General features: G+C 33.5%; 13 protein-coding genes and 4 long non-coding RNA genes across 18 annotated transcripts; 9 read left to right on the top strand and 8 right to left on the bottom strand.

Annotated features, from left to right (window-relative positions):
* Window positions 1-17,384: 17,384 nt before the first annotated feature.
* On the bottom strand, window positions 17,385-18,999 carry LOC146910216 (uncharacterized). Its single transcript, XR_015018465.1, has 2 exons — window positions 18,747-18,999; window positions 17,385-18,198 (listed from the first exon to the last, which is right to left on the bottom strand). It is a non-coding gene; the product is annotated as an uncharacterized LOC146910216 (long non-coding RNA).
* A 1,142-nt stretch (window positions 19,000-20,141) lies between these two features.
* On the bottom strand, window positions 20,142-25,841 carry LOC146910215 (U-box domain-containing protein 3-like). Of its 2 annotated transcripts, none has more exons than XM_085725348.1 (5): window positions 25,630-25,841; window positions 24,149-24,429; window positions 23,833-23,949; window positions 21,409-23,343; window positions 20,142-20,554 (listed from the first exon to the last, which is right to left on the bottom strand). In XM_085725348.1, the coding sequence occupies exons 2-5, from the start codon at window positions 24,422-24,424 to the stop codon at window positions 20,489-20,491; spliced, it is 2,394 nt and encodes a 797-aa protein (XP_085581474.1). In that variant the 5' UTR covers window positions 24,425-24,429; window positions 25,630-25,841; the 3' UTR covers window positions 20,142-20,488. The 2 variants fall into 2 exon arrangements, with proteins under 2 accessions (XP_085581474.1, XP_085581473.1); XM_085725347.1 differs by having other exon boundaries at window positions 25,634-25,841.
* Window positions 25,842-29,445: 3,604 nt separating this feature from the next.
* Window positions 29,446-33,565, top strand: LOC146910214 (ENTH/VHS/GAT family protein). The gene is made up of 3 exons (XM_085725345.1): window positions 29,446-30,022; window positions 32,156-32,443; window positions 32,910-33,565. The coding sequence occupies exons 1-3, from the start codon at window positions 29,537-29,539 to the stop codon at window positions 33,369-33,371; spliced, it is 1,236 nt and encodes a 411-aa protein (XP_085581471.1). The 5' UTR covers window positions 29,446-29,536; the 3' UTR covers window positions 33,372-33,565.
* A 2,494-nt stretch (window positions 33,566-36,059) lies between these two features.
* On the top strand, window positions 36,060-38,546 carry LOC146910213 (legumin A2-like). The gene is made up of 4 exons (XM_085725344.1): window positions 36,060-36,842; window positions 36,950-37,233; window positions 37,335-37,913; window positions 38,019-38,546. Exons 1-4 carry the CDS (start codon window positions 36,533-36,535, stop codon window positions 38,406-38,408), a joined length of 1,563 nt encoding a protein of 520 aa, XP_085581470.1. The 5' UTR covers window positions 36,060-36,532; the 3' UTR covers window positions 38,409-38,546.
* An 8,987-nt stretch (window positions 38,547-47,533) lies between these two features.
* LOC146910211 (uncharacterized) lies at window positions 47,534-51,312 on the bottom strand. Its single transcript, XR_015018464.1, has 2 exons — window positions 51,063-51,312; window positions 47,534-48,345 (listed from the first exon to the last, which is right to left on the bottom strand). It is a non-coding gene; the product is annotated as an uncharacterized LOC146910211 (long non-coding RNA).
* On the top strand, window positions 47,990-50,060 carry LOC146910212 (legumin A-like). Its single transcript, XM_085725342.1, has 4 exons — window positions 47,990-48,311; window positions 48,417-48,700; window positions 48,812-49,390; window positions 49,496-50,060. Exons 1-4 carry the CDS (start codon window positions 48,005-48,007, stop codon window positions 49,883-49,885), a joined length of 1,560 nt encoding a protein of 519 aa, XP_085581468.1. The 5' UTR covers window positions 47,990-48,004; the 3' UTR covers window positions 49,886-50,060.
* Window positions 51,313-53,098: 1,786 nt separating the features above from the next.
* On the top strand, window positions 53,099-57,196 carry LOC146910210 (uncharacterized). Its single transcript, XM_085725341.1, has 2 exons — window positions 53,099-56,427; window positions 56,605-57,196. The coding sequence occupies exons 1-2, from the start codon at window positions 53,121-53,123 to the stop codon at window positions 56,970-56,972; spliced, it is 3,675 nt and encodes a 1,224-aa protein (XP_085581467.1). The 5' UTR covers window positions 53,099-53,120; the 3' UTR covers window positions 56,973-57,196.
* A 1,379-nt stretch (window positions 57,197-58,575) lies between these two features.
* On the bottom strand, window positions 58,576-60,069 carry LOC146910209 (uncharacterized). The gene is made up of 2 exons (XR_015018463.1): window positions 59,969-60,069; window positions 58,576-58,802 (listed from the first exon to the last, which is right to left on the bottom strand). It is a non-coding gene; the product is annotated as an uncharacterized LOC146910209 (long non-coding RNA).
* Window positions 60,070-60,309: 240 nt separating this feature from the next.
* On the top strand, window positions 60,310-64,501 carry LOC146910208 (legumin type B-like). Its single transcript, XM_085725338.1, has 4 exons — window positions 60,310-60,660; window positions 62,816-63,066; window positions 63,149-63,856; window positions 64,012-64,501. Exons 1-4 carry the CDS (start codon window positions 60,336-60,338, stop codon window positions 64,408-64,410), a joined length of 1,683 nt encoding a protein of 560 aa, XP_085581464.1. The 5' UTR covers window positions 60,310-60,335; the 3' UTR covers window positions 64,411-64,501.
* Window positions 64,502-68,698: 4,197 nt separating this feature from the next.
* LOC146910207 (uncharacterized) lies at window positions 68,699-69,624 on the top strand. Its single transcript, XM_085725340.1, has one exon. It carries the CDS (start codon window positions 68,872-68,874, stop codon window positions 69,439-69,441), a length of 570 nt encoding a protein of 189 aa, XP_085581466.1. The 5' UTR covers window positions 68,699-68,871; the 3' UTR covers window positions 69,442-69,624.
* Window positions 69,625-69,933: 309 nt separating this feature from the next.
* Window positions 69,934-75,369, bottom strand: LOC146910206 (pre-mRNA-splicing factor SLU7-B-like). The gene is made up of 10 exons (XM_085725339.1): window positions 75,289-75,369; window positions 74,795-74,958; window positions 73,894-74,006; window positions 72,658-73,065; window positions 72,399-72,534; window positions 71,991-72,290; window positions 71,205-71,421; window positions 70,939-71,042; window positions 70,508-70,576; window positions 69,934-70,419 (listed from the first exon to the last, which is right to left on the bottom strand). The coding sequence occupies exons 1-10, from the start codon at window positions 75,302-75,304 to the stop codon at window positions 70,345-70,347; spliced, it is 1,602 nt and encodes a 533-aa protein (XP_085581465.1). The 5' UTR covers window positions 75,305-75,369; the 3' UTR covers window positions 69,934-70,344.
* Window positions 75,370-78,070: 2,701 nt separating this feature from the next.
* LOC146910205 (transcription factor MYB14-like) lies at window positions 78,071-80,202 on the bottom strand. The gene is made up of 3 exons (XM_085725724.1): window positions 79,920-80,202; window positions 79,653-79,782; window positions 78,071-78,740 (listed from the first exon to the last, which is right to left on the bottom strand). Exons 1-3 carry the CDS (start codon window positions 80,050-80,052, stop codon window positions 78,173-78,175), a joined length of 831 nt encoding a protein of 276 aa, XP_085581850.1. The 5' UTR covers window positions 80,053-80,202; the 3' UTR covers window positions 78,071-78,172.
* Window positions 80,203-89,219: 9,017 nt separating this feature from the next.
* On the top strand, window positions 89,220-89,669 carry LOC146910204 (uncharacterized). Its single transcript, XM_085729416.1, has one exon. The coding sequence runs from the start codon at window positions 89,220-89,222 to the stop codon at window positions 89,667-89,669; it is 450 nt and encodes a 149-aa protein (XP_085585542.1).
* A 1,828-nt stretch (window positions 89,670-91,497) lies between these two features.
* Window positions 91,498-95,637, bottom strand: RUS2 (root UVB sensitive protein (Protein of unknown function, DUF647)). Its single transcript, XM_085725337.1, has 9 exons — window positions 95,263-95,637; window positions 95,088-95,176; window positions 94,864-94,948; window positions 94,276-94,335; window positions 94,088-94,181; window positions 93,875-93,972; window positions 93,492-93,671; window positions 92,253-92,375; window positions 91,498-92,162 (listed from the first exon to the last, which is right to left on the bottom strand). The coding sequence occupies exons 1-9, from the start codon at window positions 95,353-95,355 to the stop codon at window positions 91,737-91,739; spliced, it is 1,248 nt and encodes a 415-aa protein (XP_085581463.1). The 5' UTR covers window positions 95,356-95,637; the 3' UTR covers window positions 91,498-91,736.
* Window positions 95,638-98,663: 3,026 nt separating this feature from the next.
* ADF6 (actin depolymerizing factor 6) lies at window positions 98,664-102,724 on the top strand. The gene is made up of 3 exons (XM_085729916.1): window positions 98,664-98,744; window positions 98,882-99,147; window positions 102,287-102,724. Exons 1-3 carry the CDS (start codon window positions 98,721-98,723, stop codon window positions 102,435-102,437), a joined length of 441 nt encoding a protein of 146 aa, XP_085586042.1. The 5' UTR covers window positions 98,664-98,720; the 3' UTR covers window positions 102,438-102,724.
* Window positions 99,154-102,286, top strand: LOC146910202 (uncharacterized). The gene is made up of 2 exons (XR_015020412.1): window positions 99,154-101,305; window positions 101,817-102,286. It is a non-coding gene; the product is annotated as an uncharacterized LOC146910202 (long non-coding RNA).
* A 768-nt stretch (window positions 102,725-103,492) lies between the features above and the next one.
* Window positions 103,493-106,292, bottom strand: LOC146910200 (inorganic phosphate transporter 1-4). Its single transcript, XM_085729915.1, has 2 exons — window positions 106,188-106,292; window positions 103,493-105,361 (listed from the first exon to the last, which is right to left on the bottom strand). The coding sequence occupies exon 2, from the start codon at window positions 105,305-105,307 to the stop codon at window positions 103,697-103,699; it is 1,611 nt and encodes a 536-aa protein (XP_085586041.1). The 5' UTR covers window positions 105,308-105,361; window positions 106,188-106,292; the 3' UTR covers window positions 103,493-103,696.
* Between the last annotated feature and the right edge of the window lie 16,704 nt (window positions 106,293-122,996).

Here is a 122,996-nt window from a genome sequence, read left to right as displayed (position 1 = left end):
ACAATTATCGATTATAATTAAATTAAAATAAAGAAAAACTAAAAAAAAATTGAAAAAAATTTATTTAAATAATTTATTTTTATTTTTATTTTTCTTAACTTAAAAAGAAGATTAAAACTTCACTTAGTTTGCTAATAGAAAGATATAATAAGAAGAAGATAGTGAAAAACTTGGTATTTTTTTCTGTGTCCAAATGAAATGAACCAAGTGTCTATTTATAGAGAAAAAAAAATCATGAATTTTGATATATTTTTTATTTTTTTTTAAATTATTTTACAACAAAATAATTGAGGTCCAATTATTAAAAAAAAATAAAAACCGGGCAACCTATAAACAACCAACACGTGTCCCATCATTTCAGAAATCTTCTTCTCTCCATGTGAAATGGCGAGCACTATTTGGTTTTTTTTTAAATTTTTTTTTGCATGCCATGTGAAATGGCGAGCATTCTGTGGCAATCCTGTGCGGTCCAATTGCACGCCGCCACGTGGCATTCTGTGGCAGATTAATTGGTGTTGAATCCGTTAATCCTCTCTCTCGTCCAGCAGTTCATTCAACACAGTTTCAACATGCCATTGCAGTGGTTTTCCCTGTTGACTGTCAGGTTAAACACTCCCATTGCACATAGTCTTACTTTTCTTGACTCTGTAGTTTGGAATGACAGTTCATTTTAATTGACTATAATGCCCCTCAGTTTACCCTTTTTAACCTTTCCTGTTCCTCTTTCAAAAGATAAAAACTTTAATTTCTGACACCCCCTTTGTCCACTTCTCACCATCCTTATTAGTATTAAATAATAATAATTTAAAAAATTAAAGGAAATTTTTAATGAATTCCTCGATATGAAAAATGCCATCAATGAATGTTCTTCAAATATAAATGAAATAATATATTTTCATGATTATTTATAACATCTCTCAAAAAATGATTATTTATAACATTTTTATTCTATTTAATGTTTGATTTTGAAAATTCATCGATTAAAAATTTTAAAAAGGTAAAATTGATTAGGAGAATAGAAATTTCATTTCATTGAATAATTGAGTAAGAACAAGTTTGTGCTAACAATAACCTAAAAAAATGATACTAATAATGTATTTTTAATTTTAAGGCTTATACGTATGTTTGGTCTCTTATGTTTATTTTAGATTTCATGTTTTAAAAGTTTTAAGTTTGTCTTTTATGTTTTAAAAGTTTTAAGTTAGTCCATAACATCAATCCCATTGGAATAAGATAGTCCATTTTGTCTATTGTTTGGTTATAGATCTAGGTTGAGAATATGCGTTTTAGAATTTAACTTATTTACAAAATCAATTTTTAATTTTTTTTTGGTTTTATTAAACTCAATATTATCAATTATGCGACGGAAGTGACTAACTTATTTTATCGTGAGTAATGTTTTAAACCAACTTAAAACTTTTAAAACATAAAAGACCAATTTAAAACTTTTAAAATATAAAAGACCAATTTAAAATATTTAAAACAAAAAATAAACATAAAAAATCAAACATACAATTAATGTCACATGTCTAATTTCTGGACGTGCCATTTTTTTTATTAAATTTCACGATTAAAGTTTAATTTTCCATGTGGAGCACCCATGTCAATTTATAAGCTGAGATTTGGAACATCTAAGGCCAGATAATTTATCTCCTTTTCTATTTGGCTTCATTTAATATGGATTTTTTTTATTTGATGTGAGCAATCCCCGACTTATAAATTAAGTAATTGAACTCAAGTGATTAATGAATTTTACTAAAGAATGAATCGTTTAAGAGAACTTGAATTTGATTCCTAGATGTAATTCTTGACTAAACTATACTTACCTCATATGGGCATTTCAATTTTCCATCTGAAGCACCCATGTCCTGCAGTGTCTGTTTACCTTTCTATCCACGACGAGAAATTAGAGATTTGGGAATTATTTCAATATTGTGTTTTAGTAAATTTTAGTAAATAATAAATTAAATGATAACGATGTTTTTTTTTGGTACAAGATAATGATTTTTTTTTTCTTGACAAAAATTATAATGATGTGGTTACCCAAAAATTAAATGATAATGATGTGAATATTAGGTCGACATATATAATGTAATATGTCACGTAGGCAATGAGTAACGATTGTCTAATGGTAATTTAACGAAATGACTTGATTAAAAAAGAATAAAAAGTTACAAAACTTGACTACCCCTAATTTTTAGTTTAGTGATATATTTAAAAATCATCAAATTGTTTAGGGACCTACACATTAATCAAACCATAAATAATCTAATTAGTTGTCGTTAGATAGGATGTCCACCTGCATCAATCTTCTCAATCACAAGGTTATTCATGATACCTGAGATTCAAAGTGTATTTCATGATGATCCTTTTAGGAGTCGGCGGTTCACCTTTTTGGCAGGTTCAATTCCTCCCTCGATGCATGGTACAATATTTTGAAGTAATTTCAGTGGAAGACCACCATGCCTTCGAATATGTTCCGTTTGTTCATAATTTTTATACCTCTTTGAGAGTTACTCTTCGTCATAGGAAAGGGTTTTCCCTTGTCTAATATGTTATAGTGTAGGGTATTTCGGAGACTTTGGAATAATATTATTCTCTAATAAAATTATAAGTGTTGAGCAATGGGTGGATCATATTCAGTTCTATTCTTGAAAGTGATTTTTTGGTAGATCTAATGGCTTCTTGTGTTATTAGTGTGGGTTGTGGAACTCTCGCCTTACTTGCTCCTATAGAGGCTTGGTGGCGCTTTGTTACTTGGCTCCTTTTCGTCTTTTCATGTTTCTTGTGTAGCTAGCTTAAGAGTGTTTTGCTATAATTTTGGTTAGCTTTGAGTGTACTATCCATGTATATGTTTCTCTCTCCCTTTGGTATATTTATATCTGTTGTTTTCTTTTGTTTGTTTGGTTTCTTTGATTTCCTTGGTTTCTTTTGTTCTTGTTGTTTAGCCTATTTTTGTAAGCGATTCTTGTTCCTTTTGTTTGGAGTGAATTTCCTCTTGTAGTTTGATTTTTTAATATATATATTGATTTGTCTTTAAATTTTTTATCAAACAAAATTTTTTACTGCTATAGCTAAGAAAATTTAATGACATTACGAATTGATAACACAAATAAAATGAGTAAATTGTAAAGTTAAAAAATATTGATTGTTATTTATTTTTTGGTAAAAAAATGTTACTATTTTAACAAACATATAATTTTTTATTATGCACTTATAATATCTACTTTTGATTCGTTAATTATAGTGGATATTACTCAATTTAGAGGAACCAGATCTATTATTTATGTTTCAATGTTAAAAGATGCCACAATTCTTATAATACATAGGGTGTGTTTAGTGTGGAGTTTGAAATTGCGGCAACTAAAAAATTGTGTTCCAATGCACTTTTTGGCTGTGGAATTAGAAGCTGAGAATTCCAGCATCGGCACAAACATGCGTTTTGCCCTTCCCACCACTAAACCAAACAGACAAATAGGACTCATTTCCTTAAGTTATTATTATTTTTAAAGAAGTAAGGCCATTACACCTTTTTTGTTTTTCACTACTAGAAAAAGCAAAATTATAGAGGGAAATTAGTGACGGAAAAAATAAAATTCCCACAAATTCTTTGGTCGCAAAATTTAGTGACAGAATTAGAGAGGGATTTCATGTTTTCCCTATCAAAATTTCCCTCACTAATTTTTGCTTTTTTAGTAGTGTTTGTTTCAGACCATATTGTAATTTTATTCATGCATGCTTGTGTAGTTTATGATCTCTATTCTATATAGGCCAATTGTATATTTGTATTGATTTCATTTCTTTGTATAGACCCGTTTAGACTTCTATGTATATAGTTTATAGTTATCATTATTTTGCAGGACAACTGTATGCTGCTTTTCGTTCTTTGTAAAATATGCCAATTGACATTTCTTTGTATAGTTCATACTTCATATACTCTTTAGTTATTTTTATAGAAACGTGTTATTTATAGTAAACGTAATAAGATGTTTATTGGAGTAATATGATTGTTTACACATCAAAATATTATATGGAGTATTGTTAACTGAGAAGGTAATCAGACAACAACTGAGTTAAGGGGGTGACCCAAACTCTAGAGAGTTGATGCATGATTAGTCGAAACAAGAACAATCGATGTTGATTTAGTTGTATTTTTCTTAATTTCAAAATCTCTCAAGGGTCGTGATGGGAACATCATAACTATTCAAAGGTGCATAGATGTGGTACCATAAATAGTCACATAATTACGAGGAGTTTAACTATGCAAGGTAACAAACACATTTCACACATGTTCACGCGAGTTTAACCGAGTAACAACATTTAAAGCGCGATCTTTGTAGGTCACGCTTTATGGCTAGCCAATAGGATTTTAGTCTATATATGTGCATTTGTCTATAAATACTAGTACATGTAAATTTAATTTTAGAGACACTAAATCAATCAAGCAAACAACTTATTTTAGTTGAAATTTACTTACGTTTTTTTCCTTCTGGTTTTTACTTATGTCTTTCATAACATTTATTACACAAAAATCATTTGTTATTCTAATTACTCTCAAGGGAAGTTGAAGAATTCAAAGCCAAGAAATATAATTCTTTTATGGGTCTTGTTAACAAGTGCCCTTAGGGCATTTGTTAAGGATTCAAAAAATAGAAACAATTGATAACTTTTATGTAAAAATGGTTACTTCTTGATGTTTTATGTGTTGAATACACAAATTCCAAGATAAAATTTCTATTTTAAACCTCTTATCAAATGCCCTAAGGGCACTTGTTAACATTTCCCTTCTTTTATTGGTGTAATCGTTTCAAGAAAATGGAATTTTCGTTGATAATTATTAGCTGAATCTTCAACTTGTTGGGACTTTTGACGAAACGTATAATTTCTAGATCATCACATTGAGTTAAGAGCAATCGCACAAGTGAATTCAAACACCACGTTTTCACACAAATTCTTAAGACATTAAATATATGAACATTCTCAATTGTATGCTGTTAACATTTACTTTTTCATCAAATGTAAAACTTACAACTCACACTTAACACAACAACAAGATGATTTTCAAATTCATCAACGGTGATATCAAGCGAAGTTGATTTATATATGTAATGGGAAGTTTCTGATGAATATTAATATTGAATAAAACTAATTTCATATTATTCATTATTAAAAAAAAAACGAATTTCTCATTAATTACATGCATATTTGATGATCTAGACTTTAGTTTCGCTCTTCTTGAGGGTACTCCACATGCATGCTTAAAATTTAAAACAAATTAATTATCTCAGTGAGGTTATTCATGTTTGTCTTCCTTCATTGAGTAACTTCAATTGGTTAGTTGAAGTTAATGAGAAGCAGAGTAACTTTCTCTTAACTTTCTTCTACACACTTTCCCTTTCTTCTGTAGTTGCTATTAATTCCTTTAGTTGACCAAAAAATATTTTCCTGTTTTTGCATGCAACCGTGAGGGGGCAGTTAAATAATTCAACTCCGATATTTTTTAGTTCTTGTTGGGCTGTCCATGACAAAATCTCGTACTATAATCTGATACTGTTTTCCTGTCATTCACAATTTCATATATAAATTATAGTAATAAATTCTTCCAATCAATACTCCCTTCTTTCTCTCTTGTTCCTATCATACACAGTACTCATTGTTTTTTATACCTATATATATTCCCTTCATGTACAAAACATTATATAGATTGGACTACATGCACTAACTCGTCTTAGCCGTTCGATTTTGAATAGATGGACAAAGTCATTTAGATGGATTTTGTTAGCATGTAATCTGAACTGTTTGATTTTTAATTAACAAATAGTGAGTAACTCTGGTGTTGTTCTTTAAGCAGGCAATCCAGATCCCATAATATATGTATGTGTGTGTGTATATATATATATATATATATATATATATATATATATATATATATATATATATATATATATATATATATATATATATATATATATACATATATATAAACTATTTTAAGGAGACCTCACACGTTTCACTATCATTGATTATAATTATTTAAGTGGTTGGATTATACTAACGAGTTGATATTTTACTAGCTCTTGAATGATATGGTTCATGTCTTTATTAGTTTAATCCAAGTTTATGAATTTGAATTCATGTCCTAAAAGTACAAAAACATTAAAACTTTTAAGAAAAAATTTGTTGCACGTTACTGCTTTATTTGACTTGAGAGATTAATCTTTACCGTTGATATTAAATGTATCCTAAAAATAAATACTAGTGATTTTTTTGTGGTGTAAATACTAGTGGTTGATACAGGAATTGGGGTGTCTTTATTATAAACGAATATATTGAAATGAATATCAAAGTAAATGTAACTTTCAAGCATACTTGACATTTCATGAAGTACCTTTCACATTATTAAATAGATAATCAATTCAATCAAACACATCATATATAGGCATATATTTGTTTTGTTAATCGAGCTTTGAAATTTTAGTTCATATCCTGTGAGAATCTATGGTCAAAATATTAGTAATATATTTTAGAGTGGCACCAATCGGCATTTCACATCCACTAATTTAATACAAATATTGATGATTTTTTTTTGAAAGGATACAAATATTGATGATGTAACCCCGCAAGAATGAAGTTTATGTGGTCAAGTTCCTAAGCTGGATTTCATGAAGCAGCTGCTCTTAGTTGTAATACACACACACACACACTTTTGTATACATTAAGAAGCTTAATAGCGATATCTATTAAATTATTAATGTACTGTTCTATTTTTGTACATTATAAAACCAGTCTCTAACACACAAGCCTACTCATAGGGATTCACATTCATCCACTGTTTAGGTCATATTTAACTTGTTCCCCTTCTTAATTATTGAGTTAGTTAACTAGCTTAAGGTAATTGAAAAATTAAGATTAATTAAGGTGAAGAACAGAATAATTATGGATATTTAGCACAATATTTTATCAGATTTATGCTGGAATAGAGGTTTAAATTCTGGGGCTCTGGTGTGATGCACATGGAGGGAGGGCACGTATAATGACGTTAGTGTTAATTTATAAAGCTTATGTGAAACACGGACATAGATACATCATACAACATGACATTAATTATATGGTGTACCCTCAAATACAGGAGATGATTCTCAAGAAATTTTCCTCGTGTTTTCTGTGTGTTTTGATCACAAACCATTAAAATTCATTTTTTTTTTGACAGAAAACCATTAAAATTCATATTTTGCTAAATTCTTCTTCTCTCTCTTTTTAATATGATGAAGATTTCAATGAATCCTCATGTCACGTGAGAGAATCTATACCCCTCAAAATTTAAACACCTTCAAGTTTTGTGAATCCAATCATTTAATATCGTATTACTTTTTTTATAGCTAATTATGTTATAATTTAAATTTTAAATTAATTTTGTTTATAGAGTATCCTATATCCAACATAACTCTAGGACATAAATTTTAATTTTTTTTCTTCTTCTAATTTTGGGGAGTACAATTGCACTCGGATGTTAGTGCAAAACATACATTTGATACACTATCGTACTAAACTTAGGGATGATATTGTTTTATAAGTTTCACATTTAATAAAAAAAAAATGAAAGTTGTACAACATATAATTAAAAGATCATATATATCTAGTGTTTTAAAGTTTGGGAAATGGGGGCACTAGTTAAGAAAAACTAATATTGAAACTTTGCATTGAGAAGTGGTGAAAATTAGAACGTTCAATTTTATGAAAATCAAGAAGTTGTTGTTTTTTATGAAAAAAATTCTATTTTTAATTCTTTAAATAGTGGCTGGGGCACTGATTAACATGACCCTTAAAGTTTAAGTAAAAATGCAATGTCATTTCTCTTGGTTAGTCTATATGGTATGATAATCGGATTCCCTTCCAACAATTTTACATTGAATTCGTTACTTTCTATTTACAACTTACCAGCAGCATCCAATGATGTAAATAAGTGCAATTCAAAGTTGGAGAGGCATATGCATGCATGCATTGTCTCACCTCTCATACTCACCAAATCTGTTCATTGTATTTATTTGCCTAATGTATCTTCTTTATGCATTAGGCATATCAAACATGCAACATTAATTTTCTAAAACAGAAAATTGCAAGAGGAAATCATACGGTTAATTTTGTTAGTATACTAAAGTGGTTGTTTGTTTGTACCGTGTCTTAATAATTTGATTCTGAGAGAGGAGACTTTTATTTATAGTTTGAGGACAAAAAAAGTTAATGGGCTTGAGTGGGCCAATGTTAATTACGTGATGGTCCTATAAGGAGTCAGGAACTCAACTACAACTAAGACTTAGTCCTGTTATTCTGACCCCATAAAACAATTATACAGATCAGAGACAGCTGGTTTATTTTGTGTTCCATAAAGCAATCAACATTCAACATGCTTCTATCTTTAAGGAGACAACTAGTACTAAACTACTGTCTAATTAATGAAATCTTTAAGTTCATGCAACTCTTTTCCTTTCACCACTGACTTCAACCTGGCTGCAAAAATAACTTCTAAAAATTGGTCCATTGGTTTCTCTTTTGTTTTTTGTGATTTGTTAAGTAAATTTTCAAAATAAGGTACTTAATGATGTAGTTCTCTTTATTTTTTGGGTGAACTAAATATCATCTGAGTGCAACCGTAAAAACTAAGAAATATGAATTTATGTCCTTACACTAATAGTTAGTGAGTTTTGCTATAACTGATATTACCTTTATTATTCGGTGCCATCATCAATTATAGTATAATTCTTTTAAGTAGTTTTGTTTGTGGATTAGTCGGCACATTGTTGAATACCATACCACGTTAAATCTTGTGTTCTTTTCATTCTGTCTTTTACTATTATTGTTATTATTCTCGCATAGTGATCAAGGTGTCAATGAATTGACGTCCTTCTAAGGTAGTATTGAATGGCAATTGATACAAGTGTTTTTATTAAATTAGATGTGTATAGTATCGAATAATTTTGTACTGCCTTATATAACTATGTCATTTCAATTGCCATCCCTACCAAGAAAAGGCACAACAGCGTTAAAAGGAGACATGATGTTTTTCTTTAGGGCATTCAAAATCTATAAAGCTAATGCCAGTCACTTGTAGTCTTGACATGTGAAATTGATCGGTATACGATAGGTACACTAAATGGGTAAGACTGTAATTTCACATTGCTCATAATTCAGGTGAATCCCATATCCAAATTGGACTATCAAAAGCAAAGGACAACAATTATCTTTGTCGAGTTTTTCAACTACAAATTTTATTAGCGAGTGATTTAGAAGATTTTCAAAGTGAAAAATATGGGACATATTCTAGAATCATGATTATTAAGGTTAAGATCTGCATAAATTTGGGTAACAAGCAAATCTCTAAATAAAAAAAAGGCTTAATAGCACTTTTGGCCCCCTATGTTTGCAAAAATTGCGATTAAGGCCCCCTATCTTTGAAAACTACAAAACCACCCCTTATGTTTCGTTTTCGTTGCAGTTTTGGCCCCCATGGTCATTTTTGACCTGATCCACGCTGACATGGCACCCACATCACTTATGTGAGGGGCCAAAATCGCAACTTTTGCAAACATAGGGGGCCAAAAGTGCTATTATCTTTTATTTTTTTTAATTCATTTTCTTTTTTTTCCATTTTTTTTGTTTTGAAAAAATTAAAAAAAAGGAGGGAAAATTAATAAAAATTGAAAATAATGAAAAAAAACTAAACAAATTTTAAAAAAATCCATTATTTTTAAATATCTTCTAAATTTCAAAAAAAAATCCGAACTTTTTCTAATTTTTTAAATTTCGAAAAAAATAATCTGATTTTTTCTTTTATTTTTCGAAAAAAATTATCTGATTTTTTGTTATTTTTAAAATTTAAAAAAATCAATCTTTTATTTTTTTAAAAAAATAATCTGATTTTTTGTTATTTTTAAAAGATTTTCAGTTTTTAATGTTTTTTTATTATAAAAATGATTTAATGATGTGGTTTGTATATACACACATGTCATGTGAAATTTTTTTTTTTTTCAGATTTTTGTTTTCATTCTTATTAATTTTTTCAGTATTTTTTTCAATATTTTCAATTTTTATTAATTTTCCCTCTTTTTTTAATTTTTTCAAAACAAAAAAAATGGAAAAAAAAGAAAATGAATTAAAAAAATAAAAAATAGGCTTAATATTACTTTTGGCCCCCTATGTTTGCCAAAGTTGCGATTTTGGCCCCTCACATAAGTGATGTGGGTGCCATGTCAGCGTGGACCAGGTCAAAAATGACCATGGGGGCCAAAACTGCAACGAAAACGAAACATAAGGGGCGGTTTTGTAGTTTTCAAAGATAGGGGGCCTTAATCGCAATTTTTGCAAACATAGGGGGCCAAAAGTGCTATTAAGCCTAAAAAAAAAGTGCATCAAAGCAAAGTATGGCATATTGTGACATTAACTTCTCTTATAGTAATAAAAGCGAGGTAAAAAATGGGATAGTTGAAATTTTTCTTTTTCCCACCTTTGAGTCATGACCGGCGCACAGGCTAATACTAACTCATGATAAATTTAGTCTGGCAAGCCTAATAAACTATAACACTTACACCTTTCTAAAATACTGAAATTTTGGTAATGACTCGCAAACTTTCAGGACATATCAAAGTGCACGTTTATGATCACAACATATATAAAAAATATCTCATTATTTATATATAGACTTTAAAGAGAAGAACAATTATTATCTCAATAGTTACATCATAAGTAAATCACAAAAAAAAAAGGCCAGGATAGAAATCTACCGCAAAGCATGGATGTTTTTAGTAGACATGAAAACTCCAAGAGATTCATCCTTTGAAAGCTCATTCATGCTAAAAAAAAAATACTTGGAATATCCAAGTCAATACTATTCGACAAAAAATTCTTTGCATGAACCAACGATTAGCTATGCATAAAGTTCTAAAACTCCATGATCAAATAAAATAAATAATCATTCCAACACGACTAATATCATTTATCACTTTTCACTATTTGTACATAAACCACATTGTCTCTTCGTTGTGGTGAACGGATATCTACCACATTATCCGTTCGCTAACTATCTCTATGGCAATAAATTTTCACATTAGAGTACCTGGGAACCATTACAATACATTTTTGTGTTTCTCTATTAAGGAATGAGATTTTCTTTTTCAACGTTTGAATTTTGACGTCTCGTGCGCCTTATAATATTTTGGATTGTAGAATTTAAACAATGTAAGAACGCGTTAAAAACACTCTTCAACATCCTATAATATATTTTTTTATATAAAAAAACATCATACAACATTTCAGATTTTAAAATAACCTGATGAAAAGGGTGAGAAAAGAAACTCCCTCAATGGGTGTATAGAAACATAACACATTGAATATATAGGGTGTGTTTCAAAGAGTTCATTTATACAATTTATTGAGGGTTATTATATTATATAAATAAATCCCGTATCAATGTTTTGAGAGGGTTTATGAAATCCGTAAATACCTTATGCACAATCACACTATGTGATAACTCATCCCTGTCCTTGTAGTATTTGTTTCCTATTTATTGAATTCGTGGCTGATAAACATAAAAACCACATAACAAAGGAATCATAAACCTATTTTATTTTATTTATAAAAAAAGAATCATAAGTCCATTTTATTTTATGGTTATACCCACAACCTTGATTATTGTTCTGGAATACACATTAGTAAAATGGTAGAAGATCGATGCTCTTTTAGCCCTTTGTTTGCTCTTTACTATGAAAAACAACATTCAGGGGTTATCTCCTGAACAGTTTGCGCACATTTACGGGGCCAAAAAGAGCAACAATCAAAATGTTGTGGGGTTAATAGAAGATCCAATGATATATTGTAGATAATTGCTCTTATCTCATCTGTTCTTACTCATTCCCGTCCAACGTGAGTAAACTCACGCTAAAAGATACACCTGCGTGAGTTAACTCATGTTGAAAATGCACATGTGTGATTTAACTTACGCTTGGCTATTTTGACAGCAACGAGCAAAAATAGATGGGAGAGGAGCAATAACTTATAGGCTAAAGTGCAACTTTGGCCCCCTATCTTCCAAACGGTTGCGATTTTGGCCCCCCAAGTATGAAAACTACAATTTTGGCCCCCTAACTTTTAGCCCCTTTGCATATTTGGTCCTTTTGGTCAATTTTGACCAAGTCAACGCATACGTGGCATGCCACGTGTGTAATTAATTAATTAAAAAAATAAAAAATCAATTTTTAAATTAAATAAATGAAAAAAAATAATTAAAAAATATTAAAAAATTCTGGAAAAAAGAAAAATAATAAAAAAAATATTAAAAAATTCTGGAAAAATGAAAAATAATGAAAAAATAAAAAAATTTAAAAAACGAAAAAATATTACAAAAAAATGAAATAAACTCTTGAAAAATAAAAATATTAATAAAAATGATTAAAAAAACGAAAAAAATTTCGCTAAAATTCATGGACAATTCCAAGAATCACTTATTCGAAAAAGTAATGTCATGGAAACATTCATTTCCCTAAAGAAGAAATATGTACCAAATTTGTGGCCAAGTTGTATTCTCGTCGGTGTTTTTGTGTATACTTTTTTCGTTTCCTTTCGCCTTTAGAATGTCAAATTTTCAACATTAGAAAATTCTGTAAAAGATTTCGAAAAAAATAATGTCAAATTTTCCAGATTTTTTAAAAAAAATTCCGTATTTTTCGAAAAAAAAGATTAAACTAAATTTTCGAAAAAAATTCTGGAAATTTTTTTAATCATTTTTTATTTTTATTAATTTTTCCAGATTTTTTAAAAAAATTTCCGTATTTTTCGAAAAAAAAGATTAAACTAAATTTTCGAAAAAAATCTGGAAATTTTTTTTATTTTTTTAAGCATTTTTTATTTTTATTAATTTTTCCAGATTTTTTAAAAAAATTTATGTATTTTTCGAAAAAAATGATTAAACTAAATTTTCGAAATTAATTATGGAAAATTTTTTCATTTTTTTTAATTTTTTGAAAAAATTAATTTTTAATTTTTCTAAAAAATGAAATTTTTCATTTGTATTAATTTTTCTAGAATTTTTAATTTTTTTTTCATTTATTTAATTTAAAAATTGATTTTTTCGATTTTTTATTTTTTTAATTAATTAATTACACACGTGGCATGCCACGTATGCGTTGACTTGGTCAAAATTGACCAAAAAGACCAAATATGCAAAGGGGCTAAAAGTTAGGGGGCCAAAATCGCAACCTTTTGAAAGATAGGGGGCCAAAGTTGCACTTTAGCCTAACTTATATTGTATTGGTATTTTCACCCAATATTTTGAAAATTGCTGTTCACACATTAGAGAAGGCTGGGACACACATGTAAAATACGTTTTTGCCCCCTCGGCAGTTAACTGCCGAGGAATTAAAAATCCGGCTGCAGTTAACTGCCGAGGAATTCCTCGGTAGTTAACTGCCGAAGTTTTCTGAACATAATCAGAACGAACAGAAGCAGTTTCCAGTTTCATTCTTTTGGTTCAAACACATCCAAATTCACTCCAAAGCACATTTTCACGAATTGCAAGTCAATCATCACCACATTATCACAAGTAAGTACCCTTAATCATTGCAATGTTAATGTTAGTTTGTTTAGGTTTATTTTTTTAAAAAATTAGAGTAGTTTGCATGTGGTTAGGTTAATGATGATTTGATGATTAAAATTGACAATTTGATGATTGCATGTGTAGTTTTTGAATTGATAAATGAATGTAGATGTTGCCTATGCTGTTTAAATGATAATGTGGCTTTGAATGGTGGCAAATGAACACAATTTGAATATGTTTTATACCTTGCACACAAAGTGTTTGATCAAATGCCTCAATGATAATTATATTGATTATTTAGTTAGTTTAGGTTATGGAAATGATAGAAGTGATGTTAATTATAGTTTGATTAAGTGTATATTGATTTTTTAGTGTATTTAGGTTATGATGTAAATGATTAAGTGTATAGAAATGATTAAGTTATGATGGTTATGATGTATATTGATTTTTTAGTGTATTTAGGTTATGATGAAAATTATATTGTATGAATGATTTTATTGTAAGTGTATAGAAATGATTAGTTTAGGTTATTGATTTTATTATAATGATGATTGTATGAATGATTTTAGGTTATCGAAATGATGTTGATTGTTGTTAATGTTAATGATTAAGTTATGACTAGTGTGTTTAATGTGTTTGATTATGTTATGGAAAATGATGTTAATTTATTAAAAATTTGTGTAGATATGGCCGATCAGGAGCCCATTGATCCATCTAAGATGATAGGTGGTAGGCGTGCTCAGACACAAAGCTACCGGAAGGAGAAGGAGAGGAGAAACGCACATATCCCAAAGAGGGGAAGAGGTCGGAGGGGGGGGGGATGGCTCAGGGAGTTCTCAGCCTTCTGAGGCTTCTCAGGCACCGCCTGAAGAGTCGCAGGTGGTTGACCCGACCCAGGCGGTGGAGTACCTGAATTATCAGGATCACCATGATGTGACCGACGGTGGGTACGACGAGCAGTATATGCCAGAGCAGCCGCATATGCCAGAGGAGCCAGACGAGGATGACATTGCAGCAGCGGCTGCCCCGGAGGTGTTGCCTACGGACGCTCCCTTTCCTGGAGGACCGCAGGACATATCTTTGCTTCACTCTTATGCCAGTCATGTGGCATTGCCGCTTTGGTATAATAAGGATGACGTAAGTATTTTTTTTTTTAAATGTTCTTTTTTAAATGTTAACTTTTATATATGTTTTTTTTAATTCCTTTCTTTATGTTTAATTATTTTCTTTATTTTTCCTTTCTTGATTTAAATTGTTTTATTTATATGTTTAGATTATATGTTTTATTTATATGTTTTATTGATATGTTTTATTTATATGTTTTATTTATGTGTGATTTTCTTTAAATTGTTTTATTTATATGTTTTCTTTATATGTTTTATTTATATGTGACTTTCTTTAAATATGTTTTATTTATATGTTTTATTTATATATGATTTTCTTTTAAATTGTTTTATTTATATGTTTTCTTTATATGTTTTATTTATATGTTTTCTTTATATGTGATTTTCTTTATATGTTTTCTTTATTTTTATTTTAGCATTTGTTAAGTTTAATATTTATTAGTTAAATGTTTACATTGTTTAAACTATGTTTATTTTTCTATTTTTGCAGTGCCGCAAGAAGCGTTTTGTAAAACCAATTAATCATGGCCCCAAGATTTTGAGTCTCGGACGTCCAAACCCCAATCAGAGATGGTTTTGGGATCCGCTTATGCAGAGTGGCTTACATGATTTGGTATACTTGGGCTACGCCACTGTGCCTCACGCTTTGCTGATGACTTTATGCGAGAGGTGGCATTCCGAGACCAGCACTTTTCACATGCCTATGGGGGAGATGACTGTGACTTTGGATGATGTCGCATGTCTTATGCATGTCCCGATTGAAGGGCGGATGTTGGGCCACCGGAAGAAGATGCTGAGACATGAGGGAGAGGCACTACTGATGACTCACTTGGGTGCGTCGAGGTCGCAGGCAGAGAAAATCTGCAATACTGAGTATGGTGGATACATTAGTTATCCTAAGCTGAGGGAGTTTTATACGACGCACCTTGGTAGAGCCAACCTTTTGGCGGATACACAGGATCCAGAGGAGCTGGAGGAGTTGGAGAGGGTTAGGACTTATTGTGTGAAGTCCTACCTTCTATACTTGGTTGGATGCCTGTTGTTTGGGGATAGAAGCAACAAGCGCATCCAGTTGATTTATTTGACGACTATGGCGGACGGCTACGCGGGGATGCGTGCTTATTCATGGGGAGGGATGGCACTTGCATACCTGTACGATGAGTTAGCTCAGGCTTGTTTGCCCGGAGACAGGCAGCTTGGGGGAAGCGTGACACTGCTCACTGTAAGTAAAAATTAAATTTAAATTTAATTTTTTTTGTTAACTATTATTATTTTGTTATATTTTGTTATATTTTTTCGTTAACTTTAATTTTTTTTGTTAACTATTATTATTTTGTTATATTTTGTTATATTTTTTTTGTTAATTGTAAATTTTATTTTTTTAGTTAACTTTAATTTATTTATATGTGATTTGTATGGTTTATGCAGACATGGTTTTTGTCGCACTTCCCTAAGTTTTACACTGTTGATCCAAACCCGGACTACATTGAAAATTTACCGGTTGCGGCGAGGTGGACTCTTCAGAAGGGTCATGGAGAGGGGGCCACGTATCGGTCATTGCTTGATCGCATTACGTTTGATGACGTATGTTGGAGGCCGTACGAAGGGCACAGGGAGTTCCAGCCTTTTGAGGAGGTATTTTGGTATTCTGGCTGGATCATGTGCGGCGACCGTAGGGTGTACCGTCACCTGCCGGAGAGGGTATTGAGGCAGTACGGATACGTCCAGTCGGTACCTAGACCTCCGACGGATGTTCCAGCGCTGACACCGACTGAGATTGTGCAGGCCTTCTCGGACTTCCGCACTCACACACTTAAGGAGGCTAATTGGGGTGAGCAGGCAGGAGAGCAGCCATGGCGTATGGCAGAGGGCTATGTACGATGGTACACGCTTATGTCTCACCCTCAGATTTTGCCACTTCTTCCGGGAGATGTTCCGAGGCCTCCAAACGAGGAGCAGATCGTTGCAGAGCAGTGGGAGCGGTACGAGGCGAGAAGCTCCCCTGACACCTATGACATGGTTAGCGGCGCTGTTGCCCATGCTGATGAGTTTTTGGGTCAGGAGGTGATGAGCATGACCCCTCAGCAGTTGTATGCGGCCTTGCAGGATGTTAGGCAGCAGATCGCGCCGATCATTACCAGGAGGAGAGCCCAGAGACCGAGGAGGAGACACCAGCAGCACCAGCATGACCAGGACCAGCAGTAGGATTTTTAGGATTAGGACTGCTAGTATTTTTAGGATTTATTTTTAGGACTTTGGTGTATTTTCATGACATTTGGCCGTTTTGTTAGTACAGTACATTTGTTGTTACTTTGTTTGGATGACATTTTTTTATGACAATTGCTCGTTTCCGTATTATATTTTCAATTTCAGTTATGTATGTAATTTGATTTGACTAGCTTTATGGTTTGGCATCGAAACAATGTGTTTACAATGTGTAAAAACACATGTAACAGGTTCTGCCTTCAACAGGTTCTGCAAATTCTGGCTTCAGGATTACTCGGCAGTTAACTGCCGAGGAAAAGATGAAACCGGCGGTAGTTAACTGCCGAGGTTTTCCTCGGTACTAAACTGCCGAGGTTTTCCTCGGTACTAAACCACCGAAGTTTGTTTTTTGATTTTTTTTTTGATTTATTTTGTTTACTTAGAATTTTATGTTATTTAAAATATTGCGATAGAGTGAATTCGAATAAATATTGCGATAGCGTGAATTCGAATAAATATTACAATAGCATGAATTCGTTCGAATAAATATTGCGATACAGGTTTCGTTACACTACATAAATGGGGCATTCCAACTACAACAACTGTCTTACCTCTGAAATGGGGTAAATTCAAACTTGCCAAACGGCGAGGACTCAAGCATTTCGCTCGCTATTCATGCTTTCCTTTGAAAAGAATAAATTTTTGTCAGGCTTGATTTAGATGAAGGTATTCAAGTGCCACCGAAATGAGGTCCATTCCTTGACACCTAATACCTTCATCTAAACCAGCCTAACAAGAATTTAATCTTTTCAAAGGAAAAACATGAATAGCGAGCGAAATGCTTGAGTCCTCGCTGTTTGGCAAGTTTGAATTACCCCATTTCAGAGGTGAGACAAATGTTGTAGTTTGAATGCACCTTACCCTAACTAAAGACGATCTTCTGGCGGAATCAAGTTGTTGATGATATCTTCAGTTGATCTCAGCAACGTCACCCGCATATCGATCCACTGGAACTTTGTGTGCTCCCAATACATGCTCGTCACGTTTTCGTCGTTCTTTAACTCCACCCAAGTGAATGATACGCTCCCCTCGTCGAGCTTTGGACGTTTATACAAAATATTTTGCACCCTCCTTGTGTCTCTGGGGTTGACTCCTTGGTAGAATTCATTCAGTTGATCCTTGAGACCTCTTAACGCTACATCAAGGCACCGAACCTTCAACCTATGAGTTTCTCCGCCGTTGAATGTTGCATGAACGTCGATCCATCCGGCCATTGTTTCAAATCTACACACATAGAAATTTAAAAGAATCAATGAAAAACTCATTCAAACATTGCAAATTATACATAGACTCTAAAAATCATAAAAATAACCCTAAAATGTAATTGTCTAAAAAAAAAAATTAACGTAAAATATAGCAAAATTATTCAAATTATATTTACTCTTAAAATAAATCATATAGTCTTACTAAAATAAAATTAAAAATATAAAACACCAAATAAAAAAATAATCCTAAAATTTTTAAATTATAACATAATCATCATGCAAACATTTTAACAAAATTAATCAACTAACATCTAATCTAAAAATGATTTATCACATGTAAATCTAATTAAAAACTAAAATAAAAAATTAATTTAAAACACCAAATTAAAATATAACCAATAAACTTTAAACTATAACATAAACATCATACAAACATTTTACTCTAAAAATGAATTATACTATGTAAATCTACTCAAAAACTAAAATAAAATAAATATACTCAAAAACTAAAAAATAAAAACATTTATAACAACTAAAATTTAAGTTAATAGCATTATAATTACTTACTTGTGATTTTGTTGAATAAATTTGGTTGGATTTGGTTGGGTTATTTAGAGAGATTTGTGAGAGAGATTTGAGACAAAAAATTTGAAGATGTGATGAATAATGGAGATGAGAAAGCTTCTGCCAGACTTGTAGCAGAAAACTTCGGCAGTTAGCTACCGAGGAATTCCTCGGCAGTTAACTGCAGCCGGATTTTTAATTCCTCGGCAGTTAACTGCCGAGGGGGCAAAAACGTATTTTACATGTGTGTCCCAGCCTTCTCTAATGTGTGAACAGCAATTTTCGGGTCCAAACAGCCCCATAAGCTTGGTGCAATTCTTTACCCAACTCCATGGCCCTGCCCCCCGAAAAACGCCCCTTCATTTTTCGGATTTTAGAATTTGAATCCTCTTAATAATGTGCACGTGTCCATCTAATGAGTAAAAAATTAGCCACAATTTAACCATAGTTACCTGCTTTTTTCAAGATTTTTACACATCCCAATTTTAAAATTCCAACAGCAGAAAAGCAATTTTACACATCCAGATTTTAGGATCCAAATGCGTCATTTACATGGCTTGAACCCCTCGTGATATAATGATTAATGCAATTTCCAGATTTTGTTTCACATCCGAATTTTAGATATTTTCACATCTTACTGGAGATAAGTAATGTGTTGTTTATCCTCGGGTGTAGTATTTCTGGTGTGTTAGTTTTGAAGAGCTTTTCTTTTTGTAACTAGGGGTGGTTGTCTTTCCGCCGTATGTTGTGACAATATATGAAAGTATACATTCCTCTTGTTTAGTTGTGATCGGTTTTCTGATACTCTGCTAGCAGTGCTAGGTGGGTGCTGGTGCTGCTATGATTATGCATTAGTATGCATGTCTTGTTTGGATGCATGCATTGGTGCTGCTATGTTTTTCTTTGTTTGATAAGAATCCTCATGTTCTTCCCTCGCGTTCATTTATTAGTTGTTGTGTTGTGTAGGAAATCTGAATTGAACTTTGGAATCGTCCAAAGTTCAAGCTAATGCGTGATACACAGAGAATGCATTTGCAATACAAATTCAGGTTCTGAAATCGGGATGTAAAAAAATCCTGACGGAGTAGTAACTTGTCCGTGGCTAAAAAAATCCCTCATTAGATGGGGGGTGCACGTTATAAAGGGTACTTAGATTCTAAATACAAAATCGAAGGAGTGTTTTCGGGTTTTTAGGGGGAACGACCAGAGGCATGAGGGTGGGAAAAGAATCTCACATAAGCTTGTCAGTGGTAACGGATTGCGTCTATTTAACATTAGGCCAAACCCATTTCATGAACCCTACCAGATTCTATACCATATTTATGGTTGAACAGAATGCTCAAATAGCATGAATTGATCACATGGTTGGGTAGAATGGTCCAAACTCAAGCAGAATTGGGTACAAAAATTAATGGTAGACCACAAGATCCTATACCATATTTACAAATATGTACAAAAGTGACAAGGGACCACATCAGTTATGACTCTTGACTCTAACAAAATAGAGTTTTACATCATGTTGCCTACCTAAAACTTCAACAATAGCTCACTTGCTCACTTAATAACAGACCTCTCCCCGTAGAAAGAAACAAAGCCATCAAAAGCCAACAAAATAAAAAATGAAACGTTTGACACAATAACATAAATGATAGAACTAAAATGAATTAAAAAAAAAATAGTGATGAAAGTAATCTAATAGTCCTGAATATTAGAAAAAGAAACAAAATAGCCAAAATTGTTTATCTTCATGATTTTCCCCTCCCAGAAGCTCCTTCACGCTGACTACGAAAATGACTGAGAAGCTGTTGTGCCTGCATGTATGTCAACACATGTTAGCAACTATTCATTCTCTTCTATTTATTCCATTACAGATGATTCAGAACTAGGCTAGGGCAGGGCCATTTGTAATGGGCCTGCGCCTTATGTAAGTGCGTAATTGGAGACCTAGTAAGAGATTTCCCCATCTTCCTATTTCATGGGTACTCCAAACACGGAGAAGTACCGGTACCGGGTACGCACCCGTACCGGGTACGCGTATGGTACTCGTAACTTAGTGCCGAACCATACCTATTTTTACTTAGTTATTTTGTCGTAATTGGTGCAGCAAAAATGTACGGGCGTTGACAAAATAACCAAAATTATCTTTCTTTTGATGAAAATAGTAGAGGGGATGCATTAAAAAAAAAAAAAAACTCAAGCAATATGATGATAGAAGTGTAGTAATTAACATGAAAAAACATTTTTTTGATGTTTTATGCCAACGTACCCGTACCTTCATTTTTTAAAATTTGCCGTATTACGTACCGGTACCAGTACCCGTACCGGGTACCGTACCCGTACCTATGCATCATATCAAGTCAGAGGGAAAATGTATTAATAAAACCCCAAACAAGATAGTCAGAATTTCAATCACTCTTTTTTGAGGGAAAATGGACAAGGGAGAGGAAAGGACGCACTGCATGGAGTATCAGTAAAATTTCAGCAATCAGTTTCAACAAACCGAATGTGTTGGTTATCATGATTAAATCACAAAGATAGAAAACTCTATTTTATCTAGAGATGGATAACAGCTCATCCAAATGCAGCAAAATGACGGTATAGGCACACTAACAAAAATTTAACCATCAAAATAGATTGCAAAGACTGAAAGAGAATTAGCACATACCTTTTCCTTCGCTCTTGGTGTACCAAACTGAGACAATGCAACTACGGGAGGTACAGCTCCTTCCTGAAGAATCAATGTACAAAACTTACGGCTGTGAAGGCTTAGTTGCAAGAGAATGGACGCAGCATTTTCCTTTCCCCTCTGAGAACCTGATTCCACAAGTTCAACCAAAAAGGGGATTCCCCTTTCCCGTACAATTTCTACCCGACCCTCTGGGATTGTCGATAGGTTTGCCAAAAGAGCAACAGCCTTGTCAACCATTCCATCAGCAGGGTCCAATAGCATAACCAGAAACTTCACCGCTCCAGCTTGAACTATCCGAGCTTTATTCTCGTGAAATATTGATAAGTTAAATAAAGCAGTTGCAGCATCTTTCTTCCCCCTAAGAGTTCCAGAAGCTAGAAGTTCCACCAAAGCTTTAACAGCACCGGAACGACCAATTTTCGCCTTATTGTTTTCTGGTACTGAGAGGCTGAATAGAGTAGCAGCAGAATTTTCCTTGGCACCGTTATTTCCTGACGTCAAAACATGGATAAGTGGTTCTATAGCTCCTGCTTCCATAATCAAAGTCTTGTTGTCTTCGTTAATCGACAAGTTCAGTATAGCTGTCACAGCATGCTCTTGCGTTATCTTCGTGTTTGAAGATAGCAGTGGAAGTAAATGCATGATAGTCCCACATTTCCCTACAATAATACGGTTTTCCATGTTATGCTTGGTAAGGAGACGCAATTCTTCAGCAGCAGCAGCTTTTGTTTCATTTGATTGACTCTGTAGATCTTCGATCAACTTACTGACATGAGATGCGGTGGTCAATTTATCATGCTCCGAGTTGAAAACAGGGCTGGCATCATTTTTTGAATTTGAATGGCTGGTAATAACAATATTATTATTGTTTTTGTACTTATTTTCGTTCTCCATCGTTGCATTTTTTAATCCAGGACTTTCAAATTGCTCTCGCGATACAGTTGGAAAATTCCCGAATTCTTTATATGCAGGAGAAGCAGGAAACACATTATTAGTAATTTCTCCAGATAACGGCGCATGTTGATGCTTATGTGATATCCCTGGCACCTTTTTTGAAACAGTAGGTACATAATCTGTACTAGAAATAGAACTTGAAAATGATTCACTTCTGCTGTGACTACACGAAGGAGCAAGAGATTGCTGCTCAAACTTTTCCGTGTCACCACTCTGACATCTATTGGATTCACCACTTAATCTGGAAGAGTCGTCACCCTTTTGCTTCTCGAATGAATTTGCAGTTTGAAGAGATGATTTTGAATTGGAATTGCTACTATGTGAAGACCCAAAACTACAGACACGATCTAAATCTTGATGCAATAGATAATCTGAGGGGGGTGAACTCTGGGTAGAATTACTCTGGTTTGATTTACTAGGAAGTTCAACGTTATTTTCTTCACACCAATTTGTAATCATAGCTTTAACAGTATAATTGGGAATAAGATTTGCATGAGTTAGTCTCTGGTGAGTCTTGGGACAAACATTCAGCCCATGATCAAGCCACATTTGGATGGATTGCCTCTCGTATGTTTGACCTGAAGCCACAATAACAGGATCCAACATGAGTTCGAGCGATAAAGGGCATCGAAAGTATGGTGGGACTGAGACACCACTTTTGACTTCAGGGCATTTAGTTTTCATCACATAATCACGTAAACTGCACACGAGATTCACAATTTGGTTAATTTTATCCAACTCCCCTTTTGTTTTGTTGACTTCCGCATTCAACCTTTCCTTTTCCACAGCAATACTTTCTTTCAGAAGCTCCTGGTTTGATGTCAATTTAAGTAGCTCTATAATTTCCCCTAGACGTTCATAGCAAGGTTTAGTATTATCCTTTTGATTTCTCAGTGCTTCTTCTATATAGACCGTAGCTGATTCTTTCTCCAGAGACTGAAGTTCCTGTATATGGTGCTGAAAAAGTTGCCAGCAATTAGTCTCACAACTTAATTAATCAACATGACACCAAATAACTGAGAATAAATATTCCAGCCAAATACAGCAGTATGATTTATCTTCGTCCTTTTGCTTTGAGAGAGGAGGGATCAGAGAATAATGATCAGGATGATCTCATATTGGATGAGTTATAGCCAGCAGATGTGTTTATACAAGTGTTTAAAGGGTTAATTTAGTCCCAACCAAAATTCTAAGATGGTATCAGAATCTATTCATTGGGTCACTCACCATTTATATCCACACAAGTCTAATGGTATTGGGAGTGAGGGAGTATATTGGATAAAATCCAAGTCCCACAATGAATAGAGATAAGATAAAGCCTGAAATGAGTTCAAAAAGAGTGACACTCTTTACTTCACAAGCCGGTTTGGTAGGGTTGAGTTAGGCTCAACCCAAATTCTAAGACAGGAAACAAGTAGTTACAAACTTTGGACATGCGTCACATACCTGAAGATTATCCAAAACCGAGGCAGATGAAGTCGACTTTGGGGATCTATAAATTATGTGACATATCCTAACCGAAGTACTCTGTAACTTTATTAACAATTCCCCACTTTGAAGAACCTGAAAATACCATAACCCCAACAAAACAGTTAAAAGAGGTCACAATCAATCTCTCCTAGAGAAGAGAGGCATTGGCGATTTGTTGCTTCCTTTCAACCTTGTTCAAATGCCAACAAAGAAGCAGAATATCCTAAAAGTTTGAAATAATAGTTGCAGAGTATAATTATACTAGTTTGAGTATGAATAACTAACAGCTTACACTATGGATCCTGCTCGACTTTGAGCTCCATTTCTCAACGAACTCCCTAGCTTCATTAACCTGTATATCCAATTCATCACATTCTCTGTACGGATTTTCATCTAAAGGGATTTTGTAATCCACAACATCGTCAAGGACTGGTTTTAAACACCTCAACGCGGCAACCATATTATTACAGTTCTTCTGAAGGGGCATGGGCTTAACTGCTTGGCAAGAAACTAGATGAATTAACCGAGAAATACTGTTGAGGACACATTTCGCTGAAGTTAGATCCATTTGACCTGTTTTGGTAAGACCACATAAGAAACTAATATTATAAAAACGACAGAGAAATTGAAAAGGAATTGTTTTGTAACACTAAGAGTTAAGCTGGTATTTAATATAAAATTTTGTTTATTTTTGGCTAAATTGCACATAACATGTGCCAGCATAGGTTAATTGCAGAGAAACTCCCCGTGGCTCAAAACTAAGCAACTTGATTCCCTAAACTTACCAAAAAAGGTTGGTAACCCTTGCAAGGAGTGAATATGCACGGTTTGATAAGTTCAAGGAGTCAAATTTCTATGTCTTGAACCACATACAAGTTTTTTGCAAATGACCTATAGTTTAAATGCAAAGGCCATCCTTAAATTTTAGCCTGACTTTTTATCTGCATCTGGTTCTGATCCGACTCTCCAACAATTACTGGTTAAGCTAAACTACACTAAACTAAACTCTATTATTGAGAAATGTTGTAACTATTAACACCACATGTCTGTGTTCATGCAAAAACACAAGATTAGAAACTATACATTATAATACATAAGCATTTGAATATCATTCTAAAGCAAATCACACTAATAAACTAGCATGAAACGACTGGAAACAAAAATGTAAGGCAGACAGATATTGCTTCAAGGTATAACAGGTCAATACAAAATTACAAAGAGGTTAGCAATACTTCACTAAAAGAGATCAAATGTAATGGCTGATGAAAATAATGCATGCAGGTCATAGAAGGAGAAACAAAATTTGGTTTTCATAATTTCCAGTAAAAGGATCATGAGGAATTGGGAAGATAACAATGTCAAATTTCAACTCAAATGACCCTAATTCAACTTCTACACAAAATTCTTCATTTTCAAAAACCATAAATTTTAATAAAATAAAAAAATACACCAACTCTCAAAAAAAGAAAGAAAAAAAAAAAACCAAATTACCACCTTTTTTTACAACTTTTCCATATTTTTTCTACCAACAAAATAGAAAGTTTACATTTTTCTATGACCAATCAACAAACCAAACTAAAAGAGTTTCAACAACATGGTAAAAGGTACAATTTTTTAAAAAATAATTCCTCAAAATTCACACAAACTCCAGAAACAAACCAAATAAGTCATAAACAGAAAAAGGGCACCTGAGAAATCCATGAAAAAATTTAAGAAAGATAAAAAAAATGCATTTTTTTAGCAAAAATAGAAAGTTTGAAGAATTGCATTTGCATACCTGTATGCATGGTTATGAGAAACAGATCGAGATCAATAAAAATTGATTATTTTGTGAATTTCAATGGTAACTAGTGAAGGGTTTGTTTCCCTTCATTCATGGCTGTGTTTCCCTTCTCAACAAAGACACCTGGAAAGCCTGGGGAAGAGGGTCCCTTTCAGCAACCATAGAGAAATAAATTTTTATGAAACTAAGAAAAATCATAAACAAAGGTTAAGGTTGTGGGTCCTTAATGATTTTAATACGGTTGCAGTTGCAGATTTATTGTGTATTTTGGGAAATAAATGAATATTTTAAAGCATATGATATCAGCTTTCAATAACTTGCTCAAAAAAAGCTTTCAATAACAACAAAAAATGCTATGATGTCAAAATTAAAAAATCATGGTGTGTCAAGGTTGATAGATAGTTCATTTAAAAATCGGATTATTTTAAATATTTGGTAAGAAAAAATATACTCCCTTATTAAAAGATACTACAGTAACATTTATAAGAAAAAACACTTTTTTTTAGATACATTGAATAATTAATGTATACAGTTTTATTTATAGATCAGATACATTAACTATTCAATGTATCTAAAATAGTGCTCTTTGCTTATAAATGTGAGTATCATTTTAGACATGTAGCTCGTGACAACAAGATTTAAGTCGTTGATGCATAAGATTTTTTAATTAAAAAACATGTCACTCTTGATTCAAATTGAAGCAAGTGCATCTTGAAAGAAAAGAAAAAAAAATTGAGGCAAGCAAGTGCATATTGAATGATGAATGGTTTGTTTTTTACGATGTTACAAGGGTGAATTTGTTTTAAGTTATCTAGGAATAAAATTATACATATATGTATTTCATGTTTGCTACAACTTTATTAAATTTTATTATTATTGGGTGTAAAAGATTTTCAGAAAAGTGAATTGTTGAATTAGATAGTTAGCCGAGGTATCAATTGATAAACATCAACTGCGATTCACTTTCTTCAGACGATTACACTAAGAAACTTCGTCTTTTAACCATGAGTTCCTCTACTACTTCAATAGAATATTAAGTACGGTGTTTTGAGTTTTTGGTTGTTGAACTAAGAAATGCATATATATAAAAAAAGATAAATGTAGGAAAATTAATGGATAAAATCAGTTTGAGTTTGATCAATAATGTATTTAATGCATTGTACAATATGATACTCATATCCTCCCTTCGGTCACTATTATAAGCAAAAATTCACTTTTTAGATTCATTCAATAAATAATGTATGTAGTCTTTATATATATACTACATACATCATTTAATGAATGAACCTAAAAAACAAACTTTTGCTTATAATAGTGACTGGAGGAAGTATGTTGATTTCAATTATTGATTAATTCTGAGTGATGGAATGATGCGACATAATCTAAATCGACTGTACGTAAACAATGTCATTATTGCGCTACAAAAATCATAAAGCTAGTTGTTAGAAACCCATTTAATAGCTAGTTGATTTTCCCAACTGTAACCTTGATTTTCGCAACTGATTAAGTGAGGGTTCCTCATAATCATCAGGTTAACCTTTCCTTATTATAAACTAGTTTAGAGACCCAGCGTTGCTCGGGTTAGATATTAAATAAGTTTTATAAGTTTGTGTGCACGAATACCCGTGTCACTATATTGGATTGAATTTATTTAAATTTACAATTATAATAATTTCTTAAAAATAAATATAAATGATGAGATGAATGTCCAATGCAAGAATAAAAAATGTAACAAAATCAATGATGAATTAATCCAAGTGGTATGAGTTTTGTGTCCTTTTAAACATGTGGCCATGGGTTTGTTTCGTGGCCCATGCGTATGAGAAAAAAAAATCGATTGAAAGGGAAGAAAGTGGTCGATATATATATCTATAAAAAAATCGATTGAAAGGGAAGAAAGTGGTCGATATATATATATATATATATATATATATATATATATATATATATATATATATATATATATATCAAAGTATATGTATGAAAAATAATAAAATTGGTGTTTGGCAAACCTGAAGAAGGAAAAATGTTTTTTTTTCTTTTTTGAATAAAGGGTTAATTATGTTTCTAGTCCCTATAAAATAGCGACCTTGTAAGTTTAGTCCTTACTTAATTTTAATAGAATTTTTAGTCCCTAATTTTGTTTTTCTGCACTGAGTATTAGTCCCTACTCAATTCAAATTTGTTTAATTTATGCTTAAACTCTTAAATTTTTGAACAATTTTTTGCAGACATGTTTAGAACATTACTAAAAGATCCTCCGCAAAAAATTATCGCAAAATTTGATTTCTACATCCAGATTTTATTACTTTTTATCTTTAACTTTTGTCGTTTTAAAAAATTCATATTTAATTCATTTCATGTCAGAAAATTCTAAATTTTAGTAAATGAACTTTTCATAGTGTTTTAATCTTGTCTAAAAAAAATCGTTCAAAAATTTAAGAGTTTAAGGATAATTAATCAAACTTTGTTTTAGCAGGGACTAAAATTATAAGTAAATTTTTTTTTATAAGGACTAAAAATGCTATTAAAATTAAGTAGGGACTAAACTTACAAGGTCGCTATTTTATAGGGACTAGAAACATAATTAACCCTTGAATAAATGATTGCTTATATTAAGAAAGAAGATCAGAAATGTACAAAGCTTGGGCTTGGGCTTGGGCTTGCTAAAAGAAGGAAAAATGTTAGATGAAAAGAATGTTTGGGGTTTCTGCTTGTGCTCAAAATATGTAAATATGTGATTAACGAAAATTTATTTATTTATAGTTAACATATGCATTAGAATATGCTGATAAAAAATAACTAATCTAACCCTTTTTTATAAAAAAAAAAATTAATCGAACCCTTTTTTTCCTCAAACATAAAAACTAATTGAATGATACAGTGCTAAAAGATTAGTAATAACTAATTGAAGCTTCTTTTTCTAAAAACAAATAAACAAATTGGAGTCTTTTAATCATAAAATAAGATCATATATGTAAATTTTGTTGAAAGTATTATGTGTACTTTGTTGTGAGATATTTCTGCTACATAAAATAATAGAAATTCAATAAAAATTTAAAGAAAATATTGAGTGAATAAGATCAAAAGTTTGTTGAGATATTTATGTTAAATAAAATATTAGTTTTTAAAAATAGAAAAAATAATAAAAATACTGAGAATGAAAGTGGAAGTGACACATGACATAAAAAACCTTACTTTATATATATACTATGATAACTTTGATGGAGATTTATGCCCTCACTTTGTTACATTGATTTTTTTTTCTATGTTTTTATTTGAGTTGAACCTTATTAATTCTTTTTTCTTTTGATAAAACTAGAAACCGTAGTTTAATGATCATACCCTAAGAACCGTCGTTAGCATTCTCCTTATTATTATCTTCTTTTGCATTTTTTAAGGAACTTCTTTTTCTTCTTTCAAAAAAAAAAAAAGGAACTTCTTTTTCAAACTTGTGTATGTTGTATTCATATTCAAACGAAGTCTTATTTTCATGATCATATTTCGAACTAAACTTAACAATTGAGTTTAAGTGATTAATAAACTATATCAAAAGATAAATTATTTAAAAAAACTAAGATTCAATTGTTAGATAAAATAATTTTAATCGGACTTTATTTATTTCTCCATCAAATTTAGATTAGCTAGCTACACTTCTTCATTTAAGAACTCGAGGCAAAAATAAAAAATAATAAAAAATTGATCCCATTCCTATCTCGACGACGACCACAGGCCTCCAACAAAGCCACGTAAAATAAAAAAGTCAAATCAAACAACACTTCTCTTTCACAAACGTTGAACTTTCCAGTTATCACTTTCCCATTTTTCACATTCCCATAACATAACCTTCACTAACAAACACCATTCGAATCCGATCTAGGGTTTCTGTCTGACTCCATGGACAAATCAAAGCTAGCTCAATTCGGTGAGAGGCTCAAAACCAGCAGCGCCAACATGAGCCGAATCGTAAGCGGCAAAATGAAAGAAATTCTCCAAACACCAACACCTGAATCCAAAATGGTCGACGAAGCAACATCGGAAACATTATCTGAACCAAATTGGGGCATGAATCTCAGAATCTGCGGCCTTATTAACGCCGAAGAGTTTAACGGTTCTGAAATAGTGAAAGCTATTAAGAGAAAGATTAATCATAAGAGTCCTGTTGTTCAGAAACATAGTCTTGATTTGTTGGAAACTTGTGCTATGAATTGTGATAAAGTGTTTTCTGAAATTGCTTCTGAGAAGGTTCTTGATGATATGGTTAGGTTGATTGAGAATAATCAGGGTGATGGTGGGAATAGAAGAAGGGCTTTTCAGTTGATTAGGGCTTGGGGTGAGTCTCAGGATATTGCTTATCTTCCTGTTTTCAGTCAGACTTATATGGTCAGTTTCTTTCTTTCCTTCCTTCCTTCCTTCTTGCTTTGTTTTTCAGACATAATTAATTAAATCTAATCACATGTGTCTGACACCGACACTGATACATGTTGGACACCAGACAACACGCCCTTCAATTAGAAGTGTCAGTGCTACAAAGCTCTTTTGTTGTAACATACATTACATGGTCATTTGAGTGTTACAATATGTTAGGTTTATGAGTATGTAAAGGATACACTCACCAACATAGTTTCTTTTATTGGTTAAAATTCAAATGGGTCTCATAAAATTATAGTTGGACCTATAAAAATTTCAACTTTCAAGTAATAGGATAGAATATGATAGGAAATGTTTATAGAGTGTGTTGCTAGCATTTATCTAGCTTTCATTATATGCTGATCAATAATAGAGCTTATCTAAGTATGTGAGCTGTGATCAAACTAAGGGGGGAAATAATATATAGAATTCATCTTAGTAGGTTATTAGTTAGAACTATGATGAGAGGGTGTTCTATTGATAGAGGTCAGAGTTGGACCAATTATGGGTCTATTGTAGGCAATCATATTTTGCATCTTTAGGCTTAGGCTACCCTTATTAAGGATGTTAAAATTAATTTGGTTAAATAAGTTTAAACAAGATGAAACACAAAACAAATTGCATTTCCATTATGATTTGTCTTGTAGATTTCATAGACCAAGTACCGATAGTAGCTATATAGATCCATGTCCATTTCAATTTTCAATGGTTTTGTTTAGACATTTTTGTTTTTGGTTTTGCTTTATATCTATCTACTTATTAGGCTATCCTTCATCCAATAAAACTTCATACCGGGATTTCTATTTGTCTTGAACTGATATGACAACAAATTTTTACTGCTCTTAAATTTTCTTGTATGTATTCATCATGACATTACTGTTTGAGATTCCGTACCATATGGCATTTTTTCGTTTTATGACAACAACAACAACACCAATAACAATCAAAGCCTTTCCCATTAAGTGGGATTGGTTATACGGATTAAATGATGTCATTATGTCCTGTCCTGTCATGGATCATGTTCTATGATTTAGATCATTAAAACTCAGTTCTTTCTTGTTGGGTTAGCTTATTATTTTGCTTGATCATTACCTCTAATTATTGAGCTATCTTCCATCTTGATCTGTCATATTTACCAAGGTCTGCTCAACACATGCCCAAACCACAATAAGACCCAACTATCTTTTATTCCTAATTCTGTCATGTCTTGTATAACTACTATTCTGTTGTCACATTTTCATCTCATTAACACCGAACATGTTTTCATTGCTGGTTTTATGACCATGCAGTCAATTTTCTTTTAATCGTTTGTTTTTTTGAGAAATAAAATTACTTTTAATCTTAAAAGGCAATGTTGGTCGCAAAATATGCTGACATATTTTCATTTAGTCTACCTAGATCGAATACTATGATTTAATTTATCTATTTCTTCATTACTTTTATGATGGGTTCAAGGTATCTGCACTGAATTTTTTGCATAGTAAGATTTCCAACTTTGGCTTCCAAGCCTGTCTTAGGATATGTCTAGACGTATTTTCATTTAGTCTACCTAGGTCGAATACTATGATTTAATTTATCTATTTCTTCATTACTTTTATGATGGATTCAAGGTATCTGCACTGAATTTTTGCATAGTAAGATTTCCAACTTTGGCTTCCAAGCCTGTCTTAGGATATGTATAGATGAATTTGCATTTTATATACCATTTCACTTTATCTGGTTTAAATTGCAAAGCTTCTCTTCACAACTCTATACCATTTATTTTCTCTCCCATAATTCAAATAACATAGGTCCCAAGAAAAACTCGATTGAAATTTGGATAAGAAAATTTCATCGAGGTGTATTAAAAGCTTAAAAGAAGCAAAAGTATCATCGACCGCAGAGTTTGTCTGCAGAAGTATACTATGTAAAAATATCATTTACCAGGTGACCTTGGGATATCTTTCTACAGAATGTTGGTTTTGATGTGAATATCACGTTCTTATTTATTTTCTCCTCTTCCAAATATGACGCCTTCTATTTTTTATTTTACCATGACATAGTCTTGTGCTCCTTTTCTCTCCGCTATTAATTTGAATCATACATTTTTTTTCTCATTGATTACAGAGTTTGAAAGGAAGGGGTGAATCACTTGACATGACGACAGGAAATTCTCCACCTATTCCGTATGCCTCAGAGTCAAGTGCTTATCAACATCCTTTGGATCCCCCTGAAAGATACCCAGTTCCAGAAGCAGGGCTACATGCTCTTGCTCTGGATGACTCAGCAGCTTTCTTTTCTGATCACCAACCAGCATCAGCTGAAGAGAAGAAAGAGCATCTTGTGGTTGCTCGAAACAGTCTTGAATTGCTCTCTAGCATATTAAATTCTGAGGCAGTGCCAAAACCTTTAAAGGTAAACTTTTTTGAAATTAAAGAAGTGCTGGCACTGCTAGCAACACCTGAGCAATAAATTGTTGTTTTGTTAACTACTTCATGATGTTTCTTGGCAGATTCTAAACTAACTGCTTTTCATGCAAGGATACCATTCTTATGCTGAATATTTTTATTTTTTTTTTATCTCTTATCCAAGGATAGATCCTGAAATCTATTAAACCGGAGGATGAAACAAATTTGATAATAATTTTTTTTTTTTTTTTGTAGTGGTCGGGGTTTGAACCCCGGACCTTGCATATATATATTTTTGGGAAATCAAGTTATCTTTGAATGCAGCAGTGGAGATTAATATACCGAGATAATTGAGATCTATTTAAGAAATTGTTGAATCCCTGATCAAATAATTAATGATCAAAATATCTAATAAATGCACCACAATAATATATTTTTTCCTAATAGAAAGTACAATAATTTTGTGGTTGTAGGAAGATTTAACTTTGAGTCTGCTGGATAAGTGCAAGCAATCACTCTTTCTTATCAAGGAGATTGTGGAAAGCACCGCAAATGACGAAGAGACACTTTTTGAGGCTTTATATCTCAATGATGAGCTGCAGCAGTTGGTTTCTAAGTATGAGGAGTTGGAAGCTTCTCAAAGTTCAGAGGCACAAAGTGTTGACACTGCAGGGCATGATGCGGAAGCTGTTCAAAACCCTTCCGAAAGGCGTGAAGTGGAAGCTGTTCAAAACCCCAGTGAAAGGCGTGAAGGTGATGAGTCCGAAGAGCTGTCAGAAGCTGCTCAGAGTCTTGATCGAAAGCTGCCTCAAAAGTCAAACACTCGTGAAGTCCCTGTTGATGCAACCGAGGGGGTTAGTCATGTTGAAGCCAAAATAGTGGATAGCACGAAAGAGAAGAATGTTGAACCTAGCCTCAAGACTAATACCGAATGAGAAAAGCGAAGGTTGCGTGTTTCATTGTTTCTTCTTGCTTTATATTTTGTTGCTGTCCATATTGTGTAGGCGTGTAATATTTATAACCTATAGTTCCTTCTATAAGGGTGATTATATCCCGAGGATTGTGATATTTAATCCTTGTGAGATTATTGTAGTTCATCATAATGTTAATGTGGTCTTTTCCTTAAAAATGCTCTCATTTTGATCCTCTTCCTCAGATAAACGAGTCATGGCATGGACTGTTACATTCCTTGAAAGTACGATGTTCTATGGGCATCAATTTGATGGATTTGGATTCTGTAATTTTGGGCGGTTTTAGACTTAAAAAAATGAGAGAAATTGAAAAAATATGGAGAACATGGAGGGAAAATATAAGAAAACGAGAGACAAGAGAGATAGAAAGAAAAGTAAACGACTTTCAAGGTAGAGAGGATCCTTACCCTAACTTGATCGTGTTCTAAAAACAATAAATTGTGTACTTGTCTATTGTTTGCAGAAATTGTGCCGTCTTATCTTGGATGATAAAAAATTGGTCATATTCTACCACACACTTTGGTGAAGGAAATATATAGGATTTGGCAAATGGTTAACAATACATTTAAGGTAAGATAATATTGGTCATATTCTAACTTGAACAATTATTGAACATTTGTATATCATTCTACCAAATTTTAAATTAATATAGTTAGTTTCCCTTAGAAACTGTTGGATTAAGACAAAAATAGTATTCATCAACCAATGAAATTTATTATACATTAATCAGTCAAAATATTATCATCACAGGTATAAGTAAGGAGGTCAAATTTAAATAATTAAGTAAAATCAACATGAGCTGTGGAGATATAATTTGTTTTAACTAAATTAAAATTAACATCAAGCGAAAAATCAAAGTGAAGTGAGAACCATATGATTCTGAAAGAACTTGCTGCTGGCTGTAGTGACACTACCATGCTTCCAAACACTATGAAGTAACACTTCAATTTGATATTCATGGCGCACTCTAGTAAGACGGCTCCCTTCTTGCAATCCTTCACTTTTTCACTTGATGTTGCATTGAACAACTTGACTGTCACCAAGATTGCTGGATTTATCGGTACAAAATCTTGCGAAGAAGCGAGGACTAGTCAGGATGCTGATGGTGGCAGGTGTCCCCATAATATTTGTGGTCTCACTAATTACTAACTGAAGCATTGGCTGGAGTTTATAGGGGCTTTAGAAAAGGTAACTTTATTCACATTACTATTTGATTTTAATATTCATCATTTTTTCCTTTTTATTCACATCAAATTAACAGTCATTATAACTACATGTTGCATTGCATGGTATATCAGCCATAATACTCTGCAGCAGTTCATTCTTATTCATTGATTTTTTTACCCTTGTCATCCATTTCTCAACACTTTACTGTTTTTTTTCATGAGAAAAATTGGGGGGAGGATGGCAGAAAAAATATGCCATGACCTGAATCATATTAAAAGAACCAAGTTAATCAGTATGGGTCACGGACCAAGTCTTTGTAACTAGTGTCAAGCACATGCATAAACCAACAAATGATAAAAAAAATTACAACACCTGAAAAAATCTGAAAAGTTTTAGTTTAGTATATATAAATTTTTTTTTTTTTTATAACTATGTTATTGTGTTAAGTATCCACCGACTTTGTTCTAACAGAGATTAGTTATCATTGATAACTAATCTCTGTTAGGGAATCTAACCGACCACTTTTAATAGAGTCTCTCCTTCCAACCACATTTTTTCTATACATAAGGTTTGAACCCGAGACCTTGCTTAAAAGAAACCTTTAAAAATTGAATTTGAGTATAATTTATAAAAGGAACCTTTAATTTGATCATTCAAAAGGTATTGTTACATTAGATTTTTAAAGGTTGTTACCATCAAATTAGTCCCTAAAAATTTATAGGATTTGGTTTCTTTTGAGTAAACTCTCATTTTAGATGAAAAAGCAAGATGTACTTCTCAGTAAACAACTGCTTGATGAAAATTTCACATTTGTAAGGTACTAAGACCATTTACAATGGTCACCAACATTAAACACCCTTCAACACCCACTTTTTCAATTCCCAACACTCCACATCATCTTCTCTCTCTTAATTCAACACTCATTCAACTTTAACCTCTCCAATGGTTTTTTTTCATTCAACACTCTACCCCACCACCTTTTATTTCTTATTCTTATTTAATTTTATATTTTTGTTTTTATAATTACATAAAATTACAATTATCGATTATAATTAAATTAAAATAAAGAAACACTTAACATTTTTTTTTGTAAAAACAAAATTTATTTAAAAAATTTATTTTTATTTTCTCAGACTTTTTTGTGTGTTTGTATTTTTATTTTCTCAGACTTTTTTGCAATTTTTTTTCCTTCTACCCTTCAATTGAAAAAAATTGATGGATATGGCCCCATGTTTGATAAACAATTTGGCGAACAACAGCTTTTTTAAATTTTTTATTTGATGTTTGATAAATCATTTGGCGAGCATCATTTTCTCAATTTTGCTGTCCAACTGCGCGCCGCCACGTGGCATTCTGTGGCAGATTAAATGGTGTTGAATCTGTTAATCATCTCTCTCTTCCAGCGCCTCATTCAACACAGCTTCAACATGCATTGGACTGCTTTTTCTTGTTGAATGTCAGGTTCAACAGCACCATTGCACATAGTCTAATAAGAAGTTGATAAAAATGTTTTTCAAACACTATGAAGTAGCACTTGAATTTTAAGGATTAATTAATTTGGCAACAGAGACCGTGATTGTTAAATGAAGTAGCTAATTGAAAATCTTTCTTCATAAATCTTTGCATGCTGTGCATAATTTATAAGAAAGAAGCATGTAAGACAAGAAATAAAGCCATGGTCCCCCCACCACCGATTCCAGCTAATAGCACCTAGGCAAGAATTGCAATGCAGACAATCATGCCTTTTTGTTTGGTTATGGAGATGATGAAGACACCTGCTCAGAGCATATGTGTAACACTCAAGGCTTCCATAGCCATGCAAGCTGAAGAATGTCTAATGCTCACCACCCCACCTTCTTTAACGTGTCCATACTTCACAATCCTCACTTCCCTATAAATTACCAGTTCTCATTGAGGTTCTCCCCATCACAAACAACATACTTCCAATATCTGTCATCATGGCTAAGCTTCTTGCACTCTCTCTTTCACTTTGTTTTCTACTTTTCAGTGGCTGTTTTGCTATTAGAGAGCATCAGCCTCATCAAAAGCAGCAGCATCCTCAACAAAATGAGTGTCAGCTAGAGCAGCTGAATGCCCTTGAACCTGATAACCGTATAGAGTCAGAAGGTGGCATTATTGAGACTTGGAATCCAAACAACAGACAATTCAGATGTGCAGGTGTAGCCCTCTCTCGTTGTACTCTTCAACGCAATTCTCTCCGCAGACCATTCTACTCCAATGCTCCTCAAGAAATTTTCATCCAACAAGGTCAGTTACTTTGATATTCTTCCAATATCTTTACCTACATTACATGCATATATTAGTGATACTAGTGATCACATAGAAGTAATTATTTTTTACTATACCCATTACAGGTAGTGGATATTTTGGCATGGTATTCCCGGGTTGTCCTGAGACCTTTGAGGAGCCACAGGAATCTGAACAAAGAGAGAGTCGCAGGTTCAGGGAATCTGAACAAGGAGAAGGACGTAGGTTCAGAGACAGTCACCAAAAGGTTAACCGCTTCAGAGAGGGTGATCTCATTGCAGTTCCTACCGGTACTGTATTTTGGATGTACAATGACCAGGACACTCCAGTCATTGCCGTTTCTCTTATTGACACTGGCAGCTTCCAAAATCAACTTGATGAGATGCCTAGGGTGAGCACTGAGCATAATGAAACATCTCATATAATATATATAGATTATAATATGATAAAAGATAAAGTATTTGTTTGGTTTTGACTGACAATGCTTGACAGAGATTCTATCTTGCTGGGAACCAAGAGCAAGAGTTTTTACAATATCAGCAACAACAAGTGAGAGGAAAGGAAGAACAAAGGAGAGGAAGGGAACAACAAGAAAATGAAGGAGGCAACATCTTCAGTGGCTTCAAGAGGGATTTCTTGGAAGATGCATTGAACGTGAACAGAGATATAGTTGAAAAACTTCAAGGCAGGAACGAAGACGAGGAGAAGGGAGCCATTGTTAAAGTGGAAGGAGGACTCAGCATCATGAGCCCTCCAGAGAGACAACAACGCCACCCCAGCAGACAAGATGAAGAAGATGAAGATGAAGAGGACGAGTGGAGGCGGCCACATCATCAGAAAAGCAGAAGAGGGGAAGAGGAAGAGCGCTCCTGCCGCCGAGGCCAAAAATGTGACAGACACAATGGTCTTGCGGAAACAATTTGCACTGCCAGGCTTCACCAGAACATGGCCTCATCTTCATCACCTGACATCTACAACCCTCAAGCTGGTAGAATCAAAACTATCACCAGCTTTGACCTCCCAGCTCTCAGGTGGTTAAGACTCAGTGCTGAGCATGGAACTCTCCACAGAGTATGTTTTTCTTTTAATTTGTTATCCAGATTCGTTTTATGTCAATCTTTTAGCATCAACATTATAGGAAGTGTTCAAGAATTACTAACTTTTTATATGAAACAGAATGCTATGTTCGTGCCTCACTACAATCTCAACGCGAACAGCGTAATATTGGCATTGAATGGACGTGCAAGGCTACAAGTAGTGAACTGCAATGGCAACACTGTGTTCGATGAGGAGCTAGAAGCTGGTCGTGCATTGATAGTACCACAAAACTTTGCTGTTGCAGCAAAATCAGTGAGCGACAGGTTCACTTATGTGGCACTCAAGACCAATGATAATGCTGCGATTGCTAGGCTTGCAGGGACACAATCCACTCTAAGTGGTATGCCAGTGGATGTGCTTGCAGCTACATTCAAGATGAACAGGAATGAGGCAAGGCAGCTCAAGAACAACAATCTCTATAAATTTCTAGTTCCACCCCGTGAGTCCGAACGCATAGCTGCAGCTTAAATTTGGCACCAATCAATAATAATGATAATAATAATAATGAAAATTATGAATAAGAAAGCTAAGGCTTAGATGCCTTTACTTGAGTCATGTACCTTTTGCGGAAACAGAATAAACAAAAAGCGAAATTTCAATGGTTTATGATTTTCTGTCAAAGTTTGTGTGTTCTGCGTCTTAGAAGTTTGTTTTTTTTCTCCCTGGTTTATGGTTCATGAAGACTCTGTTTGGTTGAGGAGATTTATGAAAGAGAGAAAGAGGGGAGAGAGAAGTTGGGGAGAGAGATACAATCTCTCGTGTTTGGTTGTGAAGAGAGATTGATGAGAGAGACAAAATCATGCGGGACCCATGCCTGTTCCATTTCTCTTCAGAAGTGCGAAGAAAGGGAGTGGAAGTGTTATATTTTTGTCATTTTCCATATTTGTCCCTGGCTTGGTGTGGATACGTACATGTATAAAAAGTGTTTTTTCTTAACATGTTACTATGTTTTAATTAAAGATTTTTGTTCCAGTATTTCGAAACGAAAGCTGAGCAATATCACAAAAGCAACTGATCTTTGCCTCATGCCTATTGTATATAATAAAATTAAACTATTGGTAACACACAAAAACAGTTGACTAATGAATTATTTTAATCTACCAAATTAAAATATTTTAAATAATTAATTAAGTAAAAAAAGTGATATACTTATGTTTAGAAAAATTAATTTAATTTCTTTAATTTCTTATTTAAATTAGGACAGAAAGACTTTAATTTTAATTTTAAATAAATTCAAATATGATAAGATTGTATACAATCAATCTTAGTATAAGGGTATTATGGTCTTTACAAAAAGTAAACACACTTCTTTCTTCTCTATTTCTCTCATTTCTCTCTCGTACCAAACAATATGTTAAATCTACTCTATTTCTCATCAACTTCTCTCTTTCCATACTCTCTCTCACCTCTTTCTCTCTTCTCATTTTCTTCTCACAACCAAACACACCCGAAATGTCTAATCCTTGATGCATTAGAATTATCGAGTATTCGCTATTCGCAAAAATATAGTTGGCTTAAAATAACTTGACATGATATCAACATTTACCTTCTTATACTATCGTATGTCAATAACTTTTATGAAGTAAGAGTTCAATTTCACAGTCGCTTGAGCCTACTAGTAAAATCACCTCCAACCAAACTACATCATTAACTACTATTTAGTTCCTTAAAAAAAAAAAAACTGCTATTTAGTATTTACTTTATAAACCACTGCTAATTATTAGTAGTTGATATCTTTCCGAAAGTATACTATCATATATGTTTTTTTTGAACAAACTAAAATGAGATACACCCTCCGGTCATAAATATAAGCAAAAATTTATGCTTTAGATTCATTCAATAAATGATGTATGTAGACTTTATTGTAGACGTCATACATTATTTTTTGAATGAATCTAAAATATGGATTTTTGCTTATATTTGTGATCGGAGGGTGTATATTATAAACAAACTTGATTCACCCTGCACACAAGACATGCAAAAGGTAAACCAACCAAGAATATTTACAAGATTAATACTCTCATATATGTTGTAAACCGCAAGTATACACTCAAAAAAGTTACGGCAGTTATATTATTAGCAAATAGCAACTCTGTTCCGCATATTCATATTATTTAGGGGTAATAGTCACTTTGGTCCCTGAATGTGTAGCAAGTAGTCACAATAGTCATTCAATGTATCAAAATTTCAAAATAGTCCCTGATTGTCCACTTTGTTAGTCAAAATAGTCCCTAAAGCTTAAATAACCCTTTAATACTCACAATAACTCTTTTGATATAAGGACTAAAATGACAATAAGTAAGTACATATAAGGACTAATATGACAATAAGTAAGTCTATTGAAGGACTAATATGACAGTATTAACGAAATAGTTTAATATCAAGGACTATTTTGATTAACAAAGTGCACAATCAGAGACTATTTTGCTATTTTGATACATTGAGGGACTATTGTGACTACTCGTCACTCATTCAAGGACCAAAGTGACTATTTCCCCTATTATTTATCAAAGTGATTGTAACCAAGTGTTTAATGAACTTTTGTGGAAAAACTTAAATTTGAACATCAAGTGAGAGATTTTTTAGTCATATTTTACTTATCTTATAACCAAACTCCAAATTACTAAGACCTTCCTCTAGAAATCGAAGAGTTAAGCTTGTGATTAATTCAATGACGGATCCAGAAATTTTAATAAGTGGGGTTTAAGTCCATTTATCATAAGTATTTATATAATATGCAAATGCAAGTGATAAAATTATCACATGATTATTAAAAAAAATTGGAGATTTAAAAAATTATATCATTGTACATTCAAAATTTTAAGACACCTTAAAATTGAAGAATTGGAATCGCTCTTTGCATGTTTCATATTTTCAAAATGTCGCAAATAAAATTTCTTCATTTTCAACATTACTAAAAATATCACTATCTATGTTACCGAACAATATTTCAAAAATTAATCTCCCTTAGAGTTGCACATTTCATTCTTAGCAAATCAACCTCTATGAATCTTATTTTTAAGAATGGTCTAGATTCTTTAGTTGATGTATTTTCTACTTCTTGAGATTTTAATGTTGGTTTTGTTTCAAAATATTTTTCCATTTCTAGCATATTAAAAAATAACATAACACTGATTTATTACTTGATTATAATATAAGCACCTTCAAGAATACGAATAAGAGAAGCAACTTGTATGGATTAATGTTTCTTCATTCAATTTCAATAAATTGTAACAAAAAAAGAATGGTTGCACCTTCAAGAGTCTCTTAATTTAAAGTTGAAACATGAACACACATAGAGTAGGGAGGAATTAGAAACGATTATTCCTTTCTACTACTGATGTGGCGTGCATTGTCTACCACTTCAACTTCCTTTCATGTTTTAAAGAAAAACCAATTACTTATTTTTAAAGTTATAAACCAATTTTTATTCTTAAGACAACACACGCGAAAGACCATCCAATTTTTTCAAAATGTATTGTATAAGTCAACAAATATAATATGATATCAGTTTATTCAGCGGTATTAGTTTGTTTTTAGTGTAATTTCTGGATATGTAGGGTCAAAGAAGTATTTGAAGTGAGGTCAATACATCAAAATATCAAATTATTGGTTTATTTTTCAAAGAGAAGTGGGGTCAATTGACCCCAATATATATGAAATACTATGTGGATCCGTGGTTGGATTAATTAATGGTCCTTAATAGCACATGATGATTTTTTTTTGAAGGAAATAGCACATGATGATTATACTATTTGACATGTTCATGCATGTGGTATAAACTTTTTACTGTTGAATGGGTATAAATTATTATAGTAAGCTATAATAATTTTTTATTGAGTGAATAGCCAAATACCCCCCCGAAATTGCAAGGCGCGTCAATTACCCCCCTGTAGTTAACGAAATATCAATTACCCCTCCGAAATTGATAAACGTTAGTCAATTACCCCCCTCCGTTAATTTCCTCCATCCAACATGCTGATGTGGCAGTTAACTGCCCACGTGGCACTGCCACATGGTCAGAAAAGGCATGCCACGTCAGAGGGGGGTAATTGACTATATTTTCAATTTTTTTTTGAAATTTTTTTTTTGAAACTTTTTTTTTTGAACAAAAATATGATTTTTCCTTGCAAATTTATGATAATTGATCACTACTATGAATCTTATTCCTTCTATATGCTAATTTATATGACTAATATATGCCACTGTCATTATTATCACTACTATATAATGTGCTTATACAGAGATAATTCTGTCATATAGTTCTGTCATATAGATGTTCTATGCTTATACTGTCATTATACTGTTCTATGCTTATACTGTCATTATAGGTAGCATACTTAAATGATGATGTCACAGAGATAATTCTGTCATATAGTAGCATACCTTAGTCATAGATTATGAACTTAGACACTAGACACTGCAGGCACCCAGACACTGCAGGCCCATAGCAGAAACACGCCACCAGCCACAAACAGAACTAGCATAACAGGTTCTGTCAAAACATAAGCCCAAATAATTCAAATACAGGGGGTTTTTGACCATTATTGATAAACTACAGGGGGGTTTTTGACACGAACTTGTTGGAACAATAACAACACAAACAACTTAGAACAATAGCAGCACAAACAGCTTAGCATAATTGCCTCTTACATTTGTTTCCAATACACATAAGAAAATACTTAGAACAACAATACATATTTCATATAACTATTGTGAACCAAGAATTTTAATCAAAACTACCAACATACACAACAATACTATCATGTACTTCAATAAAAATCAACATGCAAAGCTTCCATTATCATTTTCATCATTATTAAGCCCTAAAGCAAGCTTCAATTCCCCCTCTTCTGTCCAAATCGAAACACACCATCAACTTCACCATTTCTGAAATTGTGTTCAAATTAAGCTCAGAAGTGAATGCATGTTTAGTGTGATGTTGATGATGACTTAAATTGGTGTTTAGAAGCAATTGTGGGAGAAAGGAGAAGGAGTTGAAGCTTTAAGAGATTTCAGAATAATCTTTGTGAGTTCCTAGTAGTTTAGATCCTTCCTTAGGGTGGGTTATGTTAGATTGTTACCTGAAATCTTTGATTTGTTGAACAAAATCAAATCATTGTTTTCAATTTCAAAACCTGCCACACAATCAAATACCCCTGTAGCCAAAAACCCCCCCGAAAATGCAGTTTCAATTTAAAAAAAAATCAGATTTTTTTCAAAAAAAATCAAATATAGTCAATTACCCCCCTATGACGTGGCATGACTTTTCTGACCATGTGGCAGTGCCACGTGGTAGTTAACGACCACATCAGCATGTTGGATGGAGGAAATTAACGGAGGGGGGTAATTGACAGACGCTAGACAATTTCGGGGGGGTAATTGATGTTTCGTTAACTACAGGGGGGTATTTGATTCACCTTGCAATTTCGGGGGGTCTTTGGCTAATTACTCTTTTTTATTTTAATTAATCAATTCATTCTTTATATATGTTCATGTTGTTACATATTAGACAATAATATATGTACAAACATTTTTGCACGTATCTTGAAAGCACTTTTGAAGAAATAGGAAGTAAGGTTGTTTCTTTTCAAAGCAATTAAGCCCTCAAGTAAGTGTTATAAAGTGAATGAAGGACAATTTGGAGATTTCTACTGCATGTTAATTTCGATTTATCTAATTGACATATCAAATGGCTTCCGATTAATGTAAAATTTTGTATACATGATCTATGTTATAATATCTTTCAATCCAACAGTCAATTTTGTAATACAGTTATACAATACATAATTATCATCGATGTCATATATTAAGTTTGACACCACCGTATCAGTTGATCATGTTTCTCACACACACACGCGTGCGCACGCGCACACACACAGACATATATATATATCTTAATCTTAATAATATACAAGCATGCCTCATTTTTTAGACCACCAATCAAATATATCTTAATCAAAATCTTGATGCATTTTTAATTTGATTATACTTCTTGGAGCTTTGTTTTCAACCTATAGAAGTTTTTTCTCCATTATTAAGCATGCATGTTCTTTTGTTTATCAGTTAAATATTGTTGATATTTTTTTGGTTTCTTTACGGAATATCTACTCAAATTTGGCATGGTTTCTATTGCTAATATACGTTAGTGTGACTTCTTTGAGAGATAGGTAACTAATGATTTTATTCTAATTTTTCCCCTCCATCATTTTGAAACTCAATCAAACATATATCATAACACTTTTCAAATTTCAGTTTTTCCCTCCAATCATTTTGAAACTCAAACATATATCCACTAAAAGACATGTTGACACACATTGCTTACATCACACAAGCCACACAAAAAGTAAAAGCGCCAATAATGAGTCAAACAAAACCAATTTTTGAAACTTATTTTGGGTTTTCCTTTCTATGGTATACTAATATGACTTATTATATTAAATTATTATGAAAAGTGTCTCTTATTGTAAGAATATATATATATGCTGAAGTTAAATATGAGCGATAATGCGTGCGTGTTTATGCCTTACATAATTACAACATTATGCTCTGTACTATCCCAATATTTTAACTTAGGACCATTTCTCTTGGCCAATTTTAGGATGAGATCCTTAATTTGTATCGTACTTTAAGCAACATACAATTTGCATTGAAGGACTTAATAAATTTGAAACTACATATTTTCATATAAATAAATGTTATGTATCCTCAAATTGAGTGAAAAAGTATACATGAATGGATAAGTATGTAAATCAATTAGATGAATGAAGGCGGTTGATGATGGTCATGGATGTTGTAGGGATTTTTTATTTTTATTTTTTTTATGAACAAAGACCATCCATTCTCATTTTCCTTCCCTAACAACAAGTCAACAAACATAGTTCAAAAGATTGATACAAAACGTGTCTGTGGCCCAACATTTCTCCAAAAGTGGAAACTAACCCCCAAAACAACACAAGGATTTTGTTACCTTTAAATCGTTAAGTTATTGCTATAATAATAATTATAACAAAGGAAATTCTATTTTGACTATCCATGCTTGAGAAATTAATTATTTGCGCAACAACACTTCAGTGATATTTCATCATGATTTTAAGTCTCCAAACCTCCTTGTTGACAAAAACTTGGTTGTAAAGGTGTTCATTGAATTTAATCTTGTGATTAATTATTGCTCTGCGATAGTTCATGATGATTATACTATTTGAACTGTTCATGTATATGGTATGGTATGACTTTTTTACTTTTGAATAGGTATGTGATTTCAGCTTATCTCAAATGAAGTATAATACATTTCTTTTTTTTGTAGATCAACCACATGAACATTAAGCTATCATAATTTTTATTCTTATCAATCAATTCATTCTTTATAGCGTCCTTATTGAATGTTCATGTCGTTACATATTATACAACAATATATGTTCAAAGATTTTTGTTTCTATAAATACCACATATGTCAACATAAACACTCACAAGTCATAACACATCACCGTCGATCAAACTCAATCATTGATGACATGCTGTCATTACGTAATTTTTAGGACTTATTGTGACATTTTGTTAGAGTTCTCATGCAATTTTCACTATTCCGGGGTACAAAAAGATGAAAAACTGAAGTTCTGCCAGACCAAATCGCGCCACGCCAAAATGGAGCCTTGCCGCGATTTTGGAACAAAAAAATACACACTTCCTGTAAAGAGGAAATCGCGGCACGCCTATATACATGGCGCGGCGCGATTTTGCTAGGTCAGGCCCATAAATCTCTATAAATACTGCACTCAGCCAGAAGAAAAAGAGTTACGATTTTGGAGAGCAAAGTGCGATTTCTTCAACCTTTTACCAATTCATGTATGTTTTAATTATTTCATTGATTATGCTATTTGTAAACTCGATTATGAGTAGCTAAATCTCTTAGAGATTAGATCCGAGATGAATCTTTGTAACCCTAATTGACACATGTTGCTGTGAAACTCTATTTTGTTTATGAATTCAATTCTAGTTTATTCAATTCAATCGTTCTTTATGCTTTTTATATCTTGATCACACATAACTTGATTTCGTAAGAATGAATGACCACTGACCATGGCTTTCAACTTAGACCTAATTGAATTGTTCTAATAAACAGGGTTAGTCTAGGAATAGATAATCGTTTGTTAGTGATAACAGGTTAACGTTCGGTAAAACCTTCAAGAATTATTAGACCACCTAAGGAATTAGGGGCTGTAGTTTAAGAAGAGGGTCCTAACTCAAGGGATTGATTAGGGCTATTTTGTTAATCATCGTAAATTAGAAAAGGATTCATAACAAATAGGTGCAGTAGACCAATTAGGGGAACTTAGAGGATTCGACGAATCTGATCTCATCTTTCTCTCATATTTTCTTAATCAAATCTTCTCTTTTATTTGATTTCATAAAATCAAACCAAATCTTCTGCCTAGTGGCAAACTAAAAATAAACTTTACACATCCTAATTATATAACGAAATTGAATTATTGAAGTTAAAAACAGTCCTCGTGGGATCGATATTTTTACTACTTCGATAGTATTTAGTGCACTTGCCAAACGTCTATCAATCATCACCTTCCATCAAACTCTCTTCCCTTTCCTACAACAATGTCCAATCTTCCCACCTCCAACCCATTCTCATTAACCTAGCAAACCGTTATGACGACTTCTTTTTGTAGAGATAACAACACTGTTAAACTCAAGAAAACCGTAGCTGTGGAGACTCCACCACAAACACCTCTGGCGCCGGTTTCACCGATGAGGGACTTAATTGAGCCATCATCCTAGAAACCACCCAAAAAGAACATTATAAATGAAATTTTTGTAACCTTAACCTATAGGTTACAAAAGAAACTTTATCGCTTTTCTTGGTCCCTCTCATTTCTCCTTTATAGGTTAACCAAAGCCTCAATTTTTTTTTTTTTGGCTAAATACCATTTTTGGTCTTTTTAGTTTGACATAATTTTCAAGTTAGTCCTTTAAGTTTCGAAAGTTTCAATTAGGTTCTTTTAGTTTGACAGAATTCCCAAGTTAGTCCTTTAAGTTTCAAAAGTTTCAAACTAAAAGGACTTATTTGAAACTTTTGAAACGGTGACGGTGAAATAGTTTATCAATTAAAAGGACTTATTTCAAACTTTTGAAACTTAAAGGACTAACTTAGGAATTTTGTCAAACTAAAAGGACCAAAAGTGGTATTTGGTCTTTTTTTTATTGAACAAACCAAAGCCTCAAGTTTAAACTTGAGTTTAAGCATACAACAATGTTAAAACTCTTATGAAGAGTTTACTGTTCATTTGAGTTCCACAAAGCTCAAGTGATTAGACTAAAGCAATTGAGAGAGAAAATAAAAAATAATGTGAGTATGAAAGAGAAAGTTGATAAAAAATGGTTGTTCAAATATATTTCTCTTTAAATGTATACCAAGACTCAAAATAATGGCTACATATATAACATCTATTATCTATTGATATTACAATGTCTCTCTCACTCACAGGCTACATACATATCTCCAACTTATAGTTAACTAGCTAGATAGACATGTGCAGCACGCATGTCAAACTCAATCCTATGATTCATATCAAACATTCAATAATGTAAGGACAGTAATTTGAAATTAAGTTGAAAGTGAATCGGGTGCATATATATCTAAATATTACAAGACAGTAATGACCACTTCATGTGGATGAAAATCAAAAAAATAGCATATATGTAAGAAAGAAATGAATTATATATTCATATATGGTCCCCATCACCACCGATTTCAGCTAGCTAAATGCTCCACTCTTATAACTTTGTCTGGTTATCATGGATACCATGTTGAATTGAAGCCACCTGCGCAGTAATGAGACATTGTGACTTTGTGAGGTGTAATGCACAAGGCTTTCATAGCCATGCACGATGAAGAATGTCTAATGCTCAGTAACACATATATGTTCTCTGATATGACGTGTCCCTCCTTCACTCTACTCTCTTTTACTATAAATTCCCATGCAATTAAGGATCTCCGCATCACAACACAACCAAGCAGTGGCTGTTTCAATCTGATATTCATCTATCCAATCATGGCTAAGCTTCTTGCACTCTCTCTTTCACTTTGTTTTCTACTTTTCAGTGGCTGTTTTGCTATTAGAGAGCATCAGCCTCATCAAAAGCAGCATCCTCAACAAAATGAGTGTCAGCTAGAGCAGCTGAATGCACTCGAACCTGATAACCGTATAGAGTCAGAAGGTGGCATTATTGAGACTTGGAATCCAAACAACAGGCAATTCAGATGTGCAGGTGTAGCCCTCTCTCGTTGTACCCTTCAACGCAATTCTCTCCGCAGACCATTCTACTCCAATGCTCCTCAAGAAATTTTCATCCAACAAGGTCAGTTACTTTGATATTCTTCCAATATCTTTACCTACATTACATGCATGTATTAGTGATACTAGTGATCACATAGAAGTAATTATTTTTTACTACCAATTACAGGTAGTGGATATTTTGGCATGGTATTCCCGGGTTGTCCTGAGACCTTTGAGGAGCCACAGGAATCTGAACAAAGAGAGAGTCGCAGGTTCAGGGAATCTGAACAAGAAGAAGGACGTAGGTTCAGAGACAGTCACCAAAAGGTTAACCGCTTCAGAGAGGGTGATCTCATTGCAGTTCCTACCGGTACTGTATTTTGGATGTACAATGACCAGGACACTCCAGTCATTGCCGTTTCTCTTATTGACACCGGCAGCTTCCAAAATCAACTTGATGAGATGCCTAGGGTGAGCACTGAGCATAATGACACTTCCCATATAATATATAGATTATAATATGATAAAAGATAATCAAGTTTTAACTCTAATAGAAATTGGCATTTGTTTGATGCTTGACAGAGATTCTATCTTGCTGGGAACCAAGAGCAAGAGTTTTTACAATATCAGCAACAAGTGAGAGGAAAGGGAGAACAAAGGAGAGGTAGGGAAGAACAAGAAAATGAAGGAGGCAACATTTTCAGTGGCTTCAAGAGGGATTTCTTGGAAGATGCATTGAACGTGAACAGGCATATAGTTGAAAAACTTCAAGGCAGGAACGAAGACCAGGAGAAGGGAGCCATTGTCAAAGTGGAAGGAGGACTCAGCATCATGAGCCCTCCAGAGAGACAACAACGCCACCCAAGCAGACAAGATGAAGGTGAAGATGAAGATGAAGAGGACGAGTGGAGGCGGCCACATCATCAGAAAAGCAGAAGAGGGGAAGAGGAAGAGCGCTCCTGCCGCCGAGGCCAAAAATGTGACAGACACAATGGTCTTGCGGAAACAATTTGCACTGCCAGGCTTCACCAGAACATGGCCTCATCTTCATCACCTGACATCTACAACCCTCAAGCTGGTAGAATCAAAACTATCACCAGCTTTGACCTCCCAGCTCTCAGGTGGTTAAGACTCAGTGCTGAGCATGGAACTCTCCACAGAGTATGTTTTTCTTTTAATTTGTTATCCAGATTCGTTTTATGTCAATCTTTTAGCATCAACATTATAGGAAGTGTTCAAGAATTACTAACTTTTTATATGAAACAGAATGCTATGTTCGTGCCTCACTACAATCTCAACGCGAACAGCGTAATATTGGCATTGAATGGACGTGCAAGGCTACAAGTAGTGAACTGCAATGGCAACACTGTGTTCGATGAGGAGCTAGAAGCTGGTCGTGCATTGATAGTACCACAAAACTTTGCTGTTGCAGCAAAATCAGTGAGCGACAGGTTCACTTATGTGGCACTCAAGACCAATGATAATGCTGCGATTGCTAGGCTTGCAGGGACACAATCCACTCTAAGTGGTATGCCAGTGGATGTGCTTGCAGCTACATTCAAGATGAACAGGAATGAGGCAAGGCAGCTCAAAAACAACAATCTCTATAAATTTCTAGTTCCACCCCGTGAGTCCGAACGCAGAGCTGCAGCTTAGAAACAAACACTGTTTCTAAGGCTTTTTGCATGCGAGACATGTATAATAATAATAATAATTATGAATAAAAAACAAATGCTTAGATGCCTTTTGAAGTTATGTACGTGTAAGTACTCTATCTGAGTCATGAACCTTTTTTCGGAAGTGAATAAAGTACAAGTGAAATTAATCTCAATGCTTTATAATATTCTGTCAAGTTTATTTTGATCATGCTTGTTCACCTTTATAATAAAGCAAAAAGCAAATATATAAAACAATGTGACCCTATCAATGTGTAGCATCATTTGCAAAACAGGTCTGTGTTAACTACTTGTTTTATAACAAGAGTTTCAGTTCCAATGGAAAAAAGTTTAACGAGTGAAGGGTTCTCTAGTAACCAGTAATGCAGAAGGTGGATCTAAGCTATGAGTATCAGATTCTTGAGCTTGCATTTAAGTGCAAAATCTACAAGTCAACTATGTTGACTGCTTTTCCAAACCTTGTGAATTATTAAACAATCTCAAAAGTTATTTTCCCAGATTGAATCCTTTTTAGATTTTTTTTTTTTAAATGGAAAATGTCACTAATTGTTAGTAGGAGGAGGATTGAACCCTCAACCTTTTTATCACTCAACTCCTTAACTCTCATCCCACCACCAAGTCAACCTTATCTCCCCTCAGTTTTCAGGTACTCTTTCTTTATTGGTTTTGTAAATTTTTTCCTAACTTTGATGGTCAAATTTATAAATTTATATACTTCAAGCTAGTTGTGAAAATTAAGAAGACATATCAACATGTATCAAAGTCCTTCTCGAACACTAGCAGAAGCATATCAGTTTTATTCGAATATCTTACTGCATGAGATTGAGGTGATTAGGATTAAACTTATTCTTACTTGGTCAATTAAGCTTTAGCTTATAACTTTTGCTTTTTCATCAATTTTTATTATTCTGTTTCAGTTATATTACTTTCACTAACATTACCAAATCACGCAATCCTAAAACCTTCTCTTAATCCCAATTTAATTTCAGCATAAACCCTAATCCTAAGCCATTCACCGAAATCCTATATTCTAATCATCTCAATCCAAATTTACCAACGAATTTGTCCTAATCCTAACACCAGGAAAAAGTGTTTTCAATTATAGATAGATAGAGAGAGAGAGAGAGAGAGAGAGAGAGAGAGAGAGAGAGAGTAACCTGAGAATTCGCTATTGAAGCAAAGTTGAAGCGAAAGAATAAGACATAGACAGATTGTAACTGCAGAGGTGATGGATGGAGCGATACAATGGCAGAAAGAACAACGTCCGCGAGGCAATCTTATTCAGTAATCATACATACATGTACTCTCTCAGGGGAGAGTTCTCGGAGCAGGGAGGAGTTGCAACAATAGCAGGTGAGAGGTGACACAGGATAATGGAGGGAAAGTCAGGAGAAATAGAACGAATTTGGGGAGGAAATGTACCAAAATTGTAATTTTAAATTTTTTGCTTAAATAAGTTTTTCATCCTAAATTGTAATTTTTTTTTTTTGTGTAAAAAAAAAAACATTACGTTAAAAAATGATGGAAAATGATGAATTTAACTTTTAAAAAAATTAAAATATTGTTCCTCAAAAATAAAAATAAAAATATTGTTTAAATATGTTTTTTGTTTTTTCCGTCATCGTAAAGAAAGTCACATATGTATTTGTGTTTTTATAAATTTTTAGTTTTAATCTATCAACAATGTTATAAGATTGATTGACAAATTTGTGTGAAAAAGTTAGAATTTCTTGGTTATAAAACTTTGATCGATGATTTGTAGATATTATTAGCCAAGCATTATAATTATTCTAACTAAAATTTATAGAATCAACTATCAATTTGGTTCATAAACTTTCATTATCTCATTAATTTAGTCATCAAACTATTAAATCTACTAAAAGGTCAGTCAATTATAGAAAATACATCAACTTAGCCCTTAAACTATCGTAAAAAACAATCAATTTTGTTAAGCGATAAATCAAAGTAGTTAGATGAGAGAATGATTCAAATAGTAAATTGATGAGAAGGTGATAATTTTTTATTTTTATTTTTTGGTTTTGAGAAGGTGATAATTAAGAATATAATCGACAATTTATTTAAAAAAACCTTTGTTACTTGTAAAAAAAATTACATGTTACTTTTTTTGACAAATTACATGTTACTTTTGTTCCCACGATTATTTTACTTCCAACAAATATTATTTTCAAAAGTTTGTCGCTGTATTTTTATTACACTTTTGATCTCTTAATGTTGCAATTGGTCCTTTTTGTCCCAAACAGTGTAAAACATTCCTCAAAATTGAGAGACCAAACGTGAAACAAAAAAAACTGCAGAGTTCGAATATGCAAAAATAATATCTATGGGAACTAGTAAATTTGTGAAAAATGAAAAATAAATTACACAATATAAATAGAATAATAAGTCTAACTCCCGTCAGATATGTTTGTTATTGTTAGTCGGGTCGTCAGATAGAAAAGAGGAAACTTCAAAGTTGAAACAATAGAAGTCAAACGATGATATAAATATGAAAGTGCCAGGCATGGACTTAGACCACAACTAAATAATTTATTCAAAAATTTAGAAGTTTAGTGAAATGATATTCACACTGTCAATATTCAGAATATTCATTGTAAGTGCAGCAAACACTACCATTTATTATTCATTGTAAGTGCAGCAAACACTACCATTTATTTATTAATAAGAGGATATAATAATAGAAACATGTAAAGTCTTGCTTATTAGTACTATTAAGAAGAGTAGAGATCGATTTCTTTCTCGACAATTTTTTACGATCCAATTTTGTTTCCGACAAAAAAATAATATAAAACTAGTCTTGATTGTTTTAAATTGAGTACAAATTAGGCCTTAAGAAAATTGTGAATAACTAAATTGAGTTTTAAAAAGACTTGTAAAACAAAAATCAAATTGTGCCGATTAAAATAACACCAAAATGATAAATTCAACCATACAAATGAACTTCTGTAAGAATATCTAGCTTGGAATTCCTTACAAATCAAGGAAAACAATCATAATCAGACCATTAACTAATGGACCACACCATAATAACTCAGCTTCACTAGCTTTGACATTTGTGCCTTTATGAACATAAACTTTGTCTTAACGGAGCATGTGTTTGACAACTCCTAAACCTTAAAACAGTAACGGTTTTTTTCTTCTTTATATAAGAGATTATAACATTAACATAAAGGCCATATGCACTAAAGAGTAGAGACATGGCAACTATTCAAAAGGTTAATGCTCTTGTCTTCTATATACTGCTTATATCTTTGCTTCCATTGAATATCACAGCATCACTAAAAACAGAAGCAGAAGCTCTTGTCAAATGGAAAAACAGTCTAACCTCTCCTTTGCCTTCCCCTCTCAACTCATGGTCCCTCACCAATCTTACCAACCTTTGCAGTTGGAATGCTGTTGTTTGTGACAACACCAATACAACTGTCTTAATCATAAACTTGTCTAATGCCAATCTCAGTGGAACACTCACTGACTTGGATTTTGCATCATTCCCAAACCTCACCCTCCTCAACCTCAATAGCAACAGGTTTGGTGGATCAATACCATCATCAATTGGCAAACTCTCCAAGCTCAGTTTCTTAGACTTGGGAAACAATTTATTTGAAGGCACGCTACCGTCTGAGCTAGGCCAGCTAAGGGAACTTCAATATGTTAGTTTTTACAACAATAATCTCAATGGTACCATTCCCTATCAGCTCACTAATCTCCCCAAGGTAAGTTACCTTGAACTTGGATCAAACTTTTTTGTATCTTCCCTTGATTGGTCTCAATATTCAAACATGCTTTCCTTAAATTACCTTGGTTTGGAGGAAAATGAATTTACTGGTGACATTCCAAGTTTCATACTTGAGTGCAAGAATTTAACATATCTTGACCTCTCTCAAAACACTTGGAATGGTACAATACCAGAATCCTTTTATGGTAATTTAGGAAAGCTTGAATATCTCAACCTCACCAACTGTGGACTAGAAGGAAAACTATCATCCAACTTGTCCCTTCTCTCGAATCTCAAAGATCTTCGCATTGGTAATAACATGTTTAATAGTCATATTCCAACAGAGATAGGATTGATATCTAAGCTTCAATTTCTTGAGCTGAACAACATTTCAGCTCATGGGGAAATTCCTTCTTCCATAGGTCAACTAAAGGAGTTAGTGCATCTTGATCTCAGTGCTAACTTTTTGAACTCTAAAGTTCCTTCTGAGCTTGGCCTATGCACAAATCTAACTTTCCTAAGCTTAGCAGTAAATAACCTGACAGGTTCTTTGCCTTTGTCATTAGCAAAGTTGACTAAATTATCAGAACTAGGATTATCAGATAATTCTTTTTCTGGTCAATTTTCAGCTTCATTGATCTCTAATTGGACTGAGTTAACTTCTTTGCAAGTCCAAGAAAATAGGTTAACAGGAATGGTTCCTCCACAAATTGGTTTGTTGAAAAAAATTAAAATCCTTTTTCTCTACAAAAATCTTTTCTCTGGTCCCATTCCTAAAGAGTTAGGAAACTTAAAGGAAATGACAGAGTTAGACCTTTCTGGAAACCATTTCTCTGGTCCAATTCCACCAACCATTTGGAATCTCACAAACATAACAGTCATAAATCTTTTTTTCAACAACCTCTCTGGAAACATTCCACTGGATATTGGAAACTTAACCTCACTACAAATTTTTGATGTCAACAATAATAACTTGGATGGAGAATTGCCACAAACAATTTCTCATCTAACTTCCTTAACCTATTTTTCCGTGTTCACCAATAACTTCTCAGGTAACATTTCCAGAGACTTTGGAAAGAATAGTCCTTCTTTGACTCATGTCTACTTTTCAAACAATAGTTTCTCAGGAGAACTTCCTTCTGACATGTGCAATGGCCTAAACCTACTTGTTTTGGCAGTAAATAACAACAGCTTTTCAGGGCCATTGCCGAAATCTTTGAGAAATTGTTCATCTTTTATAAGAATTAGGCTTGATGATAACCAGTTCAATGGAAATATCACAGAAGCATTTGGGATTCATCCAAATCTTAGTTTCATCTCACTTAGCAGAAATCGCCTCGTTGGTTATCTCTCTCCAGATTGGGGTAAATGTATCAGCTTAACCGAGATGGAAATGAGTGGAAACAAACTTTCTGGAAAAATTCCAATCGAGCTAAATAAGTTGAGTAAATTACAATTTCTTAGCTTGCACTCCAACGAATTCACCGGAAATATCCCACATGAAATTGGAAATATAAGTCTACTCTTCATGTTGAACTTGAGCAGGAACCATTTATCAGGAGAAATCCCAAAGAGTATTGGAAGATTAGCTCAACTTAATATTGTTGATTTATCAGATAATAACTTCAGTGGAAGCATTCCTAAAGAGCTCGGTAATTGTAATCGGTTACTAAGCATGAACTTAAGTCATAATGATCTGTCTGGCATGATGCCGTATGAACTAGGCAATTTGTATTCACTCCAATCCTTGTTAGATCTTAGCAGCAACAACCTTTCGGGAGAAATTCCTCAAAATCTTCAAAAGTTAGTATCATTGGAGATCCTCAATGTCTCACACAACAATCTATCTGGAACAATCCCGCAATCCTTTTCAAGTATGCCTAGCCTTCAGTCAGTGGATTTTTCTTACAATAACTTGTCAGGTTCGATCCCAACAGGTGGTGTTTTTCAAACAGAAACTGCTGAAGCTTTTGTCGGAAACTCAGGTTTGTGTGGTGATGTAAAAGGATTAATATGTGCCACAATATCGTCTCAAGAAGGTTCTGGAGAGGCCAACAAAAAGGTACTTCTTGGTGTTACTATATCAGTTGGTGGAGTACTATTTATAGGGATGATTTGTGCTGGAATCTTATTCTTTCAAAGGCAAGCCAAAAAACACGGTGAAAAATCCAAAAACATTGAAGACAATGATCAGAGTACTTTGTGCATGGTATGGGGAAGAGATGGAAAATTCACATTTTCTGATCTTGTTAAAGCAACCAATGATTTCAACGAAAAGTACTGCATTGGAAAAGGAGGATTTGGAAGTGTTTATAGAGCAGAACTACTTACAGGTCAGGTAGTTGCTATCAAAAGACTCAATATATCAGACTCTGATGATATTCCAGAAGTGAACCGCATGAGCTTCATGAATGAGATAAGCACGCTAACAGAAGTGAGGCACCGGAATATAATAAAGCTTTATGGTTTCTGTTCTATGAGGAGACAAATGTTCCTTGTTTATGAACATGTAGAGAAAGGAAGCTTGGGAAAAGTTTTGTATGCAGAAGGAAAATTGGAGCTAAGTTGGAGTACAAGGGTGGAAATTGTGCAAGGAATAGCACATTCAATTGCTTACCTGCATACTGATTGCTCTCCACCAATTGTGCACAGAGATATAACATTGAATAACATACTACTTGATTCAGATTATGTACCTCATCTTGCAGATTTTGGCACTGCAAAGCTGCTAAGCTCTAACAATTCGACTTGGACCTCAGTTGCTGGATCCTATGGCTACATGGCTCCAGGTACACAATGCATTTAACGATTGAGATTATCTACACTTTCATAGTTCATACGATATAATTAATATTATGTGTCGTAGTAGCATTTTTTATTTGAGTATTAAACCTACAACTTATAATATATGGATATGAAATTGACTCATTTATTTAGTAACAAAGTTTTAATTTTGGATTTTGCAGAGCTAGCGCAAACTATGAGGGTGACTGAAAAGTGTGATGTGTATAGTTTTGGAGTGGTGGTGTTAGAGATAATGATGGGAAAACACCCTGGAGAATTCTTGGGCACCCTAAATTCAAACAAGTCTTTAGCATCAATGGAAGTGCTTGTGAAGGATGTTGTGGACCAAAGGCTTCCACCTCCAACAGGGAAACTAGCTGAAACAATAGTGTTCGCCATGAATGTAGCTTTAGCATGCGCACACGCTGCTCCTGAGTCTAGACCCATGATGCGTTCTGTTGCACAAGAATTATCTGCTACCACACCGGCTCGTCTCTCTCAGCCATTCAGTATGATAACTGTAAGCAAGCTTACAGGATTCCATAAATAGATCCATCAAGGACTATGTGAAGGATTTTAATATAAGGTCTATGAGGATTGAAAATATAAATAATAAATCTCATGTATACTAGATGCTGCCTTACACATTTGCGTGGGTAGATGAATAATGTAGAGTTTGAGGAAAAGTATATAGTTTTCATTTTTATACACAATAAAACAAAATGGCTGTATAATTTCTATGAAATACTTAATGATGCATTCAATGTTACCATACTCACTTAATCATCATTAATGTTTAATTTCTTGTTGATTCATAATTTAGATCACTCATATAAAATGTGAAGATAGTAGGTGTAACTTTCAACTCCAATCATTAAATATTAAAAATACTAGTTTTACAAATTACATCTACCATCCATTTTTAATTTGATCATCATTGTTGGAGTCAATATAGATAATCAATTAGACATTACTTTCCAATAATGTTTAGCCACAACTCATGAATAGGCATGGCAATGGGGCGGGGTGGGGACGGGTTTAACCTTCCCCGTCCCCATACCCGATTTGAATATACTTACCCGTTACCCTACCCATACCCAACGGGGATGAGAAATTGAATCCCATCCCCGTCCCCAACGGGTTCGGGTATCCCCGCCCCATCCCCGTCCCCGCATTGAATAATTTTTTTTAATAAAAAATTAAAGTTTTTTTTCATCCCCAAGAGCAACGTTGTAATACATTATCCAACAATACGCTCACTTTAACATTTATTAGACGGATTGATTTAGTTGATCTTTTAAATATCAATGGTAGTTTTTATTAAAATGACAATTATCAAACAAAATAACATGACATATCATCATAAAGTAATTTTTTACATTTGGGATGGGTTTGGGTATGGGTTCGGGGTGGGTACCTATATACCCGTTACCCATCCCATACCCGTGTTTTGAAATCGGGGAAAACCCATACCCATACCCAAACCCAGTCAAAACGGGGAAAACCCGTCAAATTGGGTTTGGTTTGGGCGGGTAACCGCGGGTATGGGTTTTATTGCCATGCCTACTCATGAATGTTGGCACTAAAAGATGTCACATTATGAATCAAATCAAAAACTGTCCCAGAGTTGAATTGAAAACACTCAAAGGTTTCCAAAATTCTACGTCATTGGGACATAATGAATTGCTTGATTTTGAGTTGAAAAAAGGTTTATTTGTGACATTGTCACATGTTCATTAGAAAAGGTTTCACCCAAAAAAACGTTAGAAAAGGAAGATTTCTGTTGATTGTGTATACCAACTGATTTGTCTTGAAACTTCTGGTAAGATAATTGCTTGATCTTAAATCTCAACATATAATGTTTAAATGACCTCCATGCTTTTAAACTCTCCCAGAATCACAAGTTTCCACATGTTACAACATCATCATAAAACAAAAATGCATACAACTATTGATCATACAGACAATTACATATCTTTGCAATGGTTTTGCTAGTCAAAAAATTTGTGCAGCATAAAAGTAAGTCTAGGAAAATAAGTCGACATAAATTCTTAAATGGAACATATCTAAGCTAAAAGGTCAAACCAGTTGCCAACACATAAACATTACATTAGGTTAAACAATGCATAGTTTCATGCCAAGAAGAGCCCATGTTCATCAAAATCTATACCAAACTTCATATTTGATAATACAGTTATCAAGTTAGTCCCTTTTTCTGCAAATTTCATAGTTTTTAAAGCTTGTAATGCAAACCTTAGCAATCTGTAGTACAACTGTGCAAGGAGTCAAAATATTAAATATCACTCCATCCGTGTACCCCGAGTCTTCTTTTCAATGCTACCATTTGGATAACTGAAAAAATATTGATCTACCTCCATACCTACAAATCATGCAATGTTACCTATATAATTAGTGATTTTATATGCAAGAATGACTTTCTTAACAATCTAGCAACATTTTTTTAACTAATCCTCATCAAATTATAAGAACGTTGTTGGTTTAACAGCAACATTACTTAGATACAAAATTTATTTAAAATATTAATTGAGAAAGAAAAAAAAAATGTTGAATTCACGTAATGAATACTTTCAAGTGACTGATCATATCATACTCTAATAAAGAATGCACAACACAATATATTATGACAGAGAAAGAGAGACCAATGATATTAATAATTTAAAGAAAAGACATTACTTTGAACTCAATTTACAAGCGTGTAACTATCTATTAATCTACTCAGGCAAAAGAACAAACACATAGAATTCAAAAAAATTGTTCAAGATTGATTAAAGCTTTAAATTCAAAACGTTCAGCTTGAAAAAAGTTGAAATTTCTTCACCCTATAGTCAACATAGCGGTCTAGATCACATGTATGGTTTATGTACATTCACAACTCAACTCTTATACTTAAACACTTTTCAATTTCATACACTCATTTTCCCCAAAAAAAAAAAAAAATCATACACTCAGTTAACATCTTATTTTTTTCTCTATCTTTTTTTTCCTTTCACATCAACCATATATTACATCGATTAAATTACTAACTCTTTTTTTATTTTAAAGTGTGTACACTTAATGAGGTGTCCACCAAAATTTCCCTACATTCTTAGTTGAATGGTAGAGCTCGTTATGTTATTCAACAAATTAAATAAGATCCTTCTCCATAGTTCTACAATATGAATTAGTTGTATACATCTAATGTACTTTATAAATTTAAATAAAAATAGAAATGTATGATATTGACTTCCTTTAGATTTGGAGTATTTCATATAATTCACAATTAAATCTTCAGATGTTCTTACTAAGCCAACCTCCACTAATTAATTCCTTACTTCAATGTTGCTACAAACCCAATCAGTGTCAATGAGCCGGTCAAAACTATCTTTCTTTTCAAGATTAACAATAGTTTGTTGATCTTGTTATGTAAATTAGAAAGTTATTTACCAATAACTAGCTTTCTTTTCAAATAATACCTGTATAAATTGATTTCGCCTATTATATTCTAAAGAATTGACATTCAAACTAACAATTTTAACATTTTTTTACCTTAGATTTGCCAAAGCAAATTGAATGAATACAGTTATAATCATATAACAATTCAAATACATTTGATTCATTTTTTGAAATATTTTATAACTCGTTTCGATTCCATTCTTTTATAGAAAAAAAAAACAATATATATCCACTTTTTTAAACTTATGTAAAAAAAATTGGCACCGCTGCGGCATTAATTAAAGGATGATGAGGTGTAAGAATGAAGGGTTTGATATGCATGCATGGTGAAGAATGTCGACATTGCATGAAATCACATTCACTTACGTGTCCATCGTTGAACCTTCTCTCCATTTCTATAAATAAATCACTAGTACATAACAATCTCCACATCACTTCAGTTCTGTTCAGTTCAGATAACATGGCAAAGCCAAATTCTTGTCTCATCCTTTACAACTATCGCTATCTTCTTTGTTTGTTACTATTCTTCTTCACGTGTGTCTGCTCAGCACGACAGCTTCCACGTCAGCAAAGTGAGTCGTTCAACGAGTGCCAACTAGATAGCATCGATGCTTTGGAACCTGACCATCGCATTGAGTCAGAAGCTGGTTTGACTGAAACATGGGATGCTAATCACCCTGAGCTACGTTGTGTTGGTGTCTCTGTTCTCAAACGGACTATTAATCCTAATGGCCTTCACTTGCCATCTTATGTTACATATCCTGAGCTCCATTTCGTTGAACAAGGTTGTCACGTTATTTTTAGGAGTTCATCTTTGCTCCATTTAGCCTTACTCCATTTACTCCTTTTCAATGCATAGATGTATGACACATGGTAAAAATAAATCTAAGGGCTGAAATTAAAAGGTTAACATAAACACTTATCCATCTTATTCCATCTATCTTCTTCTCGGCACCTAATCTCCATTGTCGCCTCTCTCTCTTTCTCTCTCCACCACCAACACTGCCGCCGCCGCCCCTCTCCGTCCGTTCCAGTTATAATCCCAACCACCATGAAATTAGTGTTTTAATCAAAATACCCATTCTGATTCATTGATTTACAATTAAGAAGAAATCCCTAAATTAAGATGAAACCCTAAAATTAAGAAGAAATCAAAACAACTACGTGATATCCATAATTTTATGCATTTGATCAGATCTGAAGCAAAGGCATCAAAACAAATATCATAACGTAAAACAAGAGAGTTGAATAAATTTGAAGCAGAGGAATCAAAGATAAACTCAGAAAAACGAAGGTGATTAAAAAGAAGAAAAGGAAGCATCTGGTGGTGTGAATATGGGACCCAAAACGTTTGGTTCTTCTTTGGATATGTTTCATTACTTTCACAAATTTCTTCATGCTTGGCCTCAGAATCTCAATGTTAACAAGTATGAGCACATGATGTTGCGAGAATTGCTCAAGAATGGAGGATGTCTGGGGTTTGTGTACCGGTGATTGTGATGATGATAGAAATAAGATGCATAGGTCTCTATGTTAACCATTTAATTTCAGCCCTTGGATTTATTTTTACCACGTGTCATGCATCAATGCATTGAAAAGGATTAAATGGAGCAATGTTAAATGGAGCAAAGATGAACTCTATTTTTAGTTGCCTTTCATCTAATATAAAGTTTTCTAGTTTTTATTATCTTTCGTGTCTATTTTTTTTCTAAAATAGTTTACACAGTTAAATTAACTATTAACTTTTAGTCTTATACATAGTTATAACTACTAATATTAGTAGTTATAACTTATACATAGTTATCATTAACTTCACATAATTTTTTTTAAGGTATCACAAAATATAAAATAAATGCCATGTTTAAAATTTCAAAATGAAGTCCCAAGTATAGTTCCATTGTATGAACGTTGCATTGTAGCTAACTTCGAATTTTTTATTTATTTGTTTTAATGGTGAATTTTTAGTTTTTTTTTTTTTTTTTGAAAGAATGGTGAATTTTTAGTTAATAGGCTATTTAACTCGGAAAAAATAATCAAAATGAAGCATGTGAGAGTTTCCTTTCCAAAAAATAAGAGTAGCTATTATTTGATTTATTTCTCTAGTTAGAAAAGAAGAGTTCATGTGTTTCCTTATTTTATACATCCTCTGCTCTTTATTATACCAAAATTTTCAATAAAACTTTTGGTCCTATTTATAAACTATTCTTTAAAAAAAATTCTACCCCTCATTTAATAGAGAAATTCTAACATGTCAAATGTGGTCACACACAAAAAGAAGTATTTTTTTAATAATAAGGAGTAATAAGGAGGAAATTGATCAAAAAAAAGATGATTGAATATTTTGAGGAGAATTTTGTGTGTGTCCAAACATTATTGATTTGGTCTTGTGACCATGGAAGAATACCTCCATTTAATATACTCTATCCGTTTCAAAATGAGTGTCGCTTTAGCCAATTGCACACATATTAAGGAATGGAATAAAATAGTCAAATGTTATAGCAATTTTACTAAAATAACCTTACTTTATAAGAATAAGACAAACTTAAAGTTGTATTGAAAATTGTGTGAGAGAGAAAAGTTGGAGTATTTATTGAGGGTAAAGTTGGAAGAAAAAAATTAAAGTTGTATTGGAAATGTAAAGTGACATTCATTTTGAAATAAATTTTTTTGACTAAAGTGACACTTATTTTGAAATGGAGGGAGTATCTTTTTTAATATTAGTGGGTGTATTAAGCTGTTCTTAATTTTTTATGAGGGAGTAGGAGTAGTACTAGCATACACTAGTGGATTAGGATATGTGCTACTAATTGACTCTTGAATTAATTACCATATTCAATGTCTTTCAATCTATTCAAAATTTACCAAATTTTTTACTAGTAATCATTTTGTGGGAGAATGAAAAAAATCTCAATCTGAGTTACACTATATGTACACGTACAGGAACGGGAGTGTTGGGAATGTCAATTCCAGGATGTGGAGAGACATATGAAGAGCCACAATGGGAAAAAGGAGGAAGGCCACAACAACCACAGGATCGTCACCAAAAAGTTCGTTACGTGAAACAGGGTGACCTTATTGCTATTCCACCAGGTGTTCCTTACTGGACCTACAATTATGGTGATGCACCTCTCATTATCATCACTCTCCTCGACACTTCCAACAAACTAAACCAACTCGATCGTATCCCACGAGTAAGCAACATTAATAATCTAATAATTAATCCTAAATGCAACTTTGTTATATATAAATGATTAATTTGTTATTGTGATGTAGAGATTTTATCTTGCTGGGAATCCAGAAGCAGAGCATACAATCAAACAGAGTGGAAGAAAACGTGGTGAAGAAGAAGAGTCTAACAACATGTTCAGTGGTTTTGATTCACGTTTCTTAGGTCAAGTTTTGAAAGTGAAAGAAAGTATAATTAGAAAGCTTCAATCTCTAGATGAAGAACATAGAAAGCACCAAATTATACAGGTTAAAGGAGGTCTTAGTATTATAAGGCCACCTTTGGAACCAGAAATAAGAACAGAAGAGGCAAAACCACACAAAACACACAGAGAGCATGGAGAAAAGAGAGTAGAGGAGGAAGAAGAAGAAGAAGTTGAAGATGAACCAGGTAAACGAGAACACCGTCAATGGCGAAAAGAAACAAGAAAACACAGAGAAGGTGAAGGTGGATGTGAAGGAGAAGAAGAGGAAGTGGTAGAAGAAAAAGAAAAAGAAACAAAAACTAAAGAGCATTGTCATCATGGTGAAAAAGAAAGAAGACATGGTGAGAGAACAAGAACCAGAGAACATGAAGGACAACAAAATTTCTTCGATGAAACCGTTTGCACATTGAAGCTTCATGAGAACATAGCTGATCCTTCACGTGCCGATGTTTTTAACCCAAGAGCAGGTCGTATAACCAATGTCAATAGTTTGACTCTCCCAGTTCTCAAATTGCTTCATCTTAGTGCCCAATGGGTTTACCTCTACAAGGTAACTAAATAAGTGCATCATTGTGCGTCTCGGAGTCATGCGTTAGACATACCGACGCTGACACATGTGATTACATTTAACTATATCATTTTAAAATTAAATTTAACATAACTAATATTTTTTTTTACTTTTTTTTTTTTTTTGCTTATGTGCAGGATGGTATATTTGTGCCGCATTGGAACATGGATGCGAACAGCATAATGTATGTAACAAGAGGAAGAGGGAGGGTTCAAGTGGTGAATAGTGAAGGAAAATCGGTGTTCAATGGAGAGGTGAAAAGGGGGAAATTGTTGGTGGTGCCACAGAACTTTGCGGTGGCAGAACAAGCGGAGAGTGAAGGATTGGAATACATAGTTTTTAAAACAAATGATAGAGCTGAGATTAGTACAATGATAGGGCGTGATTCAGCGATTAGTGCAACACCTGGGGAAGTTCTTGCTCATGTTTTTGGGCTTAGTCCACAAGAGGTGAATGAGTTGAAGAATAATCGTAATGAGGGTGTTTTGGCTACTCCTGATTCTCGAATCCAGGATGGCTATATTGCCATGGTGTAACTTAATCTTATGTTGTAAGTTATTACTATTATGTAAAATAAAGGAAATACTGTGTGTGTAACAAAGGAATAACACATAAATTTGGGGATAACTCAGAAGAGTTTTGCAGGCTGTTAATGCTATATTTTCTTTGGACATGGCCTCAATCACATAATAGGTCTCTCGAGCATCTTTTGAAAAGATGAATGCTATTACGCTAAAAAACATCACAGTTTTCAGACCTCAATGCCTTCCGTAGTAGTTAATTGGCATATTTGAGGAATCCATGTCAGAATGGAAATCGACAATTGGTTTTCTTTAGGTGGCAATATTCAACTTACTTTATCAAATCACTAAAGATAAAATTTGGACTAAATTGCGAGATAGTGGGATTTATTTTAAAGCTTTTTGTTAAGTGTTATTAATATTTAGAAAATGTAATTGAGGTCTTTAAACTTTTAAGAAGTACTATGAAGTAATACAATATAATGTAGAGTCATTTATACTACTAAATTGGATGATATAGATGTAGATGTTTTAAGGGGTTCAACCGTTCAACGGTTGACCCTTTGTTTCTCACAAATGACGCTAATGATCCAAATAAATTAGATCTAAGGTGGCGATTTAAGTATCAGTGCAAATATTAGTAAAAGAATGTCACAAGTATTTTTTTGTTAGAAGTGGAGATTAGGGGGAATCAAGGTGAGTGTGTTGAGATCGTAAAGAAAACCATGTCGAGAGTCATGACGTGATTCTCGACGAGATTTTGTACGTGATCTATGGATTATCTTTAAATTTTGTTTAATGTTGATTGATTCAGTCTCTTCTCTCCTCTCTCTCTTTCTCATTATCTCTGTCTACATAAAATATACTTCATTCGTTTAACGATGAGTGTTGTTTTATCAAAAACAATATTTGTTTCAAAACAATTAATCATTTTAAATACCCACCAATAATTGATGGAGTTAATTTAGTAAAATGATATTATGTTTTTTGACTACTTTATTGTATTCTTTAATCTGTGTGTGATAACCTTAAACCACAGTATATATTGGTTGGAAGAGACCCCTGATGAATCGATAAAGCTCATCACTTATGATATTTGCAATGAAGGTGGAGAGATGAGATATTGTAGGAAGTGGTGCCTTGTTAATTATTACATAACTCTGAAGGGAGATTGATCAAAGGATGCAATAGAAATATTGGAGAATGTGACGCTCTTCATGCCGAAATATGAGGTATGCACCTTGGTTTGGATATGCTTGGAAGGAGAGAACTTCTCATCTCATTGTAAAAAGTGACTCTAAAATTCTTTTAGACGTGATTTCAGATACTTGTAAGTTTGGTGGGGTGGTTCCTACTTTTGACTTTAGATTGGCATGTTCAATTTCGTCATACATGGTGGGAAAGTAACTTTTGCGCTGATTGACTAGCTAATTTTAGTCTTTTCTTAGATTCCTTTAATTGTACTAATGTGGAGGCTCCTCCTAGTGAGTTGCATAAAGTACTTTTTGGTGATATTTCTGAAATTTACATGTCGAAGAATGTCCGATTAGTGTTGTGGTTTTTTTCTTTGGGCTTCGGCCATCTTTTATACAAATAATAATAATAATAATAATAATAATAATAATAATAATAATAATAATAATAATAATAATAATAATAATAATAATAAACGACGGTCATTTTGAAATATGGGGGTGATTTTTAAGTGTGGTTTATTGAGAGACAATTTTACATATTCACATTTTAAATTAAGGGTCCTACTAACTACTATTAATATAATATTACCATGTTTACTTCCTTAACCAATGCTTTGAGACACTAGTTATCATTTTTCCTTAAATTAAATTATATAAATCTCCACTAAATTCTCACAAACTTGTGTCACTTTTTTTTACCATTCACCTTTTCTATGATACTTATTTATTAATCATCTTTTAAATATTTGTGGATTATTGTATAAATATTCACTAAAAAAAATAATAATAAAAAATAAAACAAAACTTTGTAAATACATATTCTTTCTGGAATTAAATAAAGAGTAATGATATTTTGACATCCATTTGATGACAACTTTGTTGACAACCTTGTTTTTCTCACTTCTTATTGGTCAAAAACAATGGAGAGAGAAAAAGGAAGAGAGAGGATAACATCATGTGAGTATGAGAGAGAAAGTTGTTCAAAAGTTGTCAAAAAATGGTTGTCAAAATATCATTTCTCTTAAATAAATAAGGCTAATGTTAACTTGTGCCCTCAAGGCACATGTTAAGATACTCATTATAGAAATACACATATCAAAAGACGTGCATTCAACTTCTTAAAAGTTGTTATATTGTGTTTTCCAATGCAAAATTGCTCTATTTAGGTTGTTTAACATGTGCCCGGGCACAAGTTAACATGACCCAATAAATAAACGTGGTAGTTGAACTCAATACTTATCCAATGTTTGGAGTATATTCAAATAAGAGCCTGTTTGGATTGGCTTTTTCAAAGCCAAAAGCAATTCTCTACAGTGACAAAAGCAATTCTACAAAATTCCAACATGTTTGGTTTGACTTTTCAGAATTGCTTTTATCCTCCAAAAGCAATTATCCATGAAGCTACAAATCTTAGCTTCTAGCTTTTCTAGAATCAATTATAAACAGTAAATTGTATATTTTATTATTACAACCTATTATTTTCCTTTATTGCCCTTTATCAATTCTCCTTCTTTATCAATTCTCCTTTAGCAATGTCTATTTTAGTAATTATACATTCAAAAGCAATTTTGATCAAAATCATCCAAACAACATCCAGTTTGTTTAATCAATTCTACATAATTGTATCCAAACATAAATCAATTCTCTCAGAATCAATTCTGTCAGAATCAATTCTATCAGAATCAATTCTGTCAGAATCAATTATATTCAAAGCTGAACCAAACACACACCAAGTGAATGCTTTGGTTCAATCAATTGGTTTTTCAAAACTGATACTAAAAACAAAAACAACACAATAAGCTAGGCTGTCTTTCCAAAGCATATTCACGTGTTCCAAGAAAGTAAACTCAAACACTACTACTCTACTCTGCAAGTGTAACGTTCAAACTGACATAAACCACATCACCAAGACATCCATCTCAAAACTCAAAACTACAAAAATGAACGTTAGCAAATGTGATGTGAGTGATTCCAACTTCAAAATCAAATGAAGAAGAACACGACAACAACTATGGCTTCTCTCTTAATCACACTTCTTCCTCTTCTCTTTTGTCTTCTCTTATCAGCTTCCCAATCAGCTCAAGCTTCACCCCATTTGCCAGGCTTCCTCTACACAAGAACTCATCTTATAAGTACTAGTAAATCAAATTGTTGTATATTTGTATCTTGAAAAAGTACAGAACATAGTCTCCATGACTCATGTGATGCATTAGGGTTAAGATTCGGTAATAAAACAAATTTGGATTCACATGTCTTTCTATTTCTATCTATAATATTTGTTAATTGCAATGCCCAAGCCCAACTTTAGTTTAAAGAATTTACTAATCAATTTTTTAAAATATGTCTCCAAAACAATTGTTTTTTACTCAAACAAGCTTTAGACATTCCATTAATAATAATAGAAGAAACACAAGCACAAATATAATAGACGTTATTATGGAACTTCTGAATGTCAAAAAAGCGATTCTCAAGAGGTATATGCTTGAGAGTTGGCCCTTGAGCTAGAGAGTGATGAACACTATCTTAGCTAATCGCCTAGAGTAAATAAATAACCTAATAGACGTTATTATGGACTACTTATTTTATGAGAATGCAAAGGATTTATAATTAGAGAGAGTGCATTTTGAAGATAAGGGAGGGAGAAATGATAATATCAACAACAAAAAAACTGGAGAGAGAAATGAAACTTTTGGATATCATGAAAAGATTCTGCCCGCGTGGAGTGGTGTGTAGTTTCTAAATTGTACACATAGAATATATGACTTAATGCGGTAGTTAGGTTCCCGCATTGACGCAATCAATCATATAAATAGTCGGTGGATCAAGATCAAATGGTGCATATTTTATGTAGCCATCCGATCTTAATCTAACTGTAACCTATGTGACGGACTACGTGAATGCAGGAACTTGCAAAGGAATCTGAAATCAGAATCTCGGCTTAAATTAATGGAAAAAGTAGGTGTTGGTACTGCAGCATTGTTTCACACACAACTAGTATTGTACTTTTTACGTTATGTTTGCTTAATAATTAAGCTACTTCGTTGGTGCTGATCTACTACAGATCGAATTTAGCAGCCTTTGTCAAAATATTCAGCGTAATAACTAAGCCACTCCTTACTTACACACCCACTTGAAAAAACGAATCTAACCCCTCAATTCTTATAAAGGATGTGTCTCAAAGTTTGCTTTGACACATGAGTTTATCCTACAAAGTTTATCTATCCTCTATTTCTTTGAACCGAAAGAACTCTAGCTTCTTTCATTCTTCTTTATCCCTTCCATGTCTTGCATAAGCCTAAGGCTTCCACCTGCTAGAAAGGTATGGAAGAGCTTCACTTCTAAACTTGGTAGTAAACTTCACAATATTCGAAAATCGAAATCCATGAAAAAACAAAAAAAGCATCTGAACACCAAAGCTATAAAATCATCTACCAGTATCACTACCAAGGCACCTAAATTCCTTGCTGCTAAGCGTTTTCGGCGCAAAAAGTTAGCTACTGTTAGAAGTGTATTATGCAGCTTCAACAAAAAGCCAGCACCTGTTTATATTGATGAGCTCTTCAGAGAGCCTCCTTGTGACTTAGTGGGTTATTTAAAGCCACAAACACCAATTCACAGACCACAAATCGAAATAACTGCGAAGATTGGTGATTATCAAAGAGAGAAGAAAGAAGTGGCAGAAGGAGCAAGCAATCGATCATGTGACAGAACTAGTACATCAGATGATATGTGGGAGTCTGTGGCATTAGCTTCACCTCAAATGCAAGGAATTGATGAACGAGCAGAGGAGTTCATTACCAGGTTCAGAAAACAGATGGCAGCGCAGGAAAGATTAGCAAGAAATTTGTAGAACATGTTCTTGTTTTTGTGTAATAAGGTTGATTGATTGGTACGTAGGAAGAAAGCAAGAAACAAAATCCTTCTTGCTGGTTTAGTTATAAAGAAAACTGGTCTTGTATTAATTATAGATCTTGTAGATTATTAATGACCAGTTTGTATTGCTATTTTATCTATGTCAATTTATTCCAATCCATATAGCATATACCATTAACGGAATAGAAGAGGTGTGCAACAAAACTCCATCAGATTGTATCAAGAATTGCCATGAACAACTATGGCTTCTTTGTCTGCAAAACCATTACTAATTTCTGTTTGTTACAATTGAGGGGGTAATGTTTGAAAAAAAGAACAGCGAGGTTTAAATGAACTGGAAATCATTTATCTAGAACACCAAAACAACATTGTAATTTTTTTACAATGATATATATGCATGAAATGCTTTTGAGTAACTTCTAAAATACGAGTATTTCTCCTGTCTTGTTATATCTTTAACAACTCTGCATTGCAAAGAGAAATTTAATAATTATTTTTTGGATCACGGTTTACAAACATAACTGAGCCAGAAATAGAACAATCAATAGTAATACTACTAGCATATACTTGAACTGGTATCATTTGCCTTAGTGACCCTAAGGTTTCTCAAAGACATAGTAAAACGATCGGTATACACATGTAACGTTGGAAGTTGATACATAAAGAACAGATATAACAACGGCCAAGTGTTCCAAATGCTAAAATAATGCATAGTACTAACAAGCCACAAGGCTGTTCAAATATCAAGAGTTCCACTCTGTCCCGCTTTCTCGCTAATCATACACTCTGCCCATTCCTCTTGGCAGCTTGAGAACATCACAAAGGCTTGTGGCTTTGAACTGAAATGAACACAGGCCTTTTTGGCCTCTCCAAGCTTAGTTCAGGAAAAATTCTTCATTGGGTCATCGTGATGTACTTTCTTCATCCTGTATGCCTCCATATCCTCTTGAGTTACCTGTTTGGATTAAAACGATTTAAAAATCTGCAAGGAGGACATGTATTACAAATAAAATTATCAACCAGTGACATGGAAAAAACCATACCTGATCATTCCATCTGACATTATATTTACGCTTCCTCTCATCTTTCTCTTCTCTCTTTCTTTGATCCTCCTGTAAAATACCAGTACAATGCACATGAATATCAGAATAATTCACCTCAAACAGATTCAAATATCCAGAATAAATGACTTTATGCTAAAAAGAACATCCATAGTGCCATCACGTTTCTACAGATTACATGCAATATTTAGTTTGAATCAATGGTGTCTAGACCTTGATAATTAAGGCAGACGAAGTTATTAGCAAAAAATAATAATTAACTCCACAGAAGGTAGAATAAGAAAAAAACAATAGAACTCATTAACATCAAGGAATGTTGAAGAGTAAAAATATATACCCAGAGGAGGTGATAACAAATATCAAGGAATATTGAAGAGTAAAAAAAATATATGTGGCTGATAGATCTATATTACCTTTTTGAGTGCATCGGCAAGCAATTTTTCATCCAGAACTACGTCTTCTGGAACATCAGTTCCCCATGTAGCAGGCCTTTTCTCTTCTATTGGTTTAGGATCCTCTGTACAGATTCAAGAAAATAATTGAAGATCAATAATGAGAAATCAAGATACAGAATACGAATAACCACACCAATTATCAAACATAAAAGAAGAAATTAATAACAAAGAGAAGAGAGGGAGGAGATAGAGGCGCAGCAGGGATATGGTGTCAGCGTACGAACCTGCAGCAGACTCCTTACGTGCAATATTAGCTCTCATAAGATCACCTGCAGCCTCAGCAGCCTCAATACCAGCAGCACCAGTGCAATAGCTATTACGTATTGTCTGCTTGCAGCATTTAAAACCCCACTGGTGATCCTTCCACCATGAGCCCCAAACAGTTGTGTGGTTGTTGATGTAAACATCCTCTTCATACTTGCTTCTGGGGATTGCGACTTCCTATTAGAAGCAACAGATAAATAACAGTTATTATCATCCTAACGAACAGCAAAACCTAAAAGCATAATGCTTAGAATTGAACGAAAATCAATGGCGAAGCCTTGATAAAAAGAGCAAATCATATATAAAATAGTGATATCACAAAGAAGCAATGATGCATAGGTACGAGTACAGTACCAGGTACGGGATACATCATTTAAAAAAAAAAAATTGAAGGTACGGGTACGTCAATAAAAAAACATGAGTTTTATTATATAATGCAAGATGAGAAAGTTAAATTGTTTGATTAACATCAGAACATCACAAGTTTAAATAGTAAAAAAATGTGTCAGGTTAGAACAATAAAGAAGATCAAATACATAAATAACAGTTATATTGTTGTATTAGTATATAAGTAAACCGCAAATTTAACTTCAAACGGAATAATGAGAGAAGGGAGTAAGAAGCTTTAAAGTATGGGTAATTCATCATTTTACAAGTACTCATGCTTCAGTAAGAAGCATTCTGTGTAAGATTGATATGCAAATTGAAATTGTGAGATAATAAAGAATATAGAATGCATTTCTTACCTGTCCCTTAACAATTCTACCAGCACGATCATACTCAACTTGCCTCTCACTCTGACCCAGAAGAAGTTCTCTTGGAAGTTTGTCCTCGTCAGCTGCATTGCCATACTTCTCAATAATAGTGTCCTTTGTTTGAGACTTCAATTTCTCCTTCATGACCTTGAAATTCTTATAGAGTAATTCAGCTTGGGAAGGAGCCGCTTGCATGTGAACATCTTGTCCCTTGTCAAATGCTTCCCAGGCATGGATGTTTAAGTCCTTGAATTCCAAAGCTTGACCACTACTTCTATATTGGTTATCACCCTACAAAATAAAAACAAAAACAAATTTCAACCCAAATACAAAGATTAACACGCAAAAGAAATAAAAAAATCAAATCATCAAGTTTTCTAAATAAAGTAGACAATTTACCAAGTAAAACTTTTCATTTGGATCTGCCTCTGGAAGAGGATCTTCACGCATGGACCTGGTCTTGGGGTCATAATGTGCAGAATTGACATCAAGATTTAGAAGATATTTTGCAGTATCCTCTCGAATACGTAGGTTCCTGAAGGTTAAGATATATTTACGTTACAATTCATGTAAGAAAAATTATACAACTGATAATTGTAATTAACGGACCAATCAACTTCGCCCTGCATTATTACAATGAGAGCAACATAAAAATTACCTCACAGTTCCTGTACTCCCACCGCCTGTTGTTCGCACACGCTTCTCAACCTTTGCAAAGTCCATCTGTTTGCTTTCATCAACCTTTGCCTCGTCTACCCTTAAATCATCTTCATCTTCAGCCTCATCAATTGCAGCACCCTCATCATTTTGGTCGCCCTTCTCCAATCTCTTCAGCTGTTGTTCCTTCAAGAACTTCTTTCGAGCGTCGTCTCGGGCTTCATATCTCTCAATGACTCGAGCATATGTTGAAGCATCATAACCATTCCATCTGTCCCGTTTGCCATCATAGTCAAGCTCAAAAGTTTCTACCTTTTCATCAGCAGCAATGTGCTTGTCTGTATGCTTTGCTCCTACTTTCCGTGGTCTTTCCATGCATGCCTTGGCATTATGTGTCATAGCTCCGCAGCTATAAAAAGAAGATGAATATTAAGATACTAACCTAAACTTGTACGAGAGAATGGCAATCTACTTAATATATGTTGAGACGGCAATCTGCTTAATATATGTTGAGACAAGCAAGGTTATCAACCTTGACAGTTTTGTTATATAGTTTGAACTCTTGCATGTTGACAATTCAAGTTTGCTAAGGTTCCATGTGTCTACCAAAACTGTCAAGGTTGATAACCTTGCTTGTCTCAACATATATTAAGTAGATTGCCATTCTCATTCCAACTCTATAACAAAGCAAATGAAGTAAAAATATGATTCAATAATTGACCCAACCCAACTATTAAGATGCCCTTCGCCTTGCAATAATATTATCTTGTAGATTAATAAAACATAACAAAATAAGATCCCTACATTAACTAAATTAATTAATTAGCTCCAGTACTTATAAACCAAATATGCAGTGCAAAGTAGATGCAGTTCCTAATATGCAATTCAACCCATATATCCAACAAAATCAGTCAAAAGGTCATTTTAACACAAAAACCATGTATTAATCCAGGCGTGTAAACTAACAAGACGAATTTAGTTAAAAGATTTTGTGCAAGTTCAATTGTATTAGATCAAAAGTGTTTACGAACGTCGTAACACATTTTTCATAAAAGTCATGAGTTTGAGTTTGACAACTGTTGAGACAAACCACTAACACATCGAAAAATACAATAGATATAACCAAATACTAGATTTTATTTTGTTATTAAGTTGATAGACAAGATACATCCATCACATTTGGAGGCACAACACACATAAAAACATTGCTTTTAAAATAGTGAAAGAGATCACTTACTTCTCACATGCACCTTTCCTATACTTCTGGGCCTGAAAAGTTTTAGCACCTCTATCGTACCATGATGTGGTGTAGTTGGGATCAGATTTCCATTTCCTTTGATGTTTCAAACTCTACATTTGAAGGAACAGAAAACAGATAAATATGCTAGTTTCTATATGTCAAACATGACAATTATCAATTGTGGATCGCAGAAAATAATGTTTGCTCACATGACAATTATCAATTGTGGATCACAGGAAATAGTGGCTGTTCAAATTCCGCTACACAACAGTGCTATAACGCCACTATTTCACAATATTTTGCACTAAATAGCATATCGCAGAACAACGGTGATTTGTTCAAATTCTGTTATGCAATAGCGCTATAGCGTAAGACCTAGAAAAACTAGAAGAGAAACTATTAAGAAGATCTAGAGGTTAATGAGTTGGAGAAAGACATGGTTTTCGATAGAACACTATGGCGTCATTTGATTCATGAAGCACCGACCCCACTTAGTGGGAAAAGGCTTGGTTGTTGTTGTAATAGCGCTATAGCGGCTATTTAACAACACTAGATTCTATGAGCATCTCAAAAACTACAACAATAATAATAACAACAACAACAACCAAGGCTTATCCCACTAAGTCAGGTGGGCTACATGGATCAAATTACTGACATAATGTTCTATTATAAACAATATTTCAATCCAACTCATTAATCTCTAGATCTTCAATAATAGTTTTTCTAGGTCTACCTTTGTCTCTAAAGATCTGACTTGCGTCTGATCTAGTCATCTCTCTATGTGCCCAAACCACTTAAGCCTAGTTTCCACCATCTTTTCTACTATAGGTGCTACCCAACTCTTTCATCTCAAAAAACTAATAAAGGAAAGTAATATGGAGGAGAGGAAAAAACTTACGGGTCTCTCGGCATTAAGATACCAAGGCGCAGATGACATATACTGAGGAATATGGGGATTGATTTCCTTGCCATCTTCATCAACCTCAGCAGGTGCAAGTCCGGCTTTACGAGCTTCCTCAAGCTCAATCTGTTTTCGATGATCCTCCCTGGACTTGAATGCCACTGCAATCCACCGAATACAAAATTCATTAACATGCAGAAACAATCTAATTAAGTCACAAGATCAATTCAAAAGTACATAATTAGGTTTAATTACAATTAAAAAGAGGAAAAATCAACTTATCAAACAATTATGCAAAGAGTTTTAATTAAATTCATGAACCCTAGTCAAGTTAAACCAAAATTGAATAAATATATAAATATATAAATTTTATATTATTCACGTTCTTCAATCTGAATTGGATCAAAAAGATGGTTTCATCGATAAACAAGATGTTCGGGAATGAAAATTTGTAAAAGGATCGAAATTGAATTGAGGAAAAAGATATGTACCTGAAGCTGTTGCCATTTTGTGATCAAACGCAGAATAACGAGTATTGAATCGAAGATAAATGAATCGAAGAATCACACTCCAATTTGGGATTTTAGGTAACTTTGCGATTTATACCTTTTTTATTTTTTATTTTTTTTGAAGGGTTGTTATTTATACCTCTTGTTTTTGTAATCTGGATATAATTGAGTAAAGGCGGTGATTCTTCTTAAACGGCTGCGTTTCAGTAACGAGCCGGTGTTCAGGCCCACTTTCAAGCTTTCCAGAAAAGCCCATATAAATTACACAAGTCACATTTTATGGAGTTGCTATCAATATCCTCTAATTTTCTACCCATATCCCCCTTTTCCTTTCAGAACTAAAATGCCTAAATTATCCCTCATCTTCGCGCTCTTAAAAATTAGGCTTAAACGCACTTTTCACCCCCTAACTTTGCATAAGTTGCAATTTTGGCCCCCTATTAAAAAAAATGGCAAAAGTGACCCCCCATGTCTACCCCCTTTTGCAAAATGTCAATTTTGACTCAGTCAAACCTATGTGGCTTGCCACCTGTGTATTTATTTTAATTTTCTATTTTCTTTAATTCCACGTGTATAAGTAGCTAATAAAAAAAACAAAAAATCACAAAAAAAAAGCATGGCACGTGAGAGCTTCATCTTCTCCTTTTTCATCTTCATCTTCTTCATTGCTTCCATTTTCAGACCTTCCATTTTTTTTCTCAAAAAAGAACAAGGATCCTAGGATTCAAAGGAACATCCGCTAAACACTGTAAAACTGAAAAAACAGGAGTCAAGAACAAAGGTGAACTGAAACCACTGCCATCTTTTTCATTTTCCTTTTTGGATCTTATACAACCATCCTTTTTTCTTTCTTTTACCCAACAAAGTATATGTCGTTTCTTTAATAAGAATTCAAAATTGAATTACAATTGGTATCTTCATCACAGTTTTGAATGTTATTAGCCATATAACAAAGTACATTAGATTGATGGAAGAAAGTGAACAAGTGAAATGTGAAGAGAAAGAAGAATCAGAAGAAAAATTATGGGGTTAGGGTGCTGGAACAGATGAACACATTCCAATATAGTCTTTAATAACACATTCCATTTTTCCCCAATTCCTTTCATGTCCCCTTATCTTTCCCTCTTCCATCGTATCACAACCCTTCATCTCAATTCTTCTCAGTTCAAAACCCATGAAGAAATTGCATTTTATTTTCAGAAAAAATCTTCCACACCCATGGATGAAGATGAAGGTTTGGTTTGGATTGATAGAGGATGATTTTGGGTTCTTAAAAGCTTGATTTTTTGGAAGACAAGATCCCACGTTCAAACAGCAATATGACACAACAAGTTCATCTGTTGTGATTTTGAACACTCAAGAATGGCAACAAGTTCAGTCAAACAGAAAGTTGAAGATGCATAGTTAGTGGAAAAAACAGCAATGAAAATCCTAGATTCTTTGATGGCTTGAAGATGCATAGTTTGTGATTTTGGAAAGGAACGTGCCATGCTTTTTTTGTGATTTTTTGTTTTTTTTATTAGCTACTTATACACTGGAATTAAAGAAAATAGAAAATTAAAATAAATACACATGTGGCAAGCCACATAGGTTTGACTGAGTCAAAATTGACATTTTGCAAAAGGGGGAAGACATGGGGGTCACTTTTGCCATTTTTTTTAATAGGGGGCCAAAATTGCAACTTATGCAAAGTTAGGGGGTGAAAAGTGCGTTTAAGCCTAAAAAATATACTCCTTTTGTTTCTTTTAAAGTGTCATTTGAGTACATATTTTGTGTTTCTATTTAACTGTTGTTTTGATGGTTTAAGAGTATCAATTCCTCATACTTACTCCTTTTCAATGAAACTAATTAATGATATGATATGTATTTGGAAAATTCAAGTTTGTTTTTTTAGGCAAAATTTATCTTTTGGTCATTTAAGATTAACAAAAATATCGGGTTAGTCATTTAAATTTTTTAAGTTTCAAATAGGTCCTTATTACCCTTTTAAGGACCTATTTGAAACTTAAAAACTTAAAAAACTTTGAATAGGTACATTAAATTAATAACTTAAAGGACATATTTGAAACATAAAATAACTTAAATGACCTATTTGAAATTTAGAAAAACTTAAAAAACACATTTGAAATTTAAAAAACTTAAAGGACTAACACGATATTTTTGTCAAATTTAAATGACAAAAAGAGATATTATACCTTTTTTTTAATACAAAATTTGTTTTTATATGTGAGAATTTAAACTTTGAAACAAAGTTTTCTTACCTCTAATAATAGTTTGATGATTTTGGTCTAATCTTTGTCGATGTAATATATTAAATATAAAATATTGTTGATAATCTACACGCGTTAGCGCAATTAAAAGAGCGGAAAACGGACATATAAGTGTCCATCTTTTCGCTAGTTTTCTTTTTTTTTTGAAGGATTTTCGTTAGTTTTCTATAATTATTTTAATGTGTTAGAATATTTTCCATTTCTCAAAAGAAAAAATTATGATAACGAGTTACTATCTATTTTTTGTGTTTATTTATATCTAAATGATGTTTTCTATTTTTTATAAAATGGGGGAGGATCCCAACTCTAAATTAAGATGATGGAGTTTGGAGAGTAACATTGACAATAAGGACAAAAACACTCTTTTACGGGGGTAAGCCAAACAAAAACACTCTTCTTTTTTTTGGTACATAACAAAAACACTCTTCTAAATTGCCTAGATGCAGAAAATGTAGGCAAGTGTGGAGGCGTCCACATTATTTTTGTCTAAACAATGAATCAAAGACATGATTTTCTTTCCATTGAATGAGCATACAAGTTCCATACAATCTAGGAATAACAAGTTGATTATAATTCTATTCTAAAACAAAAGTTGATCATAATTCTAGTAACTCAGTTATTTCCTCAGCTCTCGCATAAACATCGTGCCAGAAATCCATATCTTGGCATAAACTCAATGAACTAGAATCAAAAACTCCTTCTTCTGTTCCTAATGGAGCTTGAAATTGATAATTATCAACACCAATGTCCATAACACCACTTGTCTCAATGCTAGAATTATCAGATGACAAAACTTCACACCAAAAATCATCATCCAATGCAAAATTATTTTCTGCCGAATCAACAACATCATTATTATTGTTGTTGTTGATATTATTGTAACTTATATCATTATTTGAAGTAGCAATGCTACTATTATTATGTGATGACACGTCACTAGAACACTGTGGCCTATCATCTTCATGATTTTGTTCCTGTTTGGTGTCTTGGTCTGAAATGGAGGCGTCGACATGAAAGTCCAACTTGGTTTGTTTTTTATTTCGTTTTGTACTGTTGTTGTGGTCATGTTGGTTTTGTGGCAGCCTTTTCTTCAAATGGGTGTGCCATACATTTTTTATCTCGTTATCTGTTCGTCCAGGTAACCTTGCTGCAATAGTTGACCATCTGCATCATCATTAAACCATTAAATAAATATTTGCACAACAAAATCATGCTTGATTTTGTAATATTCATTAACTAAGTTAACCAAAATTAGACAAAAAAACATTTTTATTTTACATAGGTTTCTTTCACCGAAGTTAATATTATTCGAGAATTCAATATAATCTCAGCCTACTTTTGAAATTTGGTTTACCACGAAAGTATGATATTTTTCGCAGGACAAACTCTAGTTAGTCTCCATATCACAATTGTTAATAATAATTTGATGTGATAATCTATGATTAGTTTTTAATAGTGTTAATTTAACTTAAAAAAAAAGTGGGAGTATTTTTTAGTAGAAAAGAGAAAATCCTTTGCTTTTTGGAGTAGTACTAATTTTATATAGCACGTGAAAATGTTGTAACATGTGAAAGAGACTTCACAGACCGACGTATCCATCTGTACCAATCTTGTTATGATTTTGCTTCCCTTAAAACTAAAGATAAATCAAAAGACATGGGGCCAAACCATTATTCATTTTCTCTCTCTCTTTTTTTTTTAAGGAAATTAAAGGTTCGACTGAATCATTCTTTGCGTGAACATATATTTTTTTAGGACTAAATCAATCAAAATCTTCAAAAATATTAAATAATTAACTTTTTTTAGTGTAAAAAAACTTTCTTTACTTAATTAATAACTAACTTTAAGTCTTTAATACAAACTTTAATATTATTGTCATACAAACTGTTGAGCTTGCATTCAATAAACATTGTATTAACCTAACAATTGTTCTGATTTGTCATGCATTTGTATATTTCCATTAGTTAAGTTTGTAAAATCCCAATATCACATGAATTTGGAATCCTCCATCAGTTCAATGCTATACAGAGCAGAATATTAGCTAGGTTGTGGAAATGTAACTAGTTTTTATTTTACCTGTTTCCCAACATTTGATGCAAATTGATTATTGCGTCCTCTTCTTCTTTGGTGAAGTTACCCCGCTTGATATCCGGCTTCAGATAATTTGCCCATCGTAATCTGCAACTCTTTCCACACCTTAGCAATCCTGTTGATAAAATTGTAAAAAAAAATGAGAAAAACTTTGGTTTATTTCATGAGAGCAATACAATACTATATATGCAATTAAATTCATATTTTAATTTTCTTTAAATTAGTAAAGGCTTGAATTGGAAAAAATTGTACCAGCTTGTTTGGGAAGAGCACGCCAATTGGAATGACCATAAGTGTTTATGTGATTGATGAGGATTCGATCTTCTTCTGTAGTCCATGGCCCTTTCTTCAACCCCATTTTCTCACAGCAGGGAGCTCTTCCCATTTTGTAGTAACTAATAAATCCAAATTATGTGTTGTTTTGGATTTTGCACGGTCTCGTGTTTATATATATAGTACTAAAATTAAAATGCCAACTTGATCAAAAGGTGACACTAAAGTTAAGAGTTGAAAGTTGAAACTTCAAATCTCACACGGGGTAAGGTACTTTGATTAAATTAATATATAAGCACGACGGTCATGCAAATGTGTACATAACAGTCCAAAAAATAGATTATATAATAATAATATTACAATTCGCACATTATTTTTAATTTTCAAATTGAGTAGTCGTTTGCAATCACTTTTGTAAGTATTTTATTTGTCAAATAAAACGTGGGGAGGTGCCTAATATGTACATGTAGCATTGTAGCTGTCGACAGCATGACACTGATTAACGTGCATTCACTATGAGGCTTCTTGTCGTTGTTCTTGTTCACGTTCAACATGTATGTCCTTTATTTCAAACTCTAAGTACAATATTTGACTTTCAGGTTGTTTTTAATGGTAACACAGGTGCAATAGCAAAAGCATTTGTCTTTTTATGTCTATAATGGTATGAGCCTAAATGTCTAGTTCAAAAAAAGGAAGTCCGGCGTAGAAACATAAGTCAAAGAGGAGGATGCCAAGCGGGAGCTACTCCAACGTCATCCCTAAGACAAGCACACTCTACAACGTCGGGGCCTATCTCGACGATTCTACGTATAAGAAGATTTACTTGACTTAAATGCATCTTATAATTTCAGATATCGGAGACACAAATGTGTAATGTCTATTCATATATGTTTTAATGGTCACTTGAACGAAAATAATAAGGATTAGGAGCGTACATGAGCTCAGAATAACTAAAACTAGGAGGCTCACCCCACAAGTATATATGATCACTCGCTAAAAATTTACTTAAATCCTGCTTACACTGCCCCTCTTACTTTGTTATCGCATGTGTCTTTCTAGGTATACCGTTTCAGATTTCAAGAAAGAAAAAAACCATATGAGAAGAGGGAGAGTGAAGATCATATTATCGATGTGGACTTGTGTGTTCTTACATGAACATGTCTTTCGTTGCGACTTTCATAAAGTTCTTAAATGAGTTTTTCTAAATTGAATTAAAAAAAATTATCAACTAGTGTTCTAGTTGGTCAAGAGAACCTTTAATGTTGCTTGGTTTTCTACTCTCAAGGTTGTTTAAGATAAATGGTGATGGTTCTCATTTCTCATAATCATGCCTCCAATAGTTCATCTTATAGCTATTAGCGGCCTTCCGTGATTCTAATTATTGCAATTTGTACTGGATCCTCATATCTTGAATCTTAAAATTTTCTCATATAAACTTTTATGTGCTCTATAGCATATCAAATTTTCTAATTTAAAACTTTTCTTCCGGTTAATCCAAAAATAAAAATGGGAAATGCACACGTACGCAACAGCTATCTTCCTTAAGAAAAATAAAAAACAATCTTTCATTCCAGTCAAAAGCAAAAAGGAAAAGACAATCTTTGATTTGAAGAATCTTATAAAGTATTGTGTGAGTGAAGATTCACCTATTTTATTTTGACAATTCTAACATAATGTAAATAAATTATTACTGAAAGAAAAAAAAACGTTTAAAGCATAACGTAAATAAATTATTACTGAAAGAAAAAAGTTTAAAGCAGTGTCATATTCTTTTTCGTGTAAATCACCAAATTCATGCATTTATAAGACACTACATCTCTAAATTATGAATATTTTAACATCAAACTTTACTCATTTATGTCCTTTTATCAATATTATAGATCAAATTAAAAGTACGAGATTAAATGTATAATTTTTTTTGGTTAAATTAAACTGGAGTCTTTGAGAGGTTTGTAATAGATTTATCATTTAGGTTATTTTGGTCATACATAAGTCATTTAAGTTTGAGGTTTGTTACAGATTGGTCCTTTAAGTTATTTTGATCACATATAAGTGTTTTAAGTTTGTAAACATTTTCGATTTAGTCCTTCTATTAATCAAAAATTACATAAATGATGATGTGGCAGAATGACTAAATCGAAAATGTTTACAAACTTAAAAGACTTATGTGTGACTAAAATAACTTAAAGGACAAATCTATTACAAACCTCAAACTTAAAGGACTTATGTGTGACAAAAATAACTAAAATAACCAATTTATTACCAACCTCAGACTTAAAGGATATTCGGTGTAATTTAGCCTTTTTTATTAATAGTAATGTTAGAGACCAAATTGACAACAAATTACTAAATAGTATAAGCATCTAATTGATAGTAGATGATTAAGTATAAAGATCAACTTGAATTTAAATGTATACATTTGACATAAGGATTAATAAGAGTAAAACCCACTTGGGTTCTAGTTGTATTGGTTTGGGACCTAAGAGTGTACTCCTGCTTGAGGTTTCAGGATTCTCTCTGGTGTCAATTTAGGTGGATTAATTTAGATTCTTAAAAAAAAGGATTAATAAGAGTAATTTTTTTTAAGGAGGATTAATACGAGTAATGTTTAGTGACATTTGATAAATTTTCGTAACTATTTGAGAACTTTACAAGAGCACGAACGAATTTGATTGTTTAATTATTTTTGTTAGACCGGGTCTAAAAGGCGTCAAAGAATGAAGCTGTCCTATATATACCTGTATTGATTAAGTCGGTAACCCTTATTTCTATATTATATTCTTCTTTTAGATGAACAAGTAGATTTTGCTTTTGCCTGAACATAACGAATAGAGGAATGCACGAATTAGACATTATTTAGTAGTAATAATTGAAACAATAGTTACAAGACAAGTCAAAGATATAGTCGTATAAATGTAGACTTCAGGCATCCAATGTTGAATAAACCATTATCACTCATCCATTGTATATTATTTTCTGGAGTATGAACTCAATCTTCTTTCCCAATTTATGTCCTTGTCAATGAAATATTTTCTGTGTCCAGCAAGTACCAGCCTTTGTTTTGTATCACAGTTCATAATGTTAAAGAAGTTATAAAGTGTAGTTTTTAAATATTACAATAAGTCACCGCGATTCTAACATATTCACCATCATACTGAACATAGATATAGCTTTTGTAAAATTACGATAGGTCGTTGTGATATTTCGTGTTTAGATAAAATGAGTCACCTTCTTGTTTTCTTGATGTCTCCGGCTCCTTTTATATAGTGTTGAAAATGAGGATAAACAAATCCAACCATAAAAATATGGAGAGAACAATTATGATATATAAATGTTAAAATCTTTTTTTTTTAATTTATATACAATAGTATAGTTTTTATATTATCGCATTATTGCTTAATAGTAATGTTATGATCATTATTTTATCATTGGTGAGTTGATGTTTTTTTTAAAGAAGTTGAGTTGATATATTTGTTATTTACTTTTTTCATGTAATTTTGCCCCTATTAATCGAAATTTATGAATCGGGTCACTGGACTCATCGCTCCTTTAATTAATCTTAATCTTAATATATATAAATGTTAACCAGGTACCATATGCTTACACTTTACAACTATAGCCACTATGCCATTTCTCTTTTTGTTGAAATATTGTTGCTTCCAAAAATAAAATACATGACTAAAATATTTTTTTAAAGCCCCAACCGCCCTAGCGGTTACCTCTCTCATAGCAGTTATTTTTTAGTAACTTTATTGATAGTAGTTCTTTTTCATATTTTTTTGGTGTACGCTAACTACGTGTTACGATATTAAAGTTGCATCTTTAAAATTGTAGATAATTTGAGTGATCCATATGATAACATTTTTCATTAGAAACTTCACTTTTTCCTGTATTATATTACATGAAGTTTTTGTTCAGAATTTTTATTTGCAAAAATCACTACAGTAGACTATAACATTACTTTGTTTTGGCAAAGTAATGACTTTGATTTTATATTCATTTTTGTTGATTCCATATTCATTTTTGTTGATGCAAACTAAATTTTGTTAATTTGCTTCTTTGAGATTTTGCATGTCGATCACTCTCAATTGTCACTTAGTTTGATTGTTTCTGAGTTTAAATGTAACTCTACGATTAATAGTATAGCCAATTTGATATTTTATATATGAAACTCTACAAAAACCCGTGCATCGCATGTTGACCACCAAGCCATGTTGGTTACAACAAAGCATTTTGACCACCAAGCCACTTGCTGTTTTTGTGTTATCATTTGCCTTCCACTACATGATATCCAATATTAAACTCCCTTTTCAAAAATTCTTTTTCCTTTCTTTCCAAACGGTTTTGAACCGTTTTTTCTCCTTCGCAATCTAAACCCAAAAGTCTGCGGTTTTCATCCATTTCTTCCCCTTTATACAGTAACTTTTTTTCCTTTGATGTGTATTTTGAACTATTTAATTTGCTCATTGTAGTCTTTATTGAAATGTTATACATAATACATTTAAACATGTCGACAACTAATAATATAATCTTTGCTAAAAAAAACTAATAATATAATCAATCTGATGCTTATATATGAAAATCGAAATAAACCCGTGCATCGCACGGGTCAGGGTCTAGTATATATAAATGTTAGACAGTCTGACCTAACCCTAATCCCGCCCTTTTTGGTGGGTCTGAATAATTTTAATGAAAAAAAGGTTTTCCAAGGATTTGAACCGGGCACCATATGGTGGCACTGTACAAGCTTCACCACTAAGCCACCTCCATTTTGATTGAAATATTATTGCTCCTAAAAAGAAGTTCCTTTTCTGATAGCAATTTCATTTCATTATTAACGGTTCTTTTATTGATGATTGTTTTTTATTATTATTATTATTATTATTATTATTATTATTATTATTTTCCTTTTTCTTCTCATTTTTATAGATTAAACAGTCATTGCAGTTAGAATCCGTTTCTTGGTGTATGCTTACTACGTGTAATGATATTAAAGTTGGATTTTTAAAATTGTTGATAATTTGACTGATTTATATGATAATTTTATCACTAGAAACTTCACTTTTTAGTGTAATTTTGTTGGCCTCTTTGTTTCTCATATATTATATTAGTTGCAGTTATTTATTCTGACTTTTTATTTGCAAAAATCACTACACTTGATTATAACATTACTTTGTTTTCTTCCTTTGACTTTTCAAACATGTTTACTATTTTTAATTTGCTTATTTTAGTTGTTCTTTTAACATGAATGTAATTGAATATAAAGGTTGAGAAAGAACAAATTCAGGAACACAACCTGGTAATATTATTTGATAAGAAAATAAAGTTAATATGGCTTAAATTGGTATAATTTTTGCATTTTTTTGTTGCTTTTTGCAGTTATTTTATAGCATATTATTGAATGTATAATCAGTATGATATTTATATACGAAATTCTACAAAACCCGTGCATCGCACGGGTTAGAGTCTAGTTCATAATAAAACTAATATTTCGTATGGAGTATTATTGGCTAAACAATCACTAAACTTATTGTGTCTATGATGTTTTTAGTTGGAGGTGAGTGGATATGAAGGGAACGAGCAGAATCACTCTTAAATCAATCTTAGCTCACCTCCAAAAATGAGTAGGTTAAGAAGTGAGATAATATATATTTTTCTTGATGGTTAGAATTGTTTGATAGAGCATTAAATTCTACCAACCAATTCAAGCTACTATATCTTTTTTAAAATGAATGTCGTTAAAGATTTTTACACAATATTAAGAAATGCATTAATTAAAAGAAAGAAAGATGTTATTTTACCAAATTATCTTAATTAACTATTGGTTTGTTTTTCATTAAAGAAAAAATAATACTTTGGAAGTAGCGTATATAATATTAATTAAAGGGTAAAATTAAAAAGAAAAAGTAATTATTGCATTAGAAACTAAAAGTAACATTTATTTTGAATTTTTTTTTGACTAAAACGATACTCATTTTAAAACGGATGGAGTATAAACGTAGACACATAATAACACATGGAATACATTATCGTGTTAGACACCAAACAACAAACATATTACAAGTACGTTAGTTTTTAAAATCTCAATCCTTTTTTTTTGGACAAAAATAAACGATATTCATTCAATCAAATTGATAGAGTACATCAATACAATACAAATCCAAACTCGCTAAAAACAAAAAGGATGAATCTGTGAACAAACTCACAGCATCCATGTTAATAGCATGAAACGGCAAAGTACCTATGCCTACAAACATGACTAGTATGACTATATTAAAGTCTCCAGAATATTCATGTCTCTGGGTCTGCAACGTTGACGGCGCCAAAGTCATTGTCATTGATCGAATCTGCATTTGCTCAAAGCTAATCTTTCAACCTGAATCAAATAAACACCGCACTAAGACGGGAAATCAAAAACACACCGCACAAAGACGGGAAATCAAAACAAACAGAGTCGTTCAGAGACGACGAAATCACAAAAACAAATGAAAGAAAACAGAAAATATGTGAAATCACTTATTCAATTAGAATATAAGGAGGAAAAACAACTCGGAGGGGTGATTTTTGGGTCAAAATTGACCCTAAATCACCCCTCTGACAAGAAGAAGAAGAAGAAGAAAGGGGTGGCGGCTAGGGTTTGAGAAGGAGAGAAGAGATTAAAATCTCAATCCTAAACACCTAAATAGAATATGAAATGCTAACCATCGTAGGATAAAATTTGAGAGGGTATTTTTTTTGTCTATTAGCCTATTGGTTAGAGCTCAATAATTAAATGTGGAGAAGTGGAGTGTCCGGTATTCGAACTCAGGCCTTTACATAAATTATGTAATGTCTTTACCAACTGAGTTAAGCTTACGGGGACAATTTGAGAGGGTATTAATTGCAGGGTACCTTGTTTTGAGAAATTTCGCCGGAATACTTAAAAAAAATTAAAATGCACGTTAAAATCCTGAAAACGGATCGATCTTATGAGAAAAAAAAACAGTATCTTGAGTCCTTGACCAAAAAAAAAACAGTATAATGGGTTAGAGCATTTTATCAAAATAAAATCCGATTCTTGTTTAGAAGTTAAGATGTGTAAAACCATAATGTTGGTTGAGTTTAACAATTTAGCATTTCAAAAGAAAAATTAAACAATTTAATACAAAATCTACAATTTTTATTTTTAAATTCTAAAAAAATTTTTTTTAAAGAAAATCAATTTTATATCACCCACTTAGGGATGTAAATGAATATCCATGGATGCGAATAGTGTGATATTCGTGTCCGCTCCGTTGGATAAATATGCAATCCGTATCCTATCCATATCCGCGCGGATATCCGTTTAACGGGTAATCAGCGGATTTTGAGGTATCCGCGGGTTTATACAGATATCCATGAATAATATTTATAAAAATAAAATAAAAAAATTGTTTAATTTTTTTAGCTAAAATTTAGAAACAAAGGTTCTTCACATGCATTTTCTTTTCTTTTTAGTAAAACATAATATCCATACATTACAATAACAACAAAAATCATTGACCCAACAAAAACATAAATAAAGTCTCTTACATTTAATAAAAATAAAGTATTTTGATTTAACAAAAACATAAGTAAAGCTCACTTATTCAACAAAAACAAAACTCTTGCTTCAACAATCTCAGCCACTTTCACTTTCCTTTTAAAGGAGCGTAATAACTAACAACACTCACAATACCTAGGTTTTTTGTAGGAAGTTGAATGATATTAATGTTATATATGTAATTTACTCGGTTTAATAGCGGATATGGATATCCGCAGGTGTGGATACCATTAAATCCTCATATGTATCCATGAATTAGCGGGTAGTTAAAAAATCCGTTTATTTTATCAATGAATATCCATTAAGGTATCCGCTCCGTGTCCGTGGCGGATTTTATCCGCAGATATCCACGAGTGCGGATTTTTTTGCCATCCTTACACCCACTCAAACACACACCTTAAACGAGTAGTGTTTGGTTTATGTTTTTGGGCTCTACCAATAATAGGGAATGGATCCTCTCCTGTTAAAATGCCTCCTGTTTTCTCCTGTGGATGAATCTCAGCCCTCCATTCCTTTTTAATGGCAGATCAATGGCTTAGAACAAAACCAATTAAATCTGATGGATTTTTCCTAAAAGAACAAACCGATGAATTTTGTCTCTTTCCTTTCACACATTTGACATTCCTCACGTGTCCCCTTCCTTCATCCTTCTCTTTTTTCCCTCTTCCTTCCTTTTCACGTTCTCTGTGTATATTTTCTGATGTTGTTTAAGGTTGCTTTCATTTGCTTTCCATTTCTTATTGCTCTAATTAACCTAATTTTGAATTTACTTGATGGAAAATGGTTTGGTTGAATATGAATTTCAGAGTTTCTTGTCTCTGGCCAGGTTGAAATAAAACATTACATGCTTGGAAATAGTTACAATTGCTTGGATTTGCTTTGAAACACTAATTCAGATCATGTCATGATAATTGCTTGAAACCACTGATTTTGTTGTTGTTGTTTAAGATGACAGGGTTATGATGTTTTACAGAAAGAGTTTCTCAATGGAAGAAAGAGGAAAATGAAATAAACAGAATTTATGTTGAATTTAATTGGTTTTATTCTAAGCCATTGATCTGCCATTAAAAAGGAATGGAGGGCTGAGATTTATCCACAGGAGAAAACAGGAGGAATTTTAACAGGAGAGGATCCATTCCCACCAATAATAATCAAGCTGAAAGTAATTTTTTGATATTTTTAATGTGTTTGATTTGACCGTGAGAAAATTAATTTTGATGAGACTAATTTTGTTTAAAATTAAATTAAATGTGAAATGGTTTATATTTAAATGCATTCACATAACATTTGAGAATAAAAATTGTATTTTGATTCAAAAACTATAAATGATAGTTTTAAGTTAAAATAGGAGAGAAAATGACTACTTATGGAAAACCATTTACATTGCTTGCGTGATTTCACTTCAAGGATCTTTGACTTTGCTTGGGAATGAGAGGACAAAGGGATTTTTTTCTCCCTAACAGAAACTACAACTTGGGTCAAGCAGATGGCATGTGGTACTCTATCGCTCTTATTTCTTGTAGGTTTATGGCAGGCTTGGTGTTGGAGAAATAATAGTATTTTCGAGGAAAACCCTTGTCAGATTCATTAAGTGGTGAGGAAGACTCATGCATTACATAACGAGTTCATTACTTTTTGTCAACCTACGAGCTTTAACACATCTATGGCCCGAATTTTAGAGCATTGAAAACCACCTCATGAGGGTCTCATCAAACTCAATGTGGACGACAGTTTTCTTGAAGATAGTTTTTGCATGGGCGCTGGTTGAATTCTTCATGGCCATGTTGGGGAACTGGATAGCTGGGTACACTCATTTTGCGAGTGGTGGTGATGCACTCTTGGCGGAACTTCGTGCTATTCAACTTGGTATTGCAACTTGTTATGATCTCGGCTATACACACTTCATTTGCGAGAGTGGTTGTTTGGAAGCGATAGACTTTATTCTCAATGTGGCAAATGTAAGTTTGCATATGCATGCCTCTGTGTTGCTAGAAATCTCAGATGCCTTGCATCATGAGACTATCAGTTTAGTTCACATTCCAAGAGAGCAGAATATATGTGCTGATTTTATGGCTAAGAAGGGTGTCCATTCCGCTTCTTCAACTCACTGGGATCGTCCTCCAGATGGCTTAGAGTCTCTCCTTTTGAGAGACAAACTAGCTTTTTAATGTTTTAATTTTTTCTTTTTTCTGTTTCTTTGTCTGTTACTTTGTAACAACAACAAAAAAACAAAAACAAAAAAAAGAAGAGAAAATCAATTCTAATTGACATATAATCTTAACATGTTTTTTTTAGGGATATGTAATCTTAACATGTTAAAATCATTTTTTCCCACAATTACACTTTTATCGACAAAAAATAAAAAGATGGACATGGTTTTTACTTATTTAATATCGATCCCCACTTGAAGCAAAAAACTCTGAACAAGATTAGCCATATGTTCACACCTAAAGTAACTTATTTATCAATGGATGTTGACTCACCTATGGTGTCACTTGTTCAATAGGTGAAAAAGGCATGACACTTTCAAAATAATAATTTGATCATTTTTCATTATCTTCATGAATAATACGATCCAATGATTTAATGTGCATAATTAATCGGACCCCACTATGTTAAAGCTAAATTACTCTGGGGAGGAGGAAAAACTGTCTCAAATAAATTATCGAAATTTTAAGGCTGCTGACTTTTGACTGTTGATTATTGATAGTGTGCTCCTCCTAACTTGACTTCTAAGCAACGAAAGAATGATTTAATACTTCCAATTTTTGTCTATTCAGAAATTATTTTGTGTATGATGCAGAAAAAACCTTTTTCCTAGTTAAATGTACTTTTTTGACTGGTAGTTGAATGTAATGCCATAGCAAAATCTTTTCCCTGTTTTTTTTTTTAACAGTGCAAATTTGCCTCTTATTTTCAACAAAAGCTAATCTTTGATGATTGATGGTTTAAAGTTGCAAATTAATATTTAGTTTCAACAACTAAAGCTAATGACTACTTGGCTCCTCAAAAAGAAACTGGTCATCATTCAAATTTCGAAGGTGAATAATACTATATAAATCGTTACTTTTATTCAATATCTAAATGATCATTTGTTATTTCCATTTTTCAGGACCACGTGCTTTGAATGTCTCCATAATCTTTTTCTTTTTTTTTTAGGAAATGAATGTCTCCATAATCTTAAAAGGGCTAATATTGGTATAGCATATCTGTTTGGATCAATTATGAGGTGAGGAAAACGTTGAAACCAATTTTAGTGCAATGTTAACATGAATTAGGTTTCGTTCATAAGTCCTAGTTCAACTGGAAAAGAAATTAAAATTGTTAGGTTAGAGCCCGGAGTTCAAACTCCGACTTCTCCATTTATGTGTGTGAAGTTTCAAATGACTATTGCCATTTCATCTTTCTACAATAAATAAATAAAAATGAAATAGGTTTCTCATAATGTTTCATTGTTGAATTTGCTATAATTGGTTCTGTATTAAGAGTTCCAGCCTCATGTTGGCGAAGGAGTCATCCATAAAAAAAATAAAAAAAAAAAACCCTTGCATGCTCAACTAAAAAAAAATGTATTAGTAGCAGGGTGACAATAATAAGAGAGTCGGATTAAAATTTCTAGAGGTTTCAAGAAAATTGTGGTTGTATCGAATTATGAGGTTGCAATTTATTTTCTGATGAAGGAGTGCTCTTCCTCACCCATGCTCCACATTGGTTTTTCATATTCAAGTTCGGCTTGATAATGTTGTGTTTCAACCAAATTTTCATTAGAAAATCTGTGGCTGATGAGACCTTAGCAAAACACGGGATCCCCTTTGCTCGACTCTTCTGATATGTAAGAAAAAGAGTGTTTCTAGCATTTCTCTTCTGCTAATATTGTTTACCGTACAGACTGAAGAGTACTAACAACACAATATGTAACACACATTTTCTACAACACTCTTATAAATTGAAATTAAAATAGAACCCAGTAAACCATGTGAATTGTGAGCAGAACTATAGGGAGCAGAGCAATGAAATTTTATATCAGTTTGTGGCTTTGTGCAGTGCAATGTTAATGTTAATCTAATATTTTTTTCAGCACATCTAATACTATTTAAAAAAAAAAAATAGTTAAATGTACGGTTAATAAAGGTAATAATATGAACCATTGCATTTACACCACGCATAGTACATCAAAATCTCTCAAATAATGAGTGGAATCCTACTGAAACCAATATGAGATCTTCATAAAAACACTAGAATGCGAAGCGGCTCCCAGTTCCATCCAGAAAACGATCAGTGTGCCACCCTTTGTTCTGTAATTCTTTTAAAAATACAGGAAAGACTCTGTTCATTTTCTCATAGGCCTCTTGCAGAACACTAGCACTAAGCTCATGGGAAGAACTCTCACTTTGCGACGCAAATGCAGCAACTAGCCACCCTCTCAATGCATCTTCGCCACTAGCATCTTGCTTCAATACCATGTCAATGCATTTACCCCCGCGATTTAAAAGAAACTTCTCCTTAGGGAATAATTGTTTTAATTCAGCAAGCTTGGAAGGCTTAATAACCTCGTGTAAAGCCTTCCCAACTCTTACATTTCCAGCATCTTCTTTGACTCTCACAGGAAAAAGCAGATCTTCTTTATATCTTAGGTCAGCAGGGCTTGAAACAACTCCTGCCTGTTTCAGAATGCAATTAACAGTCAAACACCGTTTTACCTTACCAAATAAAGGAAGGAAAAAAGAAGCGAGTTTTAGTCGGAATCAGACCTTGAGAAAATCAGTCACGACCATTGCAGTTCTCCGTGGATTCAAAGTATTGATAGGAGTTGCTCTCATCTCTTCAGACACACAGTATATATGTATAATTGAAAGGAGCGGACACACAACCAACTGACATAAAATGTTTCATAATGAATCAGTTAGAATCGTCGATACAATATATGTTTAGCATTGAGTTTTCTGTAACATGGTTAATTATATCTCGAGAGAGTAAACTAGAAGATAATTTTTGCATTATGATTGCAAATAAACACTATAATAATATAAAACCACCGAATGAAATCCTGAAAGGAGAGAGGACGCACAGAGAACTGACAAAAAAGGCTTCATGCAACGATTGTGAATCATCAATAAAATGTATATTTTTCACTAAGACCTGCAGCATGATTAGTTACATCTCTAGAAAGAAAGTGAAAAATGAAAATTTTCCTTTCACATTTTAAGTAATGGGCTCATTGCAAATGAAGTATGTATATGACTTATATGCTCTTGTGCATGACTCTGTAAGCAACATTTGATTTGTAATCTTGCCACCATAACACATAATTCTAACAGAAGACATCTAATTTTTGGGCCCTTCACACCCACCACAACTTTTTGTTAAACTTAAAACCTTAACTTTTCAATTAATTTCACCAACAGTTACACATTGCTGGTATTTAACATTTTCTCAACATACCACCTTGAAGTTACAGTTAATTTTAGACATTATCCTCTTGAAAGAAAAACAATTTTAAGGGTAGAGAAAATGTTAAATTCCTACAGCTAACATTTTCAAGTCAAACCAAAGTTGAAGGGTTTAAATGACGCAGAAAAAATTGACGGGGGTTATTTGAAGAAAGGGTAGGAGCCTAAGAACCAACTGAGTTAAACAAGTATATCATGTTAAGAGTTTAATCATGAAGCTCAAATCTTGAGTTCTGTCCCAAGTCCAATTTCACAGGAAAAATTTGTTCCCTTATTGCTATCAATTTTTATCTAGAAATTGAATTAAAAATATATTTTACTATTTTTTTCTTGGTAAATTGGTACAAAGCATTGTTAACCAACTTTGAAAAATTTCAATAAAATGTATAATCTTTTAAACCTCAGAATTCTAGTAACAACCACAAGTCCACAACCAAGAAAAATATCATATATATTGTCAGCTCAAACTAATAGTACAACACAATTTGAAAATTAAATCTAACACTAAAGCCAAAGAGCAAACGAATAAAATATATATACCTTTCCCTGCATTGATGAACAGATAGTAGATGCTAATCGAATCCCAACTCCAATTCCCACAACATTACAGAGAGTTGAAAAGGCCTCCCCTTTAGCAAATAGGTCGCTGAGATTTCCTTCTTTAGCAAATGAAGAATATATAGGCAATCGTGTTGCTCTAGCTGCAACAACAGCCATCCCCTGTTAACTCCATAATAACAGTAAAACAAGTTAATAGCTACAAATAAAAATTATAAATTCACTATAAATCTAGAATAGGATACTAAAGTTCTTAATCATGAAATACAGTCTTTAATAAACCATTAGCAATGAATCAACTCTAAATTGCAGCAAATGCCATAACGTACAATAACTTATCAAAGAGCTCGATAAAAAAAATAAACCTTAGCAAAATTTCCTAGGCCTGCCATTTCAAGAAAAAGATGTGGGCATAACGGAGAAAGCACTTCCAAGCCCATGCCTACATCGTAAAGCACATCGGCTGCAAAATGTAAAGTTAATAACAGTCGGACAACTTGTGAATTAAGCTAATTATAAAATAACAAGGGGTGAAAGGGGTGAGATGAGAAGAAAAGTCCCAAGCTAAATTGGCAAACCTAGTAACCTCCATCGTTTAGGGTCAGAATCCATTCTTGCGCCCCAATTGCTACATATTAGCTTCCCTACATGTTGCATTCCATCCTTCAAAATCTGGACGCATGCAACATAAACAGGGTATACATTAAATATATGACACTATTACTAAGCCTGAGAAATTGGCAATAGCAGATTAGTATCAAATTACCCAGCTAACAGCAGTTGCTTGTGCGGGGGTGGGCCTCAACCCTGCAGCAATTAGCAGTGACTACACAAGAACACCCAGTTAATACACAATAATTTTATGTAAATCCATTGTTACAACTAGCAAATAAATGTACCAAGCAGAGAGGTATATACTATTCTTTGAATAAAGTATAAGCATGGTTATCAGTATCTTACGATACATGTGATTCATATCTCAATTTGATATAAAATTGAACCCAATCAAAATGAATCTCTATTGCGTATCTATTTCGGATATGAATCTCATTTAGAATCCCAACTCATTATAATGAATCCATATTAACTATGATAAATCTCGATTCATTATCTAATGAATCGTCACCTAAACTTACTTCAGTAGGCCACTTTCTTTTCCAACTTTGTATATTCAGTCACTTTTCCTTTATTAACGAACTTATGATTTGAATTATTTTGAGGTTCATATATCAAATATCAGCTTATAATTGTGTTCTGCCCCTTGTTTTTACTTGAAAATTACATATTTATATTGGTAATATAAGATTTATGATTAGGACAATAGTTGACTTAGATTTTACTTGAGAAAGAGCACCTGAGTTGATAACACTGACAATGCAGCACTAGTAACATGTTGTACTGCTCGAAACTGCGTGTATCTAAGATAACCTTCATTCACACTACAAAGGAAACACTATAAATTTAAGTAATTGAAAAAACCTTATCTACATACATAAGCACTTGTATATATATGATAAAAGCTTAATTAAGTTGTTTATGGAAACAACTTAATTGAGGAATGGGGAAAAATGAATGAACCTGTAAGGATATCCGGAGGGGAAGAATTTGTTCATGAAAGAACCAGCAAGCTTTTGATATAAAGGTCTAAAATCATCAACAAGAGTTACCTATAGAGAAACCATAATTATAGAAAACGGTTAAGTTAAGAGCATTGAGCGAGTGTTGAATTGAGATTAGGGAAGAAAGGACGTACGGAGAGTTGACCGTCGGGTTGAAATTGATGTCGGCAAGAAACGGAGTTGGAAGTTTCGTACCAGAAGACAGGATTTTCTTCGTTTTTCTCCATTTCGATAGTTTCAATGTCGTGTTTGTTGCTTTCAAGTCAAATTACATGATATGAGAACTGAATGGGATTTAGTTTAGTGCTCAGATTTGAACCCTGTCTGCATCCACAGAGTAACATCGTGGAGGAGAATAAATATTTTAGGCTAAACCAAATTAATCTTTAAATTTTTGTAGAACACTCTCCAATTGGAAGGCCTAATTTGAATAAAATTAAAAGAGTCGCATACTTTTTAAAATATTCATAATCATTTGATGGGAGGACAAAACTAATCTTGTGTGGTCCACAAATTTTTCGATCTGGAACTTACTTAATATAAATCAAAGGTGGTCTGATTACTCCAAATCCCTAACCCTAATTGCAGCCCTAACACCTAAAATGACAAATTTATCTCTGAATATCAAGTCGTTTCCTTCCAATCTGTTGCTTTCCTGAGTCTTGAATCATTCAAACTCTGGCCCACTCACACGTTTTTCATTGGTCTTAAGCCTCTCAATGAATAAAAGAATCATGTTCGTTATAAACGATGTATGTAGCTATTCAAAAACTCATTAACCAAGACTTATGCCCAACTATCAACTACACCCTCCGGTCACTAATATAAGCAAAAATCTACTTTTTAGGTTCATTCAATTAATGATGTATTTAGTCTTTATTATAGACTACATACATCATTAATTGAATGAACCTAAAAAGTGGATTTTTGCTTATATTAACGACCGGAGGGTGTACTTCATTAATGAGCATAACATATTTGTGCCTATTATGCTAAGATTGCACATTTTTCACCACATGACAACAACTATCTCACTTCACTTCATCAATTAAGTTGGTTGATAAAGTAGCTTATTTGTGCCTATGATCCTATACCTTGCATGTTCATTGTCAAAGAGCATAACCACTAATTCAACATTTATTCAGTTAGTTGTGTGCCTTGCAAACTTCATAGAAGGCATTGGATGCCATGGAGTATTGTCTCTTTTGTATGTTTAATGTGATAAGGTTCATTTGATAAAAAAGTTCGTCAAGATTATCTTTCTTTTTTTTAGGGATTCATCAAGATTACCTATAAGTACCTATGATGATAAGGATGCATTTTTTTAAGACAACAACTATCAAGCTTCATTTATGTGGTTAGCTACTCAAAGTAACTTATTTGTGCCTATTAGCAACAACAATAGACTAATGAATTCAATAAAAGTTGAATAAAATTTAGATGTCAATTTTATGCTTTATTCCCTTTAGATTCATATGTCAATAACGAATTCATTATTGGTTATAAGAAAATATAATGATATTCATTTATAACAGACCCGTGCGATAACACAGGGCAGAAGTTTAGTTAGTCATTGTTAAATGGCGGTGAAAACTCTGTTCCATTATCAAGGTAACCCAATATTTATCATGTCATGATCCACTCGCCATATTCTTTCTATTTATATATTTTTCGTATGTCTAAGGTATATATGTGTGTCATTGCAGAGATTCCTCAAGCAGGTTAGACTGCAATGATGGCAAAATGGTCTCATCAAGAGATTTAACACGACTGCAATTTCATGAATGAATTTGAACTCAACATTTGATTAAATTATAAAACATTTACGATTAAGCCGGGAAAAATAAATCATTTATTGTCTCTTGTTTTGCATTCATATTTTTTAAGGGAAAATGTTAACACATCTACACATGTTAAGCTATCAAAGATAAATTGCTCAAAAAAAAAAAAAGCTATCAAAGATAAAATTGTGTATTAAAAATTGTACCAATTTATTTCTCAAACTTTTAATAATTATTATTTTTTAGTAAATACTTACCATCCAAAAAAAATCCAAGGGCGCATATATGATATGTTAGATATGTTAGCACGACCCTTTTTAAGGGAAATGATAGAGAGTGTTCTTAGGGGATTAGTTAAAAGAACAAAAATATAAATATTGTGTTGAAAAGTGGTTAAAAATGAGAAATTATACTTTTTAAAAATTTAAAAATTGTAGTTTCAAATGGAAAACTACTACTTATGATTTCCTTAACAAGTGCGAAAAATATTTATTCACCTTAAAAAGATGAATTTATAGCAATTAAATTACTTGACAAAAAAAAGAGCCTAAACACTTGTTAGCAAGGCCATTTAATTTATGTAAGTTAATGTGACACATGAGAAGGTGTGATGTGTAGAGGTGTTCAAAACCAAACCAAATCAATAGAAAAACTGCAAACTTAACCAACCCAAACCGTATTTGGTTAAAATGTATTCAAATTATTTTTTTACTAAACTGCGTAGTTTGGTTCGGTTTGCGATTTTTATTTTATCACCGAACCAAACCAAATTAAACTGCAACATAAGAAAAACAATAATTAAACATATATCACATATATCAATACTCGTAGAAACTCAATGAAAACTTGTATTAAAGACATATTTTTTCTCTTGTTAAATTTTATTTGTTTTTTATTTCAAAAATGTATTTGTGTTACTTGAACGTTTAAAGAATGATAAAATCTTAATCTTTTGCAAAATACGAGTACTTTTTGTCCACATTTTTAATTTGATCTATGTATTCCGATCATTGTTAGATGAAAATCAAATTGTAATATTAAATGATTTTTTTTAAGAAAATGTTGAATGAAATTTAAAACATTGCTAAAAAACTTATTGTGTTTACCTTTTTTATGTCGGAAAAAATAATTATCTCTAAAAAAACTAAAGAAATCAATTCAAACCGTATTAATTTGATTTGCTTTGATTCAAATTTTATTTTAAAATTCAATTGAATGAAACCAAATCACATGTTTCTTTATCTTATATCTTAGAGCAATGCTATATCTCTAGAAAAATAACATCAAGAATTCTTTAAGAATAAAGAATAGTCAATCACAATGCACTATTTGCCACAATTCAAGGAGGTGTGACTGAAAAATAGGAAGTGAACAAATTAATCATCTAATTAAAATTTGCCAACTGTGTCTTAAAAAATTCTTAAAGCTATTTTTTTTAGAAGTAGCATTTTCCTATATCTTATAATTGAGATGATTTTTAACTTGAAACCAAACATCGCGAACGTGTAATGGTGGGCATATGCGGCGAATTGATGTGAATTGTGGAGTGATAAAGCAAACAGTGAAAATAGTGGGGTCCATGGGTGGTGGAGAATCTTTATTTTTGTGATGCATTGCATCATGTGATAGCTCCTCAATTGAATTCTGTTCTAGTTAGCGTTGCCTCAACGCACCGCCCCACGCTATTCATTTTATTTTTTTCTGAACTCTTCTTATATATAAAACCAATCCAATGTGTCTATAATACTAGTTTTACATTCCATTTTCCATAATCCTCAAATTCACCATTTTCATCCCTTCATACATTTTCCATGTCTTTCAGAGGTCTCAGCCGGGTAACTTCAACACTCTACACTACTAATTAACCTTCATGTGATCTAATTCATTATCTTTATTTTTCTTTTCCTCAGATTAATTTATATCATTTTTCTTTTCATATTTGACTTGATACGTTTGAATTGCAACATTACAGCCAAATGCTTCATCTGGCATGGGCGTTGATGAGAACAGCAAAAACACCTTCATGGAATTGAAGCAAAAGAAGGTCCATCGTTATGTCATCTTTAAGGTTGATGAAAAGAAAAGGGAGGTTGTGGTTGAGAAGACTGGTGGTCCTGCTGAGAGTTATGACGATTTCGCTGCGTCTTTGCCTGAGAATGATTGCAGATATGCTGTTTTTGACTTTGATTTTGTCACTGCTGAGAATTGTCAAAAGAGCAAAATCTTCTTCATTGCATGGTTTGTTTTTCCCTTTCGCCTCGTCTCTTTATGTAATTATTAATCATGCTAAATTATACTATTAACTTTGTTTGCGATCTGCGATGTTTGGAAGACAAGGCATCTATTATGCATTTTCTTGTGCAAGTGAATTCTGTGGCACATATGATATTATGATTCGTACAATCCACATATCTTTTGCGGTTTCAAGATAACCATGCTATGCAATTAATTTGAGTCTGTCAAAAGAGTCGTTTTTTGCATGTTCTCTGATTATGAAGTTATATGTCTATTGTTTCATTGTCTTGGGCTAAATTTATTGTCTTATTGTTTAGATACAGTATTGACTGTTTATTTATTTTACTAAATGTTTGTAGAATGTAGTTTTTCAGTTTATATTTTTTTTTAGTTGTAGAATGTAGTTTTTCCGTTTATATTTTTTTTTATAATCAAATAGAATATTATTGCAAGTGATTACAAGGGGTACTCCAGTTCATAATACAGTGAAAGCTCACATTACAAGTAACCAAAACAACCCAAAGGACACACGCCAATCAGAATAAGATAACCTAACATTTCCACCCGCTTTTCGTATAAACTAACTCCAAGACATTACCTGTATTTTGGCCTCCAAGGCATTACAATCCGCCAACCCATCCTGAAAGAGAATAGAATTTCGTAACAGGCACGCTGAGCAAACTACAACCAGCCATACCAAATGTTCACCTTGCTCAAATGCATTCCTCTAAAAAAAACTCCCATGTTGCAAAAAATGTTCATTACCGTCACTGGAAAAAGTGCCTTGAAAACCCAACCAACCATAAATGATGGACCGAACATTGCGAACAAAGGGGCAAGAAAAAGAGAGATGGGTGCAAGAATAAGGTTCAAAAAATCACAAGACACATGATAATTGCTAAGGATTTGAGGAGCCTCCAAGCAAAAACATGAATCTTAACGGTATACCAACACGTAACCAGAATCTCCGAAATACCTTATTTAAAGACAGCCAGTCTCTTGAAGAGCTCAAATGCGAATAACAAGACTTGATCGAAAATTCCTCCAAGCTATTTATTTAAGTTTCAATTCCAAACATTATTCCCATGATGCTTCAGCTCCACTCCCACAACAACTGCATATCCCCTAAAACCTCTTCTTCCAGAGCAAACAATGATTTCCTCCGCCACTATCTCTTCAATTGCCAATTCCACACCCAAACGTCATCTAATCAGCGATCCATTTTGGCTACACACCCATCTCTGTTCACACAAACCTGAAGTGGAAACAAATCCCTTACTAAGGAATTACCACACCATTTCTCATTCTAAAAAGAAATCTCTAAACCACCCCTCAACCTTCTGCTTACCCCTTTTCAAAGAACCAAACGACAACCATACCATTATTGATGGACCGAACATTGCGAGCAAAGGGGCAAGAAAAAGGGAAATGAGTACAAGAATAAGGTTCAAAAAATCACAAGACACATGATAACCGGTAAGGCTTAGAAATTACCCCTCTATTACTGAATTAATCTCTAGTTGGCAAATGACCTCGTAGGAGCCTCCAAGCAAAACCCTGAATCTTAACGGTATATCTTGTAACCACAACCTCTGAAATGCTTTATTTGAAGACAATGAATCTCTTCAAGAGCTCAAATGCAAATAACAAGACTTGACCGAAAATCCATCCGAGCTATTTATTTAAGTTTCAAACCCAAACATTTTAAACATTAAATTCCAGGGGTATTAGTGTGACATAAGTGCACCTGACAGAATACTCATGAAAAGTTGATGTCTGACAGCAAGGGGTTATTTGAGCCCAGGAATTTAATGTTTTCGGACTGATAAATTAATGTTTAAAATGGGGGTTTTTGAAGCCCTGAAATTTTTACGCTTCTGTTCGACCATATTAGAAGTTATTTATCTGATTTTTTTCGGATAGGGTGTGTTGGTGGTGGTTACTTTGACTAATTGTAACTTTGGAATTTAATGTTTAAAATATTTAGGCATTGTCAAAAGTTTCAATTCCATTCTTTTCATAAAAATCAATTTGAGGAGCTAAATCTTTGTGTGATAATATTGGACAATAATGCTGCAATGGGGGACTCTCTCTCCCTCTCTCCGTCTCTCCAGTTTTCGACTGACCTTGTTCCCTCCCTTCGAAATTCTGATTAGTGTAGGCAGTGGCGGATCTCTTTGGTGGCCGGCGGGGGCCACGGCATCCCCCAGTATTTCCTTATATAGTATATTAGACGTATAATATATATAAAATTTCGCGGTTGCAGTGGAAAGGGGGTGCCATATGTTGCCGAAGGTTGCGGGTTCAACACTCCCTACTCTTCTTTTTACATATTTATTTTCTATTTGCAGTGGAAAGGGGGTGCCATATGTTGCCGAAGGTTGCGGGTTCAACACTCCCTACTCTTCTTTTTACATATTTATTTTCTATTTTTAGGTACTGTATTAAAAAAAAAAACGTGCTTGACGTGATTTGAACAGGTACTGTATTAAAAAAAAAAGGTGCTTGACGTGATTTGAACGTGATTTGAACCCATGTTCTCTTTCTGTTTCCAAGCAATTTATACCACCAGGCCAGTTATTAATAATTGTTACTTTTTGAAACCATATAATATATATTCTACAAAAGTTTGGCACCCCCAACAATTTCACTCAAGATCCGCCACTGTGTAGGAAATAATTTAGTGTCCTTACATAGGACCGATGATGGGTTCTCAATGGAAATGTTGGTTAGTCTTTGTAATGGTTCATGTTTACTTCATCAACCAGAATTGCTAGTCAAGCTTTCATAACTACCTTGCTTTTCATAAAATTTTGTAAGAATAAATATGGATAAGTTTTTTTTTCTTGTTAAATTGTTTTAGTACGCTGTGGCTAGCACAATTTTCGATCTGATTGTCCACAGAAAGACTTCTCTGATCAAATAATTATCGATAGCATGTTTGAGTCACATCTTTGTTGCTGCCACTTCCTAATAACATGTTTTAATTATTTCCTATCATTTATATGAATTTTTACTCCGAGTTGTCTTACTCCTCTTGTTCTTGTGAAGGACAAACTTGTGTTGGATAATTATTTTACTTTCTCTATGATTCTACTACTGAGATATCATTCTTAGTCCTTCATTGCTTGTTATTGATTAGGTCTCCTTCAACGTCTCGAATCCGTGCCAAGATGCTCTATGCCACAACTAAAGAAAGGTTTAGACGTGAGCTAGATGGTGTCCATTATGAAATCCAGGCTACTGACCCCACAGAAATGGATCTTGAAGTGCTGAGGGACCGAGCACACTGATATGTCAATGAAGTCATTGACGCTTTCATCAAAATCTACTATGAATCTAGTTTTATTAGTTACAAAACCCATTTTCTGCAAAAATGTACCTCCAATATTATGAATCTGGATTCTGGAGGCTGATGATGGGTTTAAGCTTTTAGCAGCTACTGATGTAAACTCCAGTCTGCTTGAATGTATTGTATGAGCATATGATTTTATGGATCAAGGTGTCTTGAATACTAAAATCCTTTGTTATTAATCTGATGACTTGAATTTATAAATAAATTGTCACTTTTGAAAGTCAACTCATCATGATTGTTGTTGAGTATTGTATCCAACTAATGACCATCTCCTTTTAGTTCTTTATGGGAGCATAATGACTATCCATTAGAGCATAAGTGAGCAAACTACAACTGTCGTGAGTAGTAATATAATTTGTGGTTCTTGTTTATGACCTTTCTAAATGCTAAATAAAAAAGATTATCCGAGACAAGTGCCAAAGAAATGATGAGGCACAATTAGAAGTTGGTGTACTATAATGGAATTTTCAATTAATAAAGAATACAAATGCCTAATACTTAAGTCACATATAAGTTGTAAAAGGAGCATATAGAAGCTATAAAAAAAAAAAAAAAAAAAAAAAAAGACTTTCGATAATTTAAAGAATGGTTCAAAACATTCTCTCAAAGAATATTTTTAATTATGTGTGGACCACAAATTGAAGAAAGAAGTTAGTGAAATTTAAAAAGTCTCAATTAGTTCTGTTGGACATAAGTTAACTAATAGAACCTGTGTTGAAAGCATCTGCTGTGAACAGACTGCAACCACAACTAATATTATAAGGGTCAAACATTTTGCGTCTGTCCAACTTCAACATTATATTCTTTGTTAGTATTCACACAAGGAAATAAAAAAACTGTCAAAGCAGAAGCACTGATGTAGACGATGAATATTGATTCTTTGGTAATTATATTCATATAGTTACGTGCAAGTCTTCTAATAAAAACACTAACTCAATAATTTCTTGGAACATTGACTCAACAGAAAGTAACAAAGGAAAAGAAAACAGAACACAGTTGAAACTGATTATTGAAATTGAATTGAAACTATTATACAAACCAAAAATTAAACATCAATTGTAACATTGTAGAACTAATGGTTCATCAGACATAATCCGGGAGAAAGACATGACAGGGGAAAGGAAAGCTTTGGTGCATCCTAAACAAATTGAAAGATAGTGCTTTATTACGAGATACAACAAAATAATTAAACTCAATCTAAACATGGGAAACAGTTCTGTTATGAGAATGAGATTGCTCCAACTCTCCATTGGTTCCGGCTTCTTCTTCGTTTTCACCTGACATCTCCTCCAAAGATTTTCCATTTGCCTCAGGCACCAAGAAAGTAAAAAGGAATCCCAAAATGTTAACCACACCCAAGAGAAGCAGTGAATTCTTCACACCAATACCTGCAGGGTAACCTGCATCTGCTTTACTCTTGTCCTTGTTCTGTGCCAAGTACAAGAACCCAAATGCACCAACCATAGCCCCAAGCTTCCCAGATGCGGATGATATTCCATGGCAGGTAGAACGGAATCTAGCAGGAAAAATTTCTGCTGGCACAACAAAGGTGGTAGCATTAGGCCCGAAATTTGCAAAGAAGAAGGTCAATGAGTACAATACCACGAAGCCGATTCGGTGATCCTTATGAGTCCAGTGATCATATGGAATGGCAAGAGCAAACATGAAGACAGTCATAAAGAAGAATCCCATCAATTGGATTTTAAACCTTCCTATCTTGTCAATGAGAGCCACTGTAAACCAGTAGCCTGGAACTGTACTGCATAGAGCAATAAGTGTTTGAGCTCTTGCGATTCTGTAAACCTCTTCAAGTGCATTCATGGTTTGTGCAGGTGGTATCCAACCAATTGCACTGAAGATATCCTTCTGGAATAGATTTTGACTGTAAAATGCTATATCAAGCAAGAACCAAGTACTTGTTGTACCAAGTAGATGTAATCCATGTCGACTCATGAACTCCTTTGACAACAAGCCATATGATTTTGCCTTCTCCGCTTGCTGCGGTTCAGCTTCGATTTCAACCTGCAGAACCTTAGACATATCCGCTGCAGCCTGCTTGGTGTCCTTAGCAACTAGAGCAGTGTAACGAGCAGTTTCTGGCATCTTCATCCGCCAATAGTAAGTCATTGCAGCCGGGAGTGCTCCTACCATCACAATTATCCTCCAAATGTAGTCTGCTTGTGGAACAGTTGAACCAACAGGGTCAACTGCGTACGATGGTGAATCAAACATGGCCTTGAATGCAGCTGAAACTATGATTGCAAATATACCACCTCCCAAAATTCCAAACCCCTGCATGGCAAAGACTGCAGCAATGAAGGCACCACGAGTCTTCTTATTAGAATACTCTGACATTATAGTAGCCGAAAGCGGGTAGTCTCCACCAATACCAAACCCAAGCCAAAAACGGAAGAAGCAAAGAGTTGCCATGACAGATTTTGGATTGTGTCCAAAAGAAAGGCCGGAACCAATGGAGCAGATTACCATTATCATCAGTGTCATACCATACACTTTCTTCCTACCCAACTTATCACCAAGCCAGCCAAAGAAAAGCTGCCCTGTAAGTGTACCAACGAAAGCAACCCCGTTGACAGCAGCTGATACATTGGGTGGCAATGTACCGGGCTTTGCAGCACCATCAACATGGTAGTATATGCGTCCGAGCAACTTGGTAACAAGGGATATGCAGAACAGATCATATGCATCCGTAAAGAAGCCCATCCCAGCTATGATGATTGCTGTGAAGTGATACCATTGCGTTTTCGCCACATCAAGTGCATTTAGCACCTGAATTTGATCCTTTGCCATTACTTTTCAATCTAAAGTCACTAGTTTCCTTCTGTTTCTCTCTTCTTGCCTTCCCTGCAAGAAGTGGAACCAAGAATCAGAATTGATTATATGAGTCATCTTTATTTTGAATTGGTTGAAATGTAAGTGTAATTAATCAAACCAAGGATGTTATCAAATGAAATCAACCAATAATAATTACACAATGAATTGTACCATCGCATCGGAAATTGACCCTCTTTAACGAAATATAAGCAAAATAAGTCAAAGAAAATTGATTTATTTGGTTCAAAATTTAGGCCAAATATAAGAATTTTCTTTGACCCATTTTTGCTTATATTTAGTTACTTATTCGAAACAAAAGAAAAATAATCCCAAGAACTAAATTGGCATCTCAGACTCTAACAATTATAAGCGCCACCCAAAATTTATTTAACCCTAAATATCACAAAAACCCAGGAAATTGAATGAACCGTCACTAAAATACACACTATACAATTTTCTTATTTCAAGAAAGAATACGTAAGATTTTCCAGAGACAAAACGTAAAGAAAACATAAAAATAAAATATACACAGGTGAATTAAATCAATTGAATTAACAATGCAAATAACAGAAATCCAAAATCCTAAATTTTCAAACGAGAGTGTATGATGAAAGAAATGGTGCAATACGCGTATAATAATATTGAGATCCAAAAACATGAGCATGCATGCAAAGGATTATTTAGGGTATAACATAATAAAACATGAATATGTGTGTAACTATCACAAATTTCTGAAATAATTATTTAAATTCATCGTATGATAGTGACAATACATGATGCATGCATTAGAATGAGACATTAGAGTGATGAATGAATAATAAGAATGATCGAAAGAGACAAAAAAGAAGTAACTAACCTTGAAGTGCAAGAAGATATTACACTATTGATGTAGAAAATGTGAAAAAATGTAGTCAAAAGTATATAGTAAAGAGAAATTATTATAAAGAAAGAGGAATTGCACAAAATTGATGAAGGGAGTGAGAAGAATTTATAGCAAAAAGAAAAAGGAAGATAACAGCGCATGAGAGTTTGTTTAGTAACAAAATATTCCATCAGCATATACCATTATGCTTCTATAATTACGGCTTCGCTTCGTTTCGTTTCACTTAGTCAAATCAACTAACTATGTGCTTTCTACACCTAACCCTTCTTTACTTTAGTGCTCTCTAATTCTGTGAGCCGTCCATTGTGCCATTTCACTAACATGCCTATATGCTATAAATATTAATCACTACTCCCTCCGTTTCACAATACTTGTCCATTTTGGAGAATAATTTTGTTTCACTTTACTTGTCACTTTCAAATTTCAATGCAACATTAATTATTGGTTTATCAATAATACCCTTATCTATTTATTGTAGAGAGAGAAATAATAGAATGAAATAATAAATGATTAAGGGTATTATAGAAAAAACACAAGGAATTTTATAAAAAATAACAACATTTATTTGATTCCTTAGTATGTGTAATTTCTTCAAAATGGACAAGCATTGTGAAACGGAGGGAGTACTTATTAGGGTTAAATACTTAAATATATTTTTGTAAAGAATAATATATATGCACGCAACTGCAAAGATTAGTATCTCAGGTTCAAAAGGATTGTGATAAAGAAATTAATGTTATTGCATTTTTAAGATGAATTCAAATCCATTTAGTCATTGCCATTTTTTCCTACTAATACTACATATGGAAATTCAATTCAACCACACCTACATAAACTTTTCAAATGGCATAGTGTCCACTAACGATAGACTCATCAATTATATATATATATATATATATATATATATATATATATATATATATATATATATTTTTTTTTTTTGAACAGTTGATAGGGACAATGTATAATTATATGTAAGTCTGGAGTTCAAACCCTGCACACCACAAAAAATCAAATAGTTAGTAATTTGTTTTTTAAAGAATGAAGAGATTTTTCTTGTAGTGTTTGTTTGCTCATTATTTATGACTTTGGAAATGTTAAGTAAGTTAATAAATTTTAAAGATTTGGTTGTTTGTTTTTAGAAATGTTTCTGATATTCGACAAATGGAGTCGAGCATGTAGAGATTTTCCTAATATTTTTTATTTTTCCATTGTTTATGAATATTAATTATTATTTTTTTGGTAATTTGAAAAAATTGATTGGTTTCTATAAGTGTTTTTTCTTATATTTGACAAATGCAATAGGATAATAGAATATGCTTTTTGTAAATTTGAATTAGAATTTAGCCGTTGTTTTGTATATCAATTATATGTAAATTTTATTTTCTCAATATTTATGAATTAATAAATATTTTGTCAAAAAAAATGAATTAATAAATATTCATTAAATATATATAATTCATAAACTATAAAAATTTGATTAATTTTTGACAAATATAGTATTATGAGGTAGCTCGTTTAATGAATAGGTGGAACAAGTGATTGTGAATGAACATGAGTAAGTGATCCAATCTGTCCCGGCAATGTGTATGGAAGGTTTGTGGTGCCATTTAGGTTGGACCAATTGTAGTTTTGGTTCATGCTGGACCAATCAAAGCTACCTGGTACTGGAGGTTTCTTCAGGTTAATAGTACACCCTCCGCGGTGGGTAAAGATCTTCTCCATTTGTAATATGTTCTATTTGTTGCAATTTGGAGAGAGATAGACAAAAAAAAATTAATGATGGTGGGATCCACTTAATGATATGACCCACCACTTATTTTTTTTTTTGTCTATCTCTCCAAATTGCAACAAATGGAACATATTACAAATGGAGAGGATCTTAACCCCTCCACGGTACATAGAAACACAATACAATAGTATCATCCCATTATCTCTCTAAAGCAATAATACTAATAAAATAAAATCACGTATATTCAAGTAAAAATAGGATTATATATTCAGTAAATTTATATAAAAAAAATATTTTTTAAAAGGAATATAACAAAATTAAACATTTTTTTTTTGAGCAAAATTAAACATGTAAATGAGGGTTCTATGACATTGGATCGCTAAATTTTTAAAGGAAAGTGAATCAACATTAGAGTTTTTTTTTAAAGAGAAAACATTGGAGTTAAAGAAGCCTGAAAAAAAAATGTTTTTTGTCTCTATAAATATATTAACTTTTTGTTTTAGTTCCTTTAAAAAAAAATTGAATTTTAGTCTCCCAAAAGTTTTTCATATTCACTTTTGGTCACTCCTTTTAATTAAACTAATATGTAGAAGTCCTATTTTTTAATAAAATTTTGCAGAAAAGTTTATAATATTACAAAAATCTCAAAAAAAAATATAATTTTTAACAAAACATGAATTAGTTAAGAATTTTTATTTTTTTGGCAAGTTAAAAGTTCATATTTAATTCATATTTTTTTAATAAAAAATAATAATTTTTCTGAGCGGATTTTTATAATATTCTACAAATTTCTGCACAATTTTATTAAAAAATACAAAAGTTACACATGAGTTGACTTAAAAACATGGACAAAAAATAGTGATTGAAAATTTTATAAGACTAAAAGTTGAAAAAATCTTTAGAGAAATTAAAACAAAAAATTGATATATTTATAAAGACAAAAAAATATATTTAAAACAAAATAAATTAAGAAAAGAAACTAGGTTGATCATGACAAAAAAGTTGAGTACAACCAAATGACCAAAAATCAACGAACTAATTCTTTAAATTGCAAAAGAGAGATAATCCAGTACAACCAAGTTTGCATAGGTGTGGGTTACATTGCAACCTGGTCAACAAGTACACAACTTTGAATCTAATCCATTAGAATAAACTATTAATATATCAATGGTCGCCTTTATCTTGGTCCAAGTTGGACCAATTTTTTCACAGAACAAAATATGTTTTGAAGTGCTTGAAAACCCGGCTATTGTTACGGTAGTGCAAACCTCAAAATATGTTTCTATAATGCAAAATTATTTTGAAGGCATACCAACCCCTGTTGACACATACACTGATCTTATATAGTGTTCAACTCACTTGTGTGGTTGTTCTAGACCTAATATAGATGACCTTTAAACTCCCCTCATGATCCAACTATTGTATCAAAGTTGATGGTTCGACAAGGGTTCGAACGGCTCCTTGTGTGGAAAGTCTTTCTCACCATAACGGCCACGCGGCATGTCACGTTGATGTGGTGGGTGTCAACGACAATACAAGTACAAGTATATGTGGATGAAAAAAACTTCGCTTGAGGGGGAACAAAATGAATTGATGACTCGCACATGTGATATCATAATGAATTGATGACTCACACTTGATGGGGACACTGTTGTGGAGCAAGTGCGAATTGAAAGTCCCATATTGTTTGATAAAATGAAGGTTGAACAAGACTCATAAACTTAATGCCTTACAATTTTAGGTTAAACTGTGGTGTCCAATCACTTATGTGACTGCTCTTGACTCAATGTGAATGATCTTCATACTCGTCATAATTCAACATAAACTTGCTTGAAAGTCAACTTGAGACCATGCCTACTAATTGAAAGGCAGTGATGTAAAATTTCAATAATGATATATATTTGGACATTATAGATTCATTAATGAATGCTCCCTATGTGTCCCTAATAATATATAATAGAGCAATGCTATTTATCAAGAAAAAAAACATCAAGAATTCTTCAAGAATAAAGAGTAGCCAATCACAATGCACTATTTGCCACAATTCAAGGAGGTGTGGCTAAAAAATAGGAAGTGGACAAATAAATCATGCAATTAAAACTTGTCACATGTGTCTTGAAAAATTCTTGATGCTATTTTTCTAGATAAATAGCATTTTCCTATATAATATATTGCTAGTAGATGAAGAAAAAGATAAACTTAGAACCCTTTACATGGATAAATAAAAAACCTTAACATTAGAGTGCGTTCAACTTAATCAGAAGTTTTGAGTTTGAATGTCATCCATTAGAGTCTTATTCGACTCAAGAGATTAACACTCGATTCACATTTGTTCTAAACAAAACTTAGAGTTTACTTGTAAAGAATAAAGAGGCTTTAGTGACGGTTTTGTTGGTTTGAATTTCCCCATAAATGGTCCTTAAGATAAGGATGGATTGGACCTTTTGCGAGTTCTAAACAATAAAAAAAATAAAAAATTAGAGTGAGCAGAGCCATTTCAACAATCATAATGTTGTCACCATCAAATATTGTTTGCAATTATCAACTATGTCGTATTCCATATGACAATATTTGTAAAAAATTCAATGATTTTACAATGAGTTTGAACAACCATTTTGTTGACAACTTATAAAACAATCATAGATTTACAAAGAAAAAATATGTATTGACACGAGAACCAAAACAATAGAGAGATAAAGTAAAACATGATATAAATATAAAATAAAAAGTTATCATAAAATTTGTCATAAAATGGTTGTACAAATATCCTTCTATGTTATAACCTTCTATGGCTTCTAGTGTTTGTTCACTTCGATTTGCCGACTTCAAATCACAGCAATTTTCAGAACAGATAAGTTTACTTGATATTCTTGTTTATGATATTCAATATTCTTTTATTTATTTATTTATATAATGATTATTATTTGAAGATAATTCTTATGACTAATTTTTACAACAATCTTAAGGATTTATATATACTTAAATTTTTGTGTAGTAATTTTCGAATCATTCTGCAAGATTCAATATTGATGAGAAAAGGAGAAATGCAAAAAGGAAGTGTTAGCTTGAAAATGTGTGCAGAAGAGAAGATACACATAGGTGAAATTGCAGAGAATTTAATTTTGCTCGTGATATTCGTTGAAATGAAATCCTGTGTTCAATTAATGAAGCATGGTGTGATGGAAATCATTGTAAGTTTTTAATTATTCCCCCTTTCGAGTCATCCACATATAGGTCAGTTACATGCTCTCAACTTCAACGTTCAAATACTGTTTTTGTGTTGAGATACTATAATTGTATGCTGAAATTGTTTGGATGCGATTCTATGGTTTAGTGTTGAATATGAATTTTGCTTTAGTGCTGTCTTTATTATCATTTAGTGGACATACATATATGATATTCATGAATGAAACAAGTGAAATAGATGTTATATGTTCCGCTTAAAATTTTGTGGCACTTGTTAAATTCATTTGATGTATATATCAAGATTCACCTTAAAATATTGGTGACATATTATGGATTATCCATTGTATTAAAATAATACAATAATGTTTTATTTATTTATATGTGTGGATTTGAAAAATAATTCAAGCAGAATTGAATAGAAATCTACACATGAGTTTATATTTACCCAATGTGGGGGGATTGTCACTTAGACTTTGAAGTAGACCTGATGAAGTATATTATGGAAATTAGTTTGACAATATATGAGATATTGTTTACAGAATGGATAAACTTTTGTATTAAAATAATACAAAGATGTCAAATAGATATGAATCCAATGATAATAAATCTATAAGTAGATTTATTTTATTGATGAACATGTTGTCATTTAGTATACAACGACTTGTATTAGTTTATTGTGTAATCCGAGTTTATTTTTATAAACTTGATGAAAAAAGAGGTAATTGACTTAGAGACGTTTTAGTCAATATTTGTGAATTAAACGGATCCGTATATAAAACCCCTTAAGGAAGAAATTTAGGGAAATGAGACTTTGCCACCCGAAAACGACAAGTAATGGGAACCCAACCTTTGTGATTGGAGATCCCATGAAGAAGGTTCAATGGGTAAAAACAAGTTACTTGTTAGTTCTGTTAGCACTAAAATAACGTTGTCTCTTTCCTATAGTGTATGATAATGGATGAGATGTGCTAAATAATATAAAATTGAGGGATAAGCTTTAAAAGCTTTTAATGATTACCATAAGCTCTTATGGGTGGTGTTTGATTGTAGCATACACTAGATGGAATCACCTATATGAGTGTCAAGTGGGGTGATAAGTGTTTAAAAGTGATATATTTCGCATAGGAGTTTAGGCGTTTTAGTGACTTGTTTTGCAAGATTCTCTATGGAAAACTCCAAATATTGTGTTAATATGTCATTTATGCTTTTGAGCCTTAGTCTACCCTTTTTGTGCAGGAAATTACAAGCAAGGAGCAAGAAATGTCAAAGTTCAAAGAAGCTACGCCATTAGCGTGTCCTACGCTATTGGCGTGATGAAAAAATGCCAAAGGTCAGAGGGATACGCCATTAGCGCACCTGGGGCGTGGATCTGGAGCACTCTTGAAGAGTACGCTAATAGCGTATTCTGCGCTATTAGCGTACAATGTCCAGAGAGCTACGCTATATGCGTACCTGGAGCGTGGAAGCAGAAGCTGGGTTTGAAGAGCTACGCTATTAGCGTATTTCACGCTATTAGCGTAAATGCTCCAGAGAGCCACGCTATTAGCGTGGCTGGAGCGTAGCAGCAGGGCAAGAACAACGTGGCAGGCTCCCATTGGCCAAATTATAGGCCGCCTTACCACGCTATTAGCGTGAGTTGCGCTATTAGCGCAGGTGCAAAAACACAGGCCATTTAAATAGCATTTTTACCTCTCTTTTAGGTATTCACTATTCCATTAAAACATTTTACACATTTCTAGAGAGAGGTTAGAGCTATTTCATAGAGAGAAACACAAAGCAAGTGATTAAGGAGTAGATTCAACCCTAGATTCATTGAGACATCAAGGATCTTGGCATGGAATCTTCATCTTTCCTTCATTCCTTGCATTAGTTTACATGTCTATATGTAACTAACCTTCTTTGTAGTATTGAGGTAACTATCAAGCTATTATGTAATCTTTTGATCTTTTAATATATAAGGTTCTAGCTTAATGATTCAATATTGTTGTTATTCTTGCTTTAATGCTTTCAAAGAGATTCAAGATGATTTGGACACAAACTCTTGAATCTAGAACTAGAATAACAATCTATCTTATGTTATATCACTCTTGACAAGTTTGTAAACCTTTGATAATTACTTTTAATCAAGATTTTAATGCTTTCGGATACTTAATCAGGCTGGACACGGTCGATTAAGTTATCCGATCGACTATGTTATCGTTTAAGGAATTTGGACACGAATGTTTAAACGATAACCTAGAAATAACGATGTCGCTTTGGACACGAAGGATATTGTAGAAATGATTGTAATAATATTGGTTATAAAGCTAGAGTCTGTTAATCGATCGAGAGATTGCTGCTGTTATGCTTGCTCGTTATCTTATACCGCAAGCGAAATAGTTCGATCCCCTCTCGTTTTTACTTTAGTGTCAAATATGGATATAGTGTTACAAACAAACAAATTATATCCAAACCCTTAATGTGAACGATTGTGTAAATGCTTATGATTAAACGTAACTCCCTGTGGAAACGATCCTATATATACTCACGTGTACATAGTTATATGACGTGTAGGAAAAATACTACATCAAAATGGCGCCGTTGCCGGGGAGTAACGGAAATTTTTATCATAAGTATTGAAACAATTTTGTCATGTTAAGTCAATTTTGCACAAAATTCTTTCATGCATATACTTATACACTTATGTCATTCATTATTTTTTATGCTAACCACCTGGTATAGTCTTGGTGAACTTTGTTTATGCGAGGTACCGTTGATAAGGAAGACCTACAATTTGATCCTGAAATTGAGAAAACTGCTAGGTTACTTAGAAAGCAAGCAAAGGAAGCTAGGAGATTAGCCAGGCTGGCTCAGCCGGAATCTTTACTTTTTATTCCTTCTCCGTCAGGATCGGTGCATACTATATCACTAGGTGATTCTTCATCACATTCTTCTGCACATTCATCTCCGAGGAGTGATCCAGAAGTAGTCATGGCTAATGAAGATGAGAATGCTCTACCTATGTGGGTTAGTCCGAGGAGGCTAGCTAATCTTGGCAACCGTAATGCCAAATCTTTTGAGCTGAAGTCTGGGTTGATAAACTTGATAACTCATAACCAGTTTACCGGTATGGATCATGAGGATCCATATAGACATCTTACCAACTTCTATGTTACCGCCGGTACACTTGGTATGAAAGAAGATGAGGAAGAGGGTGTGTTTGTGCAATTGTTTCCTCATTCTTTGATCGGGAAGGCTAAGGAGTGGTATCTTGATCAACCAACTTCTTTGATGGAAAATTGGGGTGAGCTAGAGAAAGCATTTCAAGAACGGTTCTTTCCGGAGGATAGGCATCTTGAGGCTAAAACTTCAATTACAACTTTTGCTCAAGGCCAAAGTGAGACTCTTTGTGAAGCTTGGGAGCGTTATAAATCATTGCTAAGGAATTGTCCAAAGCATGGTTTTGATAGCCAAATGCAACTATATCTTTTTCGTCAAGGGCTTCAAGACATGTCCAAGACGATGCTAGATGCAAGTGCTGGAGGTTCTATTGCTTTGAAAAACCCAGCTGAAGCTGTCAAAATCATTAACCAAATGGCGCTCAACACAAGAAAATCTTCTCACAATCGGAATTCTAATCAAAGGAAAGCCGGTATTCTTGAGCTTGAAGCAAATGATGCGGTCTTAGCTCAAAATAAGCTTCTCACTCAACAATTAGAAGCTATGCAAAAGGAGATGAAAGCTATGCCTAAACAAATTCTTGAATCTCTCAAGCAAGAAGGAGGAACCGCTCAAGTCTTTACTTGTGGACTTTGTACGGGGGATCATCCCACCGGCTATTGTCCCGAGCCCGGTTCTTTTGAAGGGGAAGAGGTCAACTATGTGGGAAACCAACAAAGGCCTAACCAACCACAACAAGCCGGAACCTCACAACAAAATCCGGGTACTTCCAACTTCCAAGGAAGGTATCCGGCCAACCAAAACCAACAAAGACCCTGGAGAACACCGTACAATAATAATTATCAATATCCGCCATCAAACTACTGCCAACAACCTTACCAACAACCATTCAATAATCAATACCAAAATCCACCACCAAATAACCCCCAACAACCGAATAATTCCCAAAGCACCGAGGAGGTCTTGAAACAATTCATGCAAGTGTCCATGGCTAACCAGAAAAACACCGACGCGTCCATCAAAGGCCTTGAAACGCAAGTTGGTCAGTTAGCTCAACAAATGGCTCAAGGTCCTCCGCAAGGTGGAGCTTTCACCGCTAACACTCAACCAAATCCTAAGGAGCACAACAAGGCATAGCAGTCAAAAGCTATAGCTACAAGGAGTGGGAGAGTAGTAGGTATAGGGGTAGGTGATGATATTGTTGTTGAGGAAAAGGATGATGAAGTTGTCAATAAGGAGGACAAAGAGGAGTTCGAGGAGGATAGTGTAGAGATAGAGGAGGAAGTGTATATAAAGAATAAAGAAGCATTAGTTGAAAAAGAAAAAAATCAAAAAAGAGATCTAGAGTTACAAGAGGAGATGGAGAGGAAGAATAAAGATGTGGGGAGAGATAAAGGGAAGAAACAAGTAGTTGAGAAGCAAGTGGTGGCTCAACGCTTACCATACCCACATGCTCCATCGAAGAAAGACAAAGAGCGGCAATACGCAAGGTTTCTTGAACTCTTCAAGAAGTTGCAAATTGATATACCATTCTCGGAAGCCTTGGAGCAAATGCCGGTCTATGCAAAGTTCATGAAAGACATCCTTTCCAAGAAAAGAAGAATCAACGATGAAGAGACGATCCAAATCGATGCCAATTGTAGTGCTATTATTCAAAGAACAATGCCAAAGAAAGAGCAAGATCCGGGAAGAGTCACTCTACCGGTAGCTATTGGCACAACACATGTAGGTAAAGCACTACTTGATCTTGGATCAAGCATCAATCTCATGCCTTTGTCCGTTGCCAAAAGAGTTGGTGACCTTTGTATAAAGCGGACTAGGATGATGTTGCAATTGGCCGACAAATCCTTTGCAAAACCACTAGGTATGGCCGAAGATGTTCTTGTAAAAGTGGACAAATTTATTTTTCCGGCTGATTTTGTGGTTATGGATGTCGAAGAAGATGAGGATGTGCCTATCTTAATGGGAAGGAATTTCATGCAAACGGCTCGGATGATGATTGATCTTGATGATAATATCATGAAGGTCAAGGTAAATGATGAAGAGGTTACCTTCAACATCCGAGAAGCTTTGAAGTACTCAAAAGACAAGGGTGCATGTTTCAAAATGGATGCAACCGAAGAAGTCATCTTGACTACTCGGAAGCAAATGCACAATAGAACACCCCTTGAGAGTGCTTTGGTGGACGCACTCAATGCTATTGATGAAGACGAAGCAAGTGCCATTGAAGAGTGTTTAAAGGAGCTAGATTCCTTGAAGGAGGTTCTTCCTAATCAAGCCATACTTGAAGATTTGAAAGAAGAATCCAAGGAAGAAGCCAAAGTTGATGACACCAAGGTAGAATTAAAAGTTTTACCATCTAATTTGAAATATGTTTTTCTTGAGAAAGATGGTACAAAACCGGTGATCATTAGTAGCTCCTTGTCCATCGATGAAGAAACAAAGTTGGTAGAGGTTCTCAAGGCCAACAAGGAAGCAATAGGGTGGAAGCTATCCGACTTGAAAGGGATAAGTCCATCTTATTGTATGCACAAGATCATGATGGAAGAAAACTTTAAACCGGTAGCACAACCTCAGCGCCGCTTGAATCCAAACATGAAAGAGGTGGTGCGAAAGGAAGTAGTGAAGTTGCTTGAAGCCGGCATGATCTATCCTATCTCGGATAGTGCTTGGGTAAGCCCGGTTCAAGTAGTTCCCAAGAAAGGAGGAATGACGGTGATCACTAATGATAAAGATGAGTTGATCCCAACTAGAACCGTCGCCGGATGGAGGATGTGTATAGATTATAGAAGACTCAATCAAGCAACAAGGAAGGATCACTTTCCCTTGCCCTTCATGGATCAAATGCTTGAGAGACTCTCCGGTCAGTCCTTTTATTGCTTCCTAGATGGTTACTCCGGTTACAATCAAATCGCCATGAACCCAGATGATCACGAGAAGACGGCTTTCACTTGCCCCTTTGGTATTTTTGCTTATCGAAGAATGCCATTTGGCTTGTGTAATGCACCCGCAACTTTTCAACGGTGTGTTCAAGCAATCTTCTCCAAACTTATTGGAAAATGCATGGAGGTGTTCATGGATGATTTCTCAGTTTTCGGTTCGTCATTTGATACGTGTTTGAATAGCTTGGATACCGTGCTGAAGCGGTGTATTGAAACTAGCTTGGTGCTCAATTGGGAGAAATGTCACTTCATGGTTACCGAGGGTATTGTCCTTGGTCATAAGATTTCTGCTAAGGGTATTGAGGTAGACCAAGCAAAGGTCGATGTCATAGGAAAGCTTCCACCACCGGTAAATGTCAAAGGTGTTCGGAGTTTTCTTGGTCATGCCGGTTTCTACCGGAGATTCATCAAAGACTTCTCAAAGATTGCAAAGCCTATGAGCAACTTGCTCAACAAAGATAAGTCTTTTGTTTTTGATAATGAATGTCTTGATGCATTTGAATCTTTAAAAGAAAAGTTGACCACCGCACCAATAATCATTGCTCCTAATTGGGATTTAAATTTTGAATTAATGTGTGATGCAAGTGATTATGCTGTTGGTGCGGTCTTGGGTCAACGTAAGGACAAAATTTTTCATGCTATTCACTATGCAAGTAAGGTTTTAAATGAGGCACAAATCAATTATGCCACAACTGAAAAAGAGTTACTTGCAATAGTTTATGCAATGGAGAAATTTCGTTCTTACTTTGTAGGTTCCAAAATTGTTGTTTATACTGACCATGCAGCTATCAAGTATCTCCTTACTAAGTCCGACTCAAAGCCTAGACTCATCCGGTGGATGTTGTTGCTTCAAGAGTTTGACTTAGAGATCAAGGATAAGAAAGGCACGGAGAATCTTGTAGCTGATCACCTTTCAAGGTTGACAAACAATGAGGTAACCAAGAATGAACCGGAGGTTCGTGAAGAATTTCCAGATGAACGGTTGCTAGCAATCAATGTGAGACCGTGGTTTGCCGACATGGTGAACTACAAAGCAACCGGGTTCATTCCGGAAGATTTTGAATGGCAACAACGCAAGAAGTTCCTTCATGATGCTAACCACTTTGTGTGGGATGAGCCTTATTTGTTCAAAATTGGAGCGGACAATCTCTTGCGTAGGTGTGTGGATGATGAAGAGGCAAAGAAGATCCTATGGCAATGTCATAATTCGCCCTATGGAGGTCACTTCAACGGGGAGAGAACAGCCGCAAAGGTACTTCAATCCGGGTTCTATTGGCCAACTCTATTCAAAGATGCCAACTTACATTGCAAGCATTGTGATGAATGCCAAAGAACCGGATCAATGTCAAAAAGAAATGAGATGCCTCTACAACTCATCCTTGAAGTGGAAGTGTTCGATTGTTGGGGTATAGATTTTGTTGGCCCTTTCCCTTCATCATATTCAAATGAGTACATCTTGGTCGCTGTTGATTATGTGTCAAAGTGGGTGGAAGCCGTAGCATCGCCTAAAGCCGATAGCAAGACGGTGGTGAAGTTCCTAAAGAAGAATATTTTCACCCGGTTTGGTACACCAAGAGTGCTTATTAGTGATGGAGGATCACACTTTTGCAACGCACAACTTGCCAAGGCCCTAGATCATTATGGAGTCAAGCACAAAGTAGCATCACCGTATCATCCGCAAACGAATGGACAAGCCGAAGTTTCTAACCGGGAGGTCAAACGCATACTTGAGAAGACGGTCTCTACATCTCGGAAGGATTGGTCGGCTAAACTTGATGAAGCTTTGTGGGCATATAGGACTGCATACAAGTCTCCTATAGGCCTCACTCCTTTCCAAATGGTTTATGGCAAATCTTGTCATTTACCGGTCGAGCTCGAACATAAAGCCTTTTGGGCATTGAAGTTCCTAAACTTCGATCAAGAGAAAGCCGGTGAAAGAAGAAAAGTTCAAATGCATGAGCTTGAAGAATTAAGAAATCAAGCTTATGAATCTTCAAAGCTCTACAAAGAAAGGACCAAGAAGTATCATGACAAGAAGATCACTATGAGACAATTTATGCCGGGACAAATGGTATTACTTTTCAATTCAAGACTGAGGTTGTTTCCGGGCAAATTGAAGTCTAAGTGGTTCGGACCTTTCATGGTTAAAGAGGTCAAACCGTACGGAGCTGTGGAACTTGAGGACCCAGTCACCAAAGCCAACTGGATTGTTAATGGGCAAAGGCTTAAGCCCTACTTCGGTGGTGAAATTGATCGGTGTTTGACGACGATTTCACTAATCGAGCCATGATTTCTTCAAAATGCGTCAAGCTAAGGACGTAAAACAAGCTCTTGCTGGGAGGCACACCCAGTTTTGTAAGTATTTTTATGGTTATTGCATATAGTAGTAGTACATATACATTTACAGCAGAAATGAAAGACTTTGAAAAACTGATCCTGAAGCCTCACGCCAATAGCGAAATTTGCGCTATTAGCGTGAGAGCTCCAGAGAGCCACGCTATTAGCGTGAGTTTGGCGTGGGAGAAAATTTTTTTGTGGGCCCAGGGGATTAACTCCCCATAACTTCTCACAACCCACTCCTCTTATTCCTTTTACGGTTTCATTCTTCCCTTTCTCACTCTCACACACAAAAACTTCTCTCACTCACACACTAACCCTAATAATCAAAACCCTTTTCTTTTGGGTCAATTGGTTCCAAGCATTCATCTTTGCATCATTCATTCTATTGCTTGCATCCAATCACTGCACTAACAGGTTTGATTCTCTTCCTATCTTTGTTCTTAAATTTGAAAAAAAAAAAAAAAAAACCATGCTTTTGACATGATTAGAGATGGTTAGGTTAGGGTTAGAGTTTTGATTTGAGAATAGAGATTGTTCTTTAATGATAATAGTTGGAAAAGGAACAATAATCATAACCCACATGCAACAAACATTCATCTTTTGATTTTGACCCATTTTGTAAATTTGAAAAACAAGGGTTTTGAATGATTTGTGTGCCAATGTTGTGATTCTGATTCCTTTTCATGATTCTATTGTGTTTTAGAGACATAAGATGAAACCTAGGGTTGAAATATGCTGGGTTGTGCTGAGAAATTGCAGGAACAAAGATTTTGAACATTTGAAAATTGCAGGAACGAAGAAGTACGCTATTAGCGAAATATACGCTAATAGCGCAACTTTTCCAGAAAACTTTCGCTAATAGCGTATCCTACGCTAATAGCGAAAGTTTCCCAGAAAAATTTCGCTATTAGCGTGACTGGCGCTATTAGCGTAGTTCTTCGTACTTGTCCAGATTTTCAAAATTTTTGATATTTTTAAATGACCAATTGTAGTTTGTGCTAATATTTTCTATGCAATATGTTGGTGTTTCCTGGTTTTGTTGCAGATGGCACCGAAAAATGTTGAAAAAACTACCGGGACTAAGCGTCCTAGAGGCAAAGGTGCCTCTTCCTCTGCTGCACCTGCAATCCCAAACCGTTTCCCCACCCCTGCCCACTCTGCCAGGTTTAAGAAGATGGCACAGTACAAAACCTGGCACGAGAAAACTTTTGACATTCATCCTAGTGGTGAGCATTCTGATATGCTCCACATTTTCACTGGTCGCAAATGGACCAAACTCCTAGTGCCTGCAACCGAGATTAACACCGACCTAATCAGGGAGTTTTATTGTAATGCTGTCCCTGATGCCTCACCCGCTACCTTTGCTGAGACTTTCTCTTGGACTTCTTACGTCCGAGGAAAGCAAATCCCTTTTGATAGGGATGCAATCAATGATTTCCTTGAAAATGCTTTAAACCTTGAGCCATCTGAGGACCCCACAATGCCCACCTTGTGTACCTATGCTAAGAGAAACGCTCAAGGAAATTGGAAATATCAGCAAATTGAGCGTGATATAATGAACAAGGGTAGGCTATTTGTCAAAAATGACAAGGGAGAGATTAGGCATGCACTTACCAAGGAGATGACAGCTACTGCCCGCTTAATTTTCCAATTCCTTGTCCACAATGCCCTTCCAAGAGCCCATACTTCCGATGCCCCAAAAGCCGTTCTACCACTCATCTGGTGCATTATGAAAGAAGTGCCTGTTGATATTGCTCGCATCATTGCTAATGAGATGAAGGCTGTGGCTTTGAAAGTAGCCACTGGTGCTAAGAAGGTGGCTTTGTTCTACCCGGGTTTGATTATGGGATTGCTGAAGGCTTATGGAGTGCCTATTTCTGGACCCTATGATGAAGATATTGAAGGGGTCATTACTGACACTCATATTCGCACCTGGGAGAAAACAGAGCAAAGGGCAGCCCAATACCATTTCTCTGATGATGAAGGTGGCCCATCTGAGGCTGCTGGTTCTTTTGACTTTTCAGGTTTGCAGACCTTTATGCTGGAGCAGCAGATGCATAACCAGTACGTGAGGGACCAGAACAGCTTCTTAATGGACCAGAATGAGGCAATTTGGAGGAGCAACATGGGCATACACCAGGACCTCTACAATGCTCACATGCATCCGGGAAATGCTGAGTACCCGGTTATGACTCCTGAGCAGTACCAGGCTTATGTTCATTGGCCTGAGGGCAGGCCAAATCCTTATGTGGGGGTGGCTGATGCTGTTGATGATGAGGCGACACCTGATGATGCTGGAGTCGTGGGTGATGATGATGATGTGTACCAGGATCTTGATATGGATGATGCTGGAGAGGATGATCAGTGAACTTGAGTTTTTAGTGATGTTTTTTCTTTTTGCTTTTTTAACTCTTTGTTTTTATTTCATGTTGGAACATCTGTTTATTTTGGTTGTATTTTGTACTCTTCAAGCACTGTGGTTTTTAGTGCTTGATTTGTTACTTTGTTACTTTGTTACTTTGTTACTTTATATTTGGTTTAATAACTTAGATTTTTAGTTTAATAACTTATGCTTGGGATGAAATTTTTGTTACATCTTGCTTGTGTCTCTCAAAAGAAAATTGCTCATGAACAATAAATCTTAAAGTGCTCCATGGAGCCATGTTTGAGCAAAAGCAGGTGAGTGATAATGATATTACTTGTGATAAAGCGTAAGGCCAAGGTATTGGTTTTCTTTTATTCTAGGTTTTTAATAAGAATTTGAAACTTGTACTTTGCACAAAATATATATCATTTAATTCTTTTCATAGACATAAATATTTTTGAACCACTTAGTACTTAACATAAATGTGAGGTAGCTTTAATCTGTTGTATATATGCTGGAGACCAATAATCACCGTCTAACTTGTTTTAGTTATGTTAAATCTGATAATTATTTTGAATTGTTTGAAAGCATGGAAAGGATCAAGGCACTTTTTGAATTGAGAGTAACCTACTTGACCACATAAAGCCTACCTGTGAGAAGAGCGAGTATCTGATACCCCAATCCGAGCCTAATGAATCAAGTCCTCAAACATGAACTGTCAATATTCATAAGCACAATGCTTGTTGAATTTGCCTGAAATTTTTCAAAAATCCAGTTCATGGTTGAATCTTATAGGACTTTGATATTTTTACTTTGTTGAACCCTTAACCTTTTTGTACTTTGTCCCTTGCCTTAGGATAGGGGAACATTCAATTAGAGTTTTTGTTGTATTCAAGTTGGGGAGAAAAAGGAGGCATTATATGTTAAGTTCTGGTGAAGTTGAAAAATAACCTGACAACATTGAATCAAAGAAAAAAATTGTACATTTGAAAAAGAATAGAAAAGAAAAGAAAAAGAAAGAGAAAAATCAAAAATAGAATAAGTTGTCAAGGTTATAA

The sequence above is a fragment of the Medicago sativa genome, chromosome 7 (assembly GCF_051527215.1).
Source record: "Medicago sativa cultivar Bolivia chromosome 7, Bolivia_mono, whole genome shotgun sequence".
Taxonomy (NCBI): Eukaryota; Viridiplantae; Streptophyta; class Magnoliopsida; order Fabales; family Fabaceae; genus Medicago; species Medicago sativa.
Note: the sequence above shows the minus strand (reverse complement) of the source record. Positions and strands in the feature narration are given on the sequence as shown.

Bases quoted from the DNA above. Each gene is read 5' to 3' on its own strand.
- LOC146910215 (XM_085725347.1), bottom strand. The intron at 23,950-24,148 runs GTAAGCTGTTAG...TGGTATTTTCAG, and splicing joins AGTCGAGCAGGATCCATAGT to GTTCTTCAAAGTGGGGAATT. The intron at 20,555-21,408 runs GTATGTGCTAAT...ACATACATGCAG, and splicing joins CACCAAGAGCGAAGGAAAAG to GCACAACAGCTTCTCAGTCA.
- LOC146910214 (XM_085725345.1), top strand. From the start codon at position 29,537: ATGGACAAATCAAAGCTAGCTCAATTCGGTGAGAGGCTCAAAACCAGC. The intron at 30,023-32,155 runs GTCAGTTTCTTT...CATTGATTACAG, and splicing joins TTTTCAGTCAGACTTATATG to AGTTTGAAAGGAAGGGGTGA. The intron at 32,444-32,909 runs GTAAACTTTTTT...TTGTGGTTGTAG, and splicing joins CAGTGCCAAAACCTTTAAAG to GAAGATTTAACTTTGAGTCT.
- LOC146910213 (XM_085725344.1), top strand. From the start codon at position 36,533: ATGGCTAAGCTTCTTGCACTCTCTCTTTCACTTTGTTTTCTACTTTTC. The intron at 37,234-37,334 runs GTGAGCACTGAG...AATGCTTGACAG, and splicing joins AACTTGATGAGATGCCTAGG to AGATTCTATCTTGCTGGGAA. The intron at 37,914-38,018 runs GTATGTTTTTCT...TATATGAAACAG, and splicing joins AGCATGGAACTCTCCACAGA to AATGCTATGTTCGTGCCTCA.
- LOC146910212 (XM_085725342.1), top strand. From the start codon at position 48,005: ATGGCTAAGCTTCTTGCACTCTCTCTTTCACTTTGTTTTCTACTTTTC. The intron at 48,312-48,416 runs GTCAGTTACTTT...TACCAATTACAG, and splicing joins AGAAATTTTCATCCAACAAG to GTAGTGGATATTTTGGCATG. The intron at 48,701-48,811 runs GTGAGCACTGAG...GATGCTTGACAG, and splicing joins AACTTGATGAGATGCCTAGG to AGATTCTATCTTGCTGGGAA.
- LOC146910210 (XM_085725341.1), top strand. From the start codon at position 53,121: ATGGCAACTATTCAAAAGGTTAATGCTCTTGTCTTCTATATACTGCTT. The intron at 56,428-56,604 runs GTACACAATGCA...TGGATTTTGCAG, and splicing joins CTATGGCTACATGGCTCCAG to AGCTAGCGCAAACTATGAGG.
- LOC146910208 (XM_085725338.1), top strand. From the start codon at position 60,336: ATGGCAAAGCCAAATTCTTGTCTCATCCTTTACAACTATCGCTATCTT. The intron at 63,067-63,148 runs GTAAGCAACATT...ATTGTGATGTAG, and splicing joins AACTCGATCGTATCCCACGA to AGATTTTATCTTGCTGGGAA. The intron at 63,857-64,011 runs GTAACTAAATAA...GCTTATGTGCAG, and splicing joins AATGGGTTTACCTCTACAAG to GATGGTATATTTGTGCCGCA.
- LOC146910207 (XM_085725340.1), top strand. From the start codon at position 68,872: ATGTCTTGCATAAGCCTAAGGCTTCCACCTGCTAGAAAGGTATGGAAG.
- LOC146910206 (XM_085725339.1), bottom strand. The intron at 72,535-72,657 runs GTAATTTTTATG...CTTAACCTTCAG, and splicing joins GGGAGTACAGGAACTGTGAG to GAACCTACGTATTCGAGAGG. The intron at 70,577-70,938 runs GTAATATAGATC...GGTATTTTACAG, and splicing joins TTGCCGATGCACTCAAAAAG to GAGGATCAAAGAAAGAGAGA.
- LOC146910205 (XM_085725724.1), bottom strand. From the start codon at position 80,052: ATGGGAAGAGCTCCCTGCTGTGAGAAAATGGGGTTGAAGAAAGGGCCA. The intron at 79,783-79,919 runs GTACAATTTTTT...TTTTATCAACAG, and splicing joins TGCTCTTCCCAAACAAGCTG to GATTGCTAAGGTGTGGAAAG. The intron at 78,741-79,652 runs GTAAAATAAAAA...ATGATGATGCAG, and splicing joins CATCAAATGTTGGGAAACAG to ATGGTCAACTATTGCAGCAA.
- LOC146910204 (XM_085729416.1), top strand. From the start codon at position 89,220: ATGTGGACGACAGTTTTCTTGAAGATAGTTTTTGCATGGGCGCTGGTT.
- RUS2 (XM_085725337.1), bottom strand. From the start codon at position 95,355: ATGGAGAAAAACGAAGAAAATCCTGTCTTCTGGTACGAAACTTCCAAC. The intron at 94,336-94,863 runs GTGCTCTTTCTC...GTTCTTGTGTAG, and splicing joins TGTCAGTGTTATCAACTCAG to TCACTGCTAATTGCTGCAGG. The intron at 92,376-93,491 runs GTATATATATTT...ATTTTATGTCAG, and splicing joins GTTCATCAATGCAGGGAAAG to TTGGTTGTGTGTCCGCTCCT.
- ADF6 (XM_085729916.1), top strand. From the start codon at position 98,721: ATGTCTTTCAGAGGTCTCAGCCGG. The intron at 98,745-98,881 runs GTAACTTCAACA...GCAACATTACAG, and splicing joins CTTTCAGAGGTCTCAGCCGG to CCAAATGCTTCATCTGGCAT. The intron at 99,148-102,286 runs GTTTGTTTTTCC...GTTATTGATTAG, and splicing joins AAAATCTTCTTCATTGCATG to GTCTCCTTCAACGTCTCGAA.
- LOC146910200 (XM_085729915.1), bottom strand. From the start codon at position 105,307: ATGGCAAAGGATCAAATTCAGGTGCTAAATGCACTTGATGTGGCGAAA.